This window comes from Oncorhynchus gorbuscha, linkage group LG17 (assembly GCF_021184085.1).
Source record: "Oncorhynchus gorbuscha isolate QuinsamMale2020 ecotype Even-year linkage group LG17, OgorEven_v1.0, whole genome shotgun sequence".
NCBI lineage: Eukaryota > Metazoa > Chordata > Actinopteri > Salmoniformes > Salmonidae > Oncorhynchus > Oncorhynchus gorbuscha.
In genome coordinates, this window is record NC_060189.1 from 41,881,439 (window position 1) to 41,989,685 (window position 108,247).

General features: G+C 43.1%; 1 protein-coding gene across 2 annotated transcripts; it reads left to right on the plus strand.

Moving 5' to 3' along the window:
* Positions 1-4,820: 4,820 nt before the first annotated feature.
* Positions 4,821-80,298, plus strand: LOC124001834 (FERM domain-containing protein 6-like). 2 transcript variants are annotated; one of them, XM_046308951.1, is made up of 14 exons: positions 4,821-4,980; positions 52,202-52,509; positions 57,767-57,857; positions 63,376-63,455; positions 63,934-64,010; positions 64,973-65,159; positions 66,462-66,617; positions 66,707-66,772; positions 66,889-66,957; positions 73,793-73,967; positions 74,232-74,543; positions 74,787-74,924; positions 75,845-75,936; positions 77,697-80,298. In XM_046308951.1, exons 2-14 carry the CDS (start codon positions 52,408-52,410, stop codon positions 77,991-77,993), a joined length of 1,842 nt encoding a protein of 613 aa, XP_046164907.1. In that variant the 5' UTR covers positions 4,821-4,980; positions 52,202-52,407; the 3' UTR covers positions 77,994-80,298. The 2 variants fall into 2 exon arrangements, with proteins under 2 accessions (XP_046164907.1, XP_046164908.1); XM_046308952.1 differs by lacking the exon at positions 4,821-4,980 and adding an exon at positions 19,472-19,591.
* Positions 80,299-108,247: the final 27,949 nt, after the last annotated feature.

Here is a 108,247-nt window from a genome sequence, read left to right on the forward strand (position 1 = left end):
CAAGAATGGTCCACCACCCAAAGGACATCCAGCCAACTTGACACAACTGTGGGAAGCATTTGAGTCAACATGGACCAGCATCCTTGTGGAACGCTTTCGAACCTTGTGGAGTCCATTCCCCGATGAATTGAGGCTGTTTCGAAGTCAAAAGGGGGTGCAACTCAATAGTAGGAAGAGGAATAGAATATGTTTCTAAACACTTATACATTAATGTGGATGCTACCATGATTACGGATAATCTTGAATGAATCGTCAATAATATCATACCCCCAAGACATGCTAACCTCCCCTGTTATTGTAACGGTGAGAGGTTAACATATCTTGGGGTTATGATCTTTGACCCTCTGTAACTTTCTCACTCATCATTATTCACGATTCTTTCAGAATGATCCGTAATCATGTTTGCATCCACATTAATGTATAGGTGTTTAGAAACATATTTGATTCTTATTAACAATAAAAGTGACTCCAACATGACACAAAACATTATTTACCATTAATTTATAGTGGATTATCCGTAATCATGGTAGCATCCACATCGTTCTTACATAAGACTCAGCCCCAAAGACCAGCAATTAGAGAACATCTGCTCGGCTTTCATTTTTATACTGCTTGCCTTCTCTGATTTCAAAGCAGGCTCCAAGGGTTTGGAAAAACAGATGCCCGTTGTTGTCGAAGTAGGAAAGAAGAATTCTCTAAAGCATCCCACTCAAGGCAATGACACAAAATGTTACGTAAAGAAGAATGACTTTAAGCAGGTAGCTTGGTGACAATGGTGTTATTCTAAAGGAAAGACTGAATAGGATGTGATATTGAACACATAATAACTGTGGTACTGAGAATTTTGAATGTGTTGCGATGGACAGCACTTGTATTTAGATCTTTGGAGAAGAGCTAAAATAAGGGAAGATAATAAAAGACATATAACCAACGCCTTACCACAAGTGAAATTATTCAGATCATGTCACCCAACCATGAGCTCTCTCTCTCTCTCTCTCTCTCTCTCTCTCTCTCTCTCTCTCTCTCTCTCTCTCTCTCTCTCTCTCTCTCTCTCTCTCTCTCTCTCTCTCTCTCTCTCTCTCTCTCTCTCTCTCTCTCTCTCTCTCTCACAAACAAACAAACAAACACACACTTATGCCGCATAATTTCCAAAATACTAAATGATACATGTGTACAGACGTTTCATTACTGGCTAGGGACACATTTCAATGCGAAAGGCAGAGCTCACTTCAAGGGCTTTTCATAATGACGGAACTTCTGGTCTACTCAACCTAACCTGAGACTGGAAGAGACAAAGGAGTAAAGCTGGAGGAAAAGTAGAGAAGGGGAAAGCAGACAGGTGGGGGGGCAAGTGTGTGTGTGTGTGTGTGTGTGTGTGTGTGTGTGTGTGTGTGTGTGTGTGTGTGTGTGTGTGTGTGTGTGTGTGTGTGTGTGTGTGTGTGTGTGTGTGTGTGTGTGTGTGTGTGTGTGTGTGTGTGTGTGTGTGTGTGTGTGTGTGTGTGTGCACGCATTGCAGTCAACACCTGCGATGTACCATAAGCCAGGCTACCTGTTGTAATAGTCTGTTGAATATGGTATAAACAACCGTAATGACAGGTGACTCAGCTTTCCACTGGATCCTGTCCTAATGAATTTGTGTGTGTTTCCTTGATTGCTACGATCCCTACTTCTATGTCTTAGAGTAGGCCTGGTAACCTGAGTAGCTCTGCGGTGGAGACAGACAGGACAGGGAATGGGGATTTGTGGTCTATGGGTCCTGGGGTGAATGGTCTCGGTGGCTTTGTAGTTTACAGGGCCCAGCTTTTCTACAGTCACATCAAAGCCCTCGGAGCAGGGCCAAGGGGGTTTAGCATGGCCTGAGTAGGCACACTTCCGACCATGCCCCTTTTCATGTTGGCCACTCCATTTCTCTACACTGACAGGCAGGCAGTCTGCACTGGGTTGGGTCCATATAAATAAAATGACTAGAATGAGCACTCCCATTCAAGTATAAATTAATTGTTGTCTGAGGGGCTTTTTCTTCTCTAGTAATTATATTTCTATGGTTGCCCTAATTACATGTCAACAGAGCAACAAAGAGGGGCAGATCAGAGATCACCTGTACATTCCAAATGGCACCCTATCCCCTGTAGTGCACTATTTACTGCACTATGGGCCCTGGTCAAAAGTAGTACACTATATAGGGAATAGGGTGCCATTTGGGATGCAGACTACTCCAAGTTGACCATGTTGCCACTATTGACGATGACATTATACAGCAAGACGAGGAAGGAAACTTCCAAGGAAAATATTCCAGCTTTGTGATTGGTTGAGGGTTGTAAACTAGACATTCTCTCTCTCACGAAGGTGTTGCAGGTAGGGCTGTGGCGGTCATGACATTTTGTCAGCCGGTCAAAACTGCCAGTCTCACATGTTAAGTATCTCTTCAAATTGATCATCACAGTGAGGTGAGTTTAAAAAAATTGATGCTGTTTTTATGATGTGAATTTTGATTGCATTTGCATTGATTGAGTTGATTGAGTTGTTAGAGGGACAACAGAGCACTAAGTACCAGGCCATTAACTCAGGTATTTAGCGAGTTGGGTTTTACCAACACATGTCCAGAGTCAGAGTCAGGTGGAATTTTACCACGGTCATGACTCATGACTCCTGGTGTGGCGGTAATATGGTCACCGCAACAGCCCTAGTTGCAGGGCTGTGAGATGATTCATAAAATAATAAAACATATTTTGATGGAAGTATTAAACATACGTTGACATACACTCAGTGGCCAATTTATTAGGTTCACACATCTAGTGCCAGGTCAGACCACCCTCCAGAACAGCCTGAATTCCTTGGGGCATGCAAATGTTTCTCAATTGGTATCAAGGGACCTAATGTGTACCAGGACAACATTCCCCACACCACTACACCACCGCCACCAACCTGTAACGTTGACACTAGGCAGGATGGGGTCATGGACTCATACTGCTTACGCCAAATCCTGACTCTGTCATCAGCATGTCGCAACAGGACCCGGGATTCGTCGGACCAGGCGATGTTTTTTCGCTACTCAATTTCCCAGAAGACGCACTGGAGCTGCGTCTTCTGTTTTTTAGCTGACAGGAGTGGAACCCGTGTGTGGTCATCTGCTGCAATAGCCCATCCGTGACAAGGACCGACAGGTTGTACATTCTGAGATGCCGTTCTGCTCACTGCTGATTGTGCTGCTTCGCTATTTGCCTCTTTGTGGCCCGCCTGTTAGCTTGCATGATTCTTGCCATTCTCCTTCAACCTCTCATCAATGAGCTGTTTTCGCTCACAGGACTGCCACTGACAATGTTTTTTGTTTGTCATATCATTCTCGGTAAACCCTAGACACTGTGGTGCGTGAGAAGCCTAGGAGGCCGGCCGTTTCTGAGATACTAGAACCAGCGCACCTGGCACTGACGATGATACAACGCTCAAAGTCGCATAGGTCACTCATTTTGCCCATTCTAACATTAAATCGAACAGCAACTGAATGCCTCGATGCCTGTCTGCCTGCTTCATATAGCAAGCTGCTGCAACATGACCCACTGTCTGGAGGAGCGACCATTTTCGTGAATGGGGTGATGTACCTAATAAACTGAATGTATTCCTTGAGGGTTTCTTTTCATAAAATTCAGTCTAACCCTGTCCAGAGGCTGTTGCATAGAGCTTGGTGAGAAAGTCTGGTCCGCAAGACTAAACTTAGTCTAGGACACATAAAAGTGCTGTCCCATTTACAGCATATACTGTGTGCATTAGCAGGATTTTGGAGCACTTTTCTCAAACTAGGTTCTTGTTGTCCCCACTATACATTTCCTAAACTCTGTCTGTGTCCCAAATGGCACCCAATATTCCCTATTTACTGCACTAACTTTAACCTGGACACATAGGGTAACCAGGGCCATTTGTAAGGGGAGGTGCTCTGGACTAGCAGGATAAAGTCTTATGGTCCTCCAGAGTCCATTGTAACAGGAGCTTTTTAGGGTCATACCACATGTAATTTCTTCACAATGGGAAAATACAGACAAGCAGCTTCTCTCTAAAACCAAACCAGTTCTGCAATGTGCAGCCTATAATCTACTATCCTATAGTCTACTGTAGTAGTCTAAATTCTGATGCCATTCTTGGATGATCCTTACTTTAGAAATGTGGTGTATTTATTATCTTCTCCCCATCCATATTCTGATTCCAGTAGCCTATGACTTATACATCTAAAATCAAGCAGAAACGTTGACTGTTTCAAACTCTATACCTATACATGTCATTTTGTATCATCGTGTTGATGTGGCCTATGACACTTTGCTTCTTGAAAGTCAAACATCTTGAAAACCTGACTGCTGACATACAAAACATTTAGGGACTATCAACAGTGTACTAATGAAAAAAAATACCAAAATATAGATTTTGAGTGGACATTCCCTTCAAGAATAGACTACTAAATACAGTATTACCCACTCCGTGCCACCAGGCTTCCAAAATACTACTGCACTGCTACAGTGTGGAATCATGGGACTGGAGGAATGGAATGACAGGCAGCCGTGGGCGATACCAACTGGTAGTCGTTGAGGGGGGAGCAGTTGCCTACGATCTACATTGTCTTTATAGATATCAAAAGAGCAACGAAATATCTCTAGGAGAATACTTGGACTATTAAAATAGACATGCATTTACAGATATTTTCACTGAATAACAATCGGTATTAAAACAACTACTAAAGTATATCAAATCTGTACTAACCCCCCTATCCATGGTTTGAAGCCACCCTTCCACCTTCCACATGTATTCCTACTTATTACTGTTCCAAAGGGATAGAGGTCTGGCGCTCGACACACGCGTGTAATCCCCGTTTAAATGTAAAACTTTAGTCTGCATTTGCTGACGACAAAATTGGATGTACTATAGCGTTTTGATGCAACTTGATCGGATTCATTGTTTTTGAAAAGGAATTAGGATTTGTTTTTCACATGAAAGGTACGTTATATTAAAAGTGTACATTTCACATCTCTCTCTTCTTTGTAATTTCCATCGCTGCTAATTCCTTTAATAATTCCTTTAACTGATCCACCTCCTGTGGGCGTACGTACGAAGTTATTTTTCACTGATAAAGTATTTTACATGAGTGTTATAACATGTATTCACTTGTTCCACGGTTATAATATGTTTTCAAACAGTTATTGAAACATTTCAATGCTTGGTCAACGGTTGGTTGTTTGTTCATAACAACACGGACCGGAATAAGTATTGTGTCTACAATGTAGCGATGCTGTCAGAATGTTGCTGCTCTCCTTTAGGCTACATTATAGACCTGATACTTGAGGCTATATGCACAATATATCGATCTTCCTTTCTCACTATGGGTGATGTTTATTCTGCACGTTGTGACCACCCCTTTATCCATATGTTCGTATGTTATTTAATGCTCATCTATTAAAATCGACGTATGGTTTTTGTTTTACGTCTCTCCCCTTCCAGTTTGGTTCTAAGCAATGACATACGCCTTCTAGTACCTACTGTATTGTTGTTGTTATTAGTTGGCTATAGTCGTGCTCTCTTCATTAAAAAAAGACTGACACCAAGTGTCCTGTAGGATGTTGTCACTGTCTGCCTGTGGTAATAGTATGGTCGTGTCAAATCAAATGGCATCTGGAAGTAGGCTAGTATGTGGATGTCTTGCAAATCAACGTAAGAACATCAGCCGGCATGCAAAACTTTGGATGAAGTTGCGCATTACTAAATGTCTTCCCTATAACATTATCGCTGTTCCATTTTGAAACGGGTCACTTACTCCTTTATTTTGGACTAATTATTTTAGTCTTCTTCTCCTATTGAATGGAATCTGGCATACTATTATTACTGCTCTGTAATGAAACGACTCTGCACGGAGTAGGCTATTGGATGGTAGACTGTATAGAAGTAATATAGAGAGATAGAACTAGCATACTATAACTAGGCGGTGGAAGAGGATAGCCCGTGAATCGTGTGTGTGTGTGTGTGTGTATGTGTTTGCTTGTTGGGGACTTTCCCCCCTCTTGTGTCACTATGGACAAACTGCTATGTTTGCTTCAGTATTGAGGAATGCCAACAATTTCCTCCCTATGGTCAGTGGTGGAAAAAGTAACCAATTGTCATACTTGAGAAAAAGTAAAGATACCTTAATATAAAATGACTCAAGTAAAAGTCACCCACTAAAATACTAGGGGAGTCAAAGTATTTCGTTTTTAATATACTTAAGTATCAAAATAATTTCAAATTCTTCATATCTGGAAAATGTATGGAGTAAAAAGTACATTATTTTCTTTAGAAATGGAGTGAAGTAAAAGTTGTCAAAAATATTTATAGTGAAGAACAGATAGCCCAAAATTATTTTTACTATTAGACTGACCAGCATTCTATCATGGACAAGAGACAGATGAAATCTGTGCACGTTCTATTCTGAACTATAGGAACTGAACTATAGAAACATAAGATGACATTGAAAATATGCTGATGGTATTATTGGCATACCAGATGGGAGCAGATACTAACAAGTGCACTTTTAACCTTGAGGTTCTCATTATTGATTAAACCAATTACACATAAGAGTCATTGGACGAAGGCTTCTTCTGTACAGGGGAAGTTTTGTTAAGAGCCCCGATTCTCAATCTGAACATCAACACCCGTCACTTGCGGTACTGTTTTGGAAGCATAAGGACCTTATCTTTCATATCAACAATAAATAATTTTCAAAAACAGAAGGTTAAATTGATACACACCTTGTTAGGGCTAGTGTTCCCACACAGCCTTATCTCCATGTTACAGTGCTTGTTTAAAGAAAACAGACGGAAGACGAGGCGCCCACCTGCGCTAATTAGCTACACGATATATACAAAAGTATGTGGACACCCATTGAAATGAGTGGATTCGGCTATTTCAGCCAAACCCGTTGGTGACAGGTGTATAAAATCGAGCACACAGCCATGCAATCTCCATAGACAAACATTGGCAGTAGAATGGCCTTACTGAAGAGTTCAGTGATTCTCAAGGTGCCATGGTCATAGGATGCCACCTTTCCAATAATTCCATTCGTAACATTTCCTCTCTGCAAGAGCTGCACTGGTTAACTGTAAGTACTGTTATTGTGAAGTGGAAATGTCTTGGGCCAACAACGTGTCAACCGCGAAGTGGTAGGTCACGCAAGCTCACAGAACGGGACAGGTGAGGGCTGAAGCGCGTAGTGCATAAAAAACGTATATCCTCGGTTGCAACACTCACTACCGAGTTCCAAACTGCCTCTGGAAGCAACATCAGCACAATAAGTGTTCGTCGGGAGATTCCTGAAATGGGTTTCCATGGCCAAGCAGCCACACAAAAGTCTAAGATCACCATGCGCAATGCCAAGCATCAGCTGGAGTGGTGTAAAGACATTGGACTCTGGGGCAGTGGAAATGCATTTTCTGGAGTAATGAGTCACGCTTCATCATCTGGCAGTCCGATGGACAAATCTCGCTTTGGCAGATGCCAGGAGAACACTACCTGCCTAACTGCATAGTGCCAACTGTAAAGTTTGGTGAAGGAGGAATAAGGCTGGGGCTGTTTTTCATGGTTCGGGTTAGGCCCCTTAGTTCCAGTGAAGGGAAATCTTAACGCTACAGCATACAATGACATTCTAGATGATTCTGTACTTCCAACTTCCTGGCAACAGTTTAGGGAAGGCTCTTTCCTGTTTCAGCATGACAATGCGAGGTCCATACAGAAATGGTTTGTCGAGATTGGTTTAGAAGATCTTGACTGGCTTGCACAGAGCCCTGACCTCAACTCCATCGAACACCTTTGGGATGAATTGGAACGCCGACTGCGAGCCATGCCTAATCGCCCAACAATAGTGCTCGACCTCACAAATGTTTTTGTGGCTGAACGGAAGCAAGTCCCTGCAGCAATGTTGTATTGGCAAGCCTTCCCAGAAGAGTGGAGGCTGTTATATCAGCAAAGGGGTGACCAACTCCATATTAATGCGCATGAATTTGGAATTAAATGTTCGACAAGCATGTGTCCACATACTTTTGGTTATGTAGTGTATCTAGCATGATCTGAGCACCTGTGTGAATGCATAACTTGGGAAGTGTAGTTTTTTCGGACGGTGGCACCCATAGCTATATGGATCTATGCAAAACTGCTACAGTAAGTGCATCTTACTGCAACGATTATTTAAGTTTCTAAAGGTTAAAACATAGTGTCGGGATTGTAGTTCATGGCTGAAAACTAATGCCTGAAAACTGTATGTAAAAGGCAGATTGCCGCTTAAACCTTTTGAGAGCTATACAAATGGTATAGAGCAAAATCAAAGAACTCCCTAAATCAGATGACGCAGCTGAATTTGCTTGAGAAATGACCACCTCCATTGAGATGCTAAAAAAACAATTACAGCAGTCTTGGGGGATAAAATGAGGGACTTAAAAGGGCTACAAAGACAACAAGTCTTTGTAGCCAGGGAACAAACACAAGATACACCTGCAGACAGGCAGGTGGCAATCTCTTCTCAACCGATAACCAGATGAGCACTCCAAGTGACACAGACAATGAGACCATGCACCGCCTTTTGCGGAAGACCGAGCTATCCAAGAGACCAACCACCAAGAAGAAGAAGACCAGGAGGGGCAGATGGGGCATGGGGTCCCCTAAGGTGGTCACCCAGGACAGGCAAGTTCCTGTCCTGAACCTCTACAAAACATCCTTGACACTGACGCAGGAGTCTATGTTAAGTAAGGGACAGTCTTTATCCACTAATCAAAACATGAAAGCCTTCAAATTGAAGGTGGATACCTACAAATTCATGCAACAACTGCACCTGAAATTTTTATTTTCCCCTCTGAACAGATCCAGTACAATCTACATATCGAAAGACCCTACTAAGAAAGGGGAACCCCAACACAGCGGTCCCTCCCCTATTCCTCGTTCTTTCTCAAAACCCTCATCGTTTGTATTCCCTACCCATACAAGCCCACTTGTCACCTTGTTTGGCAGACTGGTTGAAAATGAATGGGAAACTGTATCTAAAAAAAATGCCAGGGACCCCAATATCACGATCTTCCTCCAGCCGAAAGACAAGCACTAAAAAATCTCCAGGAGAATAAGGACATGGTCATAAAACCCGAGGACAAAGGTGACGCAATAGTTGTTATGGACATGAGCTATTATAATTCTGAAAATAGAAAGCACCTGAAACTGTCTGGTTCCTATCAACCCTTGCGAAGTGACCCTATTGCTTCTTTAAAATCCGAAATTGATGGCATGTTACAACATGCGTCTCACCAAAGCTGGATCACCAAGCGTGAATACGAGTTCCTAAATGTCACCTATCCAGTCACCCCAGTTATCTATTCCCTTCTGAAAGTACATAAGAACCTGACTCAGCCTTCACCCATACCTATTATCAGCGACAGGATCAGTCACAGAGCCCCTTTCTTCATAGATTTTTTTCTGAAAGTTATGGTTTTCAAGTTGCCATCATTTTTAAAAGACACAAAAGATCTACTCAACTGCTTAAATGACTGTCAAATTGATTCCGATGTACTACTTGTGACATTAGATGTGGCCAGTCTGTACACTTTTATTCCCCATGCTGAAGGCCTACAATCGATTGCCAAATTTCTAAAGTCACGTGACGACTGTAAATCCCCCTGATTACTTTCTGTTGGAGCTCTTGAAATTGGGAGGCAGTGTATGTTAAAAATAAAGACTAAACCTTTTCTTCCCCATATTAAGTTTTGGAAGCGCTACATTGACTACAATTTTATTTTGGGGTTCATCTAAAGAGAATCTTAATTACTTTGTCCGTTATCTGATCAACACAACGACTTTCCTTCAATTCACTGTTGAAAGTGGCCCCAACAGTATCAACTTCCTAGATCTCAAAATATTCAAGGATGATGCTAACAAAATCCAAACTACGATCTATTGGAAACCAACAGAGGAATACTGTCCTCCACTTCAACAGTTATCATCCGAGACATCTCAAAACCACTATCCCGACTGGCCAGTTTCTACACCTGAGACGCAACTGCTCTACACTGAAAGAGTCTGGCGCTCTGGCAAAGGAAATGACACACAAGATTGCTAACAGATGATGTTATAGACCTGTTATTCAGCGCTCCCACCTCCTAGCTCAGAAGCCCCAAAAGGACAGCATGTCATGACTATGCTTTGTAACAATCATTATTCAAACAAAATCAAAAGTGAAATCATAAAACACTGGCCAATTCTTTCTGGAACAGGTCACATCCATCAGAAGTGGCAACCTCTCTAAAATGCTTTGGACTGATAGATTAAATACCATGCACCCTCGAGGTCTAAATTATGATTTCTTGTTCAGGCCCTTTCAAAAAATTGATACCTTAATGTTATTTGAGTTTATTCTGCTGATCTGGGTATTTGTATATGTGACCCGTTTCAGGAAACTAGGCGTATGTCGCGGGTTTTTTTTTGTGTGGCAGAAATGTCTTCTGGAACATGTGATCTTTCATGTGCCTTGATAACAAACTTGTATGCCATGTGTATATACGAATAAAATGGTTAAATTACGAGTCTAGTTGGTTTAGCCACAAAAAAAGCCAGCAACCTTTCCGCTAGCCGTGATTGGCTGAGATAATGAGTGGGTTGGACATGCCGAGAGATAAGTTTGGATTAGTGTGCCATAGAGCACGCTTCTATCTATTTGAGCTGGTCAGTATGTGTAGGTAATCATGTCTAACGCAGCTTTTAAAAAATATATATTGCCTAGTAAAACTGCATACGTGTTGCTCTCCACTTTCTGGAGGACCGAGTTTTGAAATCAGTGGATTTCAAGTATGATAGTTAAGGAGATGGAGAAAAAACATATCTCCAGATTACATCTTCAAACTAATGGCAACCATGGCATTTGTGACAGGAGACGCATCCATCCATGATGTATATGGGTCAGATAGCTAGTTAGCTACATTTTCAGATATTACACATATCTAATTTTGCCAGAAAGTGTTTTTTTTATTATGTTAAAGTGTACTGTTAGATAGCTAAAGTTAGCTGGCTGGTTCACTAACGTTACATGTATGATCTTCTTATTCGTATCTCAGAGGCTTTTGCTTGGCTAGTTCTAGCTTAATATTAGCTAGCAAACATTAACCTGGTTGGTTAGCTAGCTGCAGATTCATGCAGGGTAGGAACGTCATGAGTTGGTTTGGTCTTAACAAAAGACTCCACTATGCAAGTGTCTGTTTCAATAGAATGTCACTGCAACAACTGTTGATAGATGTAGCTGGTAAATTTGCTCTGGCTATCTACTCAGGTTTCAGGCCACGGGTAAGATAGTCTAGCTAGCTACATTTTCAGATATTACACATTTCTAATTTTGACAGTCTTTTCATTTCAAGTTAAAAGTGTACTGTTCGCTAGCTAACATTAGCTGGCTCGATCGCTAGCTAACATTACGTGTATGGTCTTATTATTCGTCTCTCAGAGCCATTTGCTTGGCTAGCTAACATTGAACCTGGTTGGTTAACTACCTGCAGATTCTTCCAGGGTAGTAACGTCATGAGTTGGGAATATGGTTAATTGTTTAGATAATTAGCTATATGTTTTAACAAAAGACTACAAGTAACCATTTCGGGTGCATTCGTAAATTCAGTCTGGCCATCTACTCTGATTTCAGAGCACTCTCATCTGAATGTGACAGAATGCAGAATAACTGATGAATTTACGAACGCTCAACAGTTATTGAATATGGCCGGTGTCAGTAAAACGTTGGCAAAAAAACGCAATTAAATTGTTGCCAGCAGCACAGGTTGTCACGCTCTGGATAACATGAAAACAGCCCAACCAGCTTTGCTAGGGCGAGTAAAATGGTCAGAGTTTGGGTGGGGCTAAAGCTTAAGAGGGTGTGAATGATGCTGAATGGGTGTAGACAAAGAAGAGCACTCCAGCAGGTTACAAGTTGTTCAAATTTCAAAGCAGAATAACTTTCCTATTGTTCCTCAAATGCATTTTATGATATTCCATTTTGTAGCTCTGTGTCTCTGGTTTTATCCAATGTAAAACACACCATTTAAAATGTCGATACATAAGACTGAATCAAGGCAGTCGGTCACATATACAGTACCAGTCAAAAGTTTGCACACCTACTCATTCAAGGGTTTTTCTTAATTTTTTACTATTTTCTACATTGTAGAATAGTGAAGACATCAAAACTATGAAATAACACATATGCAATCATGAAGTAAAACCAAAAAAGTTTTTAAACTAATCAAAATATATTTGAGATTCTTCAAAGTAGCCACCCTTTGCCTTGATGACAGCTTTGCACACTCTTGACATTCTCTCAACCAGCTTCACCCTGGAATGCTTTTCCAACAGTCTTGAAGGAGTTCCCACATATACTGAGCACTTGTTGGCTGCTTTTCTTTCACTCTTTGGTCCAACTCATCTTAAACCATCTCAATTGGGTTGAGGTCAGGTGACTGTGGAGGCCAGGTCATCTGATGCAGCACTCCACCCCTCTCCTTCTTGGTCAAACAGCCCTTACACAGCCTGGAGGTGTGTTGGGTCATTCTCCTGTTGAAAAACAAATGATAGTCCCACTATGCGCAAACCAGATGGGATGGTATATCACATCAGAATGCTGTTGTAGCCAGGCTGGTTAAGTGTGCCTTGAATTCTAAATAAATCACTGACAGTGTCACTAGCAAAGCACCCTCACACCATAACACCTCCTCCTCCATGCTTCACATTGGGAACCACACATGCAGAGATCATCTGTTCATCTACTCTGGGTCTCACAAAGACACAGTGACTGAAACCAAATATCTCAAATTTGGACTCATCAGACCAATGGACAGATTTCCACCAGTCTAATGTTCATTGCTCGTATTTCTTGGCCCAAGCAAGTCTCTTCTTATTATTTGTTTCCTTTAGTAGTGGTTTCTTTGATGTTGAGATGTCTGTTACTTGAACTCTGTGAAGCATTTATTTGGGCTGCAATTCTAACTCTGGGTCTTCCTTTCCTGTGGCGGTTCTCATGAGAGCCAGTTTAATCATAGCGCTGGATGGTTTTTGCGACTGCACTTGAAGAAACTTTCTTAATTTTTAGTTCTTCATTTTCCGCATTTTCTGACCTTCATGTCTTAAAGTAATGATGGACTCTCATTTCTCTGCTTATTTGAGCTGTTCTTGCCATAATATGGACTTGGTATTTTACCAAATAGGGCTATCTTCTGTATTTATTTAATTTGTTATTTAACATTTATTTAACTAGGCAAGTCAGTTAAAGAACAAATTCTTATTTACAATGATGGCCTACCAAAAGGCAAAAGGCCTCCTGCGGGGACATGGGGATTAATTCTTTTAAATAATAATTTAAAAAATGAAATAAAAATATAGGACATAACACACATCACAACAAGAGAGACAACACAACACTACATAAAGAGAGACCTAAGACAACGACAGCATGGCGGCAACACATGACGACAGCAACATGGTAGCAACCCAACATGGCAGCAGCACAAAACAGGGTACAAACATTATTGGGCACAGACAACAGCACAAAGGGCAAGAAGGTAGAGTCAACAATACATCACAGAAAAGAAAAGACGAGCGACCCAAGGATGTGTGTGCTTTGGGGAACTTTAACAGAATGTGACTGGCAGAACGGATGTACCACCACTACCTTGTCACAACACAACTGATTGGCTCAAACGCATTTAGACGGAAAGAAATTCCACAAATTAACATTTAATAACAAGGCACACCTGTTAATTGAAATGCATTCGAGGTGGCTACCTCATGAAGCTGGTTGAGATAATGCCAAGAGTGTGCAAAGCTGTCATCAAGGCAGAGGGTATATTCTGATTTGTTTAACACTATTTTTGGTTACTTCATGATTCCATATGTGTTATTTCATAGTTTTGATAATCTTCATTTTTATTCAACAATGTAGAAAATAGTAAAAAAAATAAAGAAAAACCCTTGAATGAGTAGGTGGGTCGAAACTTTTGACTGTTACTGTATATTGTAACAATTGTTGGTTGACTAATGTTTTGAATACCACTATGCACTGCCCTGTGCACCTAAGCACTTGCATAAAAACAATGGCTTTAGCACATCTCCCGATGCTCCGATGAAGGCATAATTGCTGAAACGCCTTAGCCTGCCCGGCTGAAAGTAAAAAGATGAAATGAGATGACATCTTTTAAAAAACTAAAACATTTTGGAGTGCCGCTGTTTCCCAATGTTCTTGAACGTGGGGTTTCATTTCAAGTAATTTTCATATATGGCAGAGCACCCAGCAAGTAAAGTGAGAATGCACCTGTTACCCGCTCTGATATTATTGTCATTATGTTATTTAACTCAATTTAACATAACTCATTTCCATATTTCTTACTTACTGTATAATAACTGTGTCGTTGAATTACACGGGCAAGTTTTCCCTTGTAGGCCAATCCAATAACAGAATCCACACAATTATTCCTAACAGATTGAGGAGTACTATAGATTTTGCATTGGTTGCTTTATTTTGCATTGGTTGCTCTATTTTGCATTGGTTGCTCTATTTTGTTTAACAGCAATGCTACAGAATAACAAGGATCTGGCAGCTTGGTGGTTAGGCAGTCTCCCTCCTAATACATGGCCATCCAATCAGCTACCTCTGCTAACGGATGTACCACAGTGCCTTGCAAAACTATTCATCCCCCTTGGCGTTTTTCCTATTTTGTTGCATTACAACCTGTAATTTAAATATATTTTTATTTAGATTTCATGTAATGGACATACAAATAGTCCAGATTCCCCAAAAAACTGAAAAGTGGTGCGTGCATATGTATTCACACCTTTGCTATGAAGCCCCTAAATAAGATCTGGTGCAACCCATTACCTTCAGAAGTCGCATAATTAGTTAAATAAAGTCCACCTGTGTGCAATCTAAGTGTCACATGATCTGTCACATGATCTGATCTGTTCTGAAAGGCCCCAGAGTCTGTAACACAAAGACCAAGGAGCTCTCCAAACAGGTCAGGGACAAAGTTGGGGAGAAGTACAGATCAGGGTTAGGTTATAAAAAAATATCAGAAACTTTGAACATTCCACGGAGCGCCATTAAATCCATTATTAAATAATGGAAACAATATGGCACCAGGGGGACCGCCAACCAAAACTCACGGACCAGGAAAGGAGGGCATTAATCAGAGAGGCAACAAAGAGACCAACTGAAGGAGCCGCAAAGCTCCACAGCGGAGATTGGAGTATCTGTCCATAGGACCACTTTAAGCCGTACACTCCACAGAGCTGGGCTTTACGGAAGAGTGGCCAGAAAAAGTGTGAATAGTTATGCATGCTCAAGTTCTGTTTTTTTTTGTGTCTTATTTCTTGTTTTCTTCACAATACAAAATATTTTGCATCTTCAAAGTGTGCATGTTGTGTAAATCAAATGATACAAAACCCCCAAAAGGCAACAAAATAGGAAAATGCCTAGGGGGTGGATACTTTCCAAGCCACTGTACATGCTTGTTTTCCTCTTTAGCTTCTCCAGCTGTCGGAAGAAAGCGGAATAAAAACAATGCCTGTTTTTGCGCTTATTTGTCCAGTTGATTGAGGAAATAGAGCAGCTTCCGTGCTCCAAACTGATGTCTTCTGGTAAGACTAGAGACACGGTAGAGACACACTCTCTTCGAAAAAAGATGCAATCTAGAACCTACAAGGGTTCTTCGGTTGTCCCCATAGGAGAACCCTTTGAAGAACCCATTTGTGTTCCATGTAGTACCCCTTCCACAGAGAGTTCTACATGGAACCAAAAAGGGTTCTCCTATGTGTACTGCTGAAGAACCCTTTTGGAACCCTTTTTTCTAAGAGTATAGAAAGTAGACACATAGAGACACAGTAGAGTTAGTGTAGGGAGTAGACACAGTGTGTAGAGACTCAGACACACAGGAAACACACAGAAAAGTAAATGGTGCAGGTGCTGTCTCTGTCTGGACAGGAAGGAAGTGTCCCCTGCCTGAGCAGGAAACAAAACAAAACATCACCGTCAGTCAAGCTGGTAAAACTATTAAGTAGGTCTTTCTGGGACAGACCTTTTTTTCCTCTGAGCAGCTATTTGTGCTGTTTCACTTGAGAACCAATTTGTTTTTTTGCCATGCCCATGTCATCCTACCTAGTTTGGGGAGGATCTGTGGGAGGAAGCAACCTACCTGCCTTGTGATTTTATTCTATTTGTTCTTCTTGTCTCTGGCTTTCTCTCTAATGTCCTCTTGAGGATCTTCAGTCCAGACTTACTCTTGTTGTTTGGTTTTGTGTGTAAAACCTGACTGATTCACTGATCACCTCCTCACCTCTACTGCCTCACCCAAAGACCATAGCCCCAGGGCCCTCTCTCTTCCACTACTGTTGTCATAATCCATTCTGCAGTGATTACCGTAGACAAATAGTTCTGTATGCTGCTTCTGAAGCTAGCTAAGCTGCCTGACCGACAAACTCTTGCAATGTGTTATGGAGTGTCTCTCTCTCTCTCCCTCACACCTCTGTCCCTTCTCTCTTTCTCTCCTCTTTCACACTATGTCACTCTCGTGTCTTCTCTTATCTCTTCTTTATTCTCTCTCCTTTCTCGCTGTCCCCCTCTCTCTATCTCTCGACCTCCCCCTCAAGTCCTTTTGTTTTGTACCTCTCCCTCATCTCTCTAACTGTGTGTTTTCTTTAGTTCCATCCATGTGACACAGACAGTGCATAGATGCGGAGAGACTCACTGCATTTTCATACACTTTGTTTATACAATGACAAGTAGTGTCCCCCCTTGAGGAATAACCTGTTTTAAAATGGTTTATTAATCATGTAATCTCAGGTAAAACAATGTCATCATTTAGACTGACTCGAAGCATCAGCTGGTTTTGAATGATGCACAATTTAACGACAGATAGGCCCAGAACTGTCTTATTATCAATTACTGCCATCTCATATTCACAGTTGAAGTCGGAGGTTTACATACACCTTAGCCAAATACATTTAAACTCAGTTTTTCACCATTCCTGACATTTAATCCTAGTAAAAATTCCCTGTCTTAGGTCAGTTAGGATCACCACTTTATTTTAAGAATGTGAAATGTCAGAATAATAGTAGAGAGAATGATTTATTTCAGCTTTTCTTTCTTTCATCACATTCCCAGTGGGTCAGAAGTTTACATACACTCAATTAGTATTTAGTGGCATTGCCTTTACATTGTTTAACCTGGGTCAAACGTGTTGGGTAGCCTTCCACAAGCTTCCCACAATAAGTTGGGTGAATTTGGCCCATTCCTCCTAACAGAGCTGGTGTAACTGAGTCAGGTTTGTAGGCCTCTTTGCTCGCACAGGCTTTTTCAGTTCTGCCCACTAATTTTCTATAGGATTTAGGTCAGGGCTTTGTGATGGCCATTCCAATACCTTGACTTTGTTGTCCTTAAGCCATTTTGCCACAACTTTGGAAGTATGCTTGGGGTCATTGTCCATTTGGAAGACCCATTTGCGACCAAGCTTTAACTTCCTGACTGATATCTTGAGATGTTTCTTCAATATATCCACATAATTTTCCATCCTCATTAAGCCATCTATTTTGTGAAGTGCACCAGTCCCTCCTGCAGCAAAGCACCCCCACAACATGATGCTGCCACCCCTGTGCTTCACAGTTGGGATGGTGTTCTTCGGCTTGCAAGCTTCCCCCTTTTTCCTCCAAACATAACGATGGTCATTATGGCCAGACAGTTCTATTTTTGTTTCATCAGATCAGATGACATTTCTCCAAAAAGTATGATCTTTATCCCCATGTGCTGTTGCAAAACCGTAGTCTGGCTTTTTAATGGCGGTTTTGAAGTAGTGGCTTCTTCCTTGCTGAGCATCCTTTCAGGTTATGTCAATATAGGACTCGATTTACTGTGGATATAGATGCTTTTGTACCTGTTTCCTCCAGCATCTTCACAAGGTCCTTTGCTGTTGTTGTAGGATTGATTTGCATATTTCGCACCAAAGTACGTTCATCTCTAGGAGACAGAACGCGTCTCCTTCCTAAGCGGTATGACGGCTGCGTGGTCCCATGGTGTTTATACTTGCGTACTATTGTTTGTACAGATGAACGTGTTACCTTCAGGCGTTTGGAAATTGCTCCCAAGGATGAAACAGACTTGTGGAGGTCTACAATTTTTTTCTGAGGACTTTGCTGACTTCTTTTGTTTTTCCCATGATATCATGCAAAGAGGCACTGCATTTTAAGGTGGGCCTTGAAATACATCCACAGGTACACCTCCAATTGACTTAAATGATGTCAATTAGCCTATCAGAAGCTTCTAAAGCCATAACCTAATTTTCTGGAATTTTCCAAGCTGTTTAACGGCCCAGTCAACTTAGTGTATGTAAACTTCTGACTCCCTGATCTGTCTGTTAATAACTGTTGGAAAAATTACTTGTGTCATGCACAAAGTAGATGTTCTAACCAACTTGCCAAAACTATAGTTTGTTATTAACAAGAAATTTGTGGAGTGGTTGAAAAATGAGTTTTAATGACCTAAGTGTTTGTAAACTTCCAACTTCAACTGTATGTAAAGGTATTTTGATCTGGGACCAGTTCCATGACCATAGTTGCATGCCAAATGCCAGTACATTCCCTATGTAGTGCACTAATTTTGATCAGGGCCCACTGCAATATATAGGGAATAGGGTATAATTTGTAACACAGCCCCATGAGTCTACTTTACCCTTTATGTACAAATCATATCAGTGAACTGTGTTATTGGAGTATAAAGTGTCTGAGGGAATCATATTCGTGTCTGAGGACAATATTGCACAGCAACCATGAGAAAGGATGGGGTTAGTGTTATTGAAATACTATCTTTCCCCTTCTGCCTGTCTGTGTTGGGTTCCAACACACGCTCACCCACACACTCCAACCTCTCTCTCACTGTAAAGTTGTATTGCAGAAAGATGCTGCTGGCTGGCTCCCATTTCACCAACAGTAACATTAACTAGTCTATTCTTTATCCAGCACTATGGTTAGACTTATCCTCATTTGTGAAAAATATATCACCGGGACTACAGAAGGAGAAGAAGAAAAATCGGACACTTCCTATTCTGTATTTAGCACAGTACCCCAGAGGGTAGAGGGTGCAATTTGGGACGTGTCTCACGTCACGTGCAACTCACTGTAGCTGTGAACATGATCTTTATAACCAGGGGAGTATCCCAGTTTAGTGTTGCTATTGATATGCCGCTGCATATTCTGTTGTGTTCTAAAATATCTTGAGTTGTTTTTAACAGGATTAGCCTCATTTAAAACGTCAGGCATTGGGTGTGTATGAATAACAGTAGTCTGTTTTTCCCAGCCATTTTCTTTGCAGCCACATCCTCTTCTGTTTTGAGCATATATAATGGTCAGGGTGGCTGTGTTTTTTTTTCTCAGAGCTACCAGTGATAGTTGAGCGGATTACTCATGCGTGTCACAGGGCTGAGTGCAGAGCTCCTCGGGCCTGGAGTAAGAGAGGAGAGAGGGGGAAGGGGGAGCGAGAGGAGAGAGAGAGACTGCTGCTGACGGTTCAAACATGTCTGGCGACTGGCGGTTTGAGGTGTGTTTTGAGGTGTGTGTGTATAGTTTTTTGAGGTGTGTGTGTGTAGTACTTTGAGGTGTGTGTGTATAGTAATTTGTGTGTGTGTGCGCGCTAGTCAGTACTTTAAAAAAAATCTGAACGTAAACCTTGCTGTGCATTTATATAGGGGATAGGGTGTCATATGGGACACAGCCCAGGTGCTGCCACAGACGTTTGACTGTCGATTCCCTGGCCGGTTTCCTTAACCTGTTTAACTGGCTATGTATTTGAATAGCACACATCATTATCAAGTATATCAAGCATAGTGACACCACCATGAATATCCAGATGAGATTAAAATACCTGTTGGCTTATGATGTTGTCAGACACTTGAAACTTTGTGTTGCCTATAGGCTAACGCTACGCTAGATTAGTTTAGGCCTATGATTTAATATAAGTGTTAGGTGTTGTTTTTAACCATTCCGCCAACTGCTTATCGCAGATGTGCATGTTGTCGCAGATGTGGTCGTACTACAGCAATGATGTTGTGGCTTTGTCGTGTACAGACTTGAGCTTTTGTAATGGGACATGACATTTGATCCAATAAGACTCGTAGCTAAGCGTTTACGCTTTCAATCTTCTCAGATCAGTATTGTGGAGACAAAGCAGCTCTGTCTGAGCCCCACTGTCGCTAATGCTGCATAGGGACCAGTGTTCCCTCACATTTTCGGGGGCACTGGCCTTGTAAGCGGACACTTGAACATTGTACGAATGTTTACAGTAAACACGGAAGCCGTAACTTTACAGTTTTAGACTGTAGCCAATAGGCTATCGTAGCTATTTGAGCATAATGTAGGCCTACCAACAAAACCAATGCACCGTGCACCGAATCCCATAACATTTAGGTTTATATGATATATCTTACTGTAGCCTATATGTGGTGTTCAATGCAGGCCTACATTGCATGAAACTTTAAAAAAACAATGATTTTACATTATGAAGGGCTTAACATGAATTAAGGATTTTTTTACTTGGTCTGTAACACCATGGGCCAAATAGATGACTGCAAATTGCATTGTATTGGGTTGTATGATGCAAGAAACCACTTTACAACATAAAACTAATTATTATTACCATAGAGAATTAGACAATGTAGACTACCCCTCTCCTTATTTGCTTACTTGCATATTCATGCCTGTCTCAAAATACAAAATGCCCCTTTATTTAAGATTTAAGCTTTTCAGCTGCCTGGCTTTTCAAAGACAGTGTGAAATGTATCCTACACATTTTATGCTGTAGTAGGAAGCAGTAACTTCACATTGATGACCTATGCTTATCTAACACTGGGCTAATAACTCGCTAACTAGCAAATAATATCAACAAATGTGCACACGTGTGTTTCTCTGCGCTCTGGTCGTCAGATCTGAAAAGCATATTCACTTGCGTGTGATTGAAAGACCCCACTTGGGCTATTACCGCCAATAGAATTCTACTCCATTGCGCTCTGGCTCTGCTTACAACAAAATCACAGACTCAATCTTGCAAAGTTAGATTTGTTTTGGTTTGTTGCATTGGAAAGGGGCTGATATAATGTTGATTCGATCACAGAAAAAAACGTTGAGCTATATACTGCAAACTAATGGGGCGAACTCCGTGAAGTCTCAATCTCTTGCCTCTCTGCGCGGCATGGTATTTCTTCTGCGTGGCAGTCCTGGAGGAATTGCGCAGCTTGGAGAGAACGTTCATAGGGACTGAACCACAGAGCTTTGCTTTAGGTTTTAAGCAACGGAGTTCCATGCAATAATGGCTCTACAGTCGTGGCCAAAAGTTTTGAGAATGACACAAATATTCATTTCCATAAAGTTTGCTGCTTCAGTGTCTTTAGATATTTTTGTCAGATGTTACTATGGAATACTGAAGTATATTTACAAGCATTTCATGATTGTGAAAGGCTTTTATTGACAATTACATGAAGTTGATGCAAAGAGTCAATATTTGCAGTGTTGACCTTTCTTTTTCAAGATCTGTGCAATCCGACCTGGCATGCTGTCAATTGACTTCTGGGCCACATCCTGACTGATGGCAGCCCATTCTTGCATAATCAATGCTTGGAGTTTGTCAGAATTTGTGGGTTTTTGTTTGTCCACCCGCCTCTTGAGGATTGACCACAAGTTCTCAATTGGATTAAGGTCTGGGGAGTTTCCTGGCCATGGACCCAAAATATTGATGTTTTGTTCCCCGAGCCATTTAGTTATCACTTTTGCCTTATGGCAAGGTGCTCCATCATGCTGGAAAAGACATTGTTCGTCACCAAATTGTTCGAAGTTGCTCTCAGAGGATGTGTTGGTACCATCCTTAATTCATGGATGTGTTATTAGGCAAAATTGTGAGTGAGCCCACTCCCTCGGCTGAGAAGCAACATGAATGGTCTCAGGATGCTTTACTGTTGGCATGACACAGGACTGATGGTAAGCGCTCACCTTGTCTTCTCCGGACAAGCTTTTTTCCGGATGCACCAAACAATCGAAAAGGGGATTCATCAGAGAAAATGACTTTACCCCAGTCCTCAGCAGTCCAGTCCCTGTACCTTTTGCAGAATATCAGTCTGTCCCTGATGTTTTTCCTGGAGAGAAGTGGATTCTTTGCTGCTCTTCTTGACACCAGGCCCTCCTCAAAAAAGTATTTGCTTCACTGTGCGTGCAGATGCACTCACACCTGCCTGCTGCCATTCCTGAGCAAGCTCTGTACTGGTGGTGCCCCGGTCCCACAGCTGAATCAACTTTAGGAGACGGTCCTGCCGCTTGCTGGACTTTCTTGGGTGCCCTGAAGCTTTCTTCACAACATTTGAACCACTCTCCTTGAGTTCTTGATGATCCGATAAATGGTTGATTGAGGTGCAATCTTACTGGCAGCAGGATCCTTGCTTGTGAAGCCCTTTTTGTGCAAAGCAATGATGACGGCACGTGTTTCCTTGTAGGTAACCATGTTTGACAGAGGAAGAACAATGATTCTAAGCACCATCCTCCTTTTGAAGCTTCCAGTCTGTTATTCGAACTCAATGAGCATGACAGAGTGGTCTCCAGCCTTGTCCTCTTCAACACTCACACCTGTGTTCACGAGAGAATCACTGGCATGATGTCAGCTGGTCCTTTTGTGGCAGGGCTGAAATGCAGTGGAATTTTTTTTTTTTCGGGATTCAGTTCATTTGAATGGCAAAGAGGGACTTTGCAATTAATTGCAATTCATCTAATCACTCTTCATGACATTCTGGAGTATATGCAAATTGCCATCATACAAACTGAGGCAGCAGACTTTGAAAAATAATATTTGTGTCATTCTCAAAACGTTTGGCCAAGACTATATAAAATACTGTATGCTTTATTGAAATTGTTCTGTTTTTGGGGACTGTGAAAAGACCCCTGGTGGCATGTCTGATGGTGTAAGTGTGTGTGTGTCAGAGCTGTGTGTAAGTTGACTTTGCAAACAATTTGGGATTTTCATCACATTAATGTTTCTTATTAAAAAAGTGATGCAGTCAGTCTCTCCTCAACTCTTAGCCAAGAGAGACTGGCATGCACAGTATTTATATCAGCCCTCTGATTACAATGAAGAACAAGACGTGCCACTCTGTTCTGGGCCAGCTGCTGCTGAACTAGGTATTTCCTTGCAGCACTGGACCACACGACTGGACAATAATCAAAATGAGACAAAACTAGAGCCTGCAGGACTTGCTTTTTGGAATTTGGTGTCAAAAAAGCAGAGCATCTCTTTTATTACAGACAAACCTCTCCCCATCTTTACAACCATTAAATCTATATGTTTTGACCATGACAGTTAACAATCTAAGGTAGCACCAAGTAATTTAGTCTCCTCAACTTGTTCAACAGCCACACCATTCATTACCAGACTCAGCTGAGGTCTATAACTTAGGGAATGATTTGTACCAAATAAAATGCTCTTAGTTTTAAAGATGTTCAGGACCAGTTTATTGTTGGCCACCCATTCCAAAACAGACTGCAACTTAGTCAAAAGTAGTGCACTATTATAGGAACTATTTGGGATACAGTGCAGAACAGACTGTTGACTCTCTCCTGTCTGAGCATAGTTTAAGTGGAGGAGGATATGTAACAGTCAACATGGAGATTTCTGGAGGCTGATATTATGGAGTGGGATGTGGAATGTAATGGCATTTTAGTCTTATGTTGACCTGAATGTCTTTATACCAGCAGGCTATCACTTTATATTACAGCACAAAATAAAGTGGTATTAACATGGTAATTGTACAGTTACAAAGTGTTATATTGAACATCATTCAAAACATGCTTTGCAAAGGCAGAGATGCCCCTCCACCTCCACTCTGAATCATGGAAGATTGAGCAGATTGTTAGGTGTTGAAGATAATGATATTTGATTATAGGGCTGTCCCCCAAATAAAAATAATCTTGACCGACTGAAATTCGGCTGTTCTTTTGACCAATTGATTGGTTAACATGTTAAAACGTGTATTTTTCCATATATAGACACACCCTATGTGTTTTAATAAATCAGCTATATGCAGTCTGATGCTTTGAGTGCACTATTTGATGAAATAATACACAAATGACCAGAGATCAAGATAACCAGAAGAAGAACAACTTAACCTGACCCGGCCATCCTCCTACCGCTCTCGCTGGCTTTCGCAGATTCTGCCATTACTCTCCTGAAGTTTCTGGTAATAGGCTACACGAGGAGTCGGTAACCTTTCTCATGTTAAATGCCAATTTATCTTAACATTTCTACCAATCTGCGTGCCAGTTATGGTTTTTATTTGTACATTTTTGTGGGACAGTTTCATTTCATTTCTAATAATGTCTTGGGTATCTCAACATCATTGTCCCGTGGTTAATCAAATTTCTATCAAAATCTAAATGATACAAACCTAAAAATGACTTTATTGCCATTGCCAACTATGTACAAAGATTGCCTACATAAAGTCAACAAATAAGAACATTGCAGCCTACAGGTAGAACATATTCTGCTAAAAATAAATATCCTAGAAATCACATTGGCTACGCATGGCCTGTCTGCAATGAACTTGAATCATTTTTATCAATTATCATCTTGAGTCTGAACTTGCAACATTGTATAAAATATTCTGGGCCCTTGGAGTTTCCAGCACCAGTGGACTCGGGACAGACACAGCTGTAGGCTATTTTGCACAAGGGATAAGAGCTCCATACAGGTAGGCCTATTTTATGATGTTTCCACTGGATCAGAGCATGACATTTTTCCCTTTCACCCTGAGTAGTTATCGAGTTTGAAAGATTTTTCAAATACATTGAGGAACCATTGTCATTCCCAATGGATGAAAAACAGACTTCATTTGCTTGCAGTTTGAGGTGAAGAAGACATTACTTTGAGAAGCTCTTCAGCTCATTAGTGGTGGTATGCTTAGCCAATCAGAAATGCTATCAGATCCCCAAATGGGCACATTTACATGCCTACATTTGTGCACAGGCCAGATAGCCTAGAGGCCTACTTCTAGGCATAATCAGGTGCACGTCCTTACTCAACATTGATAGGAGCGCTCCAAACAAAAGACAATGACAAAATTGTAAAGCAAAACCTTTTCTCACAAGTGTAGCATAGGTTGTGCACTCTGCAAACAACTTGTCCACTCCGACAATGAAAACGGTAAGAAATTACTATAACCACACAAACATTGTAGATTAGAAATGATAGGAATTAATGGTAAATGTATTACTGGTGATATATGTACTGGGGAATTGATATACACTAACAATCAAAGAGAAAGAATTCACACAATGCAGTTATGAAACAATGAATGTGCACAAATTGTTGGGAGAGAGCGTATTCTGGAGAGAGATGTGCATCTTATCCACACTCCCCTTCTTCTTGGACTGTGCCATCCCCGCGGCCTCCGCAATGGATTAGTCTCGGCCTCCGCAATGGATTAGTCTCGGCCTCCGCAATGAATTAGTCTCGGCCACCGCAATGGATTAGTCTCGGCCTCCGCAATGGATTAGTCTCGGCCTCCGCAATGGATTAGTCTCGGCCTCCGCAATGGATTAGTCTCGGCCTCCGCAATGGATTAGTCTCGGCCTCCGCAATGGATTAGTCTCGGCCTCCGCAATGGATTAGTCTCGGCCTCCGCAATGGATTAGTCTCGGCCACCGCAATGGATTAGTCTCGGCCTCCGCAATGGATTAGACTCGGCTTCCGCAATGGATTAGTCTCGGCCTCCGCAATGGATTAGTCTCTGCCTCTGCAATGGATCAGACAGGTGTCTCGTGTGTGTGTGTGTATATATATAAAAAAAATCTTGGGCAACCGACAGCCTATCGACGAGTCGACTAATTGGGGTCAGCCCTATTTGATTACCAACTAACTTTCTATCAACATTTTAACAACTTTTGATTTTATTTTTATTTTTACCTCCGTTTTCTCAAATTTTTTATCTTGTCTCATCACTGCAACTCCCCAACAGGCTCGGGAGAGGCGAAGGCGGAGTCATGCTTCCTCCGGAACATGACCCGCCAAACCGCTCTCCTTAACAGCTTTACCAGCCGCACCAATGTGTAGGAGGAAACACCGTTCAACTGGCGACCGGCGTCAGCCTGCAGGCACCTGGCCCACCACAAGAAGTCGCTAGAGCATGATGAGCCAAGTAAAGCCCCACCAGCCAAACCCTCCCCTACCCCGGACAACGCTGAGCCAATTGTGCACTGTCCTATGGGACTCCCGGCCACAGCTGGTTGTGGTACTGCCCGGGAATGAACCCGGTTCTGTAGTAACGCCTCTAGCACTGCAATGCAGTACCATAGACCTCTGCACCACTCGGGAGCCCTATAACAACTCTTTTCATGTCTACAATTATTTGTCTGAGGCTTATAAGATACAGTGTCTATCTTGATTGTCTGAGGTGTAGAAGATCAATATCAGTAAGACAAGAAGGGGAGAGGACAACCTGAAGTGCATACTCTCATGACCATGCCTGCAGGCTGGCATAGGGAATGAGTAATGTATTGTTCCCTTTAGGGTTGGGTGATATTACAATAGCGTAGTCTTATCGACAATGATTGACATCCATCGTCAAATGGTGATGACATTGTGATGTGACAGACGATGGTTTAGCTTATTTGAACTTGACTGGTCCCGCGCAGTAAAGGACGGAGTCTCGCAGCGCACAGCAGGAGGGCACACAAGTGATATTCTGAATAATTTGCCTATTCCTATTCGCTGTAGCAAGAGAGGAATGCACATTTCTCTCCATTCAATAGGCTATGGATATGACTTTGGGCTATAAGCTACCCTTTCATTGTTTTATGCATGGCTTTCTCCTGATCAAACAATGAATGTAACTGAGTTCCATCTCAAAAAGTTGCCTAAAAAGTAGCCAGAGGACTAATAATAAGAGAACAAAATAGCCTATAGAAAAATCAAATGACAAGTTTAATCAAGTTTAAGCTTATTAAGAAAAAATATCCTTGTGGGCCTGGAAAATCTCTCCATGCAATGTTGAATGCCAAATGGCCAATAACCTATCACCGTACTAGGCCTATCATAAATGTTTTAAGACAAGTTAAAGTTATGAACAGTAGCTTATTTCCCAAAAATTCTAGTCTAAGAAGGGGTTGTCCTAAAGTTGCCACTTTCAAAAATAAGGGAACCACTGCAATACAGTATTATACTCTAAATGAGCCTACCTACTGTAATCATTACAGCAACACAGCTGTATTTTATTTATTTATTTAACCTTTTATTTAACTAGGCAAGTCAGTTAAGAACAAATTCTTATTTACAGTTACGGCCAAACCCTAACCCGGATGACACTGGGCCAATTGTGTGATTGGGACTCCCAATCACGGCCAGTTGTGATACAGCCTGGAATTGAGCCAAGGTCTGTAGTGACGCCTCTACCACTGAGATGCAGTGCCTTAGACAACTGACCTACTAGGGAGTATTATATAATTACACTAATTTGCTGACATCTCTGCTGCTAGTATAATGCTGTAAATTTACTGTAGGCCTACAGCATGTTAACGTAATCAGTTTTATGGTACTAATACTTTTACTGTAATCTTTTTACAGTAAAACATTTATGAATTAATTTATTACATGTATTAAGGGGAGGCAGAGTTTGTATTGTACTGTAATTGCATGGGATTAGTGCATGCCGTGTGTGTGTGTGTGTGCGTGTGTGTGTATATAGTATGTATTTGTATATAGAAGCCTAAACAAAGGCTTGGGGCACTATTACCACATACCAGTTAAATTGGTACAGCACTCTCATTCACGGGTGAAACAGATGTAGCCTCTTACAAGGCACATCTCAAAATAAACTCAGCAAAAAAAGAAAGGTCCTCTCACTGTCAACTGTGTTTGTTTTCAGCAAACTTAACATGTGTAAATATTTGTATGAACATAACAAGATTCAACAACTGAGACATAAACTGAACAAGTTCCACAGACATGTGACTAACCGAAATGGAATAGTGTGTCCCTGAACAAAGGGGGGGGTCACAAAATCAAAACTAACAGTCAGAATCTGGTGTGGCCACCAGCTGCATTAAGTACTGCAGTGCATCTCCTCCTCACGGACTGCACCAAATTTGCCAGTTATTGCTGTGAGATGTTACCCCACTCTTCCACCAAGGCACCTGCAAGTTCCCAGAAATTTCTGGGGGGAATGGCCCTAGCCCTCACCCTCTGATCCAACAGGTCCCAGACGTGCTCAATGGGATTGAGATCCGGGCTCTTCGCTGGCCATGACAGAACACTTACATTCCTGTCTTGCAGGAAATCACTCACAGAACGAGCAGTATGGCTGGTGGCATTATCAATGTGTCTGCAGGAAGTGTACCACATGAGGGAGGAGGATGTCTTCCATGTAACAGACCGCATTGAGATTGCCTGCAATGACAACAAGCTCAGTCCGATGATGCTGTGACACACCGCCCCAGACCATGACGGACCCTCCACCTCCAAATCGATCCCGCTCCAGAGTACAGGCCTCGGTGTAATGTGATGTCTGGTGAGGACCTGCCTTACAACAGGCTTACAAGCTCTCAGTTCAGCCTCTCTCAGCCTATTGCGGACAGTCTGAGCACTGATGGAGGGATTATGTATTCCTGGTGTAACTTGGGCAGTTGTTGCCATCCTGTACCTGTCCCGCAGGTGTGATGTTCGGATTTACCGATCCTGTGCAGGTGTTGTTACACGTGGACTGCCACTGCGAGGACGATCAGCTGCCCGTCTTGTCCTCCCGGTAGCGCTGTCTTAGGCGTCTCACAGCACGAACATTACAACTTATTGCCCTGGCCATATCTGCAGTCCTCATGCCTCCTTGCAGCATGCCTAAGGCACGTTCAAGCAGATGAGCAGGGACCCTGGTCATCTTTCTTTTGGTGTTTTTCAGAGTCAGTAGAAAGGCCTCTTTAATGTCCTAAGTTTTCATAACTGTGACCTTAATTGCCTACCTTCTGTAAGCTGTTAGTGTCTTAACGACTGTTCCACATGTGCATGTTCATTAATTGTAAATAGTTCATTGAACAAGCATGGGAAACAGTGTTTAAACCCTTTACAATGAAGATCTGTGAAGTTATTTGGATTTTTACTAATTATCTTTGAAAGACAGGGTCCTGAAAAAGGTTTATGTTAATGAACCAGAGACAACAATACCTTGCACTCAAAATATGGTGGGGGTACTGTATTGTGGAGTGGCATTACATTAACATTTGAAATAGAGTACTTCTGGGGCGGCAGGTAGCCTAGTGGTTAGAGCGTTGAACTGAAAGGTTGCACAAGATCAAATCCCTGAGCAGACAAGGTACAAATCTTTCGTTCTGTCCCTGAACAAGGCAGTTAGAGAATTTGTTCTTAACTGACTTGCCTAGTTAAATAAAAGGTTAAAAAATATATATTTGTTACTGTTAAACCAACTTTTCAGTGGCATTTACAGTATAATTCGCCAGTTATACCTAAAATCATCCAGAGTGCATCGCAATTTATGGCAATTTAAGAATTTGTAGATAGAAAAAAAACCTGTGCCGATAATATGGGTCATAAAATTGCCAATAGTATGTGGACACTCCTTCAAATGAGTGGATCTGTTACTGACAGGTGTATAACATCGAGCACACAGCCATGCAATCTCCATAGAAAAACAATGTCAGTATAATGGCCTGTATTGTATAGCTCAGTGACTTTAAACATGGCACCGTCATAGGATGCAACCGTTCAACAAGTACGTAAGTGTGTCACATCTCTGCCCTGCTTGAGCTGTCCCGGTCAACTGTAAGTGCTGTTATTGTGAAGTGGAACCATCTAGAAGCAACAACAACTCAGATGAGAAGTTGTAGGTCACACAAGCTCACAGAACAGGACTACGGTTGCAACACTCACTACCGAGTTCCACAAGAACGGTTCGTCGGGAGCTTCATGAAATGGGTTTCCATGGCCGAGCAGCTGCACACAAGCCTAAAATCATCATGCGCAATGCGACGCATCGGTTGCAGTGGTGTAAAGCTCGCCATCATTGGACTCTGGAGCAGTGAGTGATGAATCAAGCTTCACCATCTGGCAGTTCAACAGACGAATCTGGGTTTGGCAGATGCCAAGAGAACGCTACCTGCCCAAATGCATATTGCCAACTGTAAAGCTGTTTTTCATGGCTTGGCTAGTTCCGGTGATGGGAAATCTCAACTCTACAGCATACAATGACATTCTATACTATTCAGTGCTTCCAACTTTGTGGCAACAGTTTGGGGAAGGCCCTTTCCTGTTTCAGCCTGATAATGCCCCTATGCACAAAGCAAGGTCCATACAGAAATGGTTTGTCGAGATTGGTGTGGACGAACTTGGCTGGCCTGCAAAAAGCCTTGACCTCAACCCTATCAGACACCTTTGGGATGAATTGGAACGCCGACTGCGAACCAGGCTTAAACGCCCAAAATCAGTGCCCGACTTCACTAATGCTCTTGTGGCTGAATGGAAGTCCCAGGAGCAATGTTCCAACATCTAGTGGAAAGCCTTCCCAGAAGAGTGGAGGCTGTTATAGCAGCAAAGGTGGGACCAACTCCTCATTAATACCCATGATTTTGAAATGAGATGTTCGACAAGCAGGTGTCCACATACATTTGGTCAAGTAGTGTATCTTTTGAACTGTTTGGGCTAGTTTTCTCTGTGGTAATGGTGCAAACACAACGGCACTCAGTTTATTCATTATGGCACCCAGAGGCTGCGGTACAGCTAAGCCTAATCATTCCAACAGTTATTATTTGGGAGATGTTTTGATACAATTTTTTAAAACTTAAATAGTCTGAGCGTCGGGTCTCATCCGACAGCATGGTTGGCGCCTGAAACTGGACGTTTTAATCTACAGTAGTCATACGCTATTACTGTAAAGAAATACTGTATGTTAGTTATTTTTACCAGAGTCTCAACATTACAGTTAATACAATTATTTTTCTGCATTTTACCCATAAAATCTTCAGCATTGATTCTGTTAAACACATTTAAGGTAGTTTACTGTGCATTCTACAGTGTTTTACTGTTGAAGGTACAGAAAAGTATTAGTGTATGATACAGCCTGCCCAATGCCCTGCCTACGAAGGTTATTATAGTAAATGAAACTGAAACTAAAATGAAAACTAATCATGAAAAAACAATTCAGTAAACTGAAATAAAATAATTCACAAATTAGTTTGAAAAACTAAAACTATACTGACACTATCTTTGACTCCAAAATAAACAAAAAATAAAATCCATCATCAATTCTGTTTTAGTTTTCATCTAGGTAGCTAACTTATTTCTTAAAATAATCATATTGAATCCCACTCTGAATGTGCACAAGGTAGAAAACAAAACAAAACGGCAGCAATAAATAACTATCACAGTCGACAAAACAACCTACTAATGCAAAAGATAGACTGTAAGCAGATTAAGCCATCAAACGCTAGCTTGAATATGTTTTTGTTTTTTTAAACAAGGAAATTGAAGCTGCCTCCTTGACATGTGCAGGTAGAGTATTCCAGAGCTCAGGGGCCACATGTGAGATGGTCATGTCGCCCATGTTGCACAGGTTTGTGACTGTTGTGACCAGGCTGTTTTAAGTCTGACAATCATAGGTGTGCATCCTTGGGGAGTAGTTATTTTATTGAACAAGGTAAGTTGACTGAGAACACATTTCTCATTTACAACAACAAAAGATGGCACCCTATACAGGGCAATTTCCCCAATCACTAACATGGGGCATTGGGATATTTTTTTAGACCAGAGGAAAGAATGCCTCCAATTGCCCCCCAATACCACTTCCCTGCAGCAACAGGTCTCCCATCCAGGGTTTGACCGTGCTTAGCTTTAGAGGCAAGCCAGCAGTTCTCTAGAAGTTGGAATATTTATATTGGTGCATTACCCTGGAGAGCCTTAAAGGTGAGCAGCAGAATCTTACATTTTATCCTGTATTGAACAGGAAGCCAATGGAGGTTGAATAGAACAGGGTTAATGTGGGTTTTGTGTGAATCTTGTGAGAGTTGAAGTTCAGACGAGCTTTACTGTTATGCCTATCAGCAGTGCATTACAATAGTCAAGTCAAATCAAAATCTAATTGGATTTGTCACATGCGCCGAATACAACAGGTGTAGGTAGACCTTAAAGTGAAACGCTTACTTACAAGCCCGTAACCAACAATGCAGTTTTAAGAAAAATAAGTAACAAATAATTTCATAGCAGCAGTAAAATAACAATAGTGAGGCTATATACAGGGTGTACCGGTACAGAGTCAATGTGCTGGGGCATCGATTGGTCGAGGTAATTGAGGTAATATGTACATGTAGGTAGAATTAGAGTGACTATGCAAAGATAATAAACAGAGTAGCAGCAGCGTAAAAGAGAGGGGAGGGGGGCAATGCAAATAGTCTGGGTAGCCATTTGATTAGATGTTCAAGAGTCTTATGGCTTGGGGGTAGAAGCTGTTTAGAAGCCTCTTGAACCTAGACTTGGCGCTCCGGTACCACTTGCCTTCCTCTGACCCCGCCTGGTATAGAGGTCCTGGATGGCAGGAAGTTTGGCCCCAGTGATGTATAGATCCTTTTGAGGATCTGAGGACCCATGACAAATCTTTTCAGTCTCCTGAGGGGGAATAGCTTTTGTCGTGCCCTCTTCACGACTGTCTTGGTGTGCTTGGACCATGTTAGTTTGTTGGTGATGTGGAAACCAAGGAACTTGAAGCTCTCATCCTGCTCCATTACAGTCCCATCGATGAGAATGGAGGCGTGCTCGGTCCTCTTTTTCATGTAATCCACAATTATCACCTTTGCCTTGATCATGTTGAGGGAGAGGTTGTTGACCTGCCACCACACGGCCAGGTCTCTGACCTCCCTATAGGTTGTCTCGTCGTTGTCGGTGATCAGGCCTACCACCGTTGTGTCATCGGCAATATTGATGATGTTGTTGGAGTCGTGCCTGGCCAGGCAGTCATGAGTGAACAGGGAGTACAGGATGGGACTGAGCACGCACCCCTAAGGGGCCCCTTGTTGAGGATCAGCATGGCGGATGTGTTGTTACCTACACTTGCCACCTGGGGATGGCCCATCAGGAAGTCCAGGATCCAGTTGCAGAGGGAGGTGTTTAGTCCCAGTGTCCTTAGCTTAGTGATGAGCTATGAGGGCACTATGGTGTTGAATGCTGAGCTGTAGTCAAATTAACAGCATTCTCACATAGGTGTTCCTTTTGTCCAGGTGTAAAAAGGCAGTGTGGAGTGCAATAGAGATCGCATCATCTGTGGATCGGTTGGGGTGGTATGAAAATTAGAGTGGGTCTAGGGTTTCTGGGATAATGGTGTTGATGTGAGCCATGACCTGCCTTTCAAAGCACTTCATGGCTACAGATGTGAGTGCTACGGGTCGGTAGTCTTTTAGGCAGGTTACCTTAGTGTTCTTGGGCACAGGGACTATGGTGGTCTGCTTGAAACATGTTGGTATTACAGACTCAGACAGAGGGAGGTTGAAAATGTCAGTGAATACACTTGCCAGTTGGTCAGCGCAGCTCGGAGTGCACATCCTGGTAATCCGTGTGGCCCTGCGGCCTTGTGAATGTTGACCTGTTTAAAGGTCTTACTCACATCGGCTACGGAGAGCGTGATCACGCAGTCATCCAGAACAGCTGATGTTCTCATGCTTGTTTCAGTCCGATATTGACGCTTTGCCTGTTTGATGGTTTGTCGAGATGTTACCAGGGCATTCACAAGCTTCTCAGCATCCAGGGGACAAGAACGACTTGATTCGAGCGACGTTCCCCAGGTGGAAAAATGACACTTTCTTGATGTTGCGGATGTGTGCTTCAAATGAGAAGCTAGAGTAAAAAAGGCGACCAAGGTTATTGGCTGTGGGGGAAGCTTTGATGCTGTCATCATTCAGAGAAAGGGAGAAAGTGTTCATCTAAGCACAAGCTCTGTTTTGTTACAATGAAGTCTAAGGAAGATCAACTGCATCAATCTCTTGAATGCATCTAGACAGTCTGTCAGTTTGGTTGTTACAGTCTGAGTCCCCCTTTGTCCTCACATATATTTCTGTGTCATCAGCATCAAAATGAAAGTTCAGTCCAAATCTTCGGGTTAGTATACCAAGTGGCAGCATGTATACAGAAAACAGTAGTGGTCCCAGGGAAAAACAGCCCTGTGGCAACCCTTGAGTGACTGTGGCAGGTTTGGATTTGTAATAGCCAAGTTTCACAAATTCTTGTCTGTCAGTCAGAAAGGAGCAAAACCACTGGAGATACTTTGCCAGAGAATCCATGCAAGTACTTCAGTCTGCTGATGAGAGTCTCATGATCCACTGTGCCAAACGCTGCTAACATGTCTAATAGTGAAAAGATGCTGGTGTCACCTTCATCTGCTGCCATCAACATGTCATTTATTACTCTTACCTGGACCTGGTTTCCCGGTAGCCATGGAACTTAGGCTTACGAGTGCGTTAGCTAGGGGTTGGAAACAAAAAGATTTTCCTATCGTTTGTTCTGAACAGAACCATTTTTTGGGTTCCGTTCCACTGTTCCGATCAACAAAAGAAAGTTCTGAACCGGTTCAAACCCCCAAAAAAGTAGCGGTTTATATTGTTCCTTACTGTTTGTTTTTAAACCTCTGAAACCACATAAAAAAAAAAAAACGTTTAGCTCAACATTAAATGACCTCACCAATCAGTGCGGGTAGAGCAGCTTGCCATGGAGCGGGTAAGCAATTTAATCTGCATAGGTAAGTCGTTAAGAGCAAGTTGTATTTTGCCGTAACGGCATGATTTAATCATAATGAAAGACAAATACACACACTGTGCTGCCAGTCACAGTGTAGGGCGTGAGATGCAACTGAAATTTTGCGGTTGAGGAGAGTGTGAGAGAGGATAGAGGAAGCTTGCCTTGAAGCTCTATCTAAATTATACAGACAGAGGACAGACAGAGGAGCGGCTTCTATGGAGGAACGGTGAATCTTCGAACTTCCGAGTTGGTTTAACATTGGACCAGAGCAAACAAGAAAACTAACAAGCTTGTGTGTGCAGAGCAGCACTAGAATTAAAAACGTCTTACTGTTTTTTGTAGTTTAATAAATCCAATGTGAAACGTGTTAACTATAGTATCCTTAACAAGCATTGAAAAACATATCCATTCTTCTCTAATTAAACATCTCTCCCTAATTTATGAACCACAGTAGGCTACAATAACCTATACTTCAGAGGGAAGGTGCGGATAACCTACACACATGCACACCCACTGGAAAAGATTTCCAGCTGGCATGCAGACAATGGAATATGTTTCTGAATGATAGTGAGAGCTTTGCAAAGCAACGCTTTGTTGCGATTTTTGTGGGACTAGAGAAAAATGCCCAGAACGTAATTAAGTGATAATGCCAGAGAAGCCTGTGTTTGGAGGATATATTGGCACAGGTGTTGTTAGCTCCGGGAAGAAGTCGAGGGTCGTCAAACCGTGCCAATATATCCTCCAAACATACTATTCATACTATTTCATCCATCCACAAGATGGACACAAATCTAGGGTTGCTATCCAAGCCGGCTGGTCGTTCTATCGGTTCGGTTGCTAGACATGTGGTTGCTATGTGGTTGCTATCGGTTGCTAGAGATGTGACCCAGTCACTCAGTCTTTTTCTTCTGTATCTATTGACGCGACCCAGTCGTTCGTTCTAATTGTTCCATTGCCATAGTGGCTGGCAGCGTTCTTATCCCTTGCTTGCTAGCTAGCCAACTACGGCTGACTTAGTCACATCAAAAAGTGCAACCAGAATAACAGCAAAACAGGTGCATTTTCATTTGTTTAAGCTGTTTTCTAGTGACATTTATTTGGATACATCCTTAACAATGAGCTAATGAGGTGTGATTTCGCCTGTCATAGAGAATGTGCTCACGCGCCAGGACACTGTTGGTCAGAGGAGCTAGTCAACAATAGAGTGAACACAATCACTTCAAATTGAATTTAGAAAGACTGCAAACTCGCTGCACTTTTATATATCCATAAAATTTATGCCAGCTGATTCATGATTTCGACTGGCTGAGAAACGCTGCCTGCCTGTCTGTCTCGACTCCCGACAAGTTCCTTACTAAGGGACAGCTGGAGATCGAATTTGAAAATGTAAACAATGTTGCAAATGTCAGAGAGACAGACATGAAGGTTTATACATATCTCCGCTGTTGAAAACTAAATGTTAGTCTAAAATAAATGTGAAATAATGTCTAGATAATTTTTATAGTGAAGATCAAGTTTATAAATTGCCTGGCTGGGCTGATTAGACAGTGAATTGCACAGTCAGATGGAACAGATTTAGCCAGTGGTAACTTGTGGAATAGACACTGGCTGGAATGTGGTCTTAACCAATCAGCATTCAGGATTAAACAAACCCGTTGTATAAAATAACATTATTAACCGGTTCCCATGCTTTTGAAATAACGGTTCCGGAACAGTATAGATCACTTTAGTTTCGGGTTCTGTTCCTCAAATAATTTTGTTATTTTCCAGTTTTCGGTTCTGTTCCCTAAACCGGTTCCTGATGCGGTCAAAAGAAAGGCAACGCTGCTCTCGGATCAGCTTTCACAAATAATATTTTACCTTTACATTATAATTATTTTACAATACTGACGACGGATCAGCTCCTAGAGAGATATTGCCACGTACGGCTGCAAATATTGAGGCGGCTTATTCTAACGCCTACCCAATAAAAATGGCCTAAATCACAGATTTGGCACATTACTGTGCACACATCAGAAAATATATTGAGACAAATTACAGACCGTCGCCTACAAGTAGCAAACTAGAACTCAGTTTGTTGAACATGTATTTCAGTATGATTATAGCTTACTGTATTTATATTTCAATGCTTTAATTTGAAGCATATTTTTATACGTTGCTTGGTAGTGTCAACTGGCAAGACATTGGAAACATTGTGTTTGTTTTCAACTTTGTTCTGAAGTTATCAGCGTTCACAGAGAGACGATAAACCATGTGATCTTATGTTTAGCAGAGATCTGTGTATAAAGTGACGCGGGAGGGCAAAAAAGTATCTAACAACACACTTTGCTGTTCTACGAGTGGTCTGAGACAGTCGTTAGAATACAAGCATTTTCAAGTGCAATATTAATAACAATGCTTTTGGAAACGACTCAGAGAATAAACAATGCTCATACGAAGGTTCTAATGATGAACTTAGCCTTAAGATGCTTTTGGGATACCGGGCCCAGGGCTGTTTCTATTCTGCAGCGTGCACAGAAGTCAGACTGGTGGAAGGTAGGGCTGGGTGATTTGGCCAAAATCTCATATCCCGATTTATAGGTCATTTCATATCCCAATTATAGGTAATTTCATATCCCGATAACGATACATATCACGATATAGCACATTTTCTGTAAATTCAATGAAGAACACAAAGTGTCGTCCAAATGACAAAAGGTATTTCCGTAAAGAGTGTGATTTGCAACACAACGAAATAAACGATAGAGCATAATATGAAACGATAGACGTTTTTCTATCGTCACACGATATATATCGTTATATCGCCCAGCCCTAGTGGAAGGGTTCATGCAGATTGTTGTTTGAGAGGTAAATCAAATCATTTCTGTAGCTGTGTTGAGCCCACACGTTCAAGGACCTTTGATAGAAAGGGCAGGTTGGAAATGGGTCTGTAATTGCTTAGGGCAATTAAGGTCGGTGTAATGGAGGCAGTTTTCAGGGAATAAGGCACAGTGCCTGAATTAAGAGAGTCATTTATGATCTTGGTTATAGTTGGTTGGCCTGAGAATGAGGCTGGATTGTATGAGTCCCGAGGGAATAGAGTCCAAGGGGCAAGTAGTTGACAGATGTTGTGGTTGTCAATTTAAAATTTGGTGAAACTGCAGCTGGGAGGCTCTGTATAAAGCAGAGGGGTGGATCCAAAGCAAGGTCTAGATTGTATAGTGCAGTAGATGCCCTTGATTTTGGATTGGAAAAATTGTTCAATTGCTCAACAGAGGGGGTAAAGGAGGATTTATCTGGGGGTTGAACAAATTTCGATACAACAGAAAATAGCATCCTGGGTTCCTTAGCATCCTGTTCAGTGCCTTATTGTAAGCAGTCTGAGGATATGCCAGGGCCTGGGCATGCACCATTAGGTTTGTTTTCTTCCATCTTCTCTCCGGTTTGCGCCCAGCAGTTTTCATAGAACGTACATACTGTACGTGTTAAACCATGGCGCAGAGTGTTTGAATGAGATCTCCCAGGTTTTTAAAGGGGCAATATTGTTAAGAACTGGGCATAGTCCCTGGTTTTCTATTGTTCAACTTCCATTTCAAGTGAGATTGAGTAATTGCACATCAGATAATGTTTCTGGGGGTGAAAGATTTCAGATTCCGGAAGGTTATCAGTCTGTTTTTACAAGGTCCTGGTATTGAGATGGAGGCAGTCATGATAATGGCCTTGCGATCAGATAAGCCCTTGCCCTTGAGATTGCTGATGCCCAGTTCCCACTCCAGAACAGCATACTAGATCCATAATGTGCACCCGATAATGTTGGAAAATCACAACAGTCCAGTACAGACAAAAAGTAATCTGCAATTTTACCATGGGAGTAATCAATGCGTATGTTAAAATCCCCCATGAGAAGAATAGAAGTAGATACAGAGCTTAGCTGAGTGAGTAGTTCTGCAAGGTCACTCAAAAAGCAGGAATTTGGTTTAGGAGGGCGATAGACCACAATGAGCATTCAAATGAGGCTGGGTTTTCTATTAGTATTCATTACAGCATGCATAGGGTAATCTGCAGTTATTGGTACTTAGTTTGCGAAAGACATGATTATCATCTCTGTATGTGATCAGTATCTGCTGGGGTATCTTACATGTACTACTAAGGTTAAAAAGCATTGTATTGATGTAAACATGGGCGAGAGAGTTTCCTTCTACCATATTTTTTGCACCAGTCTCAGCACTATTCCTTTTAAATCTATTTCTTACGGCTAAGCCTCCCGATAGCGGGACACCTGTCGACAACATCTGGTGAAATTGGAGGGCGCGCAATTCAAATAAATAATCGTAATATTAAACATTTATGACCATACAGTTTCTTATATCGTTTAAAAACTTTAATTCTTGTTAATCTAACTGCATTGCCCGATTTACACGCTTAACAGCGAAAGCATACCATGCGATTGTTTGAGGACAGCGCCCCACATCAACATATTTTTCAACCAGCACAGGCTTCATAAAATCACAAATAGCAATTCAATAAATCACTTGCTTTTGAAGATCTTCCTCTGTTTGCAATCCCAAGGGTCCCAGCTACAACAGGAATGGTCGTTTTGTTAAGTACAATCCTTTTTTAGATCCCAAAAAGTCTGTTTAGTTGGCGCCATCGATTTCAATAATCGACTCGTTCAACATGCAGACAAAGGAGTCCAAAAAGCTACCGCTAAACGTTGTTCAAACAAGTCAAACTACATTTTTATTTAATACACAGGTATCCTAAAATGTAAATAAACTATAATATTTCATATGGAAAGAAGTATGTTCAATAGAAAAATAAAATGAGTAAGCGCGCATTCTCTTCCTCGCATGACAACAGACTCCAAATTCTTGCTAGTTTTTGAAGAAACAAGCCTGAAACAATGAACAAAGACTATTGACATCTAGTGCAAGCTATAGGAATTGCAATCTGGGAGCTGGAATTACATAGAACCCATAGCTTTCCATTATAAGAACCAGGGAGCTCAACAACAACAAAAAATCCTGTTGGTTTTTCTTTGGATATTCGCCTGCCATACTAATTATGTTTTTGTCTCATACATTATTTTTTAACATTTCTACAAACATCAAAGTGTTTTCTATCCAATGCTACCAATTATATGTATATCCTGGCTTTTGGGCCTAAGTAACAGGCAGTTTACTTTGGGCACGTAAGTCAGGCGGAAATGGAGAAAAATAGAGTTCTGAAAATCCCTTTTATAATAAAGCATTGCATTCATTCATATCATCACATTTGAGTAGTGGCATAGGGCATAAGAGTAGAGGCACTTACAGTAGTTGCACATTTTTAATAGCCTATGGTCCGGGAAAATGTGGCCTTTTTATAAATGCATTTCATGCCATTCTACTTTTGGCAGAATATTTTTTAATAATGGCAGGCTACTTTGACACTGACAAACTGAGAATCAGAGATCAATAAAAACGACCTTGTCTTGAGTCCATCAATATCCTAGGCCTAGGTGTGTGGACACATATTGTAGGCTACAATATGAGGAGGAAATGATGGTCCTAAATATCCTCTCCAGTTTCACTGACTCACCCAATGATGCACAACTCACCAGCTGGTGATGGCCGATGCACTCGTATCAAAAGCCTATCTCTCTCTCTCTCTCTTTTGTAAAACAATATTTGGTAGTTGATCAAATATTTTGGTAGCCTACAGCATAGTCTTCTCTTTTCAGTAGGAGCCATTTGCTTTCCATGCTGTGTTTCCCCTCGATTTGTATTTGAAATATTGTGAAAGGCCTGTTTTGTCTGCAGGCAGTTTTTTTCACTGACAGATTTGCCACACCTTCCCGAGTGTTGGCTATTTCTTGTTATTGGGCAACAATCCACTGCTAAAAGAAGCTATTGATCCCCTGTGACTAAATTATAGGCCCTCTCATGTTGTAGTAGGCTATTCTGAATGATTTAATTTGTTTCTGAACAGACAGCAGTAATTCTAGAACTTTGGCAAATGTATCAGGGGTGCTTGCATTTCCTTCAGAACCCTTCGTGCGGCTATGATTCTATAAGGAAATAAATGATGAAGTGCAATACTGGAGAGATGAGAGTTGCAGGCTCATGTCTATCAGAGCGGAGAGGGAGAGAGATCCTAGAAAGTGAATCTCATTATAGTTATGTGAGATACTGGCGCGCCTCTTACACAGCCACGGCCACGGGTTGTTCTCAAGCATAGGTTGCAATGTTGCGCAAACCATAAACCTGTGCCGGCACAACCCAGATCAACTCTTAGAATATTAGGCATGGGCTGAAAATCTACTTTTTATAGGATAATTAGGATAATTAATGAAGAAGAAACTCAAATGAACTAACAGCATAGTAACTAATATAGACAGATGCAGATCACATATACTACAATCTATTTCATTGTTATATCTACTTGTCTCTCATTCTCAAGTACTCTCTCGCTCTCCTTCTCCCCCTGTTTCAGTGGAGCCCTGCCAGCTAACCAGACCTACTTCAGACTGTATTCAGCTGATTAACCAGAGTGGGCTAGAAGACAGCAGTAAATAAATAGCAAAGTCATAAAGTATTTTTCAAATGGCTTAATTGCAAATCATTTGTAGACTGAAAATGGACCGCAGGAAGCCCAAACAGATATAATATTTGACTAAAACATTACACTTTCAAACCTTGCTTACATTTGTATATGATCACAGGTCTCTGTATTATGCATGGAAATATTTGTGAACAGATTTCCCAAATTAAAATCACTTGGAGCTGATTTCATGGTGTTTTTAGCTTCTTTTTTTATGTCTAACAATGAAAATTCCCCCAAATGTGTTAATTATTATTATTTTTCCTCAGAAAACATGTGGTGCCAAATACAACCACCAGCAGGTCAAACTCAGTCTATAGGCTGCCAGTTGGGTAACCGTGCCCTATATAGTGCACTGTTTTTGACCAGGGTCCATGGGGCACTATGTAGGGAATAGTGTGCCATTTGGGACACAAAGATCATTTCCACTTCTGCCAGTTGTTTAAAACAAATATATATATATATTTTAAGATAGAAACTAGGAAGGAGTAGGAAGTGGTTTTGGGGGTCCAGAAGCTATTTCTAACCTGAGTGCCAGTCTGTTTATGCCACATATCTATTGATGACAGCAATGGAGTTGGCAAAACTAAACAGATCTGGGACCAGGCTAGAGATTTCTGTCCAGCAGTACTTTTCCTGTCAGAGATGTCTGTGAGTTAGCATTATGTACTGTATTGCTATAAACCTCTGTGACCATTGACCTACAGTATTTAGTGCATTCGGAAAGTATTCAGACTCCACATTTTGGTATGTTACAACCGTATTCTAAAATAAATTGTTGAATTTTAATCTAGGCGAAAACAGGGTTGTAGAATTTTTTGCAAATGTATTAAAAATAAAAACAGATACATTATTTACATAAGTGTTCCAACCCTTTGCTATGAGACACGAAATTGAGCTGAGGTGCATCCTGTTTCCATTGATCATCCTTGAGACATTTCTACAACTTGATTGGCGTCCACCTGTGATAAAATCCATTTATTGGACATGATTTGGAAAGGCACACACCTATCAATATAAGGTCCCACAGTTGACAGTGCATGGAGAAGGTGGAAAGTTTAAAGTTCCTCGGCGTACACATCACGGACAAACTGAAATGGCCCACCCACACAGACAGTATGGTGAAGAAGGCGCAACAGCGCCTCTTCAACCTCAGGAGGCTGAAGAAATTTGGCTTGTCACCTAAAACCCTAACAAACTTTTACAGATGCACAATTGAGAGCATCCTGTCAGGCTGTATCACTGCCTGGTACGTAACTGCACCGCCCACAACTGCAAGGCTCTCCAGAGGGTGGTGCGGTCTGCACAACACATATCCAGGGGCAAACTACCTGCCCTCCAGGACACCTACAGCACCCGATGTCACAGGAAGGCCAATAAGATCATCAAGGTCAACAACCACCCGAGCCACTGCCTGTTCAGCCCGCATCAAAGCTGGGATCAAGAGACTGAAAAACACTTTATATCTCAAGGCCATCAGACTGTTAAACAGCCATCACTAACACAGAGAGGCGGCTACCTACATACAGACTTGAAATTATAGCCCACTTTAATAAATGGATCACTAGTCACTTTAATAATGCCACTTTAATCATGTTTACATATGTTGCATTACTCATTTCATATGTATATACTGTATTTTATACCATCTATTGCATCTTGCCTATGCCACTCTGTCATTGCTCATCCATATATTTATATGTATATATTCTTATTCCATTCCTTTACTTAGATTTGTGTGTATTCGGTTGTTGTTGTGGAATTGTTAGATTACTCGTTAAATGTTGCTGCACTGTCTGAACTAGAAGCACAAGAATTTCACTACACTCACAGTAACATCTGCTAACCATGTGTATGTGACCAATAAAATTTGATTTGATGTCAGAGCAAAAACCAAGCCATGAGGTTGAAGAAATTGTCCATAAAGAAACTCAAGACTGGATTGTGTCGAGGAAGAGATCTGGGAAGGGTACCAAAAAATGTCTACAGCATTGAAGGTTCCCAAGAGCACAGTGGCCTCCATCGTCTTAAATGGAAAAAGTTTGGAACAACCAAGACTCTTCCTAGAGCTAGCCGCCTGGCCAAACTGCGCAATCGGGGGAGAAGGGCCTTCGTCAGGGAGGTTACCAAGAACACGATGGTCACTCTGACAGAGCTCCAAAGTTCCTCTGTGGAGGCCTTTATGATAGAGTGGCCAGACGGAGGCCATTCCTCAGTAAAAGGCACATGACAGCCCACTTGGAGTTGCACCTAAAGACTCAAACCATTAGAAACAAGATTCTCTGGTCTGATGAAACCAAGATTGAACCCATTGGCTTGAATGTCAAACATCACTTCTGGAGGAAACCTGGCACCATCCCAATGGTGAAGCATGGTGGTGGCAGCATCATGCTGTGGGGATTTATTTCCGTGGCAGGGACTGGGATACTAGTCAGGATCGAGGGAAAGATGAACAGAGAAAAGTACAGAGATCCTTGATAAAAACCATCTCCAGACAGGTCAGGACCTCAGACTGGGATGACTGTTCACCTTCCGACAGGACAACGACCCGAAGCACACAGCCAATACAACGCAGGAGTGGCTTCGGGACTAGTCTCTGAATGTCCTCGAGTGGCCCAGCCAGAGCCCGGACTTGAACCCCATAAAACATCTCTAGAGAGACCTGAAAATAGCTGTGCAGCGAGGCTCCCCATCTAACCTGACAGAGGATAAAAGGATTTGCAGAGAAGAATGGGGGAAACTCCCCAAATTTTAAGATGTGCCAAGCTTGCAGCGTCATACCAAAGAAGACTAGAGGCAGAGGCTGTAAAATCGCTGCCAAAATTATTCAATAAAGTACTGAGTAAAGGGTCTGAATACCTATGTAAATGTAATATTTAAGTTTTTTTCTTTTTAATAAATTGGCAAAATGTTCTAAAAACCTGTTTTGCTTTGTCAGTAAATGGGGTATTGTGTGTAGATTGATGAGGGGAAAAAATATTTAATACATTTTAGAATAAGGCTGCAATGTAACAAAATATGTAATATTTTCTGAATGCACTGACGAGGGATAGTAGAAACATGATGTGAATCCATCATTGCCCACATTCTGGTCTGCCTTTCCCGCTAGCTAGCTCCCCCCCAGTGTTCATTTGCCTTTAGATCCCTAACATTGCTGTTTGAGTCCTAGTATACCATTCTCTAACGCGTGGAGCTGTAAGGAATTCTAGCAAGTAGCCTTTGTGTGCTGGAGTTGGAGGTATGGAGATGGAGGTGTGTGTGTGTGTGTGTGTGTGTGTGTGTGTGTGTGTGTGTGTGTGTGTGTGTGTGTGTGTGTGTGTGTGTGTGTGTGTGTGTGTGTGTGTGTGTGTGTGTGTGTGTGTGTGTGTGTGTGTGTGTGTGTGTGTGTGTGTGTGTGTGTGTGTGTGTGTAGGGTTGGGTAGGTTACCTGTCCAAAATTGTAATCAATACACCATTTTTGGGTTACCCAAACTCAGTAATGTAATCTGATTACTTTCAGTTACTTTTATGGGTACTTTCCCCTTAAGAGACATTAGAAGAAGACAAAAAATGAATATTACGAATTGAACGACATCTATTACAAGATAAATCAATGTTAGAGTTTACATAGCTGGCCATAAATGGATATTGCATTTTACTTTTACTATGGGTTGGTTATGTAGGCTTATTCTAAACCATTGCTTTCTACTACAGATAATGACAAGATTAGGCTATATCTTTGAATTAAAAACCAAAACGTCTGTCAGATTCAGTCATTCCAATTAATTTAATACCCCTTGATCTGCAAGAATATGACTCGGAAATATAGATTAGCCAAATGGTTTAACCTGAGCATAACCACAAAACTAAGGATTTATTAGCCTAATCTGTTTATTAATTCATGAATGATGATTTAGTTGTCATGGGGGACTGATTGGGCTCATTGCTTCAAAACATGGTTGAAACATAAATGCAATGGCATGCTTTGGAGAACTACCAAAAAATGCTATTTGCATGTGAAAAATGTATGCCATATGCTGCATTTCTTATAGGCCTATTGTTTAAGTTTTTGTTGGTGTCACTGATAACTGATATCTCGATGATTTGCAGCTGTTTACAGTAAGTCTATCAAAAGTGGGCGAGTTTGAAGCATGAGTCTGTTAGCCCTATGGATATTTATTTTTTTGAAGCACAAATTAGATTGAGAAATAAACTCGGGAAAAATTTACTTGTTTTTGACCGTGTGGAGCACAATACCAGAGAGGAGTCTAGATTTTGTATTCCATAAACTGGGATCCACACTACTATGCAGCTGTTGCAAGAGTGCATTTTTCATTGGCTATCCGCTGGTCACATAAACAATGATGGCTAGGAAACTTAAACTTCAATTCAAGCATTATTTGATAAAAATACTCATATACATTTGTGAACAGCCATCCACAACAACCACAATCCGTAAGGCGCAAATAGCTAAATGAGAGAGCAGCAGTGTAATTCACATCAATGCGCTATGTAGATATCAATAATAAGTTATATCCGGATCGCTCGTAGGCTACACCACTGCTGTCTTCCTTACCTCAAAGCGTTTATTAATGTTGGATAATCAGCAGTCGCACCATAGCTTGGACTGTAGCCTATAAAAGCATATTCCTGCTCTTTTCCCGCGATCCATCAAATGCATTTGATGTGTCATCATAGAGGTCTCTGACTTGTGGTCAGACTCGCTCAGGCGGAACAAACTTAAACTTGCGACCTCGATGACATTACTGAATGACATTGAGAAACAGAAAGGTGTCCGATTTTTTTTTCACGAACATCCTTTCTGAATTTAAAAGTAATCCTAGAAGTAATCTAGTTCTTCAAAAGTATCTGTAATCTGACTACAATATTTTTTGCTGATAACGTGACAGATTAAACTTAATTTTTTGTGGTAGTCCGTTTCTCTTCAACCGTGTGTGTGTGTGTGTGTGTGTGTGTGTGTGTGTGTGTGTGTGTGTGTGTGTGTGTGTGTGTGTGTGTGTGTGTGTGTGTGTGTGTGTGTGTGTGTGTGTGTGTGTGTGTGTGTGTGTGTGTGTGTGTGTGTGAGCCAGGAATCAAAGGCCTCCATTGTTGGAATGAGAAGCAGATGTTAGTGTGGAATTCTCCTGACTGCAGCAGTTTTTTAAACGGCTGTGCTTTGAGTGCTCCCTCGCTTTCTTGCTCTCTCTCTCTCATTCTCCATCTCATTCTCATTCTATAAATGTATTTAATCTGAAATGTTTCTATTTCTCCAGTCTGGCCTGTTGTGAGTCATTCTCTTTTCCTCTCTCTAATATTTTAGGGGAGATTGGGGTTGAATGGGGCCATTTCTTACATTCAGCATCACTCCGTCAAAGGAAATATAGTATTATTTCTAACAAACATATCTACATATATTTCAGAATGTTGTGTATCCCTGAATATAATCAGAATTCATATAAACATCACAGTCTTGAAATCATAGCTTGTCCAAAGTTATTCATAGGGGCAGGGTACAAGTTGAGGAGCCTAGGCATTTGTGTACTGAATGAAATATTACCACTACCTTTTTAAAACCATGTCTATTTTTAATTCCCAAAGACAATTCAACACAATCACTTGCATCTAAGCACCTTTTAGCAAACTTAACATGTGTAAATATTTGTATGAAGATTCAACAACTGAGACATGAACTGAACAAGTTCCACAGACATGTGACTAACAGAAATTTAATAATGTGTTCCTGAACAAAGGGGGGGTCAAAATCAAAAGTAACAGGCAGTATCTGGTGTGGCCACCAGCTGCAGTAAGTACTGCCGTGCATCTCCTCCTCATGGACTACACCCGATTTGCAAGTTCTTGCTGTGAGATATTACCCCACTCTTCCACCAAGGCACCTGCAAGTTCCCGGATGGCCCTGGCCCTCACCCTCCGATCGAACAGGTCCCAGACGTGCTCAATGGGATTGAAATACGGGCTCTTCGCTGGTCATGGCAGAACACTGACATTCCTGTTTTGCAGGAAATCATGCACAGAACGAGCAGTATGGCTGGTGGCATTGACATGCTGGAGGGTCATGTCAGAATGAGCCTGCAGGAAGGGTACCACATGAGGGAGGAGGATGTCTTCCCTGACAACAAGCTCAGTCCGATGATGCTGTGACACACCGCCCCAGACCATGACGGACCCTCCACCCCCAAATCAATCCCACTCCAGAGTACAGGCCTCAGTGTAATGCTCATTCCTTCGACTATAAACGCAAATCCGACCATCACCTCTGGTGAGACAAAACCATGACTCGTCAATGAAGAGCACTTTTTGCCAGTCCTATCTGGTCCAGCAACGTTGGGTTTGTGCCCATAGGCGACATTGTTGCCTGTGATGTCTGGTGAGGACCTGCCTTACAACAGGCCTACAAGCCCTCAGTCCAGCATCTCTTAGCCTATTGAGGACAGTCTGAGCACTGATGGAGGGATTATTGATGGCAGTTGTTGTTGCCATCCTGTACCTGTCCGACAGGTGTGATGTTCGGATGTACCGATCCTGTGCAAGTGTTGTTACATGTGGTCTGCCACTGCGAGGATGATCAGCTGTCTGTCCAATCTCCCTGTTGTTCTGTCTTAGGCTTTTCACGGTACGGACATTGCAATTTATTGCCCTGGCCACATCTGCAGTCCTCATGCCTCCTTGCATTATGCCGAAGGCACTTTCACACAGATGAGCAGGGACCCTGGGCATCTTTCTTTTGGTGTTTTTCAGAGTCAGTAGAAAGGTCTCTTTAGTGTCCTAAGCTTTCATAACTGTGACCATAATTGCCTACCATCTGTAAGCTGTTACTGTTTTAACGACCGTTCCACATGTGCATGTTCATTAATTGTTTATGGTTCATTGAACTATAGTATGGGAAACAGTGTTAAAACCCTTTACAATGAAAATTGAAGTTATTTGGATTTTTACGAATTATCTTTGAAAGACAGGGTGCTGAAAAAGGGACATTTTTATTTTTTATTTTACTTTATATTAGCCCACACAACTACACGGATGCACTTTCATGCCAGGTTTAGGACCTCATCTTGAAGCTTATAGAGACCCCAACTGATGTATTGAACTATCTTTAAATGATTTACTTCGGTATAGATACAAGCATCATGAAACCTCTAACACATTAAATGATTTTGACTTGGTGAAAATCAGTTTTTGGGACGTAATTTGTTTACCACTGTTTCCATGTGGTTAGTCCTTCACAGACTCCATGAAATGACATTGTAAATATCTTGTCAAATGATTCATTTAGTGTATGGTTTTCTCGAAACAAGGGGTGGCTCAACTTACCCCACTCTCCCATAATGTCTTTCCCACCCCCCATCTCTCACCTCCGCCTGGTTCCAGTCTCTCTCTCTCTACATGTTCCAGGGGAGTTTTTGGTCTGGTGCAGCCTCTGTCTTTAGTTCTGGAAAGGTTCACATAGGAGCACCCCACCCCTGTGGTGTTACATTAGCTGGGAGGGAGAGACAGAGAGACATACAGACTCAGAGGCATTCTCTAATTCTCTCTCTCACTTTCTGTCTTTCTTTCTGTTTGTATTTCGGGTGGTTTTTCTGTGTCATGAGACTGCCTGCCTCTGAGGCTAGCTTGCCACGTTGACAGAATTTCTACGTTCCTGCCGCTATCCCGGGCTGAAGGCAGGAAGTGGGTCTATCTCTGTCTGGCGGTTGGACTGCTGTGGACACAGCTTTGGTGTTGCATCACTATTCTACTGGGCTGTGGATGAATAGGGGATGGAAGGCAGCAGTAATGTTATTATCCAGGCCTCTCCCTCACACAAAGCCTTCAATACCGGGGATGGACGATCCCCAGCCTGGAATCCAAGTTGAAGCCATGGAAAAAAGGAGCATATCACTGTGGATCCCAGGCTAGATGGAAGAAGAGAGGGGTATCTGTCAAGAGCTAGAATAGTCTATGGATCATTGATGTCTCGTATAGTAGTCATGATGTCTCACTAGACATGACACTATAGGGTCTAAACCATTAGTGATCTGATGACTACTCTCTCACTCAGTCTGACTGCTAAATTACAGTAGGGGAGAGGTGGGGTAAGGTGAACCAAAGGAGTAGGTTGAGCCACCATACACCAAATGAATCCTTTGACCAAATATTTAGGAAGAGGTCATTATTTCATGGAGTCTGTGAAGGAAGAAACCACATGGAAAATTAGGTAAGGAAGTTCAGTAAAAAAAAAAAAAAGATTTTCACCAAGTCAAATTAATTTGTGTTAGAATTTTCATGATGCTTGTATTTAAACCAAAGTAAACCATTTTAAGATTATTTAGACAAATTGCCATCAGTTGGGGTCTCTCTAAGCTTTAAAATTAAGTCCTTAACCGAGCATGAAAGTGCATCCTTGTAGCTGTGTGGGCTAATATAGTCAACATGTTTTCGCTTGGGTAAGTTGAGCCAATGGCCAAGCGAACTTTTGGTTACTGGCCCAACACTTAACTGCTAGGCTACAGTGTTAAGCATCTGCTTAAAATTCTTAAAATATTAAATGATTGTGATTGTGTTGAATTGTGTTTGGGAAAATAAAGATATATATGGTTTTAAAAAGGTAGTGATATTTAGTTCAGTACAAACATTTGTAGGCAGCTTCACTTACCCCATATGTAAGTTGTGCCAAGATGCCACTTTTTTGGGAGACGAGCTATATTTTCAAAACGGTCATTTTTACATGAATTCTGATTATTTCCAGGGATACACAACATCCTGAAATATATGTAAATGTCTTTGTTAGAAAGAATACTATATTTCCCTTGGCACAGTGATGCTGAATGCAAAATATGGCTCACCTTGTCCCTCTCTCCCCTATCCCTCCTCACCCCGCCCAACACCGGCATCCTCTTTCACCATTTAGCTCAAGTGTGCTGAGCAGTGTTATTACTAATTTGGGAGTGAGGATTATATTCCTGCCTGAAAGTGTAATGGGATATGATTTCAATAGAGAACAAAACAGAGAAACATCTTAAGACCTAAGATAATTTATAATGATACAGATACATTTATATACACAGTTGGGCACAAAGAAAAATATTTGATTAAATAAGCCATTGATTTTAGTTAACTTAATTATGCAATAGAGGCATACTCCTAATCATAAGAGTAGGAAGAGAGAGGCATAATCTTAATCATAAGAGTAGGAAGAGAGAGGCATAATCTTAATCATAAGAGTAGGAAGAGAGAGGCATAATCTTAATCATAAGAGTAGGAAGAGAGAGGCATAATCTTAATCATAAGAGTAGGAAGAGAGAGGCATAATCTTAATCATAAGAGTAGGAAGAGAGAGGCATAATCTTAATCATAAGAGTAGGAAGAGAGAGGCATAATCTTAATCATAAGAGTAGGAAGAGAGAGGCATAATCTTAATCATAAGAGTAGGAAGAGAGAGTCATAATCTTAATCATAAGAGTAGGAAGAGAAGAGAAGAGGAAAGACATGATGGATAATCAATCTTATGTTTTAACACTGTTGTTATTCACTCGCTCTCAGGAGTTTCCCCCCTCATAGTAAAATGTTATCAATCATCCAACTTCGTTTTGTGTGATACTAATCTTGCTTTCCCGTCTTGTTGTGATGAGAGCCTGATACAGCAGAGAGCTGTTAGGTGTGTGGTGTTAGGTGTTAGGTGTGTGGTGTTAGGTGTTAGGTGTGCTTGCATGCACATGAAATAGATCACCAAGCACAGTTGTGTTATCGCTGCATCGTTGCGCTGAGAAGGGGAATCAGTTAGTTAGTTACACGCCCATCCCCATCTCACTCCCTCCCAGTCACACAATCAACACCACCACATTCCTTCAGTACCTCTCCAGACAGAAACAGGCAAACAGATGTTCAGATGTTACCCAGAAATCACCCAGGGACTACTATGGCAACATGATGACATTCTCCTGACGTGAGATCGCATATTTTTAAGTCTGTCTTCAGTTGCCTTCAGTTCAATCAATCAAATGTATTTATAAAGCCCTTTTTAGGTGTCACAAAGTGCTCATACAGAAACTCAGCCTAAAACCCCAAACAGCAAGCAATTGGCAGTGGCTAGGAAACACTCCCTAGAAAGGCAGGAACCTAGGAAGAACCTAGAGAGGAACCAGACTTTGAGGGCTGGCTAGTCCTCTTCTGGCTGTACCGGGTAGAGAGTACATGGCCATTAAGGCCAGATCGTTCTTCAAGATGTTCAAATATTCACAGATGACCAGCAGGATCAACAAATAATCACAGTGGTTGTCGAGGGTGCAACAGCTCAGTACCTCAGGAGTAAATGTCAGTTGTCTTTTTATAGCTGAGCATTCAGAGGTCGAGACAGCAGGTGCGGGTGAGAATGAGAGAGAGAGCAGGTCAAACAGCAGATATGGGAAAAGGTAGGACATCCAGTGAACAGGTCAGGGTTCCATAGCCACAGGCAGAACAGTGGGGGGTGGGCACACAGGACACCAGAGAAGACAGAAGTATTACACCAGATAGGACAAACTGACCTTAGCCCCCAGGCACATAGACTATTGCAGCATAGATACTGAAGACTGAGACGGGGGGACACTGTGGCCCCGTCCGACGAGGCCAAACAGGGAGGATATAACCCCACTAACTTTGCCAAAACACAGCCCCCACACCACTACACGGATATCAACACACCACCAATTTACTACCCTGAGACGAGGCTGGGTATAGCCAACGAAGATCACTCCAGTCTGTCGTCTACAGTATTTCCATGCAGCAGCTTTAATATTATGTCCCCTCCTCTGTCTATCTGTCCTCTACAGTGTGTCCATGCAACAGTACTAATGTGATGTCCATTCCTCTATCTGTCCTCTACAGTGTGTGGCCCCGCACTGTGTTCTGGTGCCTCCCATGTCCTGGCCTGCTAAGCCTCGTGTCTCCTCACTGGGCCTGGGCAATAGCTGAACCAGGGCCGCTGCTGGTACTACTGCTGCTGGTACTGGTACCGCTACTTGTACTGGTGGTGGTGGGTGTCCCAACCCGGGGGCCTGGAGGAGCCCTGTCGACCTCCCAGCCACACGAAGATGAACAAACTGACCGGCTTCCACAATAACAAAGCTATGCAGGACCGCCGCTGTGTCTGTGTCTTTCTCCCCAATGACGACACGCTTAACGTCATCGTCAATGTGAGTACTGCGTCTCACCTAGCTACCTTAAAATGAATGCTTTAACTGTAAGTTGCTCTGGATAAGAGCATCTGATGAATGATTATAATATAAATATACATGCATCTCAGTACTATTCAGGTGCATATAAGGTGAGACCACTGGTATCAAGAGTGTAGTGGAACTGTTGTCACTAAATTGGGATTATATTTGTGATTAAGACAAAGTGTATTATCCAAAAGCAAAGGTCAGGAATTGCAGTAATTGTATACAACTACTTTCAAACTGGCAATTCCATTCATCCTTGTATCACAGTGTATCTTATTTAGGGCTGTCGCTGACCGAAAGTCATCTGTTCTTTCGACAAATCGATTGCTCAAAAATGTTAAGCATGTATCTTTCCATATATAGACACACCCTATGTGTTTTAATCAAATAAACTGTATGCATTGCGCTTGTCTGATGCTTAAAGCTTTGATGAAATAAGACAAATGCCTCACGAGAGCGCCAGAGATCAAGATAACCAGAGCTTTTTTTTTTACCTGACCCGGTCATCCTCCTCCCGCTCTCGCTGGCTTTCGCAGATTCTGCCATTACTCTCCTGAAGTTGCTGGTAATAGGCTACACGAGGAGTAGCTTATCCTAGGATAGGATAAGTAATCCCTCTCACCCCCCCCCTTTAAGATTTAGATGCACTATTGTAAAGTGACTGTTCCACTGGATGTCATAAGGTGAATGCACCAATTTGTAAGTCGCTCTGGATAAGAGCGTCTGCTAAATGACTTAAATGTAAAATGTAAATGAGTCGGTAACCTTTCTCATGTTAAATGCCAATTTATCTTAACATTTATACCAATCTGCGTGCCAGTCATGGGTTTCATTTGCACATTTTCGTGGAACAGTTTCATTTCATTCATAATAACGTCTTCGTATCTCAAAATCATTGTCATGTGGTTAATCAAAAAATGATATCCAAATCTAGATGAAAATGATACAAACCTAAAAATGAACTTCTATTGCCGTTGCCAACTATGTACAAATATCCTACATAAAGCTAACAAATAAAAAACATTGCAGCCAGGAAGTCGCAAAATATCCTGAATAAAAAAAATCCCATTGGGCTACACATCAACTATCAACTATTAAGTTGGGTCCAGCCCCAAAGTTAGTGCTAGCGAAAATATTCTAGGCCCTCAGAGTTTAGCCAGTGAGCTCGGGACAGACACAGCTGTGGGCTATTTGCGCAAAGGAGAAAGAAGCCGTGTATGACTTGGGCAGGAGCTCACTGGAGCGAAGTACCAGCAACAAAGCTACCAGCACCTCAAATGATCTACTGCTTGAGCTCCTGTTCTTCTTATAGAATATTAGCTCAAAAGTATTGTGGAGCTCCTGCACCTAAATATAAACAGTACCACCACCCAAAAATGAGTACCTATTTCCGTCCAAGTCAGCAGTAATAAGCAGTAATCAGGTAGGCCTATTTTTTGGCGTTTCCACTGGATCAAAGTATGACATTTTGCTTTCACACTGAGTGGTTATAGAAAGGGAGAGAGATGGAAGATTTTTTCAGGTAGCCTATAGGCCTACTTCTGTGTGTGTGCATCCTTACTCAACATTGACTGGAGCGCTCCAAACAAAAGACAATGACTACATTTACAACTTGTAAAAGGAATGAAATTAACCAAAATGTGTTTGTCACAAGTGTAGCATAGGTTGTGCACTCTGCAAACAATGTGTCCACTCAGACATGTCAGGGTTGTGCGCTACTGGTGAAATCAGGTGCCAGATAGTTGTGAACAGGCGGAATAAAACAGACAGGAAAAACCAGCCACAGGTAAAAGTGCAAGGCGCGAAACAGTCACAAAAATAAGCAAACGAAACACGTGAAATAAAATACAGAGGAAAAACCAGCCTTCCACGTACAATTCCACACAAAGGTGTGCAGGGGGGTGTGCAGGGAACAAGACAAAACAAATGGAACAATGAAAAAATGAAGCGGCGAAGGCTAGAAAGCCGGTGACGTTGACCGCCGAGCGCCGCCCGAACAAGGAGAGGAGCCGACTTCGGCGGAAGTCGTGACAAGACAATGACAACGGAAAGACTGAATGGTGAATGTAGTACTGGTGAAATATGTAATTGGGATTGATATACTAATCAAAAGCAAACAATTCACACAATGAAGTTAAGAAACAATGAATGTGCACAAATTGGCGGGAGAAAGTGCATTGTGCATCTTTGTGAATGGTCAATCCGACAGCTGCATTGTGACCATGCAGCATTTACAGGGATATGCCCTCAGAAGTCAGGGCATTCATACTTCACAGAGCAGTGTAGAGCTGTTGTCAAGGAAGTGAATTTGTGTTTATACAGGATGCACTGCCCCCAACTACCGTCAACGATCATGTCAATGCGGAGCTATACAGAGCCCTCCGCATTGTTAAAACATTTGGGAGGCGCATGGCGATGCGGTACAGAGCTTGATTTGGTCTCTGGAGGCACACCCTCCATATGGAGCCTCTCCCACATTTATATATATATATATACACACACTGCTCAAAAACATTAAAGGGAACACTTAAACAACACAATGTAACTCCAAGTCAATCACACTTCTGTGAAATCAAACTGTCCACTTAGGAAGCAACACTGATTGACAATACATTTCACATGCTGTTGTGCAAATGGAATAGGCAACAGGTGGAAATTATAGGCAATTGGCAAGACACCCCCAATAAAGGAGTGGTTCTGCAGGTGGTGACCACAGACCACTTCTCAGTTCCTATGCTTCCTGGCTGATGTTTTGGTCACTTTTGAATGCTGGCGGTGCTTTCACTCTAGTGGTTGCATGAGACGGAGTCTACAACCCACACAAGTGGCTCAGGTAGTGCAGCTCAACCGGGATGGCAATTCAATACGAGCTGTGGCAAGAAGGTTTGCTGTGTCTGTCAGCGTAGTGTCCAGAGCATGGAGGCGCTACCAGGAGACAGGCCAATACATCAGGAGACGTGGAGGAGGCCGTAGGAGGGCAACAACCCAGCAGCACGACCGCTACCTCCGCCTTTGTGCAACGAGGAGCTGGAGGAGCACTGCCAGAGCCCTGCAAAATGACCTCCAGCAGGCCACAAATGTGCATGTGTCTGCTCAAACGGTCAAAAACAGACTCCATGAGGGTGGTATGAGGGCCCGACGTCCACAGGTGGGGGTTATGCTTACAGGCCAACACCGTGCAGGACGTTTGGTATTTGCCAGAGAACACCAAGATTGGCAAATTCGCCACTGGCGCCCTGTGCACTTCACAGATGAAAGCAGGTTCACACTGAGCACGTGACAGACGCGACAGAGTCTGGAGACGGCGTGGAGAACATTATGCTGCCTGCAACATCCTCCAGCATGACCGGTTTGGCGGTGGGTCAGTCATGGTGTGGGGTGGCATTTATTTGGGGGGCTGCACAGCCCTCCATGTGCTCGCCAGAGGTAGCCTGACTGCCATTAGGTACCGAGATGAGATCTTCAGACCCCTTGTGAGACCATATGCTGGTTGGCCCTGGGTTCCTCCTAATGCAAGACAATGCTAGACCTCATTTGGCTCGAGTGTGTCAGCAGTTCCTGCAAGAGGAAGGCATTGATGCTATGGACTGGCCCACCCGTTCCCCAGACCTGCATCCAATTGAGCACATCTGGGACATCATGTCTCTCTCCATCCACCAACGCCACATTGCACCACAGACTGTCCAGGAGTTGGCGGATGCTTTAGTCCAGGTCTGGGAGGAGATCCCTCAGGAGACCATCCGTCACCTCGTCAGGAGCATGTCCAGGCGTTGTAGGGAGGTCATACAGGCACGTGGAGGCCACACACACTACTGAGCGTCATTTTGACTTGTTTAATTTTGAGTGTGACTCCAAATCCAGACCTCCGTGGGTTAATAAATTTGATTTCCATTGATAATTTTTGCGTGATTTTGTTGTCAGCACATTCAACTATGTAAAGACAAAAGTATTTAATAAGAATATTTAATTCATTCAGATCTAGGATGTGTTATTTTAGTGTTCCCTTTCCTTTTTTGAGCAGTGTATATACATATATATATGTCTACACTGTCTACATATATATATGCGTATATATATTACACACTACCGTTCAAAAGGTTGTGGTCACGTAGAAATGTCCTTGTTTTTGGAAGAAAAGCTAAAAACTTTGTCCATTAAAATAACAAAAATTGATCAGAAATACAGTGTAGATATTGTTAATCTTTTAAATGACTATTGTAGCTGGAAATGGCTGATTTTGAATGGGATGGAATATCTACATAGGCGTACAGAGGCCCATTATCAGCAACCATCACTCTTGTGTTCCAATGGCACATGGGGTTAGCTAATCCAAGTTTATAATTTTAAAAGGCTAATTAATCATTAGAAAACCATTTTGCAATTATGTTAACAGCTGAAAACTGTTGTTCTGATTAAAGAAGCAATAAAACTGTCCTTCTTTACACCAGTTGAGTATCTGGAGCATCAACATTTGTGGGTTCGATTACAGGCTCAAAATGGCCAGAAAGAAATACCTTTCTTCTGAAACCCATCAGTCTATTCTTGTTCTGTGAAATGAAGGCTATTCCATACAAAAAATTGCCAAGAAACTGAAGATCTCGTACAACGCTGTGTACTACTCCCTTCACAGAACAGCGCAAACTGGCTCTAATCAGAATAGAAAGAAGGAGTGGGAGGCCCCGGTGCACAACTGAGCAAGAGGACATAGAATGTCTAGTTTGAGAAACAGACAAAGTCCTCAACTTGCAGCTTCATTAAATAGTACACACAAAACACCAGTCTCAACGTCAACATTGAAGAGGCGACTCCGGGATGATGGCCTTCTAAGCAGAGTTGCAAAGAAAAAGCTATATCTCAGACTGACCAATAAAAATAAAATATTAAGATTGGCAAAAGAACACAGACACTGGACAGAGGAACTCTGCCTAGAAGGCCAGCATCCCGGAGTCGCCTCTTCACTGATCACTTTGATGTTATTTTAATGGACAGAAATGTTGCTTTTCTTTCAAAAACAAGGACATTTCTAAGTGACCCCAAACTTTTGAAGGTAGTGTATGTGTGTTACTGGCCGACCTAAATGGACTAAAACCATTTAGGTCGGCCAACAGCCTAACGACCAAACAATTGACCAGTTGAATAATTGGGGTCAGACCTAGTCTAAATACCTCCGATCTCCCCCTGCACATCCTGACATTAAACCTCTTGCTATGTGTTCTCTCTCTCTGCTCAGGTGAAGACTTTGTGCCAGGAGCTGCTCATCCAGGTGTGTGACCTGCTCCGACTGAAGGACTGTCACCTGTTTGGACTCAGTGTCATTCAGAGTAAGAATGGTTTACCGTTGTCGCTGTGTGCATGTCTGTCTGTGTGTGTGCTTTCATGTGTCCATCGTCCATGGCTATGTGACATATCTCGCCCAGATCAGCCCATTTGTCTTAAAGTAGCCGCATAGCTTAGTGTGTGTCATATCAAAGGCATGACATTTACATTACATTTAAGTCATTTAGCAGACGCTCTTATCCAGAGCGACTTACAAATTGGTGCATTCACCTTATGACATCCAGTAGAACAGTCACTTTACAATAGTGCATCTAAATCTTAAAGGGGGGGGGGTGAGAAGGATTACATATCCTATCCTAGGTATTCCTTAAAGAGGTGGGGTTTCAGGTGTCAATAGGCTAACTCTTATTGTGCGTGAAATTCGTTTTGGTATAGTTTAGGTGTAGTTTCGATGGGCCGGCTACGCGGGCTGACTGGCATCGTTTGTTTCCCCTTGCTCGTCAACTTGGATAGCCACGGACAAGTTTTGCATTATTCTCAAGGCCTAGTGCAGCACATAGCATGTTTTCATTTCCCTTACAATAAATGTGATTAATAATATAGTTAAATAAATAATAAATCAGTACTGTAACAGCTTTTTAGCAAAGTAAAACATCAAAAGAAAATTAAATTAACCTGCTGTGCCCGGTCAAATTATTTGCCATAAACATGAATGCCAACGCTGATAAATAGGCGTAACACAAACTCATCATTACAATATTGTCTTTCCAAATTAAATCAACCTCTTCACCCTCCTTATCATTCAGTTAGGCCTAATTTTTTATTAAATTGTGAAGTAAATGTGCACAATTATCACCCATTCATCCAGTAAGGATATACGCATTAGCGCCTGGGTGGGTACCAACATTCTACAGTGCATTGTCTCGGCGTGTTAAGTTGGGAATAGGTGTGAGAAAACAGTTAAAAACATTTAGGAAAATTCAGGGCAGTCTCAAGACCTTGTTTATTTTGGGGGGTGGGGCAATTTAAAAAAAATACAAAATCAAACATCAGTGTTTGTTGGCCTATGGTGGTTCTAGTGTTAAGACATGAATGATAGAGCTGACTGACTGGACTACAATAGATCTATTATAATATCACACCAGAAGCAAAGATCAGAAAAGCAACGTTTTTAGTCTGAGCATGGATTTATCTTTCATGGGGGAGATCTAGGCTATAAGCAGGTGAGAGGAGATCATGATAAAGCCTAGATTTGGCCACTGAAAGTATAAGGCCATGGCAGCTTGCACGTCATGTCATCCCACATCTGATCAAACATCAACTTTGTCCAGGAAGATTCACCATGGCAGCATAGGTTAGCTGCTTTAGAGCTTGAACATTTAGGGATAACATCTCATGGGATTTGACCTCGGTTTTTTACGAGTTCCCAGTTGTCTTGAAAGCACCATCACCATTGAAGGAGGTTGGAGAGAATGTGTGGATGCTCTGATGTAACGTTAGTTGCTACCTTATTAGCTCAGGCTATATGTTATCTCACCACCATCAGCTCAATCCAACAATCTGAAAATGTTTAGGTGTTTAGGTATCGAATCATCTTAGCACAGGTATGGACTGGCAGGCTGTGTGCACAAGCTAGTTAGCGTTACAGTAACGTTAGCTAGCAATCAACATCTGACAACTCCACTGACCTGGCTACTAGCTAACGTTAGCTGGATGGCTAGTTAGAAAACTACATTACCGTGCTGCAAATACGCCTTATATCAGCTATAACATATTGTTAATGTTATTATTGGCTATTATTATTCGACAGCCAGCAAATATGTGACACAGTACAGCTACCGTTAGCACTTCACCAAAGCTACAGCCTTCCTCTGTACAGAAAGGTCCCAATGAGTTACGCCTCAATTCTCCGGAGGTATGCACTTGTGTACTTCACCCCACACATTTAAAAGCATTGGATTGGTGTGTATACATGGGCTAGTGGGAGTTTCCACCACAGGCGCCGGTGGCACCTTAATTGGGGAAGACGGGCTCTTAGTAATAGCTGGAGCAGAATAAATGGAATGGTATCAAACACATCAAACCCACGGTTTCCAGGGGTTTGATGCCATTCTCTTCATTCCAGCCATTATTATGAGCCGTCCTCCCCCCAGAAGCCTCCTGTGGTTTCCGTCTGTCTCATACCAGTCCTTTCCTTATAAATCAATTAAGGCAAGTGAACAAGTGCACACTTGGGACAGAAGGATGGATAATTAGAACAGAGAGTTAGACTCTCTGAGGCAGCCTTTGAGCAATCATTATGTCAGACATTCTACTGACTGGGCTGAACCAGTCCCTCTGGTGTGCGCCTCTCTCTGTCTCTTTCTTTTTCTCTTTATCACTCTCTCTCTCTCTCTCTCTCTCTCTTTTTCTCTCTCTCTCTGTCATCTTAATCTTCTCTGTTAGTCGTACGTGTTATGAGCTGAGCGTTTCCCTGCTGAACCAACAGGTTTGGCTCTTCTTTAAAAGCCATTGGAGTGGAAAAGTCAAGGATCAGAAAAGAAAGGAGGAAAAGGTTTGACAGGCGAGTCTGCCAGTATAGAGACTCTACTGACTCTATGCCCCGCAGTACAGATGACAGATGATTAACTGCACATTTCACCAGGCAGACTGACTAGAGAGAGAGAGGGAGGGAGAAAAAGGAATGATGATGACTGGTAAATCAGAGCTTAGCTAACTGACTGGTCTGCTCCCTAGTTGTGCTGGAGAGAGGTGGAGTGGGGTGTCAGAGGCATGGGGACGGAGTGATGATTGGTCAGTGCGAGGGACACAGAGGCTGAGGGGGTTGGGGCTGGGGGTGGTTGGTAGGGCTGGGGGTCGGGGTATGGGTTAGAGTGGGGGTGGATAGTCACTGTTTGCCTTGTGATTTCATGCTGTTCAGACAAGCAGCTCAGGAATGTCCCTAAATCAGCCCCACTAGACTGGTCAATAGACTTGTCCTGCAGGGCACGTGATTGGCTCATACTGAAGACCTGCAGGCATGCCATTGGCTCAGAGACCTGTCCTGTAGACTTAACATTGGCTCATCTCATCTGGTGGCCATCTGTCTGACTGGCACAGCTGCGATGTGCTTTCCTTTGTAGTTGTTTCCACACTATAAAAATATTACTCTTTGGATCAACCTAAAACCATTGCAGGGTTACAAGTAAATAAGTTAAGTTTTCTTAATTGAAAAAAATAAACCACATTTGTTGAAAATAAATACATGATTCAATGCCAGCTGTTATACTAGATTATTATGAACAACCCTATATTTCAAGTTGCAACTGACTCCTTTCAACAGTCAACTTACATTTCCCCTTTGATTAAACCTAATAAATAACACAAATACAAACAAATAAATATATATACACAACCCATTTGTTCAATTGGGTTTAAAGCAGTCAAATACATTTCCTGTTAATCAAGATATGAAGTTGGTTCCATAACATGAAATAATGACTCCAGACACCTTCTTTAAGTAACACTTTCACATTAACTGGTTACAATATTGTAACTAAATGGTGACCATCTCTTCAATGAAAACATTTCCAGGCTGTTTAGTATCACAGTACCTACACATATATAATTTAAGATTCCGTGCTGGCAGTGAGCATGTAATCACACGAAAGGACATTCACTCTCACAGGTGGCCAAAAATAACAAATGGAAAGCCACGCCCCAAATAGGCCTAGGGTTAGAGCAAAAACCTGCTGGACGGTAGCTCTCCAAGTCTTCACAAGGTTTTCACACACTGTTGCTGGTATTTTGGCCCATTCTTCCATGTAGATCTCCTCCAGAGCAGTGATGTTTTGGGGCTGTTGCTGGGCAACACGGACTTTCAACTCCCTCCAAAGATTTTCTATGGGGCTGAGATCTGGAGACTGGCTAGGCCACTCCAGGACCTTGAAATGCTTCTTACGAAGCCACTCCTTTGTTGCCCGAGCAGTGTGTTTGGGATCATTGTCATGCTGAAAGACCCTGCCACGTTTCATCTTCAAAACCCTTGCTGATGGAAGGAGGTTTTCACTCAAAATATCACGATCCATGGCCCCATTCATTCTTTCCTTTACACGGATCAGTCGTCCTGGTCCCTTTGCAGAAAAATAGCCCCAAAGCACGATGTTTCCACCCCCATGCTTCACAGTAGGTATGGTGTTCTTTGGATGCAACTCAGCATTCTTTGTTCTCCAAACATGATGAGTTGAGTTTTTCCCAAAAAGTTATATTTTGGTTTCATCTGACCATATGACATTCTCCCAATCTTCTTCTGGATCATCCAAATGCTCTCTAGCAAACTTCAGACAGGCCTGGACATGTACTGGCTTAAGCAGGGGGACATGTCTGGCACTGCAGTCCCTGGCTGCGTAGTGTGTTACTGGTGGTAGGCTTTGTTACTTTGGTCCCAGCTCTCTGCAGGTCATTCACCAGGCCCCCCCGTGTGGTTCTGGGATTTTTGCTCACCGTTCTTGTGATCATTTTGACCCCACGGGGTGAGATCTTGCGTGGAGCCCCAGATCGATGGAGATTATCAGTGGTCTTGTATGTTTTCCATTTCCTAGTAACTGCTCCCACAGTTGATTTCTTCAAACCAAGAAGATTACCTATTGCAGCCTGGTGCAGGTCTACAATTTCGTTTCTGGTGTCCTTTGACAGCTCTTTGGTCTTGGCCATAGTGGAGTTTGGAGTGTGACTGTTTGAGGTTGTTGACAGGTGTCTTTTATACTGATAACAAGTTCAAACAGGTGCCATTAATACAGGTAACGAGTGGAGGACAGAGGAGCCTCTTAAAGAAGAAGTTACAGGTCTGTGAGAGCCAGAAATCTTGCTTGTTTGTAGGTGACCAAATACTTATTTTCCACCCTAATTTGCAAATAAATTCATAAAAAATCCTACAATGTGATTTTCTGGATTTTTTCTACTCATTTTGTCTGTCATAGTTGAAGTGTACCTATGATGAAAATTACAGGCCTCTCTCATCTTTTTAAGTGGGAGAACTTGTACAATTGGTGGCTGACTAACTGACTTTTTGGCCACACTGTATATATAAAGTAAATCTTATTTATCTATCTCTGTGATATCTCCATCTAACCCTTCTCTGTGTCATCAAAAGCAACTTAGACTAATCTTGGGCCATGATCGAAAACATCAAAACCATGACGTATTATGGGTCGATTGTGACTGACTAATCTACAAATAATATTGAGTAGTTATTCATGATGCCAAGTGATTTGTAGATCATTAAATGTCGAACGCGCCCATGGGCTTGATCCGCATGTGGTTTGCCGATACGTACAATATCTATCCAGGTGTTGTAAGATCTGGCATGGGTCAACAACACCTGGGCAGAGGAACGTACCCATTGTTAGACGTTACAGTCCACTGCCAACGGACTGATCTACAAATTACCTTGCATCATACTCACTACAATTATTTTTTATAGATTAGTCAGTCGCAATTTACGCACAATGCATCGCATATTTAATGCTGTCTAACACAGCTGCTTTCTGTATGTAACTCTGGTTTGTTTGTTTCTCCCTCCAGACAATGAGCATATCTACATGGAGCTGGGCCAGAAGCTGTCCAAGTACTGTCCCAAGGAGTGGAAGAGAGAGGCAAGCAAGGTGAGTCAATCTACAGCAGTGGTTCCCAACCAGGGATACTAGGACCCCTGGGGATACTTGGACTTGAGAATGCACACTTCAGGGGTACTCCGGGCAGAGCAAAAATCAGTTTGTGGTACAGTAACCAAAAAGGTTGTAAACCACTGGTCTACAGTACAAGACAACAGTAATATCTCTCTAGAGACGTGGAATATGGCTTGCAAGATTAGCCCTTTAGAAAAGAAAAGGAAAAGCCGCATACTAAGTGCTCCGATGCAATAATTGATTTAACCAACATTTGACAGCTAAGCTGTCTTCATTAGGGTTTCAAGGTTTCCAAGATTAACGCAACAGACAGAGTACAATTAAATTTGATGTCAGCAACTGCTTTTGATTTCACTGTCAGGATGATAGTTTTGATATTATATTGACAGAATTAATACACTGTCTTGATGGTTGGATTTGCTCGAAAATAACCAAGGTATCTTGATGTTTTCAGGGCATCGACCAGTTTGGGCCTCCCATGATTATCCACTTCAGGGCTCAGTATTACGTTGAGAATGGGAGATTAATAAGGCAAGTAATCTCACAGAGATCCTAAAAATTACTATTAGCAATAGAAATGTACTATTTGATTCTGATAGATGCTGAGACGACAGCACGAATAGAGTGAAGACCTAGGCCGGGATTCAATCCAAGACTGCTGTAGCAAGGCTTGTTATTTCCGATTGAGCCGACATCTGCAGCGTTCACCGTGAATGCCATCTCATTTAAACAGCTCTCTACGGATTGAATCCCAGCCCTAGTATGCTGGGCTGTGTCTCTAAAGGTTGTTATCAGTGACCATTCAGCCAGGAACTACTGGCACCGAGTACCTCCACTACTGTAGTATATAAATAGTAGTACTAATATAATGTCCATTATGTTGCACCCCACAGTGACTGTTCCGCCAGGTATTACTACTACTTTAATACAGTATAAAGATCAGTAACATAATATTCTCTCTCCTCCCCTTTAGTGACTGCTCTTCTAGGTGCTAGAGCCTCTGCTAGGTGCTAGAGCCTCTGCTAGGTGCTAGAGCCTCTGCTAGGTGCTAGAGCCTCTGCTAGGTACTAGAGCTGGGCAATATGGATGTAAATCCACATTGCAATAAATTGCCTGAGTTGATGCAATAACAATAAATAGAACAATAAGTTTATAACATGAATGTGCGCCACAGCTTTACTTTTTTAAAATGTATTATATGATCCTTTAAACTACTACTACTAGTTAGATGGTTGTAGCCATCAATTGTCCCTTCATCCATATTAGCTCATTTATCTTGTTTCAAACTTTACCTTTCTCTAGTATATCAGCAAAATGCCTGCGATAAGTGATCGGTATAGTCGGTATAGTCGGTGTCGATCATTTTCGGGTTTATGGTCCCAGGTTTACCAGGTACTACTACTGGCACCTGGTACTACTACTATGTTAGTTATGTAGATCTACTACTACATAGCCATATGTGTCTAAAGGTTATTCTCCTCTCTCCCCCATAGTGACCGCTCGGCCAGGTACTACTACTACTGGCACCTGAGGAAGCAGGTGTTGCTGTCTCAGTGTATCCAGAGAGAGGAGGCTTACTTTCTGCTGGCAGCCTTCGCCCTCCAAGCCGATATGGGCAACTTCAAACGCAACAAGCACTTTGGGAAGTACTTTGAACCTGAGGCCTACTTCCCCCCATGGGTGAGTAGATCTAACCTTTTAACCCAGTGGTATTCGTAGTCGGGGTCGCGACCCTGAGGGAACTGCAGTGTTGTCGCCAAAATAAAATGAAAGATAATTAGAACAATTCAATTTTATTGATCAAGTGTGTTTATTGGTTTCTTTTTATTTTGATGAGATGAAAATGCAAAGAATTTTACGGTTATTTGTTGATGTAAAAATCGAAATGTGCCGAATTTAAGGTTGAGTCATTAGATTTGGGGTGCGGTGGGGTCGCAATAAATTATACTGGAAATAATGGGGCCTGCGCTGAAAAAGTTTGAATACCACTGTTCTAACCTAACTGGTACCACGTGGTTTCCCAGGCAGTATTCAGACCGTCCCAATTCACTCTCCCCCCTTCCCCTTCCCCTTCCCCTTGGCTGGATAGGTATAATCAGAGTAGTGGTGAAGTGGAAACTGCAAACATGGAAGGGTTAGGGCCAAGAGGAAGGAGTAGGATGCGAATTAGGACAAACTGAGTGTAGTCTAACACACAGCCCAAATGTAGGTCTGTAGCCTGTTTTATTAATCACTGTGCTCCAACACTTTGACACGCTCCCTCATTGGAGCATGCTGGGATAGCTGGATCTAGAACACTAGTTTTATGTTGGTCCCTGGAAGTGGCACGCAGCACGATTTACTCTTTTGAGAAAGGATCTGAATGCGATCCGGCTACTCCCCTACTCGACTTGACCCCCTCCCCCCCCACCTCCCAGACACAACGGTGGTCCACCCCTCTGTTTACCAACCACGTCCTGTGATTAGCCTGTTGCCATCCAATCTCCATTTTGAAGCCACAGGGACGGAAATAGTTGTACGATCACGAATGGTACATAAATACCTCCTCTTAGGATGTCCTCTAACTGGTTCTGAGTGAGTGACTGGTTGTTCAGGAGAAGCACCCCAAATCCAGACCTGACAGTGTACACTTTCTAGATTCCAGTGGGATTGCGGGCCCCTCCCTAATTGCACCCCATTCTCTATATAGTGCACAATTTTGACGATAGGGCTTGGGTTAAAAGTGGTGCACTATATAGGGAATAGGGTGGACGATGCCTTTCGTGCCCAGCCGGATGATGCCTTTTGGAACGTCATCTCAGTATGTGAGACAATTGTGCTCCCCTGGGCTTCATCTACCTCCATTAACCCCACTGGCAAGCCTTCCTTCCTGTCTTCTGTCATAGAGCTGAAATTAGAGCCATTAGCCAGTAATCACACTCCACCGAGATGCTTTTAAGAGATAATTTATTTTCAGCCTCTATCTCTGTCGCTCTCTTCTAGGTGATAGCCAAGCGAGGCCGGGACTACATCCTGAGACACATCCCCAACATGCACAAAGACCAGTTTGCCCTCACCGCCTCCGAGGCTTATCTCAAATACATCAAGGAGTGTTCCCTTCTGGATGATGTCACAGTCCACTACTACAGACTCTATAAGGTCAGCAGTCAACCTGGACACACACAAACACACACACACACACACACACACACAATACACTTACCTGTAAACTTCTATCTCTTCCACAGGACAAAAAGGAAGTGGAGGCTTCTCTTACCTTAGGACTGACCCTGCGTGGAATCCAAATATTCCAGGTACGAGAGTAAGAATGAAGTGGTTGTGATGGCTTGTGTCTTGGAATACACAGTTCATGTATATGGTTTAGATGGTGATTAATATCACGTACTGTATGTTTCTGTGTTTCTTTTAGAACATGGGGACAGTGAGACAGCTCTTGTATGATTTTCCCTGGAGCAACGTGGGCAAACTGGTATTTGTGGTGAGTAGAGCCATAGAGATAATACATATTGAATATATGAGTCATGAAAAGTTTTGACTTGAGTCAGATTCGAGTTCAAGTCCTACAACACTGATATGTAGTGTTTTAATAATTTTTCTATGAGTAGAACATCTTCTCATTCCCTGTGTCCCTTGTTCAGAAATGTCAGATGTTGGATGTCATTTGGCACTTAGAAGGCTCAGGGGAATCCCTCTCTCTGGAAGATCTGTTGTTTTTTCACTCGTGACTCCAGAGGTGGTGACGTCTTTGGAGCTTGGAGCCAGTTCTGGCTTATGGCAGTGGTTAGTTCAGCTCTTACGCAGACTACAATTGTGGAAATAGTGACGCAGATCTCTTCTTATCCGTATTACAGTTGGGACTTCTTACCCCTGCTACAGCTACAGCTAGGAATGCTTCCCCTATGGGCCCTGGTCAAAAGTAGTGCACTACAAAGGGTATAGGGTGCAATTCGGCATGCTACCATGGCCCCCTGGAACTAATCAGGGCTTTAGGAAAACTCTCCTTGGCCAGGAAACACACACACACAAAATCAGTAGCATTATCTCAATTCCTTTTTCTGTCTCGTTTAGTCTTCTCTCTTTTCTCCGTTTAATTCTTAACCTGTCTGGGAACGGGGAATCTCTCGCCAACAGCCAATGAAATTGCAGGGCGCCAAATACAAATCAACAGAAATCTCATAAATCAAATTTCTCAAACATACAAGTATTAGGCACCATTTTAAAGATAAAATTCTTGTTAAGAAAAACCCAGCCATTTTTCCAGCCAAAGAGAGGAGACACAAAAAGCACAAATAGAGATAAAATGAATCACTAACCTTTAATGATCTTCATCAGATGACACTCATAGGACTTCATGTTACACAATACATGTATGTTTTGTTCGGTAAAGTTCATATTTATATCCAAAAATCTAATTTTACATTGGTGTGTTATGTTCAGTAGTTCCAAAACATGCAGTGATTTTGCAGAGAGCCACATCAATTTACAGACATACCCATTATAAATGTTGATGAAAATACATGTGTTATACATGGAAATATAGATAAACTTCTCCTTAATGCAACCGCTGTGTCAGATTGTTTTTAAACTTTACGGAAAAAGCATAATCTGAGTACGGCGCTCAGAGCCCAAAACAGCCAAAATAAATATCTGCCATGTTGCGCAGTCAACATTAGTAAGAAATAGCATTATAAATATTCACTTACCTTTAATGATCTTCATCAGAATGCACTCCCAGGAATCCCAGTTTGACAATAACTGTCCATAATTTATGTCCAAATAGCTTCTTTTGTTGGGGAGTTTGGTAAACAAATCCAAACACGCATTCAGGTCCAACCGAACGTCGGACGAAAAGTTCAAAAAGTTATATTACAGGTCGTAGAAACTTGTCAAACTAAGTATAGAATCAATCTTTAGGATGTTTTTATCATAAATGTTCAATAATATTCCAACCGGAGAATTACATTGTCTGTAGAAAAGCAGTGGAACGAGATCTACCTCTCATGTGAAATGCGCATGACTGAGATTAAAGCTGCTGCCAGACCACTGACTCAAAGAGCCCTCATTCCCCCCTCCTTTATAGTAGAAGCCTGAAACAAGTTTCTAAAGACAGTTGACATCTAGTGGAAGCCTTAGGAAGTGCAAAATGATCCATACCCTACTGTGTATTCGATAGGGGCTGAGTTCAAAAACTACAAACCTCAGATTTCCCGCTTCCTGTTTGGATTTTTTCGCCTGCCATATGAGTTCTGTTATATTCACAGACATCATTCAAACAGTTTTAGAAACTAGAGTGTTTTCTATCCAGTACTAATAATATACTGCATATATTAGCATCTGGGACTGAGTAGGAGGCGGTTTACCCTGTGCATGCTTTTCATCCAAAAGTGAAAATGCTGCCCCCTATCCCAAAGAAGTTAACAGACCAGATTTATGTGTGTGTATTTTTCATTGACGAAAGCTAGTTAGTCTTCTTACCATAGGGTCTCTGTTATCAGAGAGAGAGCAGCTTACCATGTCTCCATATTTCAGTCTTAAGCAGAACACATACCACAATGACGAACTAGCCGAGTGCAACTGAGTGCCTCTGATCAGAATATTGGCCAACATGTTTCAGATATTCTACATGTTGAATCAGCGCAAACAGCCACCAAGCCGCTGCTTTTACCGTGGCGACAAGTAGCGTAGCGATTAGAGCGTAGGGCCTGTTATCGAAAGGTTGCTAGTTTGAATCCCCCAGCCGATAAGGTGAAAAGTTTGTTAAAGTGCAATTGAGCAAGGTACCTAACCCTAATTGCTCCAGGATCACCGTTGATAATGGCAGACCCTGGCCTTGACCGCAGCCACTGAGGGTGTCTCAGGGGGAGTTGGGATATGCAAAAAAACACATTCCCAATACACACTTGTACATGTGTGAAATAGGACAAATATGCGCACCCGCCAAGTTATTATAATAATATTTGAACTGTTCGTTGATGCGGTGTGTTCAAAATGTAACAGCCCCCTTCTTACAACTATCTCACCGTAAATGTCAGGATGTCTCTGTGAATTGGTTCCTCTAGTATAGCTTTGTGTAATTATGAATTATACCCTATCAATTCATCTAGTGGTACAGTCATCAATGCCACCGCAATGCTTTGCCACTTACGATAAGAGACCCTGTTTTGTTCTGTCTATGTCCCTGTATAGCCTTTCTATTCATATAGTAAGACTTACGAAAGCATGGCGTAGTGGTGGATGTGGTTTGTATAGGGACTAGAGGGGCCTCTTACAGCGGGGACCGTCAGTCACACCCTTCTTCTGAATAACAGACTCTCTCTCTCACTCCACTGCTGCTCCACCCTGAGCACGTCAGCCGGCCCAGCGCAGCAGTGGGCGGGGGCGGAGGGAGGGAAGGGTGGAGGGACGTGTCAATAAATACCACCAGATGTTGTCATGGTTAGCGGGTGGATAAGCTTTGTTTTATTGGCAGGGTCTGAGTTTTGATGGTTAAGGGTGGCCAGGGCTTGTTCCATTGGCAGGGGGAGTTTGGCTCCTCCTGGACATCCGCTAATGTTGGGGGTATGAATCTGATGGACAGAGAGGAGGTTTCTGGGCCTGGCCCCAGGTCTGGTCTCTGGAGATCCCAGGGTTGGATGGACAAGGTGTCCGAGTAGAATAGGACGGGACAGGCTCAGGCTAGGGCAGAGCCTCGGGGGTATGGCCCTACAGTCATTAGCAGGGTATGTCCTGCTCCACTGTGTGTGGGCTCAGTCTGGGAGGTCCAGAAAGGGGAGAGGAAGACATTTCTTCTGACAACTGTCAGACTCTTGAGAGATCAAATGGTCTTAATCGTGCAGATGGACAGCATGAGAGAGAGACACTTAAGGAGTGCCAGGCTAACCTTTTAATAAACTGATATCTGACACTGCTCCACTCTTTGTGTGGCTTTTGGTTTGGACCAGGGAAGTTATAGTTATTTATCTCAAATGAGCTGGTCGGAATGATAGATCAATGGGGGTACCACAGGGTTCAATTCTCGGGCCGACTCTTTTCTCTGTATATATCAATGATGTCGCTCTTGCTGCGGGTGATTTCCTTGATCCACCTCTAAGCAGACGACATCGTTCTGTATACATCTGGCCCTTCTTTGGACACTGTGTTGACAAACCTACAAACAAGCTTCAATGCCATACAACACTCCTCACGTGGTCTTCAAATGCTCTTAAACGCTAATAAAACGAAATGCATGCTCTTCAAACGATCGCTGCCCGCACCCGCCCGACTAGCATCACTATTCTGGACGGTTCTGACTTAAAATATGTGGACAACTACAAACATCTACGTGTCTGGCTAGACTGTAAACTCTCCTTACAGACTCATATTATGCATCTCCAATACAAATTTAAATCTAGATTCGGCTTCCTATTTCACAACAAAGCCTCCTTCACTCACGCTGCCAAACATACCATCGTAAAACTGACCATCCTACCGATCCTCGACTTCGGCGATGTCATTTACAAAATAGCCTCCAACACTACTCAGCAAACTGGATGCAGTCTATCACAGTGCTATCCGTTTTGTCACCAAAGCCCCATATACTACCCACCACTGCGACCTGTATGCTCTCGTTGGCTGGCCGTTGCTACATATTCGTCGCCAGACCCACTGGCTCCAGGTCATCTATAGGTCTATGCTAGGTAAAGCTCCGCCTTATCTCAGCTCACTGGTCACGATAACAACATGCTCCAGTAGGTATATCGCACTGGTCATCCCCAAAGCCAACACCTCCTTTGGTTGCCTTTCCTTACAGTTCTCTGCTGCCAATTACTGGAACAAATTGCAAAAATCGCTGAATTTGGAGACTTATATCTCCCTCACTAACTTTATGCATCAGCTATCTGAGCAGCTTACCGATCGCTGCAGCTGTACATAGCCCATCTGTAAATAGCCCATCCAACTGCCTACAGTTGAAGTCGGAAGTTTACAGTTTTTGCAAGTCGGTTAGGACATCTACTTTGTGAATGACACAAGTCATTATTCCAACAATTGTTTAAATACACTTGTAATTCACTGTATCACAATTCCAGTGGGTCAGAAGGTTACATACACAAAGATGACTTTGCCGTTAAACAGCTTGGAAAATTCCAGAAAATGATGTCATGGCTGTAGAAGCTCTTGATAGGCTTCTAGAGATGAACGTACTTTGATGCAAAAAGTGTGAATCGATCCCAGAACAACAGCAAAGGACCTTGTGAAGATGCTGGAGGGAACAGGTACAAAAGTATCTATATCCACAGTAAAACGAGTCCAATATTGACATAACCTGAAAGGCCACTCAGCGAGGAAGGAAGCCACTGCACCAACACCGCCATAAAAAAGCCAGACTACGGTTTGCAACTGCACATGGGGACAAAGATTGTACTTTCTGGAGAAATGTCCTCTGGTCTGATGAAACAAAAATAGAACTGTTTAGCCATAATGACCATCGTTATGTTTGTTGGAAAAAGGGGGAGGCTTGCAAGCCGAAGAACACCATCCCAACCGTGAAGCACGGAGGTGGCAGCATCATGTTGTGGGTGTACTTTGCTGCAGGAGGGACTGGTGCACTTCACAAAATACCGACTTCGACTGTACAGCCCCAGAGTGTATTCATGTGGGATCTTCATGATCCGTTTACTATCCAGAAGGTCCTAATTTAGCTTTTCCATGCTTGGTTATGAAACCACTGTGCTTTTCCTTTTCTCTCTATGGGTAGCTAGACCGCCATACACTGAGTGTACAAAACATTAAGAACACCTTCCTAATATTGAGTTGCGCCCACTGTTGCCCTCAGGACAGCCTCAATTTGTCAGGGCATGGACTCTACAAAGTGTCAAAAGCATTCAACAGGGATGCTGGCCTATGTTGACTCTAATGCTTCCCACAGTTGTGACAAGTTGGCTGGTAGTGGATCTCTACTCCAAATAGGTCGTTCCGTCTCATCCCACAGATGCTCAATCAGATTGAGATCTGGTGGCTGGGCAGGCCACTGCAGTAAGCTGAATTCACTGTCATGTCCGTGGAACCATCCCTGGGCAATCCTAGCCTTCTCCCCTTCATCTACATTGATTAAAGTAGATTTAATAGGTGACATCAATAAGGGATCATATTGTAGCTTTCACCTGGATTCACCTAATCAGTCTATGTCATGAAAATAGCAGGTGTTCCTAATGTTTTGTACACTCAGTGTAGATGGACATTAAATTCTAGATTGAAACATTCTGCAACTATCGTGCATTCATACACTGCTTCAAACCACCTCTTGTATTTTCAAAGTACAAACCCCAGCAGAAATATTTTATATGGTGGTATAGAAAATACAACTGTTGCTGACACTACAGACTGCTATTATTGTGTTAAACTTCTGCCAAGGTCCTTAGAGAAATTATTTGGCCACTGTTTTAGTCAGGGTTTCTCAAGCTCCCTTAGTCCCCTATATAGTGCACTACTTTTGACCATGGCCCATAGGGCTCTATGTTGTAGTGCACTATTTCGGGAATACGGTGCCATTGAGACACAGCCTTTGGAATTTGCTCTCTGGTTATAAAATAAGAAAATGTTGAAATGTTAATGCAGTTTTGTTTGTGTCCCTCAATCAGTAGACTACGCTCTTATCTCTATTATAAATACTTCTCCAGAGCGTGTTTTGGTTGTAAAGAAGTAAAACAGAAGTAGTTTTCAAGAAGAGACCATTCTCTCATTGCTCTCCCTCCTATTGTGTGGTTTGCGTGTGGGCTATGTATCTGGCACTCTAGCAAAGTGTCTGAATCTTCTCATGCATCCTCTCTGCAAATGAACAAAGATTCAGAAAATGAACAAAGACTATGAAAATTAACAAAGATGCAACACTCACACTGGAATCAGACAGGGTTGTTTCTCAGGCTCAAAAATATTCTATAATCATAAAGTTAAACATCAATCAATCAATGATTTCAATAAATTAAGCAATCAATCTGTTGCAGAGTTAAAACATCTGGATGAACGTCATCTGGATGACATATGGCATGAAGATATCCTATAATGTCTGTCTGTCTGTCTGTCTGTCTGTCTGTCTGTCTGTCTGTCTGTCTGTCTGTCTGTCTGTCTGTCTGTCTGTCTGTCTGTCTGTCTGTCTGTCTGTCTGTCTGTCTGTCTGTCTGTCTGTCTGTCTGTCTGTCTGTCTGTCTGTCTGTCTGTCTGTCTGTCTGTCTGTCTGTCTGTCTGTCTGTCTGTCTGTCTGTCTGTCTGTCTGTCTGTCTGTCTGTCTGTCTGTCTGTCTGTCTGTCTGTCTGTCTGTCTGTCTGTCTGTGTTTCAGGGGAAGAAGTTTGAGATCCTGCCTGATGGTCTTCCGTCAGCCCGTAAGCTGATCTACTACACCGGTTGTCCCCTGCGTTCCCGCCACCTCCTGCAGCTGCTCAGTAACAGCCATCGCCTCTACATGAACCTGCAGCCTGTCCTCAAGCAGGTCCGCAGGCTGGAGGAAAACGAAGGTAAACTACCTGGACACACCTGGTACTCACCTGCCTCGTCATACCTGGGCATAACCTGTACCTAGTACCTACCTACATGGCCATGCTTCCATACTAGATCAGACTGGCTCTTATATCCTGTCTCTCTTCTTCTCTGTGTTTTTCAGCTTACCTCAACTTTGCCAATTGTAATGGTGTATGTGTTATGTGTGGGCCTCTCTGACCAGCAACAGATTTGGTACTGCTGTATCTCACCCTCTGTGTGTGTCTATCCCTCCTCTCCAGAGAAGAAGCAGTACCGTGAGTCGTACATCAGCGATGCGTTGGAGCTGGATATGGACGGGCTGGACAAGCGTTCCCGGGCCAGCGGTAGCAGTGCCGGCAGCACTGTGTCTCACCTCAAACACCTGTCTCGCCACTCTACCGCCAGCCACGGTAGCTCACACACCTCGGGCATCGAGACAGACAGTTTCCGGGCCCCCGGAGGGACCCCACACCGAGCCCTCAGGACTTGCAGCTCCTCAACGATTAGCCATGGGAGCTCACACACCTCAGGGGTGGAGAGTGGGGGAAAGGAGCGCATGTTGGATGATGATGGTAAGGCAAACTATTTCACAATTACACATGGAACACACACACACATGCAGACACACACTGAGAGCAAGACTGAATCTACCTCCCCCTCTTAGAAAAGTATATTCTGCTCTTGTTCAATGTGGCATGGCATTGTTCTTCTGTTGGTCATGCCTGCTCGCCTGCTCAACTAGTGGTCATCACTGACCCTCTAGGTGTCTGTCCCTCCAGAGAATAATAGTAGTGTCTGCCTGTCTGTCTCTCCAGAGATTGAGATGTTAGTGGACGACCCTAAAGACTATGAGGAGCTCCATGAGCTGGCCCTAGAGTTGAACCAGGACCTGTGCATCCACATCACTGAGGACATGCTGACCATGACCCCTGACCAGAACAATGGATACTCAGGTATACAGTCACTTCCTCACTGTATTCATTCCGCCTGTCTTAGGATAGCCTCCTATCTCAGTGCATTGAGACTGGTTGAATTGTAATTTGGCTGGTAGTAAGAAGTAGTAGTGGTAGTAAGAAGTAGTAGTAGTAGTAGTAGTAGTAGTAGTAGTGGTAAGTAGTAGTAGTAGTAGTAAGAAGTAGTAGTAGTAGTGGTAAGTAGTAGTAGTGGTAGTAGTAAGAAGTAGTAGTAAGAAGTAGTAGTAGTGGTAAGTAGTAGTAGTAGCAGTAAGAAGTAGTAGTAGTAGAAGTAGTAGTAGTGGTAAGTAGTGGTAGTAGTAAGAAGTAGTAGTAAGAAATAGTAGTAGTTAGTGGTAAGTAGTAGTAGTAGTAGTAAGAAGTAGTAGTAGTGGTAAATAGTAGTAGTAGCAGTAAGAAGTAGTAGTAAGAAGTAGTAGTAGTTAGTGGTAAGTAGTAGTAGTAGTAGTAAGAAGTAGTAGTAGTGGTAAGTAGTAGTAGTAGCAGTAAGAAGTAGTAGAAGTAGTAGTAGTGGTAAGTAGTGGTAGTAGTAAGAAGTAGTAGTAAGAAATAGTAGTAGTTAGTGGTAAGTAGTAGTAGTAGTAGTAAGAAGTAGTAGTAGTGGTAAGTAGTAGTAGTAGCAGTAAGAAGTAGTAGAAGTAGTAGTAGTGGTAAGTAGTGGTAGTAGTAAGAAGTAGTAGTAAGAAATAGTAGTAGTTAGTGGTAAGTAGTAGTAGTAGTAGTAAGAAGTAGTAGTAAGAAATAGTAGTAGTTAGTGGTAAGTAGTAGTAGTAGTAGTAAGAAGTAGTAGTAAGTAGTAGTAGTAGTTAAGAAGTAGTAGTAAGTAGTAGTAGTAGTTAAGAAGTAGTAGTAAGAAGAAGTAGTAGTAATAAATGTCATCCTCTCTGTCTGTACCGTAGGGCTCATAGTGAAGGACGTCGGCTCATCCACCTCCAGTTCCTCTGAGACCGTGGTCAAGATGAGAGGCCAGAGCATTGTGTCTCTCCCTCAGGTCAGTGACAGTGATGGCATTTCCTGTTTGGCACTTACGTTTTAGTTATTTAGCAGATACAGAACGACTTACAATGAGTGCATTCAACTAAAGTAGATAAAACAATCATAATCATTGATTCATCAAGTAAAACCTTCATAAAACATACAGTTGAAGTCAGAAGTTTATATACACTTAGGTTGGAGTCATTAAAACTCGTTTTTCAACAACTCCACAAATGTCTTGTTAACAAACTATAGTTTTGGCAAGTCGGTTAGGACATCTACTTTGTGAATGACGCAAGTCATTTTTCCAATAATTGTTTACAGAGGGATTATTTCACTTATAATTCACTGTATCACAATTCTAGTGGGTCAGAAGTTTATATACACTAAACTGACTGTGCCTTTAAACAGCTTGGAAAATTCCAGAAAATGATGTCATGGCTTTAGAAGCTTCATATAGACTAATTGACATAATTTGAGTCAATTGGAGGTGTACCTGTAGATGTATTCCAAGGCCTACCTTCAAACTCAGTGCCTCTTTGCTTGACATCATGGGAAAATCAAAAGAAATCAGCCAAGACCTCAGAAAAGAAATTGTAGACCTCCACAAGTCTGGTTCATCCTTGAGACCACGCAGCTGTCATACCGCTCAGGAAGGAGACGCGTTCTGTCTCCTAGAGATCAATGTACTTTGGTGTAGGAAAGTGCAAATCAATCCCAGAACAACAGCTTGTGAAGATGCTGGACATAATTGACATAACCTGAAAGGCTGCTCAGCAAGGAAGAAGCCACTGCTCCAAAACCGCCATAAAAAAGCCAGACTACGGTTTGCAACTGCACATGGGGACAAAGATCATACTTTTGGGAGAAATATCCTCTGGTCTGATGAAATAAAAATAGAACTGTTTGGCCATAATGACCATTATGTTTGGAGGGAAAAGGGGGAGGCTTGCAAGCCGAAGAACACCATCCCAACCGTCAAGCACGGGGGTGGCAGCATCATGTTGTGGGGGTGCTTTGCTGCAGGAGGGACTGGTGCACTTCGCAAAATAGATTATGTGGATATGTTGAAGCAACATCTCAAGACATCAGTCAGGAAGTTAAAGATTGGTCGCAAATGGGTCTTCCAAATGGACAATGACCCCAAGCATACTTCCAAAGTTGTGGCAAAATGGCTTAAGGACAACAAAGTTAAGGTATTGGAGTGGCCATCACAAAGCCCTGACCTCAATCCTATAGCAAATTAGTGGGCAGAACTGAAAAAGCGTGTGCGAGCAAGGAGGCCTCCAAACCTGACTCAGTTGCACCAGCTCTGTCAGGAGAAATTGGCCAAAATTCAACCAACTTATTGTGGGAAGCTTGTGGAAGGCTACCCGAAACGGTTGACCCAAGTTCAACAATTTAATGGCAATGCTACCAAATACTAATCCAATGTATGTAAACTTCTGACCCACTGGGAATGTGATGAAAGAAATGAAAGCTGAAATAAATCATTATCTCTACTATTATTCTGACATTTCACATTGTTCAAATAAAGTGGTGATGCTAACTGACCTAAGACAGTGAATTTTGACTCCGATTAAATGTCAGGAATTGTGGAAAACTGAGTTTAAATGTATTTGGCTAAGGTGTATGTAAACTTCTGACTTTAACTGTACCTCCTCTCTGCAGAATCTTTGCTAGTAAGAATAAAGGAAAAGGTACAGCAGAACAGAACAGCAGTTTTTACGTAATTTAAGTCAATACCAATTGTTCTGCTTCTGTTCCATTCCCCAGACTTCCATGTGCAGGAAGCCTCAGACGTCAACTGACCGCCACAGCCAATCCCTTGATGACGTGCGTCTCTACCAGAAGGGCTGTCTCCATTGGGCGGAGCTATGCCAGGACACCGCCCACAGCTACACCTTCGGCTGCGCCCAGGAGCTAAGTGACAGCAGCGGTTACCAGGGCAACCTGGCCGAGCAGTGCGCCGGTATCCGCGGTGACCAGCTTGACTGCTTCCCCATCAAGAGGACCAGCAAGTACTTTTCCCTGGACCTGACCAGCGAAGAGGTCCCAGAGTTCGTGGTGTGATGGCCGAATAGGGGGAGACAGGGATGAGGAGGAATGGATGAGGCAGAAAGGGTGACCTCAAGACCCCTGCTCCCCTGCCTCCACATCTCAGATTTGGAGGCGCCTCAGGAAACTGAATGGGACGAGAGAAGAGGGTTGGGGGTTTGGAGAGGTGATACTTGGTTGTCTTTCTATTGCCCTAACCTGTCAGCCATAACCTGTCAGCCATAACCTGTCAGCCATAACCTGTCAGCCATAACCTGTCAGCACCAGACTTGGGAAGAGTCAGATGGACTGTAAAATCCACCAGACTGACATCACCAGTCAACATAACCATGTAACCACCTGAGACGACATACATAACACACTACAGAGACAAATAACTGACAGTGAAAGCCCTTTGAGGTATTATTTTTGCCAAAATGGCAATAAATAAAAAAGGATCAACCTTTGCTGGGTTTCAAGAAAACCTATCTGCGCCTTTTAATTGGACCGATGCTGGTTGGGAATGGAGTGTAAAAGGAAAAGTAAGGGAATGTCGAAATATCTCACCATCACTTTTTTATTCAAACAACCTCTGACTGTCTGCGTTTCATGTACTCGCTCCAGATGCATGTACTCGCTCCAGATGTTTTCTGGATCTGATTCTTGTGCTTGTGAAGAGAAATAATACTTCATTCGCACAGAAAACAAAAACAAACGTTCTGATGTTAACACATTTGCGTGTGCCTACTTCGACTTTACTAATGCAGTGCAAACAAACAAACACACACACAGCGAAGATATCAAAATATTCTGCCATGGAGAGTAGATCCCACTCTCCTTTCCCTACAGAAAGAAGGGAACTCTCATTGATAGTCAAACTAGATGTGCTATGAACCAAAGACAAGTTACACTAAGCACGAAAAGAAAAGCCACTTGGCTCCAAGCCCTCATGTCCACATGATTATTATTTTAGTGTGCAACCAACCAAACAATGAAATGATACAGCCTCCTGAATCCATGACAGGATATGACATCACCATGCGCAGGTTCTGTATCGTTTCAGAATCTAGAGGTTGATCCAGAGGAGGGAATTTGGATTGGTCTCAGAGTATTTTAGAACAAGGAACGCTAATGATGTCCTTGTTCTCACGTGTCTCCCTTCCATCCCTCTGTCTCTAGTATGAAGTATGTATGATGTGACATAATCTGGGAGCCCAGAACCAAATCCAGCGTGCGCTAGTCTGTCACAAGTGATTAGAAGTGACGCGCCTCCGCTCCTCTCTTTACAAGGAAGTGCAATGTGTCAACAGTTCCCCTGTAGAGTTGTGTTCTAGTGTAGCGACTAGACTGATATTATGAACACACCCAACGTGCCTTCATCACCTATGCAGGCCCTGAACCACAACCATGCCTTGACAATCAATCACAGCTTCTCACTAAGCAATGCAACACTCCCACATGAGTCACAGAGATCAGTTTTAAGTCATAAGGTCAATTTTAAGCTCTTCATCTGTAACTTTATTCTTGGTCAGCAGTACATTGGTATTTAAAGGCCCAGTGCAGTCAAAAAAACATGATTTGTCTGTGTTTTTCTATACATTGCCACACTATGATGATATACAGATGAAATACTGTGAAAAATGCCCTTTTAGTGTAAGCTGTTTGAAATTAATGCCTGATATTTTAGCCTGTGTTGGTGTGATGGAGTTTTAGCCTGCCTGGCAAATTAGTTAACAGACTAATAAGAAAGAGTACCAAAGAGTACCAAACCAAACCTCTGCCAATAACAGTTTGTTTTCCCCTCCCCACTCAGAACACTCACAGACAGTCCTAACAAAGTTATTGTTCTTCGATAAGAAGCTATTTTTGTTTATTTTTCACCATTTTAACTGAAAACAGTAAGCTACTTAACTGTTACCCAGAAATGATTTGATATTGAGATAAAAATGGCTGCATTGGACCTTTAATCATTGACTTCAGAGTTTAAACATCGTTATTCAAACAGTTTTAGCAGATTAACCAATAATCAATGAAGGGGATTACCCTAATGTCATCTACCATCCCTAGCCTAGCTTTATGTTAAACGTGTCACTTATTTAAAGCTGTGGTAGTTAGGTTCCTGTCATGTGAAATGTAGCCCAGATGACGTCATGGGCTGGTTCAAGACTTCCCGACTACATCATTGGCTGTGCCAGGTCTGATGCTTGGGGCAGGATGAGTTTCTACATGCCCTCACCTGTCTGTCTGTGTACAGAGCTGAGGAAAGCTTAGATGTAATCTACACACACACACACACACACACACACACACACACACATACATACACACACACACACACACACAATGGAGCTGGGTTGGCTTTAGGCCAGCTATGAAACTGACATTTTCACTTTGTTCTTTCTATATGTTGGTATTTTATTATTTTTTTCACTCTGCTGTCTTTGTTAGTCCTTAAAACTGTCTTTTGTTTGTTTTGTCTCAATCATTATTTTAAATTGGAACTTGTTACATTTGTTTCTTTCATTTTATAATTTTAGCTGATTGGAAGTAGAAAGTGTAATATTTTTAGTATGGAGTGTTTTAGAACAGTGAGATTCGTTGTATATGTTGAAAAGGTATTCTTTGTGTGCAGTTGGTGTGTGTCAGTATTATAAGCAAAGTACACTCACAGGAGAGTTTATTAGGTACACCCATCTAATACCGGGTCAGACCCCCCTTTGCCTCCAGAAGAGCCCAAATACTTTGGGTGTCGGAAACATTCCACAGGGATGTTGGTCCTCGCAATGGCATCACGGCTGTTGCTGCAGATCGGAAGGTGGTACATTTATGCTGCAAACAGTCCGTTCCAACTCATCCGTGACAAGGATCGACGAGTTGTGCATTCCGATGTGCCGGTCTGCACACCGCTGTTGTTGTACTGCGCCGTTATTTATCTGTTTGTGGCCTGCCTGTTAGCTTGCACAATTCTTGCCATTCTCCTTTGACCTCCGTCGTCACCGAGCTGTTTTCGCCCACAGGACCTCCGCTGACTGGATGTAAAACCCTAGATGCTGTGATGTACCTAATGAACTGTCCGAGGAGTGTATGTGACAGTGTTACAACTCTGTGACACCAAATTCACTTATTTTCAATATTGGGCCACTTTTTTACCCGGGTGTAGTCATGATTTCAACGTACAGTAGCTGAAGAACATTGATAACAATCTGTTTAATTGGCCAAGAGGCAAGGTGTGAAACCCAACACTTCACAAATATAAAGTTAGATTTCTTATACATTACTTTCCTTTAAGGTGTGGAAACAGACAAGACTGCCCTCTCTTGCCTCTTTTATTCGCTATCATCATAGAGATTTCTTACTATTAAATCTCCGAAGCGTACCTACTCAGTGTAAAATGAATCTAGCGTTTGTCTTCCAAATTTGTTTTACATTCAGTACTTTTGCATTTCTACCCCAGTCAGTGGTTTATTGAGAAGACCGTTTCAGTGACCTCCTCATTTTATGTGTAGTGATAGTACAGTAGCATGTACAGTTGAATTCCAAACCTCATTCACATGGTTTAATATCACTAGAGTAATGAACAAAACAAATTACTACTTCATTATGTACTTGGAATTCAAAACTACTGTGTGCCTCAGTTAAGCAATAATTTGTTAGTGTGAATCAACATTCTAGCTGAGCTTTTCCATTGCTGCTCCAGAGATCTTTATTCTAGAACATTCTAGAGCCCTCTAAAAAAACTTCTAGAACCTTTAGAATGTTTCAGAAGCAGCTCTGCTGTGGTACAGTGGAGAGACCTGACATTTTCACTTCTCTTCACAGCTGGTCTCATCAGCTGGACACGTTGGCCTAGAATACTGAGCATGGCATCTTGGCCTAGAACCACCAAGCAAAGCATCTTGTCCTAGAAACACAGATCAGGCCAAGGCAGCAAGAAACAATTGTTGGAAAGAAATGTGTAATAATTAATACACTTACGAATTTGATATCGTTGTGTGATTTCAAAGCAAAAATTAACGCTGTAACAGTTTATTTCCAACAAGATGTTACTTATTATTTCTACTCATTAATATTGGGTATCTGAGAAACAGAAAGAAGGTTGTTCACATGTTGAAATGAATCGTTTTCTGGTAGATTATTGGTGATATATTAACCCAGAGTGTGTCTAGGTACATAGCCATAAAAACAGAACCACAACCTGAAAACTTTTGCATTCGGATAAACTCTCTACTCTGGTGACTTAGGCTACAGTGCATATCATAAGTATTCAGCCCCCATGGATTTCTTCAAAATTGATTGTTGTCAATGATCTACACAAAATACTCATGTACATTTGAATTAACGGAAAATAGGACACACATATACGCTGAGTGTACAAAACAGAGCACCTTCCTAATATTGAGTTTCACCCTGGTTTTTCCCCCTTCAGAACAGCCTCAATTTGCTGGGCATGGACTCTACAAGGTGTCAAAAGCGTTCCACAGGGATGTTGGCCCATGTTGACTCCAATGCTTTCCATAGTGCTGTCAAGTTGGCTGAATGTCCTTTGGGTGGTGGACCATTCTTGATACACATGGGAAACTGTTGTGTGAAAAACTCGTCAGCGTTGCAGTTCATGATGACACACTCAAACCAGTGCGCCTGGCACCTACTACCATACCCCATTCAAAGGCTCTTTTGTCTTGCCCATTCACTCTCTGAATTGCACACGTTCACAATCCATGACTCAATTGTCTCAGATCGTTCTTTAACCTGTCTACTCCCCTTCATCTACACTGATTGAGGTGGGTTTACCAGGCAACATCAATAAGGGATCATAGTTTTCAACTATGTCATGGAACAGTGTCTTGATTAGATAAATATGTAACTTCCCTGAGTCAATACATGTTAGAAACACATTTGGCAGCGATTGCAGCTGTGAGACTTTTTGGGTAAGTCTCTTAGACCTTTGCACACCTGGATTGTGCAACATTTTCACATTATTCTTTCAAACTTCTTCAAGCTCTGTCAAGTTGGTTGTTGATCATTGCTAGACAGCCATTTTCAAGTCTTGCCATTAGCTTTTCAAGCAGGTTTAAGTCAAAACTAACTAGGCCACTCAGGAACATCTTGGTAAGTAACTGCAGTGTAGATTTGGCCTTGTGTTTTAGGTTATTTTCCTGCTGAAAGATTAATTTGTCTCTCAGTGTCTGGTGGAAAGAAGACTGAACCAGGTTCCTCTCTAGGATTTTGCCTGTGGCTAACTCCATTGTGTTTATTTTTATCCTGGAAAAACTCCCTAATCCTTGCCAATGACAAGAATACCCATAACATGATGCAGCCACCACCATGCTTGAAAATATGGAGCATAGTACTTGGCGATGTGTTGCGTTGAATTTGTCCCAAACATAAAACTTATTCAGGACAAAAAGTCCTTTGGCACATTTGTTGCAGTATGAATTGTTTAGAGCCTTTTCACTCTGTCATTTAGGGTAGTATTGTGGAGTTACTGCAATGTTGTTGATCTAGCTTCAGTTTTCTCCCATCACAGCCTTTAAACGTTGTTACTTTTTTTTAAAATGGCCTCATGGTGAAATCCCTGAGCTGTTTCCTTCCTCTGCTGGCAACCCCGTTAGGAAGGACACCTGTGTCTTGGGTGTATTGGTTCACCATCTAAAGCTTAATTAATAACTTTACCATGCTCAAAGGGATATTCTGTGTCTACCTTTTACTCATCTACCAATCTGTGTCATTCTTTGTGAGTCATTGGAAAAGCCCCCTTGTCTTTGTGTCTGAATCTGTGCATGAAATACACTACTCGACTGAGAGATCTTACACATAATTGTGTGTGTGGGGTAGTGATAAAAATGTACCAACAAATCACAATTATATCCAGTTCAATCCCACTTTGTTAACTCAACAAAATGTGAAAAAAAATCCAAGGGTGTGGTGGGGGTGAATGCTTATGATATGCACTGTATATACACGGCCATACTGACACCGAGTAAGTGTCTGTATGTCTGCACTAAGTATCCATAGTCCTTTCTGTGAAAGGATCTCCCTTCAGGAAAAACATTTTTTTTGGGGTCAAACCCTGTAGTAGTGAAAATATTTTGTTAATATGAAGTCTGGGGCGTGCCGCCTTGGTAATAATACCCATAACAATATTCAATAAAAAGGTACATTTATTTGCCAAAATCGAGCTGTCCTGTCCTCTCTGATGTTTGGTCAATCTTGTGGAAGCCATTATTATATAACAGACAGAGCAATAAAAACATCAGACAGTCAAACACACTGGCCCTGTTCAAATACTTTAAAACATTGTACTTCTTTTCTTCCTGAAACCAATTCCGATAGCGGCTATTTCGAAGATGGATTTACTTGCAGTGACTGTGATTTCCTGGTGTTTTCCCCTACTTAATTAACTTGGTTGAGTACAATGACTGTAAGTTGCTCTGGATAAGAGTGTCTGCCAAATGACTCAAATGTAAACCAACTGTTAGACGACTGAATACTTTAACCCTTCCGTGAAGTATTCACGGATCTAACAGTTGGTTTATCAAAGCAAAGCTCTGTATAGTAGAGTCAGTCACCTGTCCAAATAATGTTAGATCATGAATTACTTTAATCATGAATTATAAAGGATTCAAACTGAGTCCTCTGCTCTCTGATCAACATTTTGAGAACACTGGGGAGAGAACAAGATGCTGTATCCATGAAGACATGCTGCCCTCTGCTGCCCACGGAGAACATCTTACCTCAGCAGTTCTTCTACCTCGTCATACCCTAGTTAGCCACCAGGTGACAATGTTGGCTGTGTTCCTACAACACCAAGCCAGAGCCGTGCGGTCTGCAGAAGGGTCGAATAGAGATGAGGAATCATGAGGCAACATCATCATCACACACACACACACACACACACACACACACACACACACACACACACACACACACACACACACACACACACACACACACACACACACACACACACACACACACACACATTGCACATAGATGCGACATGCCTGTCTCTCTCTAGCCCCTCCCTATGTGCCCTGGCTCCAAGGATATAAGTCATAGTTGTTACTTATATGACTTTAGTATAGCCCAAGAGGGAATAGTGTATACATATGTGAGTGTACGAGAGTGATTGGCTTTTCTGTACAGTATACTATTTACTTGAGTGTGACAAAAAGTTACAGTGGTTTCTTAAAGCTATAAGCATGTGTATATGAGGGAACTGTGTATAGTACGCTTTGTGCGTAAGAGTATATGAGTAAGTGTTCCCAATTGTTGAGTTTTGCTCTACACTACAGTACTTGAGTGGGATGGAGAGTTGTGTTGTGCTTTGGATGAGTGTTTCTCATGGAGAGATGATGCTGTGTGTGGGTGGATAGGTTAAAGAGAACATTAATAACATTGTACACAATAGGGACACCCCTCCTCTCTCTCTCTCCCTCTCTCTCTACCGCTCTCAGTATGATGGTTGGAACATCATAACCTTCCATTCAACATCCTCTTCAACCTCATCTCCCAATCGTTTGTATATTTACTATTGTACCCTAAAAATTCTGTCGTGAATTGTAATAACTGTCAATTCAAGAAGCCAATCTTTCCATGTAAAAACACAGAGGAGTAGAGAGATCAGATGTGGTTTCAAATCTACAGGAAACATGGACATCTAAACTCCTCCCCCAGCCTATGACGTCAATAGTGTCCCTCTCTCTCTCTTCACCCCTCCTCATCCTTCGCTCCCCCTTCCCCCCCCCCAGCTACACAGCTGTACAGGAAATCAGTCATCCACCATCCACCACTGTCGCCACGGCAACACAGACGGGGAAATCAATTTTTATCAGCCTCTTTCCTTTTCTCTCTCTCTTTCACTCTCTCCCCATGTCTCGATTACTTTCTCGCTCTCTTAATTTCTCAGTCTTTTGTCTCACCAAATAATATGTAATTCTTACTAAACATGCATATTATTTTTATATTATTACAGGATGATTCCGAAATTATGCACAAAGGCTGCTGGCAGATCATTAGAGACGTGTGTGTGTGTGTGTGTGTGTGTGTGTGTGTGTGTGTGTGTGTGTGTGTGTGTGTGTGTGTGTGTGTGTGTGTGTGTGTGTGTGTGTGTGTGTGTGTGTGTGTGTGTGTGTGTGTGTGTGTGTGTGTGTGTGTGTGTGTGTGTGTGTGTGTGTGTGTGTGTGTGTGTGCGTGTGTGTGTGCGTGTCTGTGTGTTTAGGTGACAGTAGTGTCTCCAGTCCAACCATGCTGACTGACCTCTCATTAATCCCATGGGGCATCAGGGCAGGACCGTTCTCCCCTGCCCTGGACAACAGCTGCTGCTGGGGCCAGATGGTCACGAAGCAGATTTGAAATCCCCCAACCCTCTTTACCCCCGCCCTGATGCCAACCAAACTAACCCCACCCCATGGCCTGTTGACCACACACTCACACTCTTCATCGGGAGACCCATTCAATCATACATCCTCGTATTATCTCTTAGAATTCGGATACCATTTGTTTCTGTCAAAGCTTCTTCTTATTTGAGTTTTTTATGTTTCAGGAATGTCTGTTTCTGCTGCTTGTCTCCCCTCTCACTCCTCTGCCATAAACACTAGCCTACCACCCCATACCAATTTATAATTGTAATATCCTAATAATTATGAAAATAAAACAGAAGCCTGTAGTATATCTGGGGAGGAAAAACTGTTTCTGCTCAGCTTCTCCCCTCTCCCTCCTCTGTCACAAACACTAGCCTACCCTCACTATACCAATGTATAATTGTAGTAGCCATATCTGAGAGAGAGTCCTCTATCCAAGGGATTAGTAATCCAGTGCTTATTAAACTAGCTCATTAACTAAAACAGCCTCAGTGACACCGAAACAGGGTTCAGAGATGATCCCATGAGCCGATAATGAAACATGATAATCAGATTACAAATCTCATTCTTTATCTTGTTGTATTCCGTGGAGGTTGTGGCCTAAAATGTTGATGTTTCTCTCTGGGGTTGTGTCCCTTATGACACCCTATTTCTCTCTGTAGTGTACTACTTTTGGCTTTTTTTTAAGCAGTGCACTACATATAGAATAGGCATAGGATGCACGCTGGCTTTAAACCATTCCTCTTCCAGAGCAACCACTACTGAGTGAATTACACACCACCTCGCCCGGTTTGGGGTCAGGTCCATTTCAATTCAGTTGATTCTGATTCTGATTCCAGTTTCTGTCACTGAAAAGCATTGAGGAAAATATTAAGTTTATTGACTGAATCAAAATGGAATCAACTCGAAACCCTGCTCGCTACCAAAAATACTCTCTGTTCTCCCCTAGTACTCCCCTAGTACTCCTGTCTTTTCTGCTGCCGGAAGAGCAATATTTTAATAATGCATATGCAAATATGTAATAAGAATACACACATTTAGGCTAAATAAAATGTGTCTGATAAATATATAAAAAGAATAGCCTACACTTTAATAAAAATCTCTCTCTCCTCTCTCTCTTTCTGTGTGTCTCTCTTAATGGCATGAATGACAAAGGTCAATGTTGCCGAAGTGAAGTGATACACACAACAATTATGAAGATTATGTTGTCGCTGTTGTTTTCATAATTTTATTTGTATCACTTCACTTTGGCAACATTGACCTTGTCATTCACCCCCCCCCCCCCACACACACACCTCATTGCTTGCTCTAAACCTGTTATTTCATATGCATTGCGACCTTGATATATAGGCCGAAAGGCCAAGACAATAAGAAGACACAGTGGCAGAATAAATTCAACCACACCTTTGTTTTATAACAAAACCAGATTGCAACCTCTGTCCAGCGAAGTCCACTAAGACTTTTGCATGTAGAGTAACACAGTTGCATGACCTACATGATGGTCATGCAAGCACATTTTTCTGACATTTTCAGACCTATATCTAAACTATTGATTTAGAACCACAGAGAGTTTTTTGTAAAAAAAAATACATATATTTTAGTTTAGCCTTTATTGAACTAGGATAGTCAGTTACAGTAAGAACAAATTCTTATTTACAATGACCGCCTACTCCAGCCAAACCGGGACTGTGCTGAGCCAATTGTGCGCCACCCTATGGGACTCCCAATCAAGGCCGGATGTGATACAGCCTGGATCCGTACCAGGGACTGTAGTGACGCCTCTTGCACTGAGATGCGGTGCCTTAGACCGCTGCGCCACATGAGGCAAAGAAAACAGGCGCTGCCTCCACTATCCCAGCATCATTTCAACTTTAACATCCCAACATTATCAAATCACCTATACTTAGTCTAATACAGTGACAACTAAAAGATACCAAAAACGATTTAGTCCAATCAACGTAAGTTAAATATGATGTGGCTGTCTATGGTTCTGATATCTGTGTGTGTGTGTGTGTGTGTGTGTGTGTGTGTGTGTGTGTGTGTGTGTGTGTGTGTGTGTGTGTGTGTGTGTGTGTGTGTGTGTGTGTGTGTGTGTGTGTGTGTGTGTGTGTGTGTGTGTGTGTGTGTGTGTGTGTGTGTGTGTGTGTGCACGCGCAAGTAGAAAAACATGTTGACTCTCCCTACTTGTAGAGAAACGCCAATGCCATCCTCCTTGATGAAACAATCTGTCACTCTGTCATACACTCTTATTTTTTTGTTGTCCTAGGCTACCTGGCTAAAATGCTTGCTCACTAGCTTAACTTCCAATCATGGGCAACGTTAGCTAGTTAACAATAACCTTCTACAGCTAGCTACATGTTGAACTTCCATCCTCTCAGGCCAGGGGCACAACAATGTACAAATTAATGAATGGATCAGAATCGCCATTATAATCATTGCCCATAATGAAGAATTAAGTAAAACCACAAGTCCAAATCACTATCTCCATCCATGGCTAATTTAGGAGAGGGCTAATTTTAGCTAGCTAGCCAGTGGAGGAAAACAACACTACAAGATGAAACAATTCAAGTGTTTCTGTCAATGACGTATGCCCTCAATGGGATTTGATAGGAGTGACACCAAATCCAAACTGGCTTCCTTTAACCATGACCATTCACAGTAGAGCTCGCTCAGTTTAGATCAACGCTGATTGGAAAATGTTTGACACTTTTTTTTGTCAGGGGAGGCCAGATGCTCGCTGGCTTCTCTTGCCTTCAATGCTACGGGCAGCAACAATGTCATACTCATTTGGACTTTGTGGTTTGAAATGCGCCGCTCGACTGAGGGACCTTACAGATAATTATATGTGTGGGGTACAGAGATGAGGTAGTCATTAAAAAATAATGTTAAACACTATTATTCCACACAGTGTTATGCAGGTGAATGAGGACCCAAAAGCGACTTGGCGAAAACAGAGTCTTTATTCCAGTAAAGGAAATAGGCAATACTCCTAGACAAATCAGAGCAGAAAACAAAACATAAAAAACTAATTCCACTCGTAGTGACGAGGACAGACTGGAGACTCGACCATAAACTGTAGGTTGCCTCGGGAAGGCACCGACCGTAGCAGACTCAGACACCTGCTCACACGCAGCATCTGAGGGAAACAAGACACGACAGGGCAAGACAAAGACACAGCACGGCGAACAATATACAAGGATCCGACAGGACAGAAACGGAAGACAAGGGGAGAAATAGGGACTCTAATCAGAGGGCAAGATACGGAACAGGTGTGAAAAGATTAGATGATTGAGTAGGGGAATAGGAACAGCTGGGAGCAGGGACGGAACGATAGCGAGAAGAGAGAGAGGGAGGGAGAGAGAAAAAAGGGAACGAACCTAATAAGACCAGCAGGGGGAAAACGAACAGAAGGGAAAGCAAAATGACAAGACAATATAAGACAATACATGACAGTACCCCCCCACTCACCGAGCGCCTCCTGGCGCACTCGAGGAGGAACACTGGCGGCAACGGAGGAAATCATAGATCACAAACGGTCCAGCACGTCCCGAGAAAGAACCCAACTCCTCTCCTCAGGACCGTAACGGAAAACGATAAAAAGGGAAACTAGGGTACTACTCTAAAAAAAAATGAGACATGGGTAGAGAACTGAAAGCTTTAGAGCAAACAGGACCAAACAGGCCAGGAGAGTAACAACTAGGGACAGACTGATACACAGCAAGGGCAGGAACAAGAACAGGAGAGATGCGGTGGCAGGGAACAGACTGAGACCCAGCAAGACCAGGAGCAGAAGCAGAAGAAAAATTACCAGACTTATTCTGCGCGCAGTCCGAACACGCAGCCACGAAACGGCGCGTGTCACACTCCTGAGTAGGCCACCAAAACCGCTGGCGAATAGAAGCAAGCGTACCCCGAACGCCGGGGTGGCCAGTTAACTTGGCAGAGTGCGCCCACTGAAGAACAGCCAGACGAGTAGAGACAGGAACGAAAAGAAGGTTACTAGGACAAGCGTGCGGCGACGGAGTGTGAGTGAGTGCTTGCTTAACCTGTCTCTCAATTCCCCAGACAGTCAACCCGACAACACGCCCAACAGGAAGGATCCCCTCGGGATCGGTAGAAGCCACAGAAGAACTAAAGAGACGGGATAAAGCATGAGGCTTGGTGTTCTTAGTACCCGGGCAATAAGAAATAACGAACTCGAAACGAGCGAAAAACAACGCCCAACGAGCATGACGCGCATTCAGTCGTTTGGCAGAACGGATGTACTCAAGGTTCCTTTGGTCAGTCCAAACGACAAAAGGAACGGTCGCCCCCTCCAACCACTGTCGCCATTTGCCTAGGGCTAAACGGATGGCGAGCAGTTCACGGTTAGCCACATCATAGTTACGTTCCGACGGTGACAGGCGATGAGAAAAATACGCGCAAGGGTGGACCCCATCGTCAGTATCGGAGCGCTGGGACAGAATGACTCCCACGCCCACCCCCGACGCGTCAACCTCGACAATAAACTGTTTAGTGACGTCAGGTGCAACAAGGATAGGAGCGGATGCAAAACGCTTCTTGAGGAGATCAGAACAACAATCATACGACCGGTGAGGAGGAAGGGAGTTGGTTCTGGACCGACTGAAGACCGTGCGCAGACCATGATATTCCTCCGGCACTCCTGTCAAATCACCAGGTTCCTCCTGTGAAGAGGGAGCAGAACAAACAGGAGGAATAGCAGACATTAAACACTTCACATGACAAGAAACGTTCCAGGAAAGGATAGAATTACTAGACCAATCAAAAGAAGGATTATGACACACTAGCCAGGGATGACCCAAAACAACAGGTGTAAAAGGTGAACAAAAAATCAAAAAAGAAATGGTCTCACTATGGTTACCAGATACAGTGAGGGTTAAAGGTAGGGTTTCACATAATATACTGGGGAGAGGACTACCATCCAAGGCGAACATGACCGTGGGCTCCCTAACTGTCTGAGAGGAATGTCATGTTCCCGAGCCCAGGCTTCGTCCATAAAACAGCCCTCCGCCCCAGAGTCTATTAATGCACTGCAGGAAGCTGCCGATCCGGTCCAGCGTAGATGGACCGGTAAGGTAGTACAGGTACTTGATGGAGAGGACCGTCTAGTAGCGCTTATCAGTCGCCCTCCGCTTACTGATGAGCTCTGGCCTTTAACTGGACATGAAATGACAAAATGACCAGCGGAACCGCAATAGAGACAGAGGCGGTTGGTGATTCTCCGTTCCCTCTCCTTAGTCGAAATGCGAATACCCCCAGCTGCATGGGCTCAACACCTGAGTCAGTGGGGAAAGATGGTAGTGTCGGAGAGAGGGAGACACAGTTAACGCGAGCTCTCTTCTATGAGCTCGGTGACGAAGATCTACCCGTCGTTCAATGCGAATAGCGAGTTCAATCAAAGAATCCACGCTGGATGGAACCTCCCGAGAGAGAATCTCATCCTTAACCTTAGCGTGGAGTCCCTCCAGAAAACGAGCGAGCAACGCCTGCTCGTTCCAGTTACTGGAGGCAGCAAGAGTGCGAAACTCTATAGAGTAATCCGTTATGGATCGATTACCTTGACATAGGGAAGACAGGGACCAGGAAGCTTCTTTCCCAAAAACTGAACGATCAAAAACCCTTATCATCTCCTCTTTAAAGTTCAGATAATCGTTAGTACACTCAGCGCTTGCCTCCCAGATAGCTGTGTCCCACTGCCGAGCCCGACCAGTAAGGAGTGATATGACGTAGGCAATCCGAGCTCTCTCTCTTGAGTATGTGTTGGGTTGGAGAGAGAACACTATATCACACTGGGTGAGAAAGGAGCGGCACTCAGTGGGCTGCCCAGAGTAACATGGTGGGTTATTAACCCTAGGTTCCGGAGACTCGGAAGACCAGGAAGTAGCTGGTGGCACGAGACGAAGACTCTGATACTGTCCTGAGAGGTCGGAGACCTGAGCGGCCAGGGTCTCAACGGCATGCCGAGCAGCAGACAATTCCTGCTCGTGTCTGCCGAGCATCGCTCCCTGGAACTCGAGAGTAGAGTAGAGAGAATCCATAGTCGCTGGGTCCATTCTTGGTCGGATCCTTCTGTTATGCAGGTGAATGAGGACCCAAAAGCGACTTGGCGAAAACAGAGTCTTTATTCCAGTAAAGGAAATAGGCAATACTCCTAGACAAATCAGAGCAGAAAACAAAACATAAAAAACTAATTCCACTCGTAGTGACGAGGACAGACTGGAGACTCGACCATAAACTGTAGGTTGCCTCGGGAAGGCACCGACCGTAGCAGACTCAGACACCTGCTCACACGCAGCATCTGAGGGAAACAAGACACGACAGGGCGAGACAAAGACACAGCACGGCGAACAATATACAAGGATCCGACAGGACAGAAACGGAAGACAAGGGGAGAAATAGGGACTCTAATCAGAGGGCAAGATACGGAACAGGTGTGAAAAGATTAGATGATTGAGTAGGAGAATAGGAACAGCTGGGAGCAGGGACGGAACGATAGCGAGAAGAGAGAGAGGGAGGAGAGAGAGAAAAAGGGAACGAACCTAATAAGACCAGCAGGGGGAAAACGAACAGAAGGGAAAGCAAAATGACAAGACAATATAAGACAATACATGACAGTACCCCCCCACTCACCGAGCGCCTCCTGGCGCACTCGAGGAGGAACACTGGCGGCAACGGAGGAAATCATAGATCACAAACGGTCCAGCACGTCCCGAGAAAGAACCCAACTCCTCTCCTCAGGACCGTAACGGAAAACGATAAAAAGGGAAACTAGGGTACTACTCTAAAAAAAAAAAAAATGAGACATGGGTAGAGAACTGAAAGCTTTAGAGCAAACAGGACCAAACAGGCCAGGAGAGTAACAACTAGGGACAGACTGATACACAGCAAGGGCAGGAACAAGAACAGGAGAGATGCGGTGGCAGGGAACAGACTGAGACCCAGCAAGACCAGGAGCAGAAGCAGAAGAAAAATTACCAGACTTATTCTGCGCGCAGTCCGAACACGCAGCCACGAAACGGCGCGTGTCACACTCCTGAGTAGGCCACCAAAACCGCTGGCGAATAGAAGCAAGCGTACCCCGAACGCCGGGGTGGCCAGTTAACTTGGCAGAGTGCGCCCACTGAAGAACAGCCAGACGAGTAGAGACAGGAACGAAAAGAAGGTTACTAGGACAAGCGTGCGGCGACGGAGTGTGAGTGAGTGCTTGCTTAACCTGTCTCTCAATTCCCCAGACAGTCAACCCGACAACACGCCCAACAGGAAGGATCCCCTCGGGATCGGTAGAAGCCACAGAAGAACTAAAGAGACGGGATAAAGCATGAGGCTTGGTGTTCTTAGTACCCGGGCAATAAGAAATAACGAACTCGAAACGAGCGAAAAACAACGCCCAACGAGCATGACGCGCATTCAGTCGTTTGGCAGAACGGATGTACTCAAGGTTCCTTTGGTCAGTCCAAACGACAAAAGGAACGGTCGCCCCCTCCAACCACTGTCGCCATTTGCCTAGGGCTAAACGGATGGCGAGCAGTTCACGGTTAGCCACATCATAGTTACGTTCCGACGGTGACAGGCGATGAGAAAAATACGCGCAAGGGTGGACCCCATCGTCAGTATCGGAGCGCTGGGACAGAATGACTCCCACGCCCACCCCGACGCGTCAACCTCGACAATAAACTGTTTAGTGACGTCAGGTGCAACAAGGATAGGAGCGGATGCAAAACGCTTCTTGAGGAGATCAGAACAACAATCATACGACCGGTGAGGAGGAAGGGAGTTGGTTCTGGACCGACTGAAGACCGTGCGCAGACCATGATATTCCTCCGGCACTCCTGTCAAATCACCAGGTTCCTCCTGTGAAGAGGGAGCAGAACAAACAGGAGGAATAGCAGACATTAAACACTTCACATGACAAGAAACGTTCCAGGAAAGGATAGAATTACTAGACCAATCAAAAGAAGGATTATGACACACTAGCCAGGGATGACCCAAAACAACAGGTGTAAAAGGTGAACAAAAAATCAAAAAGAAATGGTCTCACTATGGTTACCAGATACAGTGAGGGTTAAAGGTAGGGTTTCACATAATATACTGGGGAGAGGACTACCATCCAAGGCGAACATGACCGTGGGCTCCCTAACTGTCTGAGAGGAATGTCATGTTCCCGAGCCCAGGCTTCGTCCATAAAACAGCCCTCCGCCCCAGAGTCTATTAATGCACTGCAGGAAGCTGCCGATCCGGTCCAGCGTAGATGGACCGGTAAGGTAGTACAGGTACTTGATGGAGAGGACCGTCTAGTAGCGCTTATCAGTCGCCCTCCGCTTACTGATGAGCTCTGGCCTTTAACTGGACATGAAATGACAAAATGACCAGCGGAACCGCAATAGAGACAGAGGCGGTTGGTGATTCTCCGTTCCCTCTCCTTAGTCGAAATGCGAATACCCCCAGCTGCATGGGCTCAACACCTGAGTCAGTGGGGAAAGATGGTAGTGTCGGAGAGAGGGGAGACACAGTTAACGCGAGCTCTCTTCTATGAGCTCGGTGACGAAGATCTACCCGTCGTTCAATGCGAATAGCGAGTTCAATCAAAGAATCCACGCTGGATGGAACCTCCCGAGAGAGAATCTCATCCTTAACCTTAGCGTGGAGTCCCTCCAGAAAACGAGCGAGCAACGCCTGCTCGTTCCAGTTACTGGAGGCAGCAAGAGTGCGAAACTCTATAGAGTAATCCGTTATGGATCGATTACCTTGACATAGGGAAGACAGGGACCAGGAAGCTTCTTTCCCAAAAACTGAACGATCAAAAACCCTTATCATCTCCTCTTTAAAGTTCAGATAATCGTTAGTACACTCAGCGCTTGCCTCCCAGATAGCTGTGTCCCACTGCCGAGCCCGACCAGTAAGGAGTGATATGACGTAGGCAATCCGAGCTCTCTCTTGAGTATGTGTTGGGTTGGAGAGAGAACACTATATCACACTGGGTGAGAAAGGAGCGGCACTCAGTGGGCTGCCCAGAGTAACATGGTGGGTTATTAACCCTAGGTTCCGGAGACTCGGAAGACCAGGAAGTAGCTGGTGGCACGAGACGAAGACTCTGATACTGTCCTGAGAGGTCGGAGACCTGAGCGGCCAGGGTCTCAACGGCATGCCGAGCAGCAGACAATTCCTGCTCGTGTCTGCCGAGCATCGCTCCCTGGAACTCGAGAGTAGAGTAGAGAGAATCCATAGTCGCTGGGTCCATTCTTGGTCGGATCCTTCTGTTATGCAGGTGAATGAGGACCCAAAAGCGACTTGGCGAAAACAGAGTCTTTATTCCAGTAAAGGAAATAGGCAATACTCCTAGACAAATCAGAGCAGAAAACAAAACATAAAAAACTAATTCCACTCGTAGTGACGAGGACAGACTGGAGACTCGACCATAAACTGTAGGTTGCCTCGGGAAGGCACCGACCGTAGCAGACTCAGACACCTGCTCACACGCAGCATCTGAGGGAAACAAGACACGACAGGGCGAGACAAAGACACAGCACGGCGAACAATATACAAGGATCCGACAGGACAGAAACGGAAGACAAGGGGAGAAATAGGGACTCTAATCAGAGGGCAAGATACGGAACAGGTGTGAAAAGATTAGATGATTGAGTAGGGGAATAGGAACAGCTGGGAGCAGGGACGGAACGATAGCGAGAAGAGTGAGAGGGAGGGAGAGAGAAAAAAGGGAACGAACCTAATAAGACCAGCAGGGGGAAAACGAACAGAAGGGAAAGCAAAATGACAAGACAATATAAGACAATACATGACAGTACCCCCCCACTCACCGAGCGCCTCCTGGCGCACTCGAGGAGGAACACTGGCGGCAACGGAGGAAATCATAGATCACAAACGGTCCAGCACGTCCCGAGAAAGAACCCAACTCCTCTCCTCAGGACCGTAACGGAAAACGATAAAAAGGGAAACTAGGGTACTACTCTAAAAAAAATGAGACATGGGTAGAGAACTGAAAGCTTTAGAGCAAACAGGACCAAACAGGCCAGGAGAGTAACAACTAGGGACAGACTGATACACAGCAAGGGCAGGAACAAGAACAGGAGAGATGCGGTGGCAGGGAACAGACTGAGACCCAGCAAGACCAGGAGCAGAAGCAGAAGAAAAATTACCAGACTTATTCTGCGCGCAGTCCGAACACGCAGCCACGAAACGGCGCGTGTCACACTCCTGAGTAGGCCACCAAAACCGCTGGCGAATAGAAGCAAGCGTACCCCGAACGCCGGGGTGGCCAGTTAACTTGGCAGAGTGCGCCCACTGAAGAACAGCCAGACGAGTAGAGACAGGAACGAAAAGAAGGTTACTAGGACAAGCGTGCGGCGACGGAGTGTGAGTGAGTGCTTGCTTAACCTGTCTCTCAATTCCCCAGACAGTCAACCCGACAACACGCCCAACAGGAAGGATCCCCTCGGGATCGGTAGAAGCCACAGAAGAACTAAAGAGACGGGATAAAGCATGAGGCTTGGTGTTCTTAGTACCCGGGCAATAAGAAATAACGAACTCGAAACGAGCGAAAAACAACGCCCAACGAGCATGACGCGCATTCAGTCGTTTGGCAGAACGGATGTACTCAAGGTTCCTTTGGTCAGTCCAAACGACAAAAGGAACGGTCGCCCCTCCAACCACTGTCGCCATTTGCCTAGGGCTAAACGGATGGCGAGCAGTTCACGGTTAGCCACATCATAGTTACGTTCCGACGGTGACAGGCGATGAGAAAAATACGCGCAAGGGTGGACCCCATCGTCAGTATCGGAGCGCTGGGACAGAATGACTCCCACGCCCACCCCGACGCGTCAACCTCGACAATAAACTGTTTAGTGACGTCAGGTGCAACAAGGATAGGAGCGGATGCAAAACGCTTCTTGAGGAGATCAGAACAACAATCATACGACCGGTGAGGAGGAAGGGAGTTGGTTCTGGACCGACTGAAGACCGTGCGCAGACCATGATATTCCTCCGGCACTCCTGTCAAATCACCAGGTTCCTCCTGTGAAGAGGGAGCAGAACAAACAGGAGGAATAGCAGACATTAAACACTTCACATGACAAGAAACGTTCCAGGAAAGGATAGAATTACTAGACCAATCAAAAGAAGGATTATGACACACTAGCCAGGGATGACCCAAAACAACAGGTGTAAAAGGTGAACAAAAAATCAAAAAAGAAATGGTCTCACTATGGTTACCAGATACAGTGAGGGTTAAAGGTAGGGTTTCACATAATATACTGGGGAGAGGACTACCATCCAAGGCGAACATGACCGTGGGCTCCCCTAACTGTCTGAGAGGAATGTCATGTTCCCGAGCCCAGGCTTCGTCCATAAAACAGCCCTCCGCCCCAGAGTCTATTAATGCACTGCAGGAAGCTGCCGATCCGGTCCAGCGTAGATGGACCGGTAAGGTAGTACAGGTACTTGATGGAGAGGACCGTCTAGTAGCGCTTATCAGTCGCCCTCCGCTTACTGATGAGCTCTGGCCTTTAACTGGACATGAAATGACAAAATGACCAGCGGAACCGCAATAGAGACAGAGGCGGTTGGTGATTCTCCGTTCCCTCTCCTTAGTCGAAATGCGAATACCCCCAGCTGCATGGGCTCAACACCTGAGTCAGTGGGGAAAGATGGTAGTGTCGGAGAGAGGGGAGACACAGTTAACGCGAGCTCTCTTCTATGAGCTCGGTGACGAAGATCTACCCGTCGTTCAATGCGAATAGCGAGTTCAATCAAAGAATCCACGCTGGATGGAACCTCCCGAGAGAGAATCTCATCCTTAACCTTAGCGTGGAGTCCCTCCAGAAAACGAGCGAGCAACGCCTGCTCGTTCCAGTTACTGGAGGCAGCAAGAGTGCGAAACTCTATAGAGTAATCCGTTATGGATCGATTACCTTGACATAGGGAAGACAGGGACCAGGAAGCTTCTTTCCCAAAAACTGAACGATCAAAAACCCTTATCATCTCCTCTTTAAAGTTCAGATAATCGTTAGTACACTCAGCGCTTGCCTCCCAGATAGCTGTGTCCCACTGCCGAGCCCGACCAGTAAGGAGTGATATGACGTAGGCAATCCGAGCTCTCTCTCTTGAGTATGTGTTGGGTTGGAGAGAGAACACTATATCACACTGGGTGAGAAAGGAGCGGCACTCAGTGGGCTGCCCAGAGTAACATGGTGGGTTATTAACCCTAGGTTCCGGAGACTCGGAAGACCAGGAAGTAGCTGGTGGCACGAGACGAAGACTCTGATACTGTCCTGAGAGGTCGGAGACCTGAGCGGCCAGGGTCTCAACGGCATGCCGAGCAGCAGACAATTCCTGCTCGTGTCTGCCGAGCATCGCTCCCTGGAACTCGAGAGTAGAGTAGAGAGAATCCATAGTCGCTGGGTCCATTCTTGGTCGGATCCTTCTGTTATGCAGGTGAATGAGGACCCAAAAGCGACTTGGCGAAAACAGAGTCTTTATTCCAGTAAAGGAAATAGGCAATACTCCTAGACAAATCAGAGCAGAAAACAAAACATAAAAAACTAATTCCACTCGTAGTGACGAGGACAGACTGGAGACTCGACCATAAACTGTAGGTTGCCTCGGGAAGGCACCGACCGTAGCAGACTCAGACACCTGCTCACACGCAGCATCTGAGGGAAACAAGACACGACAGGGCGAGACAAAGACACAGCACGGCGAACAATATACAAGGATCCGACAGGACAGAAACGGAAGACAAGGGGAGAAATAGGGACTCTAATCAGAGGGCAAGATACGGAACAGGTGTGAAAAGATTAGATGATTGAGTAGGGGAATAGGAACAGCTGGGAGCAGGGACGGAACGATAGCGAGAAGAGAGAGAGGGAGGGAGAGAGAAAAAAGGGAACGAACCTAATAAGACCAGCAGGGGAAAACGAACAGAAGGGAAAGCAAAATGACAAGACAATATAAGACAATACATGACAGTACCCCCCCACTCACCGAGTGCCTCCTGGCGCACTCGAGGAGGAACACTGGCGGCAACGGAGGAAATCATAGATCACAAACGGTCCAGCACGTCCCGAGAAAGAACCCAACTCCTCTCCTCAGGACCGTAACGGAAAACGATAAAAAGGGAAACTAGGGTACTACTCTAAAAAAAAAATGAGACACGGGTAGAGAACTGAAAGCTTTAGAGCAAACAGGACCAAACAGCCCAGGAGAGTAACAACTAGGGACAGACTGATACACAGCAAGGGCAGGAACAAGAACAGGAGAGATGCGGTGGCAGGGAACAGACTGAGACCCAGCAAGACCAGGAGCAGAAGCAGAAAAAAAATTACCAGACTTATTCTGCGCGCAGTCCGAACACGCAGCCACGAAACGGCGCGTGTCACACTCCTGAGTAGGCCACCAAAACCGCTGGCGAATAGAAGCAAGCGTACCCCGAACGCCGGGGTGGCCAGTTAACTTGGCAGAGTGCGCCCACTGAAGAACAGCCAGACGAGTAGAGACAGGAACTTATTTAGATTTGCCATAACAAAATATTAAAGTATTTGATTTATTATGGATTCCCATTAGCTGCTGCCAAGGCAGCTACTCTTCCTGAGGTTCAGGCAAAATTAAGGCAGTTATACATTTGAAAAACATTGTAATACATTCATAACATATTTCACAACATATTAAGTGTGTACCTTCAGGCCTCTACTCTACTACCACATCTACCTCTGTATTTTGATCTGTTTTTAAATCTAATTTTACTGCTGGCATGAGTTACTTGATGTGGAATAGAGTTCCATGTAGGCAGGGCTCTATTTAGTATTGTGCGCCTCCCATTGTCTGTTCTGGACTTGGGGACTGTGAAGAGACCTCTGGTGGCATGTCTTGTGGGGTATGCATGGGTGTCTGAGCTGTGTGCCAGTAGCTGAGCTGTGTGCCAGTAGTTCAAACAGACAGCTCAGTTTATTCAACACCTCTCACAAATACAAGTAGTGATGTAGTAGTCAATCTCTCCTCCAGTTTGAGCCATGAGAGATTGACATGCATATTATTAATGTTAGCTCTCTGTGTACATCCAAGGGCCGCCGTGCTGCCCTGTTCTGAGCCAATTGCAAGTCCCCCTTTGTGGCACCTGACCACACGACTGAACAATACTGTAGCCTGGGCCTGGGCCTACTGGGCCTGTAGGACCTGCCTTGTTGATAGTGCTGTTAAGAATGCAGATCAGCACTTTATTATAGACAGACTTCTCCCTATCCTAGCTAATGTTGTAACAATATGTTTTTATCATGACAGTTACAATCCAGGGTTACTCCAAGTAGTTTAGTCTCCTCAAATTGCTCAATTTCCACATTATTCATTACAAGATTTAGTTGAGGTTTGGGATTTAGAGAATGATTGGTCCCAAATAAAATGCTTTTAGTTTTTGAAATATTTAAGACTAACTCATTCCTTGCCATCCATTCTGAAACTAACTTCAGCTCTTTGTTAAGTGTTGCTGTCGCTTCAGTTGCTGTGGTAGCTGGCGTGTATAGTGCTTTACTCAAAGCCAGTAGCATATTGTTTGAAAGATTGGAAAAAGTAAGGGGCCTAGACAGCTGCCCTGTGGAATTCCTGATTCTTTGTTTTAGAGGCTTCCATTAGAGAACACCCTCTGTGTTCTGTTAGACAGGTAACTCTTAATCCGCAATATAGTAGGAGGTGTAAAGCCATAACACATACGTTTTTCCAGCAGCAGACTATGATCAATAATGTCAAAAGCCACACTGAGGTGTAACAAAACAGACCCCACACTCTTTTTATCATCAATTTCTCTAAGCTAATCATCAGTCATTTGTGTGCTGTGCTTGTTGAATGTCCTTCCCTATAAGCGTGCTGAAAGTCTGTTGTCAATTTGTTTATTGCAAAATACCATTGTATCTGGTCGAACACAATTTATTCCAAAAGTTTACTAAGGGCTGGTAACAGGTTGATTGGTCGACTATTTGAGCCAGTAAAGGGGCTTGACTATTCTTAGGTAGGAGAATAACTTTTGCTTCCCTCCAGGCCTGAGGGCACACACTTTATAGTCGGCTTAAATTGGGGCGGCAGTGTAGCCTAGTGGTTAGAGCGTTGGACTAGTAACCGGAAGGTTGCGAGTTCAAACCCCCCGAGCTGACAAGGTACAAATCTGTCGTTCTGCCCCTGAACAGGCAGTTAACTCACTATTCCCAGGCCAGAGCGTCTGCTAAATGACTTAAATGTAATGTAAATGTCATTGAAAATAAGAATATGTTCTTAACTGACTTGCCTGGTTAAATAAAGGTAAATTAAAAATTAAAATGAAAGGAGTGGCAATATTGTCTGCTATTATCCTCAGTAATTTTCCATCCAAGTTGGCAGACCCCGGTGGCTTGTCATTGTTGATAGACAATAACAATTGTGTTCACCTCTTCCACACTTACTTTACAGAATTTAAAATTACAATGCTTGTCTTTCATAATTTGGTCAGATATACTTGGCTGTGTAATGTCAGCGTTTGTTGCTGGCATGTCATGTTTAAGTTTGCTAATCTTGCCAATGAAAAAATCATGAAAGTAGTTGGCAATATCAGTTACTTTTGTGATGAATGACCCATCTGATTCAATGAATGATAGAGTATAGTTGACATTTTGCCTAACATTTAATTTTGAATGATTATTATCTCAAGTCCTTTCAGCTTTTCATTTTCAATAATAATAAAATTAAAATTAAAAAATGTACATTTAATCAATTATAAATTCAAAATAATGGAAACACTTGAGTTAATGAGGGATACAAAGACTATTGAAATCAGGTGTTTCCACACAGGTGTGGTTCCTGAGTTAATTAGGCAATTAACATCCCATCATCCTTAGGGTCATGTACTGTATAAAAATTCTGGGCAGGCCATTATTTTGGACATTATTTTGGCTACCATGCTATGGACCCAGGATGACAATGCCCTCATCCACATGAAAACGATGTAATCTATATGCCATGGTTGTCTCAATCACCAGATCTCAACCCAATTGGACAGTTATGGGAGATTCTGGAGCAGTGCCTGAGACAGTGTGTTCAACTACCATCAAACAAAACACAAAATTATGGAATTTCTTGTGGAAGACTGGTGTCTTATCCCTCCCATAGAGTTCCAGACACTTGTAGAATCTATGTCAAGGTGCATTGAAGCTGTTCTGACTCGTGGTGGCTCAACGCCCTATGACGACACTTTATGTTGGTGTTTCCTTTATTTTGGCACTTACTTTCGCTTTCTATTTCTCCTTAGCCCACAGTGAGGACATCCTCACTGGCCAAACATGTTTTTTGATGCCGTCCGGTTTCAATTGACAGGCTATGATCATTAATTCGGCATTTGGTCAAGGTTATTATTTTGGGGGGATCTTTTAAATAGGTTAAGTATTCAACTGAAGTGAAGCATCTTTCCAATGTTTGGTAGCATTCCATCATTCTCTGACCTTCAACTTCACGCCGCCAATTGTTGATGTATGCGTTCATATTGTTCACCTCCAGCTGTAAATTTTGTCCTTGGGGTCAGATCACTTGTGTTAATTTTAATCTTGTGTTTTGGGGCTAGTTTTGTTAAGTCACTCTCTGGGCAGTCGCTTGTCCATAAATGCTCTGTGCTTGTATGACCATTTGTCAGATTGGGCTAGGTGCACCCATCATTTGCCTGCCCTTTTTTTAGTGGGCAGTAAAAGAGGCAATCTTCCTAGTTCTGCTCTGCATGCGTGGTTGGTTGAAATTCTATTTACATGTAGGATGGTTTTGACCCATGATGTGTATTCTGCAGTTTTTCTGTAGGTGTTTTGCCCCATGATGTGTAGTTTGACTGTAATATTTCCATATTTCCATATTTCACTGCCATAAAGGAGGATCGGTGCCTCCCGGGTGGCGCAGTGGTCTAAGGCACTGCATTGCAGTGCTAGTGGTGCCACCAGAGATTCTGGGTTCAGGCTCTGTTGCAGCTGGCCGCGACCGGGAGGCCCATGGGGGGGCACACAATTGACCCAGTGTTGACCGGGTTAGGGAGGGTTTGGCCGGCAGGGATATCCTTGTCTCATCGTGCACTAGCGACTCCTGTGGTGGTCTGGGTGCAGTGCACGCTGACCAGGTCGCCAGGTGTATGGTGTTTCCTCTAACACATTGGTGCGGCTGGCTTCCGGGTTGGATGGGCATTGTGTCAAGAAGCAGTGCGGCTTGGTTGGGTTGTGTTTCAGGGGATGCATGGCTCTTGACCTTTGCCTCTCCTGAGTCTGTATGGGAGTTGCAGCAATGAGACAAGACTGTAACTACTACCAATTGGATACCATGAAACTAGTATAAAAATATAAATAAAGAAAGATTGGTTGGATTATGGAGTAAAACATTTGTAGCTATATTTTGATAGGGGGTTCCGATTGTGTATTGTTTTTTTATTGAGTAGTCTGCTCGTGTGGTGGAGTAGATCTTCGTTGGCTATACTCAGCCTTGTCTCAGGGTAGTAAGTTGGTGGTCTGTTGATATCCCTCTAGTGGTGTGGCGGCTGTGCTTTGGAAGAGTGGGTGGGGTTATATCCTGCCTGGTCGGCCCTGTCTGGGGGTATCGTCGGACTGTCTCAATCTCCAGTATATATGCTGCAATTGTCTGAGGGGCTAGGGTCAGTCTGTTATTTCTGGTGTAATTCTCCTGTCTTATCGGTGTCCTGTGTGAATTTAAGCATGCTCCCTCTATTTCTCTCTCCCTCTCTTCCTTCCCTCCCGGAGGACCTGATCCCTAGGATCATGCCTCAGAACTACCTGGCCTGATAACTCCGGGCTGTCCCCAGTTCGCCTAGTCATGCTGCTGCTCCAGTTTCAACTGTTCTGCCTGCGGCTCGGGAACAGTGACCTGCTACACATGTGCATCAATAAGAACGAAAACAACACCGTCCACTTAATGTTGTAATATAAATTAACGGCTCAAATTACCTACAGTGCTTTAAAAATGTTTAACAATTTAACAATATTTGAATAATAGATATACAAATATGTAATAGAAATGCACACATCTAGGCTAAATTAAATGAAGCCTATAAACATATACTAATAATAGCCTACACTTGAATGAAAAAAACTCTCCCTTTCTCTCTCTGTGTGTGCTTATGTGGAACTCTCCACACAGGATAACATCAGCATGAATGGAGCTGAGGAAATGGTGATTCACAGGAAAGGTCTGGGGAATGAAGAATAACTAAGTAAGTGAGCCTTGTCCGAGCCAGAATGGCACATATTTTATTTTAAAAATGATAACCGTGTGTAAGATAACATTTCTAGGGGTTTGAGCACACACACACACACACACACACACACACACACACACACACACACACACACACACACACACACACACACACACACACACACACACACACACACACACACACACACAAAGCCTTTGCATAAACTGTGTGTGTATTTGGTTGTTAGTGCATGTTTCTGTTTGTCCACATGTATTTGTTAGGATGATTCTGTTCTGAATTTCTGTCTGGAATTTCTTTTTGCTTTAATCTTCTGTGGATTTAATATTCCAGTTGTCTAAAGATGAAAGCCTTTTGATTACAGGAGCTCAGCCCACACTTGTCTGTGTGTGTGTGTGTGTGTGTGTGTGTGTGTGTGTGTGTGTGTGTGTGTGTGTGTGTGTGTGTGTGTGTGTGTGTGTGTGTGTGTGTGTGTGTGTGTGTGTGTGTGTGTGTGTGTGTGTGTGTGTGTGTGTGTGTGTGTGTGTGTGTGTGTGTGTGTGTGTGTGTGTGTGTGTGTGTGTGACAAAGTATTTATATAGCTCTTCGTACATCAGCTGATATCTCAAAGTGCTGTACAGAAACCCAGCCTAAAACGCCAAACAGCAAGCAATGCAGGTGTAGAAGCACGGTGGCTAGGAAAAACTCCCTAGAAAGGCCAAAACCTAGGAAGAAACCTAGAGACGAACCAGGCTATGAGGGGTGGCCAGTCCTCTTCTGGCTGTGCCGTGTGGAGATTATAACAGAACATGGCCAAGATGTTCAAATGTTCATAAATGACCAGCATGGTCAACTAATAATAATCACCGTAGTTGTCGAGGATGTAGCAAGTCAGTACCTCAGGAGTAAATGTCAGTTGGCTTTTCATAGCCGATCATTAAGAGTATCTCTACCACTCCTGCTGTCTCTAGAGAGTTGAAAACAGCAGGTCTGGGACAGGTAGCACGTCCGGTGAACAGGTCAGGATTCCATAGCCGCAGGCAGAACAGTTGAAACTGGAGCAGCAGCACGGCCAGGTGGACTGGGGACAGCAAGGAGTCATCATGCCAGGTAGTCCTGAGGCATGGTCCTAGGGCTCAGGTCCTCCGAGAGAGAAAGAAAGAGAGAAAGAGAGAATTAGAGAGAGCATACTTAATTCACACAGGACACCTGATAAGACAGGAGAAGTACTCCAGATATAACAAACTGACCCTAGCCCCCCCGACACAAACTACTGCAGCATAAATACTGAAGGCTGAGACAGGAGGGGTCAGGAGACACTGTGGCCCCATCCGATGATACCCCCGGACAGGGCCAAACAGTAAGGATATGACCCCACCCACTTTGCCAAAGCACAGCCCCCACACCACTAGAGGGATATCTTCAACCACCAACTTACCATCCTGAGACTAGGCCAAGTATAGCTCACGAAGATCTCCGCCACGGCACAACCCAAGGGGTGGGGGGGGGGGGCAACCCAGACAGGAAGATCACATAAGTGACCCACTCAAGTTACACACCCCTCCTAGGGACGGCATGAAAGAGCACCAGTAAGCCAGTGACTCAGCCCCTGTAATAGAGTTGGAGAATCCCAGTGGCAGAGATAGCAAGGGCGGTTCATTGCTCCAGAGCCTTTCCTTTCACCTTCACACTCCTAGGCCAGGCTACACTCAATCATATGACCCACTGAAGAGATGAGTCTTCAGTAAAGACTTAAAGGTTGAGACCGAGTCTGCGTCTCTCACGTGGGTAGGCAGACCATTCCATAAAAATGGAGCTCTATAGGAGAAAGCCCTGCCTCCAGCTGTTTGCTTAGAAATTCTAGGGACAATTAGGAGGCCTGCGTCTTGTGACCATGGCGTACGTGTAGGTATGTATGGCAGGACCAAATCAGAGAGATAGGTAGGAGCAAGCCCATGTAATGCTTTGTAGGTTAGCAGTAAAACCTTGAAATCAGCCCTTGCCTTGACAGGAAGCCAGTGTAGGGAGGCTAGCACTAGAGTAATATGATAAAAAAAATTGGTTCTAGACAGGATTCTAGCAGCGGTATTTAGCACTAGTTGAAGTTTATTTAGTGCTTTATCCGGGTAGCTGGAAAGTAGAGCATTGCAGTAGTCTAACCCAGAAGTAACAAAAGCATGGATTAATTTTTCTGCATCATTTTTGGACAGAAAGTTTCAGAGTTTTTCAATGTTACGTAGGAAAAACAAATGTCCTTGAAACAGTCTTGATATGTTCATCAAAAGAGAGATCAGGTTCCAGAGTAACACCGAGCTCCTTCACAGTTTTATTTGAGATGACTGTACAGCAATTAAGATTAATCGTCAGATTCAACAGAAGATCTCTTTGTTTCTTGGGACCTAAAACAAGCATCTCTGTTTTGTCCGAGTTTAAAAGTAGAAAGTTTGCAGCCATCGACTTCCTTATGTCTGAAACACAAGCTTCTAGCGAGGGCAATTTTGGGGCTTCGCCATGTTTCATTGAAATGTACAGCTGTGTGTCATCCGCACAGCAGTGAACGTTAACATTATGTGTTCGAATGACATCCCCAAGAGGTTGAATATATAGTGAAAACAATAGTGGTCCTAAAACGTAACCTTGAGGAACACTGAAATGTACAGTTGATTTGCGAGAGGACAAATCATTCACAGAGACAAACTTATATCTTTCCGACAGATAAGATCTAAACCAGGCCAGAATTTGTCCGTGTAGAACAATTTGGGTATCCAATGTCTCCAAAAGAATGTGGTGGTCGATGGTATCAAATGCAGCACTAAGGTCTAGAAGCACGAGGACAAATGCAGGCCTCGGTCTGATGCCATTAAAAGGTAATTTACCACCTTCACAAATGCAGTCTCAGTGCTATGATGGGGTCTAAAACCAGACTGAAGCATTTCGTATTCATTGTTTGTTTATAGGAAGGTAGTGAGTTGCTGCGCAACAGCTTTTTCAAATAATTTTGAGAGGAATGGAAGATTCGATATAGGCCGATAGTTTTTGATATTTTCTGGGTCAAGGTTGGGCTTTTTCAAGAGAGGCTTTATTACTGCCACTTTTAGTGAGTTTGGTACACATCCGGTGGATAGAGAGCCGTTTATTATGTTCAACATAGGAGGGCCAAGCACAGGAAGCAGCTCTTTCAGTAGTTTAGTTGGAATAGGGTCCAGTATGCAGCTTGAAGGTTTAGAGGCCATGATTATTTTCATCATTGTGTCAAGAGATATAGTACTAAAACACTTGAGTGTCTCTCTTGATCCTAGGTCCTGGCAGAGTTGTGCAGACTCAGGACAACTGAGCTTTGAAGGAATACGCAGATTTAAAGAGGAGTCCATAATTTGCTTTCTAATAATCATGATCTTTTCCTCAAAGAAGTTCATTAATTTATTGCTGCTGAAGTGAAAGCCATCCTCACTTGGGGAATGCTGCTTTTTAGTTAGCTTGCGACAGTATCAAAAATAAATTTTGGATTGTTCTTATTTTCCTCAATTAAGTTGGAAAAATAGGATGATCGAGCAGCAGTAAGTACTGCACAGTACTGTCTTTCCAAGCTAGTCGGAAGACTTCCAGTTTGGTGTGTTGCCATTTCCGTTCCAATTTTCTGACAGACAGATAACAGCACAGTTTCAGAGCAGGGAAGAAGAAGAAGGAAGATGAATATA

Excerpts from the sequence above, each read along its gene's own strand:
- LOC124001834 (XM_046308951.1), top strand. The coding sequence starts at position 52,408 with ATGAACAAACTGACCGGCTTCCACAATAACAAAGCTATGCAGGACCGC. Across the intron at positions 66,958-73,792 it reads TGGGCAAACTGGTATTTGTG|GGGAAGAAGTTTGAGATCCT; the intron begins GTGAGTAGAGCC and ends TCTGTGTTTCAG. Across the intron at positions 74,925-75,844 it reads CCAGAACAATGGATACTCAG|GGCTCATAGTGAAGGACGTC; the intron begins GTATACAGTCAC and ends TCTGTACCGTAG.